Here is a 144,179-nt window from a genome sequence, read left to right as displayed (position 1 = left end):
ATATCTACATGTATTGAAGGAACTGTTGAAAAGAAAGATCAATAGAAAATAAAATACCTCTTGAGCTGGTAAGAGATACACTAGAAGAGAATGGTGTCCTGAGCTTAGAGGAATCGTGTACCCATCTTATAAAACTGCTTCATAAAAGAAACAAAGACATTTAAAATTTGTTGCTGAGGCACAGAGACCCCAGTCTAGGTACTTGGGCTCATAGTAAAGGTATTTGAGGCAGGACATAGTAGGGGATTAAGCTCCAGGATAGTGTATTAGAGTCAGAGAGGATCAAGGAAGGCAAGCTTGCAACCTCAGTAGTAGCCAGGTGGAAGACAGAGAGGGTAGAGTGGTAAGTTGTGGTTTCTGAGTAGGAGTTGGAAAGCTGGAAAGTCCAGCAGATAGAGTCTGGGGATGTTGAGGGGTAGACATCTGAGGTGCACAGGTACTTATCTTTTATGAGGACAGTGTCCCTCCCATGCCTATACCTTGCCCTTAATAGTACCATTTTTCTTTAGACGAGATGGTTTAGGCTGCTTCTTTTATTTTAATTTAAATTAGAAAAAAATCTTATTTTACATATCAATCCCAATTCCCTCTCCCTCCTACCTTCCATTCCCCCCACTGAACCTCTATCTACTCCTAAGGGAGGGTGTGGCCTTCCGTGGGGGATAATCAAAATCTGTCACATCATTTGGGGCAGAGCCTTGTCGTCCCTCTCCTGTGTATCTAGGCTGAGAGAATATCTCTGCATGGGGAACAGGCTTCCAAAGTCCTTTTATGCACTAGGAATAAACTACCAGAGGTCCTACAGACTACCTAGGCCTCCTAACTGACACCCACTTTCAGGGGGCTTGGTTCGGTCCTATGTTGATTCTTTTTTACTCCAAAACACTATTTAATCTGCAGCATGAAGGGTCACATCTCAAAGGTCTCCTTACATAGTCCACACATGGGAGACATTGTCTGTGTGTCTCAAAGTGTGTGTTGCTATGATGGTTAATATTGATTGTAATTTAATGTGAGTTGGAATCAACTAAGGTACATGTTTCTATGAAGGTCTCAGAGGGTATTTCTATGAAGTAATAGCTGAAGGAAATAGACCCACTTCCTTAGTGACCAATATGCTCCTGTGACCAACCAGATATAAAGAAGTCCAAAATAAAATTTTAAAAGAAGCAAACAAAGAAAACCACTTATCCATGTGAAATATCAAATTTATCTTTAGTTCTCATAGTGGAATTTCGAAGCAAGTACTTTTTTTGAAGCTCAGCTCTACAGTTTTCCTCCATTTCTATACTTTGAAACTTTTACTTTTCATTTTTATTAATATATATATTTATTTATTTATGTGTGTATATATCTGTAGGTGTATGTCACATGTATGTGGGTGCTCATGGAGGCCAGAAGATTGTGTCAGATTCCCTGGAGCTGGAGTTAGATGATAAGCCATCTCTCAAGGCTCTCTGTATTTTTAAAAATAGGCAGCTAAAATGGTCAGACAAAAATGGTCCTTCAAAACTTCAAGGGGGCAAAGAGAATGAATCCAAAGTCACAGGGATTTGCTGGTTTGCCTCTGCAAGAAGGAAATGGGTGCCATCTGGGAGGAGATTTCATTTGCTGCCTAATTAATTCTCCATGTTCCCCGGTATGCTAGTGCATAGCTCTTAGATACAACTGGAAAAGGGAACAGATGGTGTTGTGCAGTTACCTATTGCCTACTGTGATCTTCTCCCTAATTAATCTAAATACAGCGCCCATTATTTAATCTTAATCAAAACTTCAACTAGCTAAGTTTTTTCTGGGTATCATTATGAAGTTATTTTCCTTTGTTCCCATGTGCTTAATGCATCCTGATGTTTGCATTGAGTTTTGAGGTCTTAAAAAGGTTGTGGAAGCATCCACATTAGGCATGGTCTTTCATTCTGTAACTGCTCAGCAAGCAGGTCCACCAGTGGTTAACATCAGAACTCTAATCCAGGGTCTGTCTGAATTATTTTAAGTTAGTGAATCACATAAGCACAGTAAATTTCATATTCTTTTTTTTTTTTGAAGATTTCTTTTTGTTTTAAATTATGTATCTCTCTATGTGTATGTAGGTACTTGCATAGGTCAGAAGAGGTGTAAGATCCTGGGAGCTGATTTTGCGGAAGGTTATAAGACATCCAGTTACCTTCTTCCTTGTTTCTCCTTATAACTTTCTGGAGAAAGCTGAAAATGAGAGAATCTGTAATTTCCCATTCAAAATGATTTTATAGTACTTTTAGCAAACTAATGGAAGAAATATATCCAAGGTAGACTAGCTATGAATCACATGACAGTTACTTTTCTTTCATTTTAGTTTTTTTTTACTTTAATGAATTTTCCCTTTTATTGAAAACATATTCTTGTCTCATACAATATATCCTGTATAGTTCCCCTCCCTCCACTCTACACAGTTCCTTCCCACCTTCTCTCCCCTCTGGATCTACTCCCTTTCTCTTTCTCATTGGAAAGGAACAGGCTTCCAGGAGGCAACAACCAAACCTAGCAAAATAAAATGCAATAGGATGAAGTAAAAACTATCATATTGATGTTGGACATAGCAAACAACAGGAAGAAAATAGTCCCAAGAACAGACACAAGGGTCAAACAGAGACCTACTTGTTCTCATAGTCAGGAGTCCCATAAGAATACTAAGCTAATAGCTATAATATATGCAAAGGGTCTGTTTCAGGCCCACGTATCCCCCCCCCCAGTCTATATGAGCTCTATATGATTCCAAGGGCCTTATTTTCCTAGTTTCCTCCACCCCCTCTGGCTGTTACAGTCTTTTTGCCTCCTTTTCCATGGGTTCCCTGAGCTCTCAGGGGAGAGATTTTATAGAGACCTCTCATTTAGACTCTTTCCACATAATGTCTGGCTGTGGGCCTCTGCATCTGTTCCCATAGGCTGCCAGGGCAAGCCTCTCTGATAATGGCTGGATCTATTAATACAGCAGAATATCCTTAGGAGTATCATTTTATTGATACATTTTGGTATGTTTAGATTAGTAGTGTTTGGGATTTCCATATGGCCCCCTTGGCCAACAACTCAATTCCACTGAAAGCCTTACCTGCTGACAACAGATAGCCTGTTGAGACTCCATATCCCCTATTACTAGAAGTTCTCATTGTGATCACCTTTATATATTTTAGGGAGTTTTCACTGAACGAGAAGGAGATCTTTGTGCTCTGTTGGGGATAGGGTCAGAAAAGGAAGGGAGACAACAGGAGGCTTCCTGATACAGTGATAGGGATGAGACTTGGGCCAATGTGTTGAATCTCAGGAGCTGTAGGAAAGTTATATAGGTCAGCCTTCAGCCTACTTGTTACCCTGGGAAGAGTGCCCCTTGGGTTATTAGGAGGTGCTTGCTAGGATTTGGTGAGGACAGTTAGAAAGAGAAGATCTGTGGGATCCATAGGAGATGGGGGTGGGTACAGGGAATGTTGACAATCCTGTTCTGCTGCAAAGCTGGGGATAAGACTGGGGAATTGGATCTGGGGGAACAGAGAGCTACTTTTATCTATTATAGATAGAAAAATAATAACTAAGTATAAATTAGTGTAAAAACAACCTCAATTAAGTAAATATATATTTTATTTTAATAAAGTAATTAGCCTAATGGTACAGTGATAATATATAACATATGTTTACATATATTATAAATATATATGTATATATGAATTTTCACAGGAAACAGATTGTGTTACATCAGTCAAGGTAGGATAATTTATATTTCCTGACCCTAGGACTTCTTTACCAAGTCCGGCAATTTAAGTATCCGTTTAGAATAACATGAATAACATTTTTCTTTGGAAAGTAGCTATTTGGAGAATTGATTCATTATGCATCCCCCCCCCTTTTTTTTGCTACAGTTCACATACACACTTATAATTCTGCATTGCTATTCAACTTTGGCTTTTTACATGACTCTTTCACAAATCTTAGAGGTTGGTTCCAGGAATCAGAGCTCATATCTAATTTAATTTTTATCCTCAGAATCTAGAAATGTGTTTGGCACATTGTTTGGGATCAATAGGTGTTACAAAATGAATGAATGCCCAGATTTACTTGAAAAAAGGTGATGATAGACCACAAGACAAATGCAACATGCATTTCACTCAGGCAGAGAATTATGAACTTGATTTTTGAGTGGATGTAAAGGAACTCACAATAATTCTTCCTAAAAAAATAAATTCTATCTATTCATTCCATGCCCAAATATTTCACTCATCTCTTTTATGCTCCAGGGAAGCAAAGCAAGCCTAAGCATAGCTCTCTGTAAATGCCTCAACCTGCCCTGCCTAGTTGTTGCTGGCTGCTGTGCAGGTATAGTAGAATGAGGTGAGTGCTTCTCTATCTTGAGACATTCTGACTGTGCCCTGGAGTTTCCACTGCCCTCATCTGTAACTTTCATTACTTCTCAATCGATAAACAATGTCAAGCTCCTTGTATTCTACCTAAGGTATTTTCTTCTCCTCCCTGCCCATAAAGTATGTCTAAAGAATATATCCAGTTCTTGTGTGTGGCCTTTCTATAACTTACATGAGAGAAATAACCAGAATATCTGATTAAGAAGTACCTTTGCTAAAATTTAACTGGCTCTCACTTGTCCTGATTGATAATACTCCAGATGCTACTGAAATCTACTCATCAGAAGGGAATTTGGCACTTCAGAAAACACATTTGTAGTGCAATTTATCACTTTATGACATTTTCTCCAATACCATGCCAACATATATTACCTTTTAATTTGTTTGGTAGATTTTCTCAGATATATATATATATATATATATATATATATATATATATATATATACACATTTAGGGTTTTGCCACTTCCTGGAATTCTACAGCTGTGTCTCCATTATTTTAATACAGTACCCAGTTTTAAACTATAATTTAATAAACCAATACTTTGTTATAAGTTTTTTTGTGGCATGTATTTGTGTGTGTTTCTGTGTTTCTGTGTGGGTGTGCCTGCATATGTATGGGTGTTATGGCCAGATGTCAATGTCCAATGTCTTTCTCAATTACTCCCTTCCTTATTTTTTGAGGTGGATTTCACTGATTTGAATAAATTGGTCGCCTCACAATCCTCAAAGACCCTCTTCTCATTGTCTCCCCAGGACTTGGATTACAGACACAGGTTGCCATGCTCTGGCTTTTTGCATGGTTGCTGGGAATCTGAACACTGATCTTAATGCCCCAGTAAAAGTATTTTATCCATTGAGCCCATCTTCCCAGCTCCTTTCACATAAGTTTAGGGAATGGTGTTAAGTTACAAATAGAATGTGTTTTTTTTTTGTTTGTTTGTTTGTTTGCTTGCTTGCTTGCTTCTTTGTTTATTTTCTTTCTTGCTTGTTTCCTTCTCTGACAGGGTCTTCTTCCTCTGTTACCCATGCATCATACAATCATTACGTATTCCAGGCCGGTCTTGAACTGTGACTTAAACCTCCCAAGTACTGAGATTATATGCATTAAGCCACCATATTCAGCTCCAAATAGAACTTTTCATTTAGGTTCCATCTCTCAATCTATTTAGCCATTTTTTATGACATCTTAATCCTTATACTCATCCAAAGGAAATAAATGATTCTCCTTTTGATTGAATCATTTGTTAATATTAGAACAAAGATACTAAAGGGTTGAACGGTTTGCAAAATCCTTTCAAGTTGTATAAGTGGGAACCCATCCACTGTAGCCTAATTCTGGATTAATAAGTAAAAAATGAATGGCATGGTAGATTTTCACATTAAGTATGCAATCAGGTCAATCTCTTTGGGTATATTCAGCTGTCACTTCCTCCTGCCACTTTGAATATAAGGCAAAAAACAATAGAGACAACTAAAAGAGGAGGGAGGTAAATGCTCCCATCTTTACATAGATAGCGTAGGTATTTCATATGGACCAATGTAAGTGTCATAAAGCTTCTAGCTTGTATCTGATGAAGCATAGCTCACAATCCTTACCCACATGGGTAAGCAGTCCTGCTGGTCCACAGGCAGCAGCTCATTCCCTTCTCTTGTCTGTCTTTGGGAAGCATTGACCTAGTCTAGTGTTCTAAATCCTGCTCAGATCATAACAACCTCAGTTACTCTCTTCTCTAGAAGAGCTCTAAGAAAGTCAGATTCACAGCCAAACATTAGTCAGAGCTCCAGGAATCCTACTAAAGACGGGGAGCATTGTAAGATCCAGCAGGATCAAGGACATCACAAGAACATGGCCCACAGAATCAACGAACCAGAGGTGATAGAGGCACACAGAAACTTGAACGACAATCAGGGAACTTGTATGGGTCTGACCTAGGCCCTCTGCATATATGTAATGTTTGTGTAGCTTGGTGTTTTGTGGGACTCCTAAGAGTGGGAGTGGGGGCTGTCTCTTACTCTTTTGTTTGCTTGTAGGACCCCTTTCCTCCTATTGGGTTGCCCTATCCAGCCTTGATATGAGAGTATATGCCTAGTCTTATTATAACTTGTTTATGCCATGTTTGGTTGATATCCCTCAGAGGCCTGATCTTTTCTAAAGAGAGAGAGATTGGGGGAGGAGAGGAGGGAAGAAACTGCAGTTGGGATATAATATATGAGAAAAAAACCACAAACTAATGCCCTGGGAAAAAAAGGAAAGAAAGTCAAGTTGAGCAGTGTTGGCACAAGCCTTTAATCCCAGTAATCAGGAGGCAGAGACAGGCAGATCTCTGTGATTTGAGGCCTGCCTGGTTTACCTGTCCCAGGACAGGCTCTAAAGCTACACAGAGAAACCCTGTCCCTGTCTCAAAAAAACAAACAAACAAATAACAACAAAACCCAACCAAACCAACCAAACAAACAAACAAAAAGAAAGTCAAGCCTTGTGTTGTGTCCTGGGTCCTGCTCAGGCTATTGCAGACTCAATGAAGGTATTCTGTTATAGATTTGTGTAAGTTTTCAAAGTCCTTCAAAATTGGGTGATCAAAGCATTCACACAAACAGTCATAGATCAATATTCAAAACAGCTTCACAGTGAATGGTTTGGTAATTGATAATTCTATGCAATCTTCTTTAAGAGAAAATAAATAAATGGAATTTAAAAAAAACATGAGAAGTGATTTTTACTTTACTTAAACCAAAATTAAGGTAATGAACAATAATAAAACCCTAAGCATTCTAATTAAACTTTTAAATATTCCACTCAAGAATAAATTTAGCACAGTGTCCAGTGGGTAAAAAGTACTTGGTAAGTATCATTCACATGGGAATGCAAATAAAGATGCAAGTGCTATCTCACATTCTTCTTGTAATTGTACAGTGATAGCAGAAGGATCTTTTATATTTACAGACTTTTCTAAACTTTAACTTATTCTCAATCAAAAAATAAATGATTAATAAATGTATCTTGGGAAAAAATGTACTAATTAGGTATAAGCATTTAGTTTTTAAAGCTTTAAAAATCTAATTTAAAATTTAACTAAGTGTAGATATCATTTTTAAGAACCTAATTACATTTCCAAAACTTAGGGTGTCATAGTTGGGCAAGTGAAGGGTGAAAAAATAAATAAGAGATGCTTCAGGCCCTTGGTATTCTGAATGCTTGTGTAAATGAGAAGCATCCATGCAAGTAGGGTGATACTTTCACCTGGGTCATTTAAAAAAAAAAAACAAAAATAAAATCAATATGTAAAGAGAGAATTTGTGTCCATCTCCATCCCAATTAAAATGACAGGTCTGTAGTTTCAGTTGCAAAGAAAGTATAAAGGGAATATATAAACATATCATTATTCCAAAATTGTAAAATCCTGTCTCCCATTTAGGCACACAGCTTATTAAACTTTTGGATGATTAAGCCAAGAAAGAATTAGAAGCAGCAGTTTTCTTTTGTTTCTACAGCAAATTCCTAATAACATTTTTATAGCCTGTCTAAAGCAATGGCTTAAATCCTAGTTTATCTCAACATTTAAGCTTCTCCATCTTTCCATTTATATACTGTAGTAAATATCCATCTTCATCACTGTGGAAGATAAACTATTTGTGTTCTCATCTTATTCTTCATAAGCAATCCCAAATATTGCCACAAATAAAAGCGAAAATAAGCTAGGAGTTAAATAAGATAATGGTGAGTTAGATACTGTACAGTATATTTCTAAACCATTAACAAGCAAATGGGATATAAACAAATCAATATCAGAACCTATAAAAGCATGAAAAGGCAAGACATCAGCATTTAAAGAATGCTCTTGTCAGTATATTACTGGAATCTGCTACAGACGTGTGCCCTGGGGAGTAGTCAATTTACTTTTATTGCTCTGGTTATGAGTTGAGTATTCTGGGTGAAATAGTCAGAAGATGGTGAGAGAAAACCATTTGTTGTCTCTAGTCATTTGGGGTGGATTCTTACAAGGTGAGATGCAAAAACTCACAGCATGATGCCAAGACATTCCAGGAAACCCAGGGGACTATTCAGAGGAGTGTGACTGCACATTCAAGTTTTTGCTCTCCTGAAGCATCCTGCAAGGACTTAAGACAAACGTCTTGACTCCCAGGAAAGTGGAAGTTGAATCAGTACTTTAAAAACATTAGCCAGTAAGAAACACTAAGATAGGGTGAGTTCTGAGAAAACTTACTTCATCTGTTCCCACTAGAAGAAAGGGACTACTCCAATCTTTCAGCAGATTATGGTGTCCATTATCATTTATTATTTTCACCCTTTTTTAGTGATGGGTAATGAGGCTGAATTAGAATCTTACTTAATAACAAAGCTCTAGGTTTCCTCGTAAGTATTTCAGAATGGCTATTTTCATTAGTCTTTAAGTGTTTATTTTAACTGAGCTCTCCCTGGGTTCCACTCTTACTGCTGCCTCTTATTTCATACAGGTATTGTTATCTTCACTGGATACTCCAAGTCCATTAACCTGCTCAGCTTCCCACTCCAGAGTACATAACAGAATGAATGGCTTAAGCAACAGATATTATGTTTAGGAAATTAGACGTCCAGGAATAGTGTGCCCTCATGGGCTGGTTTCTAATGAGTCCTTTCTCCCTGGCTGGTAGAAAACATTCTTCTTAAAACAAATATGTAGCAAGGCTTGTATTAAATGCTGGATGCTTCTGCCTCAGTCTCTCAAGTTCTAGGATTACTGGTAGGCATGACCACACACTGCTCAGTTTTTTTAAGATTTGGATTTAAAGGTTTGACTTAAAATGTTACTAGGGAGTTCTAATGAAGCATAAGCACTATGTAAATTGCTCTATTTTCTTTTGGAAAATTCTTATAAGCAAAAAATATAGTTCAGCTATATGATCTTGCAGCTCTTTTATTGGGTCATAGTTTGATTCACAGGAGTTCATCTCACTAGGAAGGTTGAAGTTGGACTATTGTGAATTTTAGTACAGTGTACATTCTTATTTATGAGGATAAGAATGAGGTTGTCTTCAAAATCTTAACTGTCTCTACTTGACCAATTCCAAACTATCAAGACATGATTTTGATTTCTGCCTAGATTTTACCAATTTACTTTGAATTGTCTTGAAACTGAAGTCTCATGTCCTATGATATGGCTTGTCAGGTAGAGGTCCTTGCTGTCATGCTTGAATTCAAGCTTGAGTTCAATCCCTGGGATTGATAAAACTAGGATGATTCATTTGCTTTCTTGCCTTGGTTCCTCCAGCTTTGTCAGCATATTGTAACTATAAGCAAAACAGCTGACCAGTTCTATTAACTTTTACTGTGTCTAATAAGAACAATGACTGTATCAATTGATTCTCCTGCATTGTAATTGAGTTAATTTGAGAATTCCAGGCAGTATATAGAAAATAGAGGACAGCTTGCAGGAATCAAATCCTTTCTCCCACCATGTGAATCAAGCTCAGGTTCTTAAACCTGGCAGTGAGTACTTATAGCCACTGAGCAACCTCACTGACCCAAAAATATATTCTGAAACAGACAGTTTAGATGTGGCTGAAACAAATGCCTAGTATTTGGATGCAGCTTTGAAAAAAGCCAATGTTTATGGGTTGAGCAAAGTAGCAAAGTTCAGATTCATGCTGGAAATGTGTTATGGTGTTCTAGTAACTACCAGCATCAAAGACAAACTAACAAGCAAAAAACCAAAGACAAATAATAGGAGGATACATAGAAAAATAAACATTCTACTTAATATAAATATGCAAATAATCCTGAGCTGAACATTGGTAGAAATATGACTGTCAGAGGCCATTTGGGTAATGTTTCACACAAACTTAGAACAGGTTATTGGATACTATAAGAAGCACAATTCTTGCCAGCAAGTCAAAATAACTTGCTGGTGTTCTAGTGACTTGTAGAAAATAGAACATAATAGTGAAATTGAATATTCAACTGATGAGATTTATAAAGGAACGATGGAAGGAAATCTCAGTTCCTTTTTCTGTCTGTATTAACAGAACATGAAAAGAGAAATTGAGTTTAAGAAATAATTATGTAGTAACATTTAATGTGAACCATCCCAGATTCTATTCCCAGTGCCAATTCTAACTGTTCATAAGTTCATTAAGTGACATAAACTTTGGGTATGGTTCATTTTAGTGTGTAATGTTTATACTTATTTGCAAGGGATTTTTGTTGTTTTGTTTTCTTTCTGTTGTTGTTGTTTTGGTTTTTCGAGACAGGCTTTCTATATGTATCCCTAGCTATTCCTGGAACTAGCTCTGTATCAAAAAGAAAGAACTAAGAAGAAAGGAACCATACTTTCACAGACTTTGAAGAGTCTCATCATTGCAGCATCACAAAAATAAAACACTACAATCACTTTATAGGGAAGTTAATTTTGGTGTGAATCATGGCCCAAATCCATCATGCCAGTCAAAGTAATTCCGATTTAAAATGAAGGTCATAGCAAACAGGACAAACAAAGGAAGCTTGTTGGACTTTTCAGATCCTATTGGACTCAGTGATGGGTTTGTAGAGCTGTTTGTTTGCTATGGGAAATGGGCCATTTAGTTTAATGACCAATGGAATGGAGTAGGTTGGTCCGATGGGTGTGGTTTTCTCTGAGGATACCTCCCTCAAGAAGTGAGGGAGGAATGCCACGTGTCCCTATTGGATGTGGAGGGCTTTCTGACTCAATGGCTTAGTGACCTGGTCCAGAGCTTTTCCCGCCCTTCCCTGGTGGGTGATGAGGCAGTGGTGCTGCTTTATTAGATATTTGTGTGTTATTTTCATTTCATCCCTTAATAATAAGTCCTAATCTCAGACTTCCACGGGTGGTGCAATTATTTGACACTAAAGGTACATTCATTACTATATGAGATAGGAAAAAGATTTATGTTAAAAGCAATTCAAATATGCTCTTGGTCATGCTGAACCCTGTAGCTATAACCTTTACCCAGACTACCCTAGGACATGGGAACTCCATGTCAATGGGCCCTGAGACTACTTCTCACCAAATAGGCACCGCACCAAACTAAAAATCTCAAGGTACTCCTTACTAGATCTTTTCTTTAAATTAATTTTTTTCTTATTTTACATATTGATCCCAGTTATCTCCCCATTCTTCCTTCCCTCCTTCCCTCCCTCTCTCCTTCCTCCCAAGACTCCAGACCAACCTCCCATCCTATCACCCCCTACTCTACAGGGAGGGTGATGCCTTCCGGGAGGGGGTCAACAAAATCTGACATGACATTTGGAGTAGAGACTAGGCCCTCCCTCCTGCCTCCATGGGGAATGAGCTCCCAAAGTCCATTCATGAACCAGGGATACATCCTGGTTCCGCTATCAGAGGTCCATTAGACTGCCCAGGCCATCTAACTGAGATTCATGTTCAGGGGGTCTGCGTTGATCCAATGCTGGTTTCCCAGACATCAGTCTTGGGGTCAATTAGCTCCCCCTTGTTCACGTCAGCTGTTGCTGTGGATTTCTGTAGCCTGGTCTTGTCCTCCCTCTCTGCATTTGGATTCCAGTTCAGCTCAGTGTTTAGCTGTGAGTGTCTTCTTCTGTTTCCATCAGCTACTAGATGAGGACTCTATGATGGTGGACAAGTTAGTCATCAATCTTACTATCAGGGATGGGCAATTATGGTAGCATTTCCACTGTTCCTCAAATTGTTAATTGCGATCAGTCTCATAGGTCTCTGGACATTTCTCTAGAATCAGTTTTCTCTTCAAACCTATAATGGCTCCCTCTTTTATGGTATCTCTTTTTTCTCTCATCTGTTCCTCCCCTGACTCAATCTTCCTAGTCCAACGTACTTTCCTCTCATCCCCTTCTCTTTCTCCTAGCTCCCACTCCACTCACTGGCCCTCCCACTCCCAATATGCTCAGGAGATCGTGTTCCTTTCCCCTTCATGAGGGGCAGTGTATGAGTCTCTTAGATTCCTCCTTGTTTTCTAGTTTCTCTGGCATTGTGAATTATAGTGATCCTTTGCTCTATATCTAAAATCCATATATGACTGAGTCCATACCATGTTCCTCTTTTTGTGACTGGGTTACCTCATGCAGGATGGTTTCTGCAAGTTCCATCCACTTGCCTACAAATTTCAAGAATCCAGTGTTTTTATCTGCAGAGTAGTATTCCATTGTGTAAATGTGCCATGTCTTCTTTATCCATTCTTCAGTTGAGGGGCATCTAGGTAGCTTCCAGGTTCTTGCTATTACACATAATGCTGCTATGAACATAGTTGAACACATGTTTTTGTTGCATGGATGTGGATCATTTGTGCATATGCCTAAGAGGGGGGACTGCTTGGTCTTGTGGTATACTGGTTCCCATTTTCCTGAGGTACTGTCATACTGATCTCCAAAATGGCTGTACAAGTTTGTACTCCCACCAGCAGTGGAGGAGTGTTCCCTTCATTGGATCTTAAATGTACTTTGCTCCTGTCAATTCTTTTTTCTTTTGTTTTTCTCTCTTTATTGAATAGGGGTATCTATTCTACATTTACTCCAAGATTATATTTACAGTCATCCCACTTGCCTGGGTTTCCTAGGTTCAAAACAGAAATCTTGGTGCAGGTTAAACTGTACCTCCTGTCTCAGCCCAAAATAATGCTTAACAAACTATACATGTACACTCTGGCTCAGCCTAGTATATGCATATGCCCTCCTAACAGGACAAATAGCCTATGCACCATAGGGAGTAAATATTTCTATGTATCCATGTTTCTAGAACATTAAAATTGTAACAGTGGTTCCCTATCTAGACATAATATCTTTTCCTCTACTATTTTTTCTTGTTTCCCTATAAGGTAAATTGTACCCACAACTGCTGATGACAACTTTTTCCATGAAAAATTTCCAGTAAGTCAGTCTCTGAAGCCATGGTAATTACTCCTATTATTTGTACCCTGGTTGTTTTAGAAATGTTAAATTGTCTCAGTTTTAACAACGTCACAGCTAAGACAATATGGCCAACAGATGAATGTCTATCAACATTGCTTCTGCATGTCAACGGCTCCCCCAATACAGAATGTGATCCTCCTTTTCAGTCCCCATGAGGCAAGCAATCTGGAAAATCTGGAAGGGAATGCAGAGAACTATGGGAGGAATTTGGCTAGAAGCTGTCTCTTTCTCAGAGCCGCTGAGTTGGGGGCTCTGGATTCCTTGGAGCTGTCATGTCTACCCCCACCCCTTTTAAATTTGACAGCCTTCTGTTGGTATGGCACAATATTTATCTTGCAAGATTGCTTCTGCTTATGTCAAAATCAGTAAACAAAACAAGAAAGAAACCAGCAGAGAAGAAAATGACAGGCAGGGAGCCTGTTCAGAGCAAGCACATGACATTGCACGTCTGATTATATTTTTGGAGCTGGGTTCACAGGCACTTTGAGAAATAGGTGACATTTATGCAGTGGAATGTGCCCTCCTTTAGTTCTGATATCCTTTATTTGTATACTCTCTCTCTGTGTGTGTGTGTGTGTGTGTGTGTGTGTGATATTTGTTGAAATCCATATGTATGTACAAGTATGTATGCATATGGAAGCCGGAGGACAAGCTCATTTCTTAGGTATCTGACTTGAGGCCTACAGCCAGGACTTCTGGAGACATTTTCTGAATTGAGATTACCTCCACCCACATTACTTTAGCTTTGCTCCCAGAACAACACTCACATACATACTTTTGTATTGTTTACCACATGATATTATTATTATTATTATTATTATATTATTATTATTAAGAGTAAAGCTTTAAGGGAGCTCTCTTAGCAATCTTGGTACTTAGAATCTGTGCTTTTTGTGATTTAGTTTTTACTTTAATTATTTTTATCTCTGAAGAAATTTAAGATGCTACCTGTAAAGTAGGAGCAAAGGTTGAATTACAAACTGGGGGATTTCTGAAAAAAAAAGAAAGAAAGAAAAGAAATGTAGCATAAAGAGCATAAAGATATGTCTAACCACAGAGCTTTGTTATTTTAAAATTGCTTCTGAATCTTTTAACGACACAGATCATATCATTATGATCATTTTACATCCAGGTTCTTTATTGGAGTTTCAAATAACTATTTATTCTTACCCTGTTCATGAGAAAAAATAATAATAACTCACACTGAAAGAAATGAACCTTCCCCACTGACCTTCATTGCCTAGTCACTATGGCAACTCAGTCATAACCCATGCTGTCATATATAAAGTGGGGCTCATACATATATATTCTTAAATATATAAATATACCCTGTTCAGTCTGCATAATGTTATATATATATATATATATATATACATATATATATATATGTTTTCAGGGTTGAAAATATGGTATTAGATAACCAATTTGCATGCTCTTCCCTAGGGAAAAATACTTCTCCTTGTGCTTAGTATTTCTTTGTTGCCTATAGTTCTTTGTCCACATGTGAGGTCTTTCCATAATCTATTTTAGCAGGTCTATTATTGTTGTCCTTATTCAGCTAATGTTAAGGTAGTCATAATGGTGAGACTTTATGGATATGGCTTCTCTTAGGAGACACAGTCTCATGGCAAACTCCTGCTCATCTGAGTCTTAATATCATCCCTTTACTTCTTATGCAATGATCCCTGAGCCTTAAATACAGTCTCTATTTTGTATTTGTATGCATATAATAACAATTAATCATAAAAAAAGAGGGCATGAATTTGAAAGAGAGCAAGAAGAGGTATATGAGAAGTTTTGGAGGAATCAAAGGGAAGAGTGAAATGATGTAATTATATTATAGTCTCAAAATATAAAGGAAATGATTGAAAATAGAGTGTAAATAGTTTTATGAGACAATTTGAGATTCAAATAATAACCAATATTGATTATTCCAAAGTAACGCTCTATAAGTCTAAAAAAAAGTCACACAAATGGTGGTACAGTTTGAATGTATTCACCTAAAACCCAGCAATGTAAAATTAATGCCTCATACAACAGTGCTAGGAAATGATGTGTAGTGAGAGATCATTGGGTCATTTGGGCTCCACTTCCATAGAATTAGTGTCAGTGATATCAGGGCTTCAGACTGCGCGCTATGTCTCTTCTTCACCAATGTTCACTTCTGATGTCTAGGGAAAACAAGAATGCTGCTGCAGGAACTGCTTTGTTGAGTACCAGCACCTTCATGTAACTCAAGTAATACATTTTTGTTTTGATGATATCATTCAGTCTCAGATGTTCTGATATAGTAGCACAAAATACATAAAGACAGAAAATACAGTAAAACTAATTTTTTATTTCTTTTTCCAAGCAAAAATATACATAGAGGAACAAGTAAATGGAGTGTTTTTCATGCTATAGTCTCCTTTATGGGCTCTTACAAAGGCCTTTTCACTTAGAGCCCAAAATGGTCAAGAGTAAACCTACTGTTTTATTAATTTGCTGGGTAAAGGCTTGTGGTGAGATATCCACCTCGCCCGCACCTGTTGCACAGACCATGCCCATTGAGGCATAGGAACAGGTGCGGACCTTACCTGTGGAGTCTAGATCTGGAGTCCTGGACCCCAGCCTGCTCTCCTACTTCCTGGTCAGAGGCAGAAAGCATCGGGGGCATTTTTGGAGCTGGAACTACGGCATTCATCTGTATCTGGTGTAAATGATTTCTCCCAGAATAAACATCAATCAGCCTATATTGTGTTTCCCATGCAATAAATGCTTGCTAATAAATGATAAACATAGTAATTTTCCATTTGTCATTTATCACAAAGCAGGCATTGGCACTTCTCTGTGAAGTTTATAATGCAGCCTTATAGACAGAGAAGGTGGTTCCTCTCAGCAGTGAGGGAAGGTATTAAATGTGAGAAGAGGACAATCACCTGAAATTGTAAGGGTGATATTTCCCTGGTTTACCAGAGGTGATAGGAATTTCAAACGATCTTGGGGTGACAGCTTGGGAAAGATCAGAATTCAATGCTCAGAATGAAGACAGGTGTGACAGAATAATGAAGGAATAAAACTGAAGAGGTAGTCATGAGTGTGGTCATTCAGGCCTCTGCATATCTTTTTTACTGACTTTGTTTACTATTGCCACCTTCAATTTAGCTAACAATATACTCATCTTTTAAGTGAGTCACTGTTGAATGCATCTGCCTCCAAATGGAAATATTTCCTTCAGGAGAGATGGTGACATTGGGTAAAGAACAAAAACATCTTATATCTTGGCCATGAGAAATTTGCAGAACTCTCAAAGACTCCTCCTATTTAACAGTATAAACAAATGTTGGGGAAGAGGTGATTCTGAACAGTTGAGCGTGAGAAATTTCTTGGACCATTGAACTGCCTGTGAGCTGCACTGAAAGCTCCAGAGTGGCAGCTTTCATGAGTCACACCTGTGTTTGGGGAAGCTTTTGGGTGATGCTGAAGCTTGTATTTGAGACATCCCTGGTCCTACAAATAATTGCTCACCCTCACTCCTGTTACTAACCTCACTAAAAACTCATTGCTTTACAAAGTTGGACTTTGGTGTAGTCATTGATTTTGTCATAGTGGGTTCTTTTTCACGTGGCCACTACACGAAGGTTTATACATGTTTATTTTTTTTTTCACTTACATGCATATGTACATAGCCCACATTTGGGGGGTACCCAGATAAAGTATGGGTAATTTTGAACCTCTATTCTAGGTCTCACAGAACCAAAGTCAGATATTGATCTGCTGTATCTTCAGAAGAGTCTCTTGAGAATGATCTAGATCATAGTCATCCAGGTTACTGTCAGAACTTTGTTCCTTAAATCTGTAGGGCAGAGCTTACCCATTTTTTGTTGTATGTGATTCAGGTGAAGTCCTTTGTGTTCAGCAGCCTCTCTCTAGTCTTTTCATTTAGTTATTATTGTCTCAGAACCATAAATGACTTATCACGTCCTTCTCAAACTTAGATAAGCTCTCTGATGTCTTCAGCTGCAACTCTTTGCTTCCAGTGGAAAAGGGTTTCTGCTTTTAACTCTTGTGATTAGGTGGGATCAGCTCAGATAATGCAGAATAACCTTTCTATCTTAAAATCTATAATTTTAATTTCACTTGTGAAATCCTTTGTAATGCAACTGAAGATCCCTGGAATTAGGTTACAGATGTACTGGAGACTTATTATTTTGGTTCCTGCAAACTTCATTCAAGGTGAAAGAGATCAACATTTAAAAAGGGAGGTGATATATCTCATTCATATCTAAACATACTAGATCATTCCTGCTTTACTGTCAATTAAGTTAACTTGATGCATGGTTGTGCTTAGGTCTATAACTTCTATACTGGAACTTTGCTAGTAAAGATTTTTACAAAGGAGATTGGAGTAGGGGACTCTTGGTTGTCATCATATATTTTTGGCCATTGAGAATTGTTCCTGACCTACATAATGATGGGTATGTCAGATGTCATGGAGTCCCTCTGTCTAAGAAATGTCTAATGAGACCTGATGGTAAATAATAATGAATCTAACCTTTAGTGACATTCTAATACCTTTTTTTAAAAAATTAAAAATTCTTGTACATCCTCTTATATATAAAAATCGACCTTCACAATTGATTATTTAAGCTGAAGTTCTGGGACTATGCATCAGTGGAAGAATATTTACTTAACCTTTTCAAGTTCTTGATTGGATCCCCTAGTACCATGAACATATAAATATATAAAGAGTTTATGTATTTAGCTAATATAGGTTTCTTTCAAAGTATTAATATTTTCAAATATTTATTTTATGTGTATGAGTGTCTCCATGTGTTTTATGTGGGATCTACAGAGGTGAAAAAGGGTGCTTGGTACTCTGGAGCTGGAGGTATAAGAAGTTCTGAGATACTTGAGGTGGGGGGCTGGAACTGAACTCAGGTCCTTTGAAAATACAATAAGTGCTCTGAACTGCTGTGCCACCTCTCAATCCTTGTACTAACATTTTAAAATAAAATTGTCATATTATTTCTTAAAATAAGCAATGAAACCAAAACAAATTACCATGCACTTTCACTAATTTGTTTCAAATAGCTTCTTTTTAAATATGTTACCTTTAAATTTTAGTAATTTTCCCTTAAATCATATTTTTAACCATTTCTCATTTGAAAATGTTCTTTAAATATTATTTTTATTCATTAAAGTTTTGTTAATCTGGAAAACATGTAAAATTAAACTATTTGCTAGTTTGAAAATTCTGTGATTTCAAAGCTAAAACTTTGAGATAAGAATATAATTACATCAACTCTTCCTTCTGTTTGTTCCTGCCAACTCATCAAATGCATCCTCTATTTTCTCTCTCTCAAATCCATGACCTCTTTATAATTGTTGTTGTACACATATATGCACATATGTATGTACATGCATACACAGAGATAAATGCAACCTGCTTGATCTGTATAATGTTACTTGATGTACATGTTTTTGTGGATGAGCATTTGTTATTAGAAAAACAATTCATGTGCTTTTCAGTGGGAAAGGCTATTTCCCCCTCTCTCAGCTTTCCTTAGTTGCCAGTAGGTTTTTGTCTAGTGTTGAAGTTTTATAAGCTAAGAGTGCTTGATCTTATGTATCATTACAATTGTTAATAAACATTTGATACAAACACCACACTTACCATTAATATCATTTAATAATTTTAACACTTAGTAATTATTTATATAAATTAAATTACTTATGCACGATTTTTGTAACAATATGTATTTATTAAATGAATGATTTTATTTTCATATTCTTTAGTGTGTATTAAAATATATTTTATACATTTGTAAAGGTAAGGGATATTTCATATTCTTTAAAATATATTTTATACCTACGTAAATGAAATCACTCAATAATTCTAGACTCACAAATCTTAGAAAAATATATTCTAATTGCATAACCAGAAAATGCTTTCTAGTCCTTCAAATCTCAGGAATAAAGATTTTTATTTACTGGAACTATTCTTAATTTTTTTTTTATTTTGCATACAATCCCAGTTCCCTCTCCATCCTGTCCTCCCGCTCCCTCCATCTTATCCACACCTCACCCTCATCCACTCCTCAGAGAGGGTGAGGCCTCCCATGGGAAATCAACAAAATCTGTCACGTTACTTTCAGACAGGACAAAGGTCCTCTGTCCTCTGTTGAGGCAGAGCAAGGTATCCCTCCACAGGGAATGGGCTCCACTAAGCCAGTCCTGGAACTATTCTTTATCCTGATTAATTTGTACATAGTGTAGTTGCTAACAGGTTACATAATGGGCAGGCAAGAATGGGTAGCTGCTACAAAGACTTCTTGTTGATCAACAAACCTAAAGTAATAAAAGAAAACATCCTGTGTTCATCATTAATGGTAATTGTTGCTCTGGTTCCCCTTGCAAGACGGGTGCAGGTCATTGTATTTGTTGGGGCACTCCAGACATAGGTAGAGATGACAGAGTTATAAATACACAAATAACGAAGAAGTTGTTTTTCTCATTTGGTTGTGAAAGATGAGAGATGCCATGACAGGCAATCTACAAGATAGGAACCTTGATATTAGCAGTGAGGTACACTCCAACAGCAGCCCCCACAGAAGCAAGGAGGTCAACTGTGTAATTCTTAATCTGAAACCCAATCTAAGATCTTAGTGTAATTCCATGAGTGAAAGGGCCAGGAGCCTGGAATTTTGATGGCCATGAATGGAGTTTGTGGCCCTGTTCCCAAAGAGAGCAGTTAGTCTTGCTTATGTAAGACTTGCTTATGCTGGTTGGACAGCTCCTGTCCTCCTTGAAGCCAAAATTCCTTACCTAGCTCACTTTGCAGGATCCCAGCTGTGGCAGCTTTGAATGTAACTTAAATCTAAACTTTGGGGCTTCAACTTTATCTCTATTCATAAAAATTATTTACCATTTAGCCAAACTGTTTAGATAAAGCATTTGAAATTCATTTACTTTCTGTTTAAAATTAAGAACTTTTTCATTTTTATTAAAAAGGAAGAATACTTTAAAGACATTTTATAAAAGCAAAAGATTACTTTAAAAACTAATACAATAACATGGACTATTAAAAGTAATTAAGACAAGTACCAGGTGAATAGAATGTATCTATTTATAACCTCAGAAGGGGTAAACTATTATGCCACTTATTAAAAAATAAATAATAATGTTACATATGTATAACAGAGGATTACTTGAAAAGAGCACCATAATTTGGTTAATGTAAATGTTTATTTTTTTGCTTGGCTGCTAACTTCTGACAATGAATAAATATAATAGGAATGTAAAGCTAAAACTGAAAATATTTTACGCATAATTGGAGAAGCCTTTTATTATAAATTCAGGGAGCATTATTTGTTGTTGAAGATTATCTGTCATGGAAGGTTCCATATAATTTTGCTCTTAGATACTAATTGGTAAAATTTATATTGGATATTTTGTAAGATGAACTAAGTTGTTTTATTTGCAACATACTTTTATCAAGTTATGACATATTTTTATCAAGTAGATTTTCTTTACATAATATGAGTGATATGCAGTAAATATGAATACAATTACAGTAATGTTTTACCAGGTTTTCTTATCAATATAGGATATATGGTATATTTTGAGATATGTTGTAGTCTTCTAAAACATCTTAATTATAATGAAAGGATTCAGCCTTATTAACACCCACTACTTTGGCTTTTGGAAGGCCCATTTTTCTTTTCAGTTAATGACAAGTCCTTGTGATAAGTATTGACGGGGCTGAAAAGAATCACTCTGTTTAGAGTAGATCTAGTTTTTATGGGTCCTGAAGTTTCTATAAAGTTTGACAGGTAGCTTTTCAAGGAGAAATAATATAAGAATTATTTCAAAAATAGGTGTGAAAGTCAGTGTTTGAAATGAGAAAAAATACTCATAACAAACTGTAAATTTGGAAAAGCTGACAAAAGCACAAACAGCCCCAAATTACTGGTAATGCACGATATTATTCCCAATTAAATAATTGTGTTTCACACTTTTGTACTGATATTCATCAACTTCTTAATTTCTTCATACAGTAAAATTTTGAAGTATAATTATTATTTTTTTTTAGTATAGAAACAACAGATGTGGTTTTTACAGATCAATGATGTTCAGGCGGTGCTCTTCCTTAGTTTTATCAAAACATATAAGTGGTCTTTGTAAATGGTTCACTGGTTGAAGTGTTGTCTACGTAATTATAAGGACCCGATTTCAGATCTCCATAACCCATGCAAAGCTCTTTCTGATGCTACATGTATCTTAATTAGCTTTAACTGTCACCTTGTCAGAAACCTAGAGTCACCTAGGAAATGGCAACATCAAATGAATAATTGACCAGATCAGATTGGTATATGGCCATGTCTGTGAAGCATTTTTTAATTACTAACCTACTGTGTATGCTGTCATACCTTGGCAGGTAGGAATGAGCTGTGTAAGAAGGGGAGCTGAGCAAACCAGAGGGAGCAAGCCAGTGTGCAGTGCCCCCTGTGATTCCTGCTGTAATCTCTGTGCTTTAGCTCCTGGATATGCCTCCTTTAAAGATGGACTGCAACCTGCTTCCTCCCCAAGTTGATTTTGATCAGGTGACTTGAACCAACAGGAATAAGGGTTCAGAATGGTAAAGTGCCATGTAGGAGGACCAGAGATGAATAATCAAGAAGATAAGAAGTAAAAAGACAAAAGCAATGTCTGGAACTAAGAGATCTTATATAAGTGGATGACTTATACCAAGCAAATTTATTAAAATTATAGCATCTTATATACCATTTGCAGGAGTTGCGGGGAAACAACCACAGTCAGTAGAGAGCTAAGGCAAACAATATTAGCAAAGATGACACAGGATACTTCAAACACAAGTGCCTTAGGATCAATGACCTCAGCCTAGCGGGAAATACTCAGATCCCAGGACTCCATTGAGGCACTGGCTCCGGCCCTAAACTGACTTTGCCAAGTCAATTTCTGGACAGGGACACAGAACTAAAGGTCTCTTTGTCCTTTCTCGGGGTCTCTGAGAAAGTCTTGAGTTGTTCTGGATCCTCATAGTCACAGTATTTTATCACAGCAACAGAAAACCAAGCTAGAGCAATATGTTTGTAATCCTAGGGTTCCTGTGGTAAAAGGGGAGATAGAGACAGGACAATCATGGGAAGATAAAAGCTGGCTAACTTGTGTGGCACACACATCACCAAACAACAAAGGGGCCCTCTCTTAAACAAAATGGGAGGCAAGGACTGACACCAGAATTTGTTCACGTGTGTACCATGATATATGTTCAACCTGCTTTAACACACATAAATGCATACACACTAACACTCACACACATACACACAGAATCATAAAGCTTTGTGAATTCATTGCTAGTGCCCTTTCCATTGCTTGAGAGGATTCCATGCCAATGGAGAATTCTCAGTGTTTAAGTGAAAACCAGACATACTAGAAAGTGCACAGATGGATCCAGAAGAAAGCTGAAACATATTACTGTGAGTTTTGCCATGGTATGTTATCCCTCATTCTTTCCCATTTTCTTCCTTCCTTCCTTCCCTCTTTCCTTCCTTCTTATTTTCCTCCCTTTCTTTCTGTTTCTCTTTTGCCTGCCTTGCAGCCTTCTTGACTTCCTTCTTCCTCCTTTTCCCTCCTATATTCTATTGTTTTAAGCCTAATTTTGATGGAAAATTTCTCAATATGGCCATCAGAAACCTCTATGAGCATACAGAGGTTGAACATATTGGAGAACCATAGTCAAAGATTAATAACTAGTTATGTAATAGTTCTCTCTAGAGAAAAGTTCCCTGAAAGTTTTTCCCCCCAGAAGAGGTCATGAGTTCGAGAAGAAGTTGGAAGGAACACTGTAAATCAGAGTGAAAGGAATGGAAATTATATAAACACAGTACTTATATATGTTTCTTATATAATCTCAAAAATAATGAAACAAAATAAAAATTATTAGTAATGTTGTTTCACTCTTTTGGGGCCCTGTCATCCAGCTCCCAAATAAATACACTGAGGCTTACTATTTTCTTATAAATGCCCAATGTTGGCTTGGCTTATTTCTTGCCAGCTTTTCTCAACTGAAATTATCCCTCCTATCTTTTGCTTCTGTGTTTTCATCTTTCTCTTTTCTGTATAGCTTTCTTTACTCTTTACTCTGTGGCTGGCTAGGTAGCTGGGTGGTGATCCCTAGCATTTATCTTCTTTTCTTGCTTCTCAATCTCCTCTTCACAGATTTCTCCTTCTATTTATTCTCTCTGCCTGCTAACTCTGCCTGTCCTTTCTCATCCCTCACTATTGACCATTCAGCTCTTTATTATATCAATCAGGTGTTTTCAACAGGCAAACTCTAGGAGTTCCACAGAGTTAAACAAATGCCACATAAAGGAATGCAATATATCTTTTCATCATTAAACAAATATTCCACAGAATAAAGAAATGTACCACATCTTAAAATACTATTCTACAACAAAAAATAGTGTAGGCACAATATGTAATACTATTTAATCTTAAAAACAAAATATCCCATTATAGGAGATAACCTAAGAATAAATTATTTATGTAACAGATTATGTAGTAAATAGTTTCAAATTGTTACAACTCTCCAAAGCAACTGTTCAACCAGGGGATTCTGTGAAAATGGCTACAGAAAATGAGTAAGTAAATAGGGATGGCTGTAATCATAATTTTTTTTAAAAAAAGAGAGTTAGATTTGACCCCTGACACTAGCTGCTGACTGATGGCAGCTTAGATTTCTAGCAGATTAATGACAAGTGGTCATTTCTGGAGATCTCCTGGAAGAGTACCAGAAGAACATATTAGATGGAAATCACTTTGCACTCTGGTCAGTTTCAACAGGCTTTGCACTAAGATCTACATTGAATTAGTAGAAATTTGTTTAGGCAGAAGATGACAGAGTTCACAAATATTGCATAAAGTTTCATGTCAGATAGAATATACTACTACAAGTTGGCAGCATTCAGTTGAAATCAAACCCACACATTATTATCCACATCAGCTTTTACATGGTTCACAATGCTGCCACCCAGGGCTCAGACTTGAAATCAAGTAACTGGTGTAGGTCGTTTGTGAGGAAGTCTTGGACAATTCCTTATCCACTCACTGGAGTTATGTTTATTGCAACAACAACGAAAAATACTGAGGAGAATAGGATAATGACTCTGTAAAGAAGCCTGCTGTGTGTTGGAAGCTGACATAGCATAGCTGTAAGGAGAAGAGGGAGGGGAGACCATGGTAGAAATAACTAGCAGAACCATGATGAAAAGCACTGGAATCCAACAGGATTTTTCAACCCTGATTGAAATTGTGCCAGATGTCCCAGCATGACTGAGTTTGGAAAAAGCCATCTGTGTTCCAAGGATCCAGCTGGCAGGCTATTCAAATCAGAGTTTAATCCAACTTCAAACCAAGGAATGGGTGGAAAATAGCCTCACATACTTGAGATGGTGGCCAGAGGTGCTCTATGTCCTTCCGCACAGATGTCACTTCAGCCTAGGTGCTGTCCTTTGCCACAAATGTGAATAAGTCAGCCATAGTCACACATTAAAATATTTCCTGTCCCATTGTGGGGACTTTTAGACCTCAAAGAGGTGTGACTTCCTTTTCCAAAGATGCTTGCCTTTATGAGTACTTTGATAAAGTTTTGTGACCTGAAAAAAGATACATATTTGTTTGGATTAATAAGTGTGAAAATGAAAAAACATGTCATTATAGGCTCTCAGCAAACAAAATATAACTGGTTCTTAAAAACCAAGTAAGAATTATTAAATTCTTCTCATTACAACAAGGAATGTACACAAATATGCCTGTCTTTACTTTTACATTTTAAGGGTTTTTTTTCTTATTCCATTTCACTTTTATGTGGGTACCTATACATCTGTACATACAAGCATGTGTGGCATAGGCATATATTTTGGTGCCTCGGCATATGGAGGCTGAAGATTGAGATCAAGAATCATTCTCTATTGTTCTGTTGCTATTCCACCTTGTTCATTGAGTCAGGGTCTCTCGATCAAAGCCAAAGCTCCCTAATATGGCTAGGCTATCTGGCAGCTTGCTTTGGTGATCCCATTTCTTTGTCTTCCAAGGCTGGCTACCACAGGCAGACTACCATACCCACCTGCTATTTTCATGGTTTTTATGTGGGTATTATGTGGGGAAGCATTCTATGATCCTCAGACTTGCACATCAAACACTTGAATCACTGAGATATCTCACTAGCCCCTATGCCTGGGTTTTAGGGACTAAACCTTGGGCTGGTAACTAATCTTCCAGAGGACCTGGATTCAATTCCCAGAACACACATTGTGGATAACAATAATCTCTATTTCCATTACCTGGGATCCAACACCCTCATCTTGACACCATGGGTGCTCCAAGCATATGGGATACAGACATAATTGCTGGCACACACCAAATAAAATCCAATTATGGAAAAACTGAGTCTGTTTAGTCAGATAGCATCTATGTTCTCTCGTTCCAAAATATTCATCATTGTAGAACCAAATCCTGAGGCTCTGTTCAGATCTGGCAATGTACCAATATTTATTGAACATTTGCTTCAAGTTTGTTATTAGTTGTCTTGATTAGCTTCCCATTACTAACAAATATCTGAGAAAACCAGCATGTAAGAAGAAAAGCCTTAGTTTTATATTGTGGCTTGTAGCCTGGTTAGCCTTCATTGTCAACTTGGCACAGCCTAAATTCATCTGAGAGGGAAAAAATCTTGTATGGAATTGCCTAGATCAGGTTGGCATACTGGTGGTGAATAGGGATTACTTGTAGGAGGGTCCACTCCAGTGAGGGCAGCACTATTGCCATAGAAGAGCCAATGAGCAAGCTAGGAAACAACACTTCTGCTCAAGTGCCTGCCTTGAATTCTCTCAGTGGTCCGTTGGGTCCTTGAGGTACAGGTTAAACAAATCTTATCCTTCCCCCATGTTGCTTCTGGTCATTGGTTTATCACAGTTATAGGAGAATAATCTGGAACAATATAGAACAATCTGTTATATAGAACAATCTGGAAGTACTATTGCACAGGGCCCTGTGGAGTGCTTACCTTACGGCCAGAGAACAAAACAGAGGCCAAAACTAGGCTTTGGTCTGCTGTGCAGCCTAGAGCATGCCTCTAAAGACCTGAAGACCTTCCTATGGATTCTACCTCTTCCAAATAACATCGGGAAGCAATTTTACTATAAGAAATTTGGGGGACAATGGCTGTCCTAATTATAGCACAGTGGAACTGCCTTAATGCTTGTATCATCTTTATACATGACTACTTTACCATAATCATATTAAAGATAAACTGGAGGTTTATATAATACATCAGTGTTCACAGAGTTGGACACTGAAGAACTAAGATTTAAATCCAGGAAGTTTATGAACATAATATTCTGTTTTAAATAAGTCGATACCTTGATGAATATTTTATTTTAGAACAGATGCCATCTTGTCTTAGCATCTCTGGTCAGCTCCTTGCTAAAAACTCCTGCTGGGTCCATAGAAATTTTCTATTCCTAGTGAAATTATTCAAAGAGACCACCTTAAGTTGGCTTCTTTAACAACATTAGAAATGACAACCTATTGAATCTTTCTGTTGGGGAAGTAACCACAAGCAAGATGAAGGAAGGAGAAAGGACATGTTTACAAAAGACATAGCCAAAGAGGGCTAGACAGAAAGGGCAGAGAGTTTGAAGAGAGTAAGCAAGGAGGAGAAGAATAGAAATAAAAGAGCCCAGGGAGATAGAAAGGAGAGGAAAAAGAGAAGGCTGGGATTAGACTTAAAAATTAATCTGGGTATATATACTAAGTACAAATCTTTCCAGTCTGGTGCTTGTCTATTTCTAATTAGAAGTAGATTACAGGGCTGCAGCATCAACCCTGTTCATCCCAGCTCAAAGAATATTTTTGTTAATTTTTGATATAATAGAGTTCCTCGGCTCTAATAACATGTTTGGGATCAATTTCAGGACTACTTCCTAAAATAGTTGCTTCCTCTTTAAAAGGCTCAAATTACATAAGTTGCATCCACCATGTGTTACAAATGTGTTTTACTTGACAAGGTTCTGAAGCAGAGTCATGAACCTATTCACAATAGATATCCAGAAAGCCAATCCCTGGGGAGCAATGAAAAGCCCTATGAACCTCCCGCCATAAATTTCTTGATGCCTGTAGCAGCCTCTGGCCCCTCCCTGCACTTCACATAAGCTTTTTGTACTTTGAATTGTTATCCACATATAGGAGCTTTCAAATGACCTGTGCTGGTTAGGATTTTTTTCAGCTTGACAAAACCTATAGTCATCTGGAAAAAAAGGAACCAAATTGAGAAAATGCTTCCATCAGATTGGCCTATAGGCAAGTCTGTAGAAGCATTTTCTAGATTAACGATTTTGTGGATGGGCCCAGCCCACTATGTGTGATGTCACACCTGGGCAGATAACCCTGGGTTTTTTAAAAGATCAAGCTGAGTTAAGGTATGATGAGGACCAGTAAGCACTTGTACTGGCCGGTTTTGAGTGTCAACTTGACAGAAGCTGGAGTCATCAGAGAGGAAGGAGCCTCAGCTGAGGACATGCTTCCATGAGATCTAGCTGTAAGGTATTTTCTCAATTAGTGATCAAGAGGTGAGGGCCTGGACCATGGGTGGTTCAATCCTGGTCTGGTAGTACTAGTTTCTATAATAAAGCAGGCTGAACAAATTAGCAGAAGCAAGCCAATAAGCAGTGCCACTCCATAGTCTCTGCATCACCTTATGCCTCCAGGATTCTGCCCTGTTTGAGCTTCTGTCCTGACTTCCTTTGGTAGTGAACAGCAATATGGAAATGTAAGTTAAAAAACCCTTTCCCCTCCAACTTGCTTCATAGTCATGCTGTTTCATTTCAGAAATAGGAATCCTAACTAAGATAGCAGTGTTCCATAACTTTTGCTTGAGTTCCTGCCTTGAGGTTTCTGCCTTGAGTTCTCTTAATGATGTCCTGTAAACTGTAAACTGGAGTTCCTTCTTGAATTACCTTTGTTCATGGTCTTTATCATAGCAATACAAAGCTTACACGCAACCACATACATTTTTTTAATGACACAATTTGCTTTCCTTCCTCCTTTACTGAAATGTGGGATAGAGAGAGTTATAGTTTGTAATAAACAAGGTGAATGCTGACGTTCAAAACAAGGTAGAGTGGATGAATTTGGTAGAGTTGCACAAAGGAAAAGTAAAACAATAATTGTGTGTGGGGAGATCTTGAGTGTATGCATACATTCATGCATTTGTGTGTGAGAGGGGGAGGAATTTGAATGTTTTATAGATAAGAAATTAGCTTCCCCACACTACTGAAAGTAATTAATTGAAAATGTATATTTTCAAACAGATCATTCATCATTCACTCCCTCAAGTTTCAGATGAAATGTGTTCTGAATATCCTAAATGAAAGGGTCATAAGCATGCCACTACCCTACCCAAAGGAAAAAAGCTTTTATGTCCATTCCAGCTTCTGGTGATTCTTTGCAGGCATTTTTGGCTTATGGCTGAATCACTACAATCCTGTTTTGTCTTCATACAATCTCCCCTTTGTCTTTCCTTTTATACTTTGTTTTCTAAAGTATGTAGAATTGATACCTCATATTAACCCAGCATAATCTCATCCTGAGTTCCCAATGCACAGATATCTGCTAATACCCTTATTCCAAACAAGATCTCATACTGAGCTTCTGGAACCTTCTTGAGACACAATTAAACCCACTGCAAAAAAAAATGTTCTTGTGCCTTGGATACATTTACCCCAAAGTGCCACTATTCCTATAGTTATAGGTAAAATATTGCTTCTTTGGTGAAACAATGTTAGGCATGTTTCTGTGTACATGTATGCATGCATGGGTTCCATGTTTATTTTCAGAGTTTGGATCTGAAGTCTTCTTCAAAAGTTCACCGGTTAAAGGCTTTCTCCAAAGCCTGTGGTACTATTGAGAAGTGGTGATGGCCAGGTGGTTGGTGGCTCACACCTTTAATCCCAGCACTCTTGAGGCAGAGGCAGGCAGATATCTGTGAGTCCAGCCTGGTCTACAAGAGCTAGTCCAGGACAGATTCCAAAACCACAGAGAAACCCTGTCTCCAAAAAAACTGAAAACCAAAAAGACTGAAAAGTGGTGGAATCTTTAAGGGGCTGGACCTATTGGAGGAGGCTTCTAGAGGTGTGTTCTAGAAGGGTGTATTGTATTATGACATCAGCACCTCCCTTCCTGTCTTTACTGCCTAGATACTGTGAACTGTGCAGCTTTGGTCTCCACACACTGCCCATCATCATGGTACCCTGGGCCTCAAAGTAACAGCTGAGCTGACTGTGGACTGAAGACCCCCAAACTGTGAGTTGAATAAACTTTTTTCCTTCTGTGATTCATATAGGATATTTTCTCAGTGATTTAGTGTATTTGCACTTTGGTAGTAACATTAAAAGTTGATATTCTACAGAGTCATGGAGGTTTGTACTATAGTTACATCTCTCAAGATACTGACGCAGAATGATTACCACAAGTTCAAGGCCATCCTGGGCTCTGGGACTAAATAATGAATTACAGACTAAGCATTGCAAGAGACCCTTTCTGGAGGAGAAAGAAAGAAAAGAAGGAAGGAAGGAAGACTGACCATCCAATATTAGTTCTCATATTATTTTTAATTATTTTTATTTTGTATGTATATGTGAGTATCTACACACATATACATATACCACCAGGCTAGAACTGGAGGTACAGGTGACTATGAGACACTATGTTGATACTGGGAACTGAACTCTGGTCCTCTTCCAGGGTAGCAAGTAAGTTCTTTAACCACTGAGAAAAATTCACCAAGCCCCTAACATTATTTTTTAAAGGTGTCAAGAAATATCTACCTGGAAATGATTAGGGAACAGATCCAACTGTTACATGATGTCATCTTTGGCTTATAAATATTTGGCTCTTGAAAATTTTCTGCTTTTGGACACAATACATAGGAACTTCTTAAGACACTTTCTAAAACTCAAGTTAGAATTTACTATACCAGAAGTCCACTATTTAGAGTTAGTCCCCAGTGACACTGTCTGCTATACATGCTTATAACTGTACCATTTTGCCATATTTACTTCAGTAAGTGCTATGGACTAAATGTGTGCCCTGTAATCCCATTTTCTGTGTTGAAGCCTTAATTAGAAACTTGATGGTACTTGGGTGTCAGTCCTTGAGGAGATGACCAGTTATGAGTGTAATTTCCTTGTGATGGAATTAATGCCTGATGGAATTAATGATGGAGACAATCTCAGGTTAGCCAGGCATGGTGGCTTGTAACTCCAGCACTAGGGATGCAGAGGCAGGATGCTCACCGTCATAAGCTAAAGAGCAACCCCAGCTACATAGCAAGGTGCAAGATAGCTTAGAGTACAGGATGAGACTCTCCCAAAAACTCAAAACCAAATAATCCTCAAACAAAACAAACAAATCTGATGTAAATGTGATCTAAAATGGGAGGTTTTCTTTGGCTTTATCTATGTCTCTGTCTCTCCTCTCTCTCTCTCTCTCTCTCTCTCTCTCTCTCTCTCTCACACACACACACACACACACACACACACACACACACCACCACCACCACCACCACCACCACCATCACCATCACATTTGTAAGAACAGTAAAAAGTTAAAAAGCAAGCAACAAAACAAAACAGTCATAATAGGCTGAGTCAGGGGTATTACCATGACTCTGAAGCTGTCCTGGGCCACATGGTGAGTTCCAGGTCAGCTAGGGCTACACTGTGATGTTTTTAAAGAACCAGCAAAATCCTGATAATACCTGGATTTTCAAAGATCACAACATGAGAATAATAAATCTTCTCAAATATAAAACAACTAAGAAACAAGGAAAATTACTGAGTAGGCTGAGATGGCATTCTTTTATCCTCAATTGAACATTTACTTGATTTGAGGTATGCAGATTTGAGAAAAAATTGAAGAAAATGAAAATTTTAAGACTAAGTATAGGGGATAGATAATAGCATTAATGGCTTTATATAGAGAGTGTTCACCAGGATTGCAAACTCCTATGTGCTCTTGTAAACCCATTTCCTTCTTACAGATGCTATTCCCACTTTCTGACCCATGTCAGCATTCTAACACAATATGAAAAGAGGGGCATTTCTGCAATCATAATCATTTAAATATGATTAGTAACAGTATTGGCAGTTCTAGAATTAGGAAGAGTAAAAAGCAATACTACAGCAAAAAACATAATCCCATCATTTAATATTAAATGTGATTATTTACAAGGTGTTCTGTAATCTGTTTACATCTTAGAGAATGGTAATTATGTTCTGCATTGAGAACAATCTTGTAATGTGTAAAGGAAGAGGTCTTATTGATTCTTCTTAGTAAGTCCAGACAGCTAATGATTGTTTCATGTTTGAAATTTGCTCCTAGCATCCTTGATATGCAGCCAGTTTTACTGCCATCCTCTTGTGTCTTGTAACTTGGTGTTGCACATGCTGATGGTACATAGTCCTTGAAGCAATCTGTGTTTGAAACTCTGGGTGATTGGTTAGGAAAGGCTGAATGGCATGAATGATTGGTAGCCAGTTTTATTCCTTTAATTCAGGAGTTTTCTTCTGGAGATGGATAATGGCATCTCTATATTCAAGATTGTACAGTGATGAGCTAGGTAATGGGCAGCTCACAGATGTAACTTCAGTAAATCAGAGAGGCTGGTGTTTGCCTGGGTGTTCTTTCCTTCTCAACATGCCCCTGCAACCCTGAAACCCTCTTCCAGTCGTTTCATACTTCTCAAATGTATAAAGTTCCTATGAGAATTAGGTGGACCTGAAAAGATGAATGTGATTCATATACCTTACCGATTTATCTCTGAAACTACAGGAAGTATAATGCCCAGTCTAAGTCAAACTTTTCTTTTAATTATGTTTACATGTGGATATGTGAAAGACCATATATGCTGGAGCCAGACCAGTTTACCAAGAGGTTACCTCCTTCTGCTTTTGCAGAGTGGTATTAGGATGAACTGAATGTTTATGTTTTCTTTATTTGCTTCTTAGAATATGCTTTATTTCAAACCCCACAGAATCACCACATCCCTCTGGTACATTTCAGCCTGAGTTCCTTAATGTAAAAGTAGAAATAAACTGGGGGGGGGGAGCTACCTTTATATTGGTGATGTTATAAAAATGTAACCTAAAGAAGAAAATTGGGACATTTAAACTATCATTGCCTCTTCTAAGGTTAAGGGACTTGACATTTCATCTCTGGAATAGTCTTGAACTGAGTAACAAGCTTTATTGAGAAAATCCCAAGATCATTGATCTCTTACATAGCAGCCTCCTTCTAATTTATGTGATGTCTGAGATAATGATCTCTCTCCACTTCCTAGTTTTCTTTGGATTTTTTTTATTTAAATAAAACCAATCTTATTTTGCATACTGATCCCCGTTCCATTTCCCCCTGCCCTCCCATGCTCCCTACCAATCTCCCCATCCCATCCCCTCATCCACTCTCCAGGGAGGGTGAAGCCTTCCATGGGGGATCATCACTTCTTAGTTTTCTATTCCATTATTACAGAGGACAAACATACATATACCCAGTTTTGTGTATTGAAGGGTGTTGGTCTTAGAGATATATTTCTATTTTGGTTTAAAATTATCTTTCCAATTGTTAATTGCTTTGAAATACAGAGCTGGAACTTTCTTTGTATCTCTGGATGGTCTTGAACTTGTCAGGTACCTGCTTTTCAACTTCCCGAGTGCTGGGCCTACAAATGTGTGTATCACCAAACTTGGATAAAAAATTATCTTAAAGGAGTTGTTTGGACGGGTGATAGTTTTTTAAACTCAAATAGAAATGATAAATCCTGTTGCCTTTATCCAAGAAATGTTGATTGCCTGCATTCTTTTTTTTTTTTTTTAATTGAGCTTGTGATAAAGAGGTAAATGAAAGGGGCATAACTTCCAGAAAGTGAGAGAGCAAGGCTCATGTATACACAGAGTAGCTTTTGTATAGACTTGTCATCCTGAATTTCATATATAATGAATGTGTATCAATTTTAACTATTAATGAGGGTACCAGCAGTCTGAAAAGCCTTTAGGAAGCACTCTGGCATGGAATGCTTATGGTTTCTCATGCAAATGACATAGACTCTATGTCAAAATTACAGTTTACCTCTGTCTATTCTCAAGTCTCTTAGAGGGCCAATTAAATACAAAGGACAAATAATGCAATTATGACAGGGAAATTGGTAAAAAAAAATTAATATTATACCTTTAGTGAGTCTTGGATGCTTTTTACGTCTTCTGGATCATCTAGTCCAAGGCTGACAACCCAAACCCAAGCCCAAGACTTTACGGGATGCTAGGTGTTGTGTGAGAATTGTTTCTTTCTGCTAGACTAACAGAGCTTGGGAGGTTCAGCATGCTGGTTCGGGCTGAAACCCTGTATGACAGAGTGCTCTCTCATTGTCCCCATTATCTTGGTGATTTGTGAACATCAGTCCCACATATGAAATATGATGTGAATTCCTAAATGATGTGTTTGTCATCTCTAATTACAATGAGATTTACTTTCCAATATGTTAGTGCAGGTATTGTCTTGATTGCAATTTATTCAATTATATCATGATAAAAAAGGAGAGAAAATAATGACAATAAGAAAGTATGTTTCCAGGGAAAGGAGTACACACACTTACACACATACATACACACATCACATACTTCAAAATACTGTATTTTAAGTTTATGGACAAATTCAAAGATGATTCATCTGTAACACTATTTTCGGTTACATAAAAGGTTGAAGGTTCAAGTTTAGTAAGTATGTTGGATGTAATATTTAGTAGGATGTAGTTTTTTGTATGTATTATGTGGGAGGTGTGTGTGTGTGTGTGTGTGTGTGTGTGTGTGTGTGTGCGCGCGCGCATGTACCTGTACGTGCATGTGGATATGTGAGTGTGTCTGTGGAGGACATAGGTAGACATTTAGTGTCTTTTTCAGTTGATCTCCACATGAGCTTGTGAGACAAAGTGTCACTGAACCTAGAGCTTACTGATTCCACTAGACTGGCTGGCCATCAAGCTCCAGAGATCTGTCTGCCTCATCTCTGAACTACGAATTCACAGTCTGGCTTTATATGCAAGTGTTGGGGCTCTGAACACAGACAGGCCTTGCTGCTTTGCATATACACAACAGGCATCATACCAAATAAGCTTATCTCAGCAATCCCCAGTCTTTTGCTTTTGGGTGGGTTTGTTGTTGCTCTGTTATTTTCACAGTTTTTTTCCTTTCATTGAAAATAGATTTTTTTTTCTCACATAATGTGTCCTGATTATGGTTCCCTTCCCTCTACAGCTCCTAGCTCCTGCCCACTTCTCCTCCCATCTGGATCTAGACCTTTTCTGTGTCTCACTGGAAAATAACAGGCCTTTAGGAGATAAAAATAGAACATAACAAAATAAAATGTAAAAAAAAAAAAAAAAAAAAAGCAAAAGCTGCAACATTGAGATTGGACAAGACAAACCAACAACAACAACAAAAGATCTCAAGGAAAGACAAAAGAATCAGGAACACACTCACTCAGAAATACCATAAAAACACTAATCTGGAAGCCATCCTATATATGCAAAAGTTCTGCGTGCTGACCCATGCAGGCTCTCTGTATACTCTTCAGCCTCTGAATCTCAGTAGTTTTAAGGTCATGCCACAGATTACAATATTTATAGTATGGATTTAAAAATGGTCATCAGAAGCATATCTTGGTAGTCATAATAGTTTATGAAGATCCTAATAGTTTGCATGAGCCCTGAGCAAATATAAAAATTTTTAAAATTTCATGTTCATAATCTCTTCATAGAAAAAAATGGAATCTTAAATTGTTCTAAAACTCTTCAAAAACATAAAACATGCAATGTATGCTTACATTATACACCACATTTATAGTTGTTATTTTACACCAATATTACAAAACGAACCCAAAGATACATCTTGATTTTTTTTTGTTTTTTTTTTCATTGAAGGTGTTAATTTTTATTTATTAGTGCACATTTACTTATTTAGAACATAAAGAGATACATGAGACAGAATCAGGGTTATTATTTGGATAACTACTGTTTATCACCTGTGAAAATATATGTGATTATTCTTTTGGTTTTGTTTTCCTGTTTATTTTGCTACTCACATATTTAATGTTGAACTTTTACTTGAGTTTTCTACCTTTGAAATACAGGGTTTTGGGAGTGCATTCAAGTAAGAGGAGTCAGCCAGAAAGGCGAAGACAAAGAAAGCCTAAGACAGAAGCCACTCAGACCAATACTTTCAAACAACCTCTGCTATTTCTCCTTAGAATATAGACTTACATTCTTGTCAAAAATATTTCTGAGCTTTTAGTTTTGGCAAAAAAGAAGAACTTTTTCTCTTAAATACCTGGCATACTTGAGTTATTATAAATTCAGTTTTCTTATTTTTTATTTTTTTGCAACTCTGGGAGTATTACATTCATTCAAACACTTAATCAGAACAGTCCCCCTTTGTTTTGAGAGTTTGTAATTTATCCATGCTCTTCATAGTTAAGGAAATGTTTCACCTCTACACAGGAGAAGTAGGAAGTTTTCTCCCCTATAGATACAAGAAGATTGTGCAGTCGCAACAGTAGTGCAGTTACAGATCCCCAAGGCAAATACTGCTTGCTCTGCAGGGGTTGTGGAATGCTTTATAAATTTCAATCAATTCATTTTTAGATAGAGAAGAAGATAAAAAAAGAAAATGTCTGAGAAAGTCACCGTAGATGCAGTCATATTAGTAGACCTAACCAAGACCCACGATAGAACAAAGATCGAAATGAGCAAAAGAGGAGGCAACAGAAAATGCAATCAGCAGATATATGTACAGTTTTAATGTCACTTGAGGTTAATTCTCAGGATCACACATGGGTAAGACGACCTATGTCTGCTGATTTCTCTTTTGAAAAACGTTAAGGGAACTTCCCTCCAAAATCGTGATTTAAAAATAGTAAACTTATATGTTTTAAATACGTATATCCCAACATTAATAATGTTTTGCCAAGAAGCAGCAGAATGGGAATCCAGATACACCAAATCCTGTGAACAAACCAGGGTGCTGAGAAAATTGAAGGTAAGACTGATTAGTATTCATCCTTTTACTATTCTAAGTTTGGGACAAATAGAAGAACATTTAGAAAGAGAAAAAATTCCCTAAAGAATAGCAATAGCTTTTGATTGTTGAAAATACAGACTTGGAGCAACTAAGAATTCAATTGTGTTCCTTCTAGGCAATCTACATCCTTAACAAGCAGACAGCTATGCACATGCTGCTAAAACTGGATGAAGGCATTGGAATGGGAATGGTTTTATCTTTAAAATATCTTATCTTTTTTATAGTGAAAACCTTTGAGAGTGAATGGATGGTGTCCAGGGCAAATAGCCTTGGCTTGGAGCTCTCCCTTCCCCATTGTAGCTGTTTCTAATTAACCCCCACCCCCAGAAATTTTTTGCCAACTTAAATTCCATACTAAAATGTGTATTAAATCTGTACAATAAATCAGCTTTTAGTACATCTAATTGCAGAAAAAAATGAAGTTATTGCCATAAACACAGATGCTTTTTAATATAGATCATAATGGGATGTCTTTGCTTCAAAACAACAATCCCAGCGGGTCTGATTAGAAACCCTGAACATCTCCCAAACATGAACATATTCACACAGACAAAACAACCCCAAATCTTTCAGACTTTCTGCTCCTTATTCTTGTTTTAGTGTGTGCTATCCAATGCTATGGCTTCTGATGAACATCTGGTACTTGTTTAATTGGATATAGTGTTAGCCAAGTGCTAGGAGTACACCCCATGTTTTATTCTGATCTACTTCAACTCCTGACCTTGTTTGACATGCTTTACAGAAATGTCAAAAATTCCTCAGTCGAGGCCTGCAAACACCTGCAAATGCTCTTGGCTTGATTGCAGGCAGCTGATGCTGATTGCAATGACTGTTGGCTGTTTTTTTCTTTTTCTTTTTTCTTTTTTTTTCCCTTTCCTCAGGCTTCTTAACTGGTAGAAAGAGGGCCAGTTGGGTCACTTTCGTTCTTTCATTATAGTTTCAGTGAATACATGTACAAGTTATTCCAGCATTCTGGGGTGGGAGTCATAGGGGGCAACAGTAGGAAGTACTCCTTTCAATAACATCAATAGCATGATCTTTCCATTACTACGTTTATTCCAACCTCTTCTCTCTAGGTTACTCCTACTATCAAGTTGTTTTTCCCTGAATGGTATTCTTGGTTATCTTTGTAAGCATAAGCTAAGGATTTCTTATTCTAAAAATCCAGAATCTGAAATGCTTCCAAATCTGAAACGTTTTATGTATTGACAAGGTAGATCAAATGGAAAAGTTCACAGCATAAAAATTCATTTTGTTCACAAAATGCTTTAAAATACAGCATAGAATTACCTTCTGGCTATGAATAAAAGAGAACACAAATGTCCTGGTACTTAGACCTAAGTGTAATCCCAAGGGAATCTCTTTGTATACTTGCAAATATTTAACATTTTGAACAATGTCAAATCCAAACAATTCTGACCCTAATAATTTCAGTTAAAGGAAGTTCAAGCTGTATCATTCTCCCGTCAGCATACTCAAGGAAAGACTGAGTTCATCTATAGTGACATGGGCAGATGGGTTTTACAAATACAGATTGTTCTCTTTCCATTACTTTTTGCCTCAGGGGAAAAAAGAAAGCTCCCCAGTCTATGGGGTGAATTTGTAACTCACCAGAATCATAGTAAGTGTGAAATGGGATAATCAGGGCCATTCTGAACCTCTTAAAGTTTAGAGTCTTCTGGGTAGATAGTTGCAGGACCCAGTGACTTTAATCTTGCATGGCTTTTCCTAGTCAAGTCACTTCTTCCTGTGGCTTTGGTGGCATGGCTAATGCAGGATTCTACAGCTCTCCTGAGGTGCCTGTCTCCCACGGCATTAGTCATTTCTTTTTTTGACTGTGTCATTCATTTTTATCCTAATATTTTTCTCATTAATGGAACTACTGCTCTGTACTGTGACATTTTCTAAGAATAGCTTCATGTGTCTGTGAATCACTCCAATGACTTAGTTTTTGTCTTCTCTGTAGCGGGCAGAGACATTTTGGCTTCTCCACATCCTCTCAGCACGGAAACCTTTCAGGGAGCTCTCTGGGTAAACTGTTTAGCTGTCCTGAAATAGACTTCTTAAAAGAAAGAAACAGAGCAGAATGTTCACATAAAAGTGCTAGTGTGAATCATCATCATATTTAGCAGTTAGATAGTAGATTTCATTTCCCACATACTTTATAAGCAACATCTAAATAAACCTTTCACCATTTCATTAAACAGATACATAAGCATGATTATCTCAGTATTCTGTTCCATGGAGAGAAAAAAAAAAAAAAAACCTTTACTGGTTTATGACTGCAGTTAGTAGGAGATTATTTCAGAATAATGACTCACACTCTTGTGCCTGTCTGTAAGTCTGACTCCAACTACCTTTTCCAGTTTTCTTTTTAAGGGAACACATTAATTGGTACCACTGTTGGCCATTGTGAAAGTGCAGTCAGACCATTCAAAGAGTTATTGAGAGATGGGAGCCTGGGAAGTTTCCTTCACAGGATTGGCAAGATAAAGAAAAATAAATACATTTGTGAACTCTATGAAAAGGAGAACAAAGAGCTTGTCTCAGTGAGCTAGGTCTCCCTCAGTCATCATTCCTATGCTTTGCAGGCAGGCAATCAAGCTGTCCCCAAAGCCTGGTGGAAGGTGGCTTACTTTTCATATTTGGTAAGCTGCAGAGATTGCAACCTTCTCAACAGTGAGAAGAATAGGTATTTCATCTCTTATAATTTCCCTGGGGTGTTCACCAGCCTTGGGAAGGTTATTAGCTTGAGTCTGGTTACTTGATTTTCTATTGTGTTTCTTCTCTTTGTGAGCAAATATTTCATCTTCTTCTATTTAAAAAAAAGGCATGTGGACCTACTTCTCTGCTATAAAGTACAGTTTGTTTCCAAGTGATGGTTTGACAGAAATTAGACATCCTATGTTTTAATGTACAATGCCCTTGTTTGTTAAAACATTAAGGTTCAAAAGAGAAATCAGTTCTCATATATACTTCCCTATAAACTGGAAGTGTGTAGATGAGCAGAAGCAAATTGGGTGATATGGTTACAATTGCTTCACTAACCTATTAAACTTGTTGTTTTGAGTCCTGGGGAATAAGGTGTGAGTCTTGGTAACACCTGCCTGAATGACTCATGATAGGATTACCAAAATAATGTGTTTCAAGTTGTAGTACAGAGGTGGGACCCTGAAAGTTATTGGGAATCATTCTTACCACCACCAATACCTGTTATTTTCATCAGCACTTGCATTTTCTCCATAATTTGGCAATTTTGTAATAACATGGTGAGATGCATTGCTCATGCTTGATAGCAGGGCTTGCTGTTGGCTCAACTGAATGGGCTAGGCTTTGTTGATCCCCCTTTCTGAGGAGTGGATGGGGATGGGCTGGAAGAGGAGGGGGTAAGGCAAGGTTTAAGGAGGAGGAACTGTGCTTGGTATGTAAAATGAATAATAAAATAAAATATAAAAAATAATGAAATTGTTAAAAGTCCATTCATAAACCGGGGATGAAATGATGAAATGAGATCTTCAGTATTCACCTTACTTTTGTGTGATATCTAAAGTATTAGCCCAACTATAGTCACAGTAGAATAACGTTGATGCTAAATCAACATTTAAAGAGAAAACTTGAAAGATTTTTGTCAAAAGAAGAAAAAAAAAAAAAAGGTGGCACCCAAAGAATGATGAATATGATGAATTCATTAGAGTCCAAAATGCTAAAATGCTTTTGATTTCAGAAGTAGAAAGAAATTTCAGTTAGAGACACTTGAGAAAATGGAGGATTCCTAACCTCTTGAACTTCAAGTCAAATGCATCCTAGAAGCAGAGGAGGGTAGCAGAGTTGAGGACAAGGGCAGTCTGTGGATAAGATGGAGGTTGACTGCTTAGGCTGTCTCCATTAGGCTGGCATCCCCGGAGAAGCAAAACTAACGTGGAGGAATCATGATGTACTTGTTATTCAGAGCACAGTGAGTACCATAGCTTGCTGTACTTGTTGGAATGGGTGATTCTTATACCCACTGTGCCTCCCACAATACCACAGATAGGGAAGTAAAATACTCAATTGCTGAGAACTTCCCAAAGATGCAGAATACCCTCCTTAGAGATTACAAGAAATTTGGAGATCTGAGTGGGTGTAAGCTGGTGGGATAAATGATATTTGTGAGTCATTAATTCATCATTTTGTCATTTATTTGGATGTTCTTTTTTTAAATGTATTTTTAGAAAAATTGTGTCAGAAAGAGAGAAAGTGAAGGGAGGAGGAGGTGAGAGTTTATGTGTACTACATACATGTAGGTACCTACAGAGGACAGAAGAAGGTATCAGACTCCTGGAACTAACTGGCATTACATCCACTGTGAACTGACTGAAGTGGGTGCTGGAAACTGAACCTGAGTCCCCCGTAAGAGCTGCGAGTACCTTCAAATGCTGAACCATCTCTCCATCCCTAAAAAAAAAATATTTTGAATAAAGCAAGTATAATTAGATCTTAAACAATAACCAATCTATAATGCTACTTGTAATATTTGAGACCAGAAATACAGAAGGTCAGGGTTACTTTTAACAATTCTTCATAGTATTTTTCAAAGCCAGTTTGGATTTTCATCACATTGTTCAAAAAATTCCTTGAGGATCAAAGTTCTGATGTCTCATATAACAATTACTTACCTCTTGCCTTTAACTGTTTTATAAACATAACAGTTGCAATATATTTTTTTATTTTGTGTCATATTTTAGAAGGATGAAACCAAGATCCATAGGCAGTAGTTTTTATGGAAGTCTGGTAATTTCAACAAATTGTAACAAGGCTTTGGCAGCCAAGAAATATTGTTAGGAATTTAATGAGTATCAGGTTAATTTTTACAGTAGGAAAATTCTATGTAATTCAACTCAAGGACAAGGAAACAGTCAGTGACTAAGAGAGATTCTGAGATTTGCTGAAGACCATTGAAATTTAACAAATATAAAAACTTAAAAGGAGCCCAATCGTTAAATAACTAGCTTCAAAATACAAGATTCTTCCCTAATTCATCTGACAGGCACCCCTTGGTATGACTCATCTGCATGACTTTAAATCTGGAGTAGAACAACAGTGGCTTGGTGTCATCTCATCATTACTTAGGCAGATGGGACAATTTTCTTACTAGCTCCAAGACAGTGAGAATGTTGATATATGCCAATAGAATGGATCACTTATAAAATCCATAGTACAGCAAAACAAAATAAAACAAAACAAAAAAACTAACCATGTACATCTAAGAACTACAATTACACCTAATAGCTCTGTAACTTGAGCTGTGGGATACTTTATTTACATACAAGAAAGTGATAATACAGAAGACAAGGAATATTGTTAATCAGCCATAGTCATCTCCACATGAATTTAGAACTTCTAATTCCATACCTATGTTCTCTCCAATATTAATAACCTTACTTTATAACCTTACTTTATATACTAAAGCAGGGCTCTGAATCACGCAGTCTGCTTAAATATACCCAAACCCCATAGCATGACCCTATTATTACTTGTGGAATAGAAAAGAATATGGGTCATTTTTGCACCTCATGTTAAGAGGTTTAGTTATTGAAGTTCAAAGAGGACCTTGTTCCTAAAGAGTGTGTCTTGCAGCTATCTAATAGCACAGGTCACAGGGGAGTTGGTCCCCAAGGAAGGACTCCAGGAAAGAAAAGTGCTCTACATAGATAAAAACTCATACCTCATCTAGCTTGTACTGCTACATTTACTAAATTGTGTATATATATGTTATCCTTGAGGCATGCTGGAATATATATTTTCTATAAGCAATGATATATTTGCTTTTCTTGGACAGAATGGGTGATTTGGGTGCTTTTCATCTAGCCTGAAATGCTCAAGATTTTATTACCAGGTTTTTTTAGAAATTAATACTGTGTAAACCCTGATCACTTACTTTGTGCCTTCTGAAATGGACAACTCTCATGTGTAATTCCAGTGGAAAGGGCAAGTAGACTTTTGCCTTGCAAGAGAACAATAAAATATTTCTGCAGAACCAACTTGATTGTTAATGAATCGGGGAAAATGATAATTCAGGGACCAATGTTTATGATCTTAATAAGCCCTCTTAGTGCTTCTGATGTTCATGAAAATGAGAATCCTGTATACCATATGCTTATAGCCATCTTTAATGTCTTGATTTTTTTAACATAGAGGTGCCCTTATGTTTGTATAGATGCTATTGAACCATCTGGATCACTGCTGGAGTTGTATAAAATGTCCCTCCCATTAAATTTGTCTAACCATTACTTTATCGTGTCACTTGCAATTTTCCCATGGATTTCCTGAATATTAGATGTCAGTTTCTGTATCTGCTTTGATTCATGTTGTACTCTTTAGACAACAGTACACCAGAAGTGCTATAGTATATAGATTGTTTCTTCCCATCAGAAATCTTTTTGCTATTGAGAAGTGGCTTTTTCTTTCTTCTTTTCTTCCATCCTTTCTTCCTTCATTCCTTTCTTCCTTCATTCCTTCCTTCCTTCCTTCCTTCCTTCCTTCCTTCCTTTCTTTCTTTCTTTCTTTCTTTCTTTCTTTCTTTCTTTCTTTCTTTCTTTCTGACCTTTTAGTTTTAAAGACGTTGTTGCTTGGATCAACCATTTTAAAGTTGTGTTTGTGCTATCTTTCATAGGAAATTATACTTGCATGTAAAACAGTGAGTTTGTGGTGAATTACTTGATAGCTTGCAGCATGGTATTGAATCATGTCCTTCTATAAAAATATCTCATCAGAAAAAAGGCAGTTAAATTATTCTTCTGCTCAATCCTTACCACCAATGCCTTCTCTCTATCATAACATGGGTCTCTAAAATCTCCTTTCTCAGAAACCAATAGCTTATAACCTCACTCTTCCCTTAACTATAGCAGCCCTCTTGGTAGAAGAGAGCTAAAGAACCCAAGTGTCTTGCTGTTCCCTGCTTGAAATATTTTCCTTTTGTTCTTTACCATTTGCATGGTGTTGTTCTTCAAATATAACCTTATCTATGAGACCTTCTCTTAAAGACATTTTTTTTAGAACTTCAACCCTTCCAAGATATTATTACCCCATTTCATGTTAATTTGCTTCCTTCTTTGTTGCCTTAATGAGGGATGGTAGAAGTAAATAGTAGTGGATAAAGGGTAAAGAGCAGGACTACAATACCAGCATCACTAATCAAATCAGTAACAAGAAAGGTGGTCTTGACAACTGTCAGCTGGCAACTGGAACAAGCTTCAAGGTCTTGGATTTTCTACTGTTGAATATGAAGTATTTAATAAGAAGTAACATCACACAAGCTCATTCCAAAACTCAGGGTAAAGCAAAAAGCAGATCTTTACTAGTCATGTCTGAGCAGAGACTGAACATTAACACTATAGAAAGCAGAGTCCATATATCCCCTCTTCTATCTGTTATAACTACTGTTTCTTCCCAATGACAACTTTTAGTTCTGCTCTACTTCTTCTTCTAGACATAACCTTTAGACAACAAACATCCTGTGTTTAGAGTTCCGTCCTTTTTGTTCCAGGTACTGCTGGCTGGTGGCACTCCTTTCTGATGGATCAATGTCTCTCCTTGTATGATCATGTGGCATTCTTTGTTTTAGGTCTACAGTCATATTTTCCACTTCTTTTTTATCTATATGGTCACTTGTGTGTGCATGAACACACACACACACACACACACACAAACACACTATAGCATGAATGGTCTCAGGAAAACCTTATGTGTCAACCTTCAATGTCAACATTCAACTTCTACCTTTGTTGCTTTTTTTTTTGTTTGTTTGTTTGTTTTGTCCATCTCATCATAGGGATGTTTTGATTGCAAATTGTTGCTACTGTATCTTGTATCTGACTTTATGTAGTGTAGGTTCTATTTTTTAAAATTTCTATTGTTATTTTTCCTCATTTTACATATTGATCACAGTTCCCTCTCCCTCCCATCTCCCCTAAACCCCTCTCACATCCCATTCCCCTTCCACTCCACAGGAAGGGTGATGCCTTCAAGGAGGGATCATCAAAATCTGTCAAGTCATTTGGAGTAGGCCCTCACTCCTGTCTCTAGGCTAATGGAGTAGGATCTATGCCCTCCCTTCTGTCTCTTGGCTAAGGGAGTATCCCTCCATGGGGAATGTGCTCCCAAAGTCCTTATGTAGGTTCTTGTGATGCAAATTTAGGGCATTACACTCATGTGGTTGGTACTTTATTTACTGAACCACCTCCCCAGGTTATTATCATCTTTCTTTGATTCACTATGAGCCTGTCTATATAATCCAAAGGCATCCTATATTTCAAAGTTTTTGACTTGATCACATCTTCAAATGTCTCCTTTTTTCACATAAAATAAAATTCGTGGCTTCTAGGGGTTATTATCTTGCAGAAAGAATGTTTAACCTATCACATATTTTGCTACCCTCCTTAATTGTGATTCAGTAACAAAGCATTTCTTCCTTGAACTACCATGGACCCAATCCCACACCTTATTCCTCATATCAGATTGTTTACAGATTGGTTCATTTACCAATGTGTTCCCCATTGATGGAAGTAGCAACAATGACATCTTTGTATGACACAGATAGATTCTTGGAACTTGGAACTTGTGCAGGTTGTTTTTTGTCCACTTAACACAACTTTAGACACATCTGAGAAGAAAGAAATCTTAATTAACACATAAACAGATAAATATAAAATTCCTTAATCAAATTGGTCTGTAGGCATTTTCTTGATTAATGATTGATGTGGCATGGCCCTCTGTACTATAGGTAGTACCATCCCTGGGCATGTGGCCCTAGTGAATACAAGAAAGCAGGCTGAGGAGCAAGGCAGCAAGCAAGACTCCTCCTTGGCCTCTGCTTCAGTTCCTTCTTCCAGGTCCCTGCCTTGAGTTCCTGCCCTGGCTTCCCTCAGTTTCTTTTAGTTATGGTAACTTCTAACAACATTAGAAATTTTAACTTGACAGTTGTTTCTGGTAGGTGAGTGTGGGTATATTGTAACTTATATCTGTCCTGTGTGAGATATCAGGGTTTCATTTCCTCATAGTTTTCTGTTTCCTTTAATCAATATATAATCAGTGAAAATTTCTATCATTTTTCATAGAAGTGATGACTTCCATGGAGCATTGAACTCTGTCAGTAAAAGACTGTTTTGTAGTTTATTTTTCACTAATGATACAAGGCCTGCTGTATGATTTTTTAAAGGATTACAAGGGATAATTTTGGCTTTCTGCTATTACATATAGTTTAAATGTTCTCATGTGCACTGATCAGAACACCAAAAGTATTAAGCTATTTTGGAAACTTACTGTATAAGTTAAAGCTCACCTTGTCAATGTATTGCCTTAGATAAAGACCAGAGGCCATTATTCTAAATGACATTTCATATGAGGTAACACATCATTTCTGATATCTGTGGTTTTGGCTTAGAACTTTTGTCACCTGAAATGACCTCTCAGTAAAGGCTTTTGAAAACTATAAATCTCTGATCTGTGCTAGGTTCAGTTATAGAAACATATTTTAAGAACCACACTAGTACCAGTATTTTAAAACACTGTATTACTATTAAAGTAGAAATAAAAAATTTGAAAAAATTAACATAGACAAAATTATTTTCCACTGACTTTGTATCTCCACAGTTTATGAAAGTTAAATGAACCAATAGATTTCTATCAGAATGTCCATCACTTGTACAGAACAAACTGTACAAACAACTAGAGTTCTATCTTTACCATCTTCTTTGCTTTCATCCAGCATAGAAGTGTTAGTCTTTTTTTTAATCATTTTATTTGTTTGTTTGTTTGGTGGTTTTTTTGAGACACGTTTTCTGTGTCACTCTAGCTGTCCTGGAACTCACTCTGCAGACCAGCCTCAAAGAGACACAGAGATCTATGTGTCTCTGCCTTCCCAGTGCTGGAATTAAAGGTGTGTACCACCACTGCCTGACCCAATTTAAAAAAAATATATATATATATATATATATATTTTATAATGTCTCCTACCATTCTTCAAATGGACTCCAGGAGCTTGGCCTCTGCATCTGCTTCCATTAGTTACTGGATGAAGGTTCTATGATGACAACTAGGGTAGTCACCAGTTTGATTACAAGAGTAGGCCAGTTCAGCACCCTATCCACTATTGCTAGGAGACTTAGCTGGGGTTACCCTGAGTGGTTCACTAGTCCCAGGTTTCTCCACAACCCCAAATTGACTCCCTCTATCAAAATAAGTCTTTCAGTGCTCTCGTTCTCTATCCCTCCCCCAACTCAACTATCCTTTCCCCCATATACTTATCCCCTACCCTTCCCCTCTCCTCCTCCCCAGTTTACCCAGGAGATCTTTTCTATTTCCCCTCCCTAGGGTATCAAGCTTTGATGACTCCCCTGGGAGGCCTCATCCTCTCTGAGAAGTAAATATGGAGTGGGAGGGGAGGTAGGAGATGGAGAAAAGGAGTGGGGGGCTGAGGTTGGCTTAAAATGAATACAAAAATTTGAAAAATTAATATTTTATTAATCGTTTGAGAATTTCATAGTGTATTTTGATCTTATTCAGCTCCATTTCTTTGCTCCTCCTATATAATCCCCTTGTCCCCACAAGTAAACTTTGTGTTCTCTCTCTATTTAAAATTATTTCTTTTATTTTGAGATTATAATATAATTACATTGTTTCTCCCTTCCATTCCTTCAAGACCTCCCATGTAATCCTCCTTGCTCTCTTTCAGATTCATGGCTTCTTTTTAAATTAATTATTGTCACATGCATATATGCAACTTTTAAAATATTTGATTAAAATACTTGATGGTTAATATACATCTGTATACACCTTGCTTCATACTTAAAGACCGTTAATATTTGGAGAGCCCTGAACATATTTCAAACTGCAGAGGTTGATTCAGATCACTAAATACTATTATCACACATAAGAGAGTATGTTTATCAGTATAAGAATTGTTAAAAGGAATGTAAAACTTTGATCCATCCTGTGCTTGGCAGAGGACAGCCAGGCAACAGTCTCACACAGGTACAGGGACATCGGAAAGGCAGTTGCGACTATGAAGATTGGAAGAGTGCCATGTGCTATGGAGATAGTCAGAACTGGTGATATGATGATGATGGCAGATGTAAAAGAGGGCTAAAGTCAACAGTGGAACATTTTGTTGTGCAGTGAGCTTGATGAGGTGATATACAGAAGCCTGGAATTTAAATAGATTCACATTCAGTCCCAAAACATGCTGCTCTACCATGGGATTGTCCTGGCTCTGGGCAATGATGAAGTTTACTTCCTGGATTGTACAACCTCAATGGATCACTGTGGTTCATGATGCTACTAAGGGCCATATGTATGTCATTGTTCCTGATGCAGATTGGCTAATATCTGATGTCACTTACTACCTGACCCCATGTGCAAGTCAATGCAATGCAATGCAAGGCTTATAGCCATATTGGTGTCAGTGGGATGTGCTGCTGTAGGGAACCATGCTGATTTGAGTAGCCTGTGCTGCCATCTGAGGCTATGTTGATTATGTGGTCCAGTCTTCCTCAGAGAGCCTTGCCTGGAACGGTAGTCTGGGGTTTTCCTAGAAACCATGTAGAAGGCTCTGCTTTGTGCTCCTGTTGACTGTAATGAGCAGGGAACCACTCTGGCAGTTGATATCAAGGACTGCGGATGCACAGTTGAGAAAGGGACATGCAAGGCTTTTGTGACAACCCCTACCTACCCCCACCACAACCCCCATTCCACCAAAAACGTAGAAGCTTAAACAGTAAGCCATCAAAAAGAACTATTAAAGGGTGCTATTTGGATGCCAAAGTGTAGCTCTCCACAATGATTGCTTTGGGTGGGAGGACAGGAGGGGAAGTACTCAGTGCTATTTAAGAAGCAGACCACTGAAAGTTTGACTATGCTCTAGTGAGTATATAGATAGTACAAGTTGGACTTTTTGTTGCTGTTGTTGTTAATGGGGATAGGTCACAAGGTTGGGGCATATGGACCTGAAAGGACTAGGAAGTGTTATCAGTATGTCTGATGTGAAATCCCCAAAGAAATTCCCAAAGAATCAGTAAAATATTATGTTTTTTAGAAGCAAGGAATGTTTGTGTTGGTATTTAGCTAAATAAACACTGGGGTGTTTCTGTCAAAGATATGCTTCAGTCAACATGGAATATATCATCTACTGGGTGAACTGTTACTAGGCTTTCATCCATACTTGTTTTAGAACTCCCAGTGGAGTTTTCCAATTATATTTTGACTAGGAATCACATTGCTTTTGCATTGCTGTGACCCAGTCATCAAGATTAAAACAACCAATGAGAGGGAAGGTTTGTCTTGGTTTGTAGTTTCAGCAAGCTATCAGCAAGATATGGTAGGGAGGCATGGTGGAATTTTTAGCTATAGGACTGTATGGCAGAGTCTGTCCAGATTATGGTGGAGCAGATAGCCAAATGAGTAGAGGACCAACAAGGGATTTGTATAACCTTTAAAGACCTTTTCTTAGTGACATACTTATTGGCTTTAAGGCCCCAGCTACTAATGGCTCTATAACCTTCAGCATAGCACCACAAACTGAGCAGCATAGGCCAAAGCATTAGCCAGTGAGGGGCATTCTTGATTCGAGCTATAATAAAAATTCTCTGGGCCAGTTAATTCTTCAGGCTTTAAGAAGGATTGGACCTTGAGATATTACCCTGTCTTAGGGTCTTACTGCTATGAAAAGTCACCTGTCCACAGCAACTCTTATAAAGGAAAACCTTTAATTCTGGCTGGCTTACAGTTTCACAGATTTAGTCCATTATCATCGTGGCAAGAAATACAATTGGGCACACATGGTGCTATAGAAGTAACTGGAATTTCTACTGCCTTTATCCAAAGGCAGCAGCAAGAGACTGTGCGATTGGGGTGGGTATAGCTTGATTGTATGAGGCCTTAAAGCCTGCCTCCACAGTGAAATACTTCCTCCAACAAGGCCACAATTATTAATACAAGGCCACATTCCCATGGGACAAACATTCAAACACCAGTCTCTGGGGGCCATTCCTATCCAAACCACCACATTTCCCCATGAGCTTGTCACTCTATCTCTGCTTAAATTTTTATATCATAAAAGGGAAACATACATTGTTAAAAACTAGTCCTATATTTCATGATAGACATGTTTAAACAGAAGAGTGGTAAGTAGTAAGCTGGTTTGACATTGAGAGAATAGTGATTACCTTGAAGGCTGAAGGTACTTCTTTGTTTAAGATATACGGACAAAATATAGAAAAAGGAATGATAAATGCTCAAATATAGAAAGGGGGAAAGGAGAGAAGGGAAAATAGCTCTTGTAGAACCTAGATAATAAGCGGCTATAAGGATGATACTAGAAGGATGATATCCTTTAAATCCCCAAACAGCTGATCTATTGCCCAAGGATTTTAACAATGCCAACTCTCCAGAAGAATGCGGTATAGAAAGAATACATAAATTAGTCACAGAAAGGAAACTGAAGAGTAAGAAAAAAATATTAGTTCCAGACTAGATGATTAGGAGGAAAATAAGAACAGAAACAAAAATAGTTTGTCTCAGAATATATACACAAAATAGATGTAAATGACTTAGAATATTTGTGCCTTCAAGTATGAGATATGTACCAATTTCAATTTATAGAGCTCAATGAAGAAGGTGCAAATGCTTCTTGGCCAGTCAAAGGGTTGACCCACAGATAAAAATCAATGATAGCAAGCAAAAGGATCACAAAGTATCAGTGAAATCAACTGGTAAAGAAGTCATGGCTTGAGTCTCATCAAGAGACAGAAAACTTTAGTTGTGGGACAGTCTCTGGGAAAAGCACATCTAGGGAAAGGCACTGAAGTCCCATGGCTCCTGGAACCATCTTATATAGAAATACAGATGAATATTTGGGATACTGATAAAACCCAGATGATAATACAAGTCCTGAGATTAGTTATTGAGATTAGCTCAGTCCCAGCTGCTCAACTAAAGATAATACCCAAAATGAGATACCTGTAACACATCTCTAAGTACTCAAAAAAGTCTCAGAATAGGATGGGGATGGGGGAAAGAGTTTCAGAGCCAGAGGACCAGGAGCACTCTTGCAAGGTAGTGTCTTTGGGACATGACAGGGTCATCATATACATGAACTTTCACTTGAACAAAACTTGTATGAGTTCAAATGAGGCAATACTACATCATAGATGAGTGAAGACTTCACAAGGCTCCACCAATAGTTGAGTAGCAATAGGACAATCAGAGGCTGCTGAGGGAGGAAATGTCAGTTTTTGTTTTTGTTTGTGTTTTGCAAAGATAAACTCCTGATAGATTCTCTATGCCAGAATGTCAGTTCTATGTATAGGCACAACAAGTGTGTCTCAATTGGTATATATTATTTTCAGAGACTTTTATAGGATTATATAATTTTCTCCTTTTTCCTCCAAACCCTCCTACATATTTCTCTTAACTCTCTAAAATTCATGGCCTCTTTATTTCATTACTTGTTATGTACTGACATACATATATATTTCTAAATACATAAATGCAACACTCAATCTATACAATCTTCCTTGTATTTTTGTTTTCAGTGCTGTTCATTTGGTATTGGATAAACAATTGTTGAGCAGTCCCCGGGGAAGACTATTTCTTTCTAGTAGTCCTTAATTGCCTATAGTTTTTTGTATAGGGTTGAGGTACAACAGTGACTAACATGGCACAACACTCTCAGGGTTCAGAAAAGGTAGTAACCAAAAGCTTTCTAACTGAATTTAACACATGCTCAACATGATAGAAACCTAGCCAGCTGCTCAAGGATAGTAGTCATAGACTTTGAGGAGAATCTACAACTGCTCCTGTGGTCTTTGCTTCAATTCTTGCCTCTAGTTTCCTGGCTTAATTTCCTGCCCAGACTTCTTTAGATGATAAACTGTGAGTGGCAGTGAAATAAACCCCTCTCTCCCTGACTTGCTATTGCTTGTGGCATTTTATCACAGTAATAGAAACCATAACTGAGATAGCTGTTGAACTAGTTTCATTCAAGTTTCTAACCTATATCCTCTAATTCACAAGTAGAGCTGGAAAGAGAGAGGGAAACACAGAATGGTAAATTTAACAAAATATGTGACCATCTTGTTCAGTAAAAACTAGAAAAGTTTGTTGTGAGAAACTGAAGGTTAAAGAAATAGAGACGAATGCCGTGCTTATGGAGTGGAAGACTTAGCATACTTAAGGGTCATTTGTTAAAAATGTAATTTGTATGTTAATTAAAATCCTAATAGTCTTTTTCTTTTAGTAGAAATAAAGAGACTGATTATAAATTTATGTGGTAATACTCCGAGGAGTACCAGCTGCCATGCTAGGAGGACACCTAATAGAACACTGGGGAGAGACTCACTTGGAGTGAAACTAATTTGGCCATATCAATTTCCTACCCATGCAAGTGAGCAACTTCCAGTCTCAGTCAAATGTTCAAATGGGTGCAGCCAGCATTTGATTGCAATCTCATGAGAGACATGGAGGCACAATTGCCCAACTGAGCCATGCCTGAATTTATGATACAAGGAGAGTGAGAGAGATAATGTTTATTGCTGCCTTAAGCTAAAGGTTTGTATTGAGAAGTAGGAGGAGGAAGAGGAGAAAAACAAAAAATAAAAAAAAAATAAAAAAAAAATCAAGGTTGCAGATGTATGTCCTATGACTATTTTACTTACACTAATTTACTATGAACCATACAAATGGAGAGATGATATAATAGAAAATAGGTAGATATATTGGCAAAGAAAAAAAGGAGAAGAAAAACAAACAAACAAACAACAACAACAACAAAACACACACATTAAAAAAACCCATAATTTTAGAACCAAGATAGTTTGAACAAATAAAGATAGCAAAACATTACAATCATACCAGTTTCATTAGACACAGAATATATGAGAGTTCAAATATAATGAGAGTTCTCAGAAACTACAGAATAATGGGATATGAATATATGTTCAAATGACCAGAACTTTGAATAGCCTGATAGGATTGCTCACCTCTTGGTCTCTCTGAAGGTGATGCTCTGCATGTATCTCAATTAGTGAAGTATGTACTTCAGAAAGTAGCCAAACCAGGAAAATGTGTTCTATTAGAAAACCAGTAAAGCACTCAGCATCCTGCTATTTAAACAAACAGTATACTTTATATCAGTTAAGTAAAATATTAATTAAATATTCTTAATTGAAAGTCCTATGAGACTTAGGAAATGCACACAAAAATCTTGCTTACAATAGCCAATGTCCCATCTGTACAAGAGAACCCTTTTTACTTCACAGTAATAAAACACAAGAAGATTCTAACTACCTTTCTTCTTAGAGCTGGTCATAAAGAATTTCTCTGTATTATCTTACTTGACCGTTGATCATAAGAACTTTATTCTACCCTGTTTCTCATATCCTGAGGTAAGGACTGTAATTCAGAGAGACTAGCAAGCATCTAGAAAGGCAAGTGTGTGTGTGTGTGTGTGTGTGTGTGTGTGTGTGTGTGTGTGTGTGCTGTTCATAAATGTGTATTAGTCATATACAATATAATTGAGTAATGTTGCCTAAAAGGTCCATGTGCTTGGTAGGAGTTGTGGCTCTAGAAGGGGAGGTACATCATTAGAAGTAAAGTATCTTCAAAATGGTTTACAGAGCCCAAGTTATTCAGTCTTTTCACTTTTAAACTATGATGTGAATAGGTTTAATCTTTCATTCCTTGGCAGTGCATCAGTCTTGAGCCCAGAGAAAGGCCAGAGCAATGGGGATAGGCAGTGCTGAGCTGAAATCATTGGAACCATGAGGTATATAGCTTCCTCTTAATATGTCATCTCAAGTATTTCATTTTCAAAATATGGAGCTGGCTTCTATAGGAGTTATTTTTACTTGGTCTATAGTTAAAATCAGTTACTTCTCTTTAGGACCAATAATTCTACAGTGCTCATGGTTCTGTGAACCTGAGCACAAAAAAAAATCTACAGTTCTCTGGGTCTTTGGGGGGATCTGTTGTGTGATGTGACACAATGAATTTAGTTGTTAACCTCTCTATAAGAGTGATGCTACATGAGCCTTTTGAATGAACTGTGAAGTGTGAACCCTATTCCCATATTTCTATTTGTAATTGCAAGGAAGATAATTTTGAGGCTCAACACTGGGCAAAGCTAGGCTGATTGGTCATCAATATCCCGAATTCCAGGCAATCTCCATGGCAACATAATGCACAGGTATGAGATTTTATCCAAGTTCATTCTTTCCATTCCAAGTTCATTCTTTCCATACTTTAAATGGGAGTTAATAAACTTTACATATGGTCAGGAAATTTACAATAGTTTATAATCAGGAGAAAAACAGTTCTGAAAAGGGAAGTAAAAGAAAAATTGAGTGACTTATCAATGCATATTTGGACCTAACACTTTATTGACTACACCATCATCTACCTCTCAAGCACCCCGTTTTTTATGCCACTGAGTAGAGTCCTAGAATAAGGCTTCCACCTGTGAATGTGATAATAGAAATGAAAAACTCAGTTGTGAAAATCCAGTTTGATTATTGACTCACTGTTGAAGCAAAGTTGCTACATGATTGATGTTCAAGAAACAGTATTGGAGGAATTACAGGAAACCTTGGTCAAAAGCAATAATGACACTTGTTTTCCAACTGTTATTGCTCATATGTTCTTAAAGTGAGTGACCAGATTTTAATAAAAAACAGTTGAAAAAACTGTGTGAGACATAGACCCTTGAACTTCAGAATTCAGAATCAACCAGGGAAGCTTGGAGTAGAATAAAAATTATGGTAAAATGGGTAAATCTCATGCTTAATCAGTAGGCTTTTCAAATGCTATAGGAAGTGTCACAGTTCGTTGAAATTTCTGTTAAAAGAGTTGGGTCTTGATTTACCAGGAGACAGACAAATTGTTTCAACTCTATTTTAGGAATGTTAATTCGCCAAAATAGTACCAGTATCATGCCAAAAGTAGCGGTATCCATAGAGATGATAAAAAAAAAAAAGAAACTTCCTTCTTTTTAATTTAAAAAATATTATTTTACATACCAACCTCAGTTTTCTCCCTCCCCCTTCTCCTTCTACCTGAAACTTCAGTCCTTTACATCTCCCTCTCTAACAGAGTATGGGATACCAAATTGAGGCAAGATCAAACCCCTCATCCCTGAAACAAGTCTGAGCAAAGTATCTTACCATAGGGAATGGACTCCAAAAGGCCAGCTCATGCACCTGGGATAGATCCTGGTGCCACTGCTAGACCCACCCTCCCCTTCAACAGATCAAGCCACATAACTGTCACCCACATTCAGAGGGCCTAGTTAAGTCCCATGAAGGTTCCCCAGCTGTCAGTCTATAGTCTATGAGGTCCCACTAGCTCTAGTCATCTGGTTCTACATCATGATCTTGATCCCCCTTGTTCATATGATCCCTCTTACCTCTCTTCAACTGAACTCCAGAAGCTAATCTGACTAAAGGGGAAGGCCGATTCAGACACCCAATGTTGACATGTAAGAAGAGTGCACAAAACTCAAGTTCGGTTTTTTGTTTGTTTTGTTTTTTGAAACAGGGTCTCACTACTGTAGCTCCAGCTGTCTTGGAACTAGATTTTTAGATCAGGCTGGCATCAAACTCAGAGATTCACCTGCCTCTGCCTCCCATTGGGATTAAAGGCATGCGCCACCACTGCCCAGCCAGCCAGGAGTACCTGCTTAAGCTTATATAACTAAGTGGATTTTTTTTTTACAACTAAAGTAGTTTGGAGAATTAATCCCTTGATAACATTCTCTGGGATTCAACAAGCTAGAGAGAGTACTGAGAGTATCATAGATATTTCCACATAGAGGAAGACTAACTAGAGGGATACAACTTTGATAAATGCTGGCAGACTAGTATGCAAGCTCATAAAATGAATACTTTACGAGGCATTGGAATGTTGGCACATAGAAAACAAGAAATAATATGTTCATCTGAATCCAGGCAATTTCTATGATGTGGCAATATCAAGGATAGGATTAGGGTTATACAAATAAATTTGATATTGTTCTTATGGGCTGATTGCACCCTGACTTTGGAAATAGCTGTAGTATTCAAACTTTTACTATAAACTTTGCAATAAACTAGAAAAGTTTCAATATTTTGAGATGAGTTGAGCTCGCACATACACACACACCCAGAGAGAGAGAGAGAGAGAGAGGAGACAGAGACAGAGAAACAAGAGAGACAGACAAAGACAGAGAGGAAGAGTATTATAGTCTACTGTTCATAGTTATTCAGACTAGTTCCTTTATACTGTGGCTTTACATATATTTCTAGTGTATGTGTGTGTGCTCTTGTGTGTATGCACGTTTGTGTGTGTTTGTGTACTCATATAGGCAGGCACACAGAGGTCAGGGGACACCTTGCAGGAGGCAGTTCCCTTCTTCTGTCATGTGGAATGAGAGACTGAACTCAGAAGCTGGGCAGCAAATAACCTTACTAGCTCAACCATCTCCAGGAATCTACTTTGGCTTTTTACATGGAAATTGTTATGTGCAAGCACTTCCAGCCTTCATTTTACATGTGAACAGAAAAATGCAAATTACCCACTTAGTTGTGGGAGATTCTATAGGCATATGTTAACATTCCACTTCGCTGATTGAAACATAAATTTAAATGCTTATTTTTGTTGCTCATTTTTTTTGTTTTAAAAGTTTTTGGGTTTTTTCAATTTTATTTTTATTTTTGGAGATTAAAATATATAATTTCCCCCATTTCCTCCCTCTAGACACTCCCATATATCCATTTTTGCTCTCCTTCAGACTCAAGGCTTCTGCTTGTCATTGTTGTTATACATATACCTGCATATGTGTATGTGTAATGTAACTTGTCTAATGTTGTAACATGTGTGTACAGTATTATATTTATCATTTCCCGAGATTACCATTTAATACTGGACTCTAAAAATTATTGTGGCATGTTTAACTGCATTTTAGGCCTCTGGGAACAAATAGGAACTAATAGAAAGCAAAAATCCCTACTGTAATGGCCATCGTGTTCTAGAAAGTAGGAAAGACAGTCAGTGCACTCACAGCTATGTGAAATATGGGGCATACCCACTAGTGTTAATTACATTACTAGTTGGTAGGTATACCAACTTAAATCTTATACCATCTTAAAATGCCTCCTTTAAAAAGTTGAGCAAGGTTAATGAAAGTGAACAAGCTTGCTTTTCCTCTTAAACAGCACACTGGACTGTATTGTCTACATACTCCTGGGTAGTAGTTCCATCATGGGGAATATGATGCCTGGGATGGCAGTATGGTTCACTGGCAATTAGCAACCAGCAAAACTGAAAGACAATACTTTGTGTCCTCTGCTTCTCACTTTGATGATGCTGCTTGCAGTGAAAAAATAAAAGTTAAGGTATATGTAAAACTACCTTTTGGGTGGCATTCAACATGAATATGAAAGCCATTGTACAAGTCATACACTAGAGATGTCCCCATGAACACATTTGATAAAGATGTACTGCAGCATTTCAGGACTAGGTGACCTTTAGAACTGACTAGACTTAAAGGGCGCATTTTACATTAAACGGCGTGAATGGATGTGGCCTGTACCACTAAGATTCACAAAGTTCTGTGACTTTAGTGCACATATAAGACAGTGTGCACATATAAGACAGTATAATACATAGGCACAATTATTTCATTTACAAGTCTAGATCTCAAACCTCTATGTTGATGATAACATTTAACAGTGTCTATGACATGTGGCTCAAATAGAATGAAACCATGAGGTGTTATAACTCCCTGGAAATCACAGCCACCTGTCAAGTTCTGTCCTTGACAACCACAGTAGTTGTCTATAATGAGCCATCAATATGGGGAGAATCTGTAATAATTGTCTTATACTCAGAACATGTCTGTCATATCATAATGATTTTCAAGTATTATGTGCACCTAGAATATATGCATCAAATATTATGTGCAACATATTGAGGATTTCAGCAAATTGTCAGAAATCAAAAATGATTAATATTTTTTATAGTAAACTTAGATAGTGACAAGTTTAGGATAATTTTATAACAGGCCATCCTAAATTTTATTGTGATGGTTTCTTGTGTGATATGGTCCCAGTTTTCATATCTTAATCAACATTGGTTATCTATGGTTATCTATATTATTTTTAATATATATATTTAATATATATATATATATTAATATATAATGTTCTAGTCCAAATATAGGTACAGGAATATTAAAGAAACTTAAGTTGTGTTTGGGGAATTGAGGGTATAAACTTGTGGGGATCACTTTAATCCTAATAACTGCTGATGCTGTAATTGAGATGTTTAAAACAGAGCTTGGAATTACACTGGCAGCAGTGTTAATGTACTGCTTGCATTGAAGGTATATGTGCTTGGTAAGAAAATTGACTGTGGAATACAGATACTAAGAGGAATCTGATTTACAAAATAAAATAAAGGGTTATGATAAACATAATTAACTTTTCCTAGACAGTAATCAAAAACAGATCCAATGAGAATTTTAAGTGGGATAGCCTTGATTAGAGATGTAAAAATTTGACTAGACTTCATTAAAGAAAGGACTGAAAACTGAGTTTCAGGATAATTAAACAGTGACTCTGACAGCTGCCCTGTGTTTCCAGTAGGTGTGTTTCAGGTATGTAACTATTGAGGGAGAAAAGTTTGTTTTAGAGGAGACCATAAATAGGCTGTGGTAACTCATGCCTATAATTCTGCAACTTGGAGAACAGGGGCAAGGAGATTAGTTCAAGTAATAACTCTTGGCTATATATCCAATTTGAGGGTAATTGGCATGCATGAAACCCTTTCACAAAAGAATAAGAAAAGAAAAATACTGTAGTTGGCAAGACAGGGGGAACAAAGTAAATGAATAATAAAATTAGAAAATATGTCCAGTGACATAATGGTAAAAACATTATGCATTATATAAGAGTAAATATATGTGATACTAAAACTAAACCCAGCAATTAAATTCTGGATGAAAGAGAAAAGCACAGTTTTATCCCAGAGAAATCTTTGTTTCATGATCAGTACTAGGTTTCAACAGTGAGATGACTATACATTTAATCATGGTGGCATTCAATATAAAGTGCAAAACATCACTTGTATTTGTTTCTATTAAAATATTTACTAATGTAAATTATGTTTTTGTCTTTAAAGTTCATCTTACAAGTATTACAGATACAAAAATATCATGTGGAAAACATTGCCCAATGTTTTTATAGTGTGTGTGTGTATATTAGTGTGTGTGTGAGTGAGATAGACATGAATTTATGTATGCATGTGAGTTTCTGTGAGTGCGGGTACAAATGTTGTAGTGTGCTTGTGGAAGCCAGAGGACAACCTTGGGAGCCATTCCTTCCTTTCCACATTGTTTCAGACTGAGGCCTCTTTTGTGTTCTTCACCAAGTACAGGAGACTAGATGAGCTACAAGCTTCCAGCAATCCTCCCGTCTCTGATTCCCATCTCTTGCCAGAGGATCATTAAAGTTATGGATGTGTGCTGCCATCCCTGGCATTGTGTGGGTTCTGGGGATTTGAACTCATGTCCATATGCTTACACAACAAGCTCTTTGACTACTAAATGGCCACACAGTCCCAAAGTTTTCAACTTCAAATACTTATACTCCCACTTAATGTCCACCCGGTACAGGACTTGGTGATTTTATGACTTGGTGACTTGCTGAAGTGAAATTCTGAAAAAATCATGGACTGCAGCTTTTGAAACATGATTTCAAAATGTACTCTACTTCCCATCTTTCCTGCCCTTTGTTGTTTGCTCTGTCACTTCGTGGCACTAATGGAAGACACCAGTTATGTCATGAATAGCACCGTGAAGAATCTTATACAGCAAAAAACATAGCAAATTTCCCTGTAAATGGCTACTAAAGACTGAGAACCTTGGCTAAAGACTCCATGAAGAGCTAAATTCTTCTAGTATTCATGGGATTACTTGGAAGAGAACCTTACCTAACTAGCTTGTCATTCAGATTCCTGTTGCAAAAAATCAAAATTAACCAATGTTATTTTAAGATGAAATATGTTGGGAGAATCTGTCACACAGCAGTAGCTAGCATAAGCCAAGTGATACCACAGGGAACTATTTAGGAAAATGTAGAAAGCGGAACATCCTACAAAGCAACTGCTTTACATTCTTCATCAAAGCAGAAGATCAAAACCAAAGAACTGACAAGCCTTGTGAAAATATACAAAACAGCATAGAGATTTGGTTGCATAGAATAAAGACAAAAGACATCAAAAAATTAGAGATGGTAGAGATAGATTGGCCATTGAAGTATAATAAATGATTATTAATATTATGTACAACATTGTTATTTTGGCCTCATGAAAAAAATATTTTATCTCAAGTATATGTAAATATTTTTAAGCAGATTTACTATATATATTATACAGTACTCAGAACTCCACTATGAAAAAAAAAAAAGAGTATGTATTTCTGTTAACTTGACTCTATCTATTCTTCACAAGCTGTCAGCATTGGATAAGCCTTAACAATATTCTTCATTCTTATTATATTCACAGATGATGCATCATTATTCTCTAGGAGATGGCTTGTTTTTCAGCTAAGTGGATTATTAGGAATAATTTGTACTTGGAAGAATAAGTTACATGAAAGACGTGTATTTGACTAGAATGAGTTATTATGGTTGCTATCATTACAGAACAAGAAGGCTAAATATTCAGGTGTACTATGACAAATGCCTTCAATGAAGCTCTTTGTATATTCTGTGGTTCCATGGCCTGGTGAAGCACCTGCGCTATAATCTGTTCCACGAATCAGGCAAAGGCCTAGAGATTGAAATAGAGACAAGACAGCGAATCATTCATTCAATGGCAATGTCGGATAGCTGAATGTCAAATGCCATTTATTGAGGGGATGGAAGGGGCTTAAATACTGACTTACAGCACAGTGGAAAACTACAGGAATTTTAGGTGTGTGTTGTCACGAGGTGTGTGTTATCAAAATGGGAAGAGTACCAACAACAGGTTTGGGGCAAGGAGTTATGGCCAACAGCTTCAGGCTTGCTCAAGGTGCCTTGGGGGTCCATGCAGGGCACTACAGCCTGGTAATAGCCTCACCTAACAAAGAGAGTTAACCTCACTTGTAGAAGATGTGACATTGACCTGCCTTCTTTAGTATATGTAATGTTGCCTCTGATCTTGCTATTAAAGTAAACAAGACATGTGCTTTTTTTTTGAGTCCCATCTATATTTGTGTTCTAAGCCTTATTTCTTTGGCTTCCTCGAAAACAGCTGTCCCCCTGCCCCTTTTCCCTGACATTAGTTTCTTTGCTCCTGCCATTTAATGCTAATCAAATCTTCACGTGATTTTTTAGCCATGTTAGTAGTTAGTTCTTTGCAAATTCTTGGACTACTTTAAGCTTATCATACACTGTTACAGTACCATGCTTTCTGTATTCTGTTTATATTCTACTTAAAATACTCATGCCTACCTTCCCAACAACATAAATGTAGTTTTATTCATATATTACTCATCTATAAGCACCATGTCAAAAATCTCACCTCTGTGAAGATTTCTTTATCCATACAGAACTGATTAATTTCCTTTGTTTTTCCAGTCATATTTCTTCCATTCAGTCATTCATCATCTACTGACTATCTACTAGTAAATGTGTTATTAAGCAAATAAGAGAAAGATTCAGTGAAATAGACACATGTACATAAAATATAAATTAATTATCCTAATTATATTATTAGGCTATATGTATTTTGGATCAAGTGCCAATGAAACCTTCTATGGATAAACAAGAATAAGTAAAATTTGAGCTATTTACATAATTTGAATTAGTTTTGATATTCTTTAACTGTAAACTGTCAGTTAATGTTGGATAATTGTTTTCCTTGGTCAATGTTTACTGACAGCACATTCAACAGAGACTATGAAGCTCATATTATAACTAATGTGACTTTAAGTTCTATTTTTTTTCTAATTAAATCTTTCCATTTACCTGATTAAAGCTTGGTGGTAAAGGATTGTAATAGTCTTAAGAAGCAAATGCATAATTCATGCAACATTTTTAACAAACTGCCTTGCCCAAAATAAATCATGCTTAAATATTGGCTGTGACTTTGTTAATATCGATTTATTGTTATCATTACCTTTATTTCCCAACAACAATTCAGTGACAGGCATGTAATAGATGATCCATAAATACTCTGGGATAAATAGAAATGAATGCATGGTCTTACGTGATATTATTTTCCCAGAACTGAATTTTGTTTTGGCAATCACATTGAAGGAGATATTTAAAAAAATAAAAACCAATATGATATATTCTAGGAATTAAAGAACATTGCTTATGGAGATTTAATGATTAGTTCTAACATTTTCTAGAAAGAACAAATAAGGGAAAATTGCATGATTTAGAGTTGGTTATGAATTATAAGTAATGTCAAGTTTCTTCATTAGATATAGGAAGAGTTAATTTCAGTGGTAATTTTGGTGTTTCTGCTCATGGCCTGTTCATTATTTTGTAGAAAAATCTTTGCTATTATTGTGCATTTTTCTGGAAACCCCAGCATTCTAGAATAAAGCTAGGAGTTGTGTGGCCATCTGTGATGCTGTGTCCTGTTACCATCAGTCAGAAGACAGCAAACCCACTTAACACTTAGCAGAAAGAAACGTTCATCTCTGCAAAAACATTTTTCTGAATTTACCTTGTAAGTTCTGACCATGTCATACTGTATTCCTTAAAGCTAGAAGTAAATAAGATCAATCCAACTACATGAGCCATTAAATCTTATTTTCCCCCATATATTCCAGAATCGTCACTAGCTTATAGCAGGAAAGCTAAGTGTTTGGTAAAGTGTGATGCTTTCTAGGGTACACTTGTTTTCCAAATTGATGCTGTATTTTCCAGGCTCTTTAGTCTGGAGTGTGGAGCTATAAAAATGTCTAATGCCAATGGGATGAAAATAATTGATATACACTACTGTGATTAAAACAAGCAGATAGCATCAACTGATGGAGTTCATGTAGACACCTAGATGGCCAATGAAAACCTGTGATTAATAGAATAGTGTAAATGGAGCCTATTCTGCCTCCAACAACCACAGGACTTACAGTTGTCACATAGGAAAAATAAACAATAAGGTTTAACTGATTGGGATTGGGGCTTTGTTTGGGGAACTATTAGCTTAACTTTAATGTACCAACATACTATTTCTATGCTAGCCTAAAATAGTCTCAAGGAGTCACTTATACTAGGATTATCCCACAGATTCATTCACTCATAAAACCACTCTGGATTTCTCTAGTGGATGATAGAATTCATGTAGATCATTTTGAACCAATAGTTCACAGTGATTTCTACTGATTCTTTTAAATTCATTGAACTAGGACAGAAACTCTAATGAGGGGAGCAGAATTTTCTAAGAAGTGACTTATTTTATTCTGAATTTAGTCTGAAACCAATTATACTTCCCCATCTCTAAAAACTAGTAAAACTGGGTAATAAAAATTGCTTCATTATCTATTGAATCTAAACAACAGCCTAGATAAGCACATCCCCTGAGGTCCTCAGCCTTTTGGTGAAGGCAAATTTACAGTATTTTTTTTTTTTTTTTTTTATCCTGTTCATCTTAGAAATGGTGCTTTGAACTTTCTGCTCCACCCCAGTTGAATAAAGTCAATAAAGATGGAAATAGATTTGTTAACCCAGGAGTCCTGGCTGTTTATTTTCACATTTTAAACAAACAAATATAAAGTAGACAGAATCTAAACCCGGGCAGAACCTCTACTGATATCACTAGCACAGACAAATATAAGAACAGACATCTGCAGTTTTTTAAGAATTGTATTGACACTGGTTCATATGCAGGGGTATAACATAAAAAAGGCCACTATAAGTTGAGTTTTTATTTCCCTATTTTGCATTATTTCCATGCTTAATCTTTTTAAACTACCTTGCGTGATTTAAATATTCCCAAGCTTATTAAGAAGGAAACAGTTTAGATTGTTTTTCCTCCCTTTGGTTTTGCTTTCTACAGCCCCTGGCCCCACCCCAGGCTGTTCAAATTCATATCACAAAGGAGTAATAATGGCCAACTTTATCTCCTGTATTTTCCTCCCAGAGCCTGCTCATTCATTACTATTAGTGATGAAAATTAGCTTATCTGATAGTGAAAAGATTAGGACCCTTAATTAGAAATTGCATCTTTCATCTTCTTGCAGGCCACAGGCCCATTCTTTGTGTCACACCTTAGTTAAACCAAGATTATGAAAGCACCAAGGTCTCAAACATTTTCTTACCAATAGTTCAATTATAAAATGGGTTAATTACTGTTTAATGCTGCCAGCTCTGTCTTATAAAGGAAGAGCAGGAATATGAGTAGGTGTGATCTTACTTGTGAAGATTTGTGTATCATTCTAGGCTGGAGTAAAGACACTGCCCTTTTACAGTAACAAAGGCGTTTATTTTTCTAGCATGAACCTCAAAAGTTTTTCTATCTCTATGCTATTACCAAGTTCCAATGCTTATCCTCATTTAAAAAAAATTGTTACAGCAGCACCTCAACTTACTGTAATTTTCTGTCTCAACCCACTTGGGCTGCTATAATGGGGTAGTTTATAAATAGCAGGAATGTGGTTCTTGTTCTAAAGGCAAAGAAGTTCATGATCAAGACATTAATGACTAGACTGAATATGGACTTTGGTGACAAAGACCATCAAGACTAACAAAACAATAGTGAATTAATGGTTTTGAGTACCAAAGGTCAAGGTGTGACACTGGGTTCCAGTTAAGATGGCTTACGAGCATCCTCAGAAATGTTTCTTTGCCCACTTTGTTCTTCATGAGTGGATTTGGAAACTCTCCCTATAATAACACAAATAACTTCAGAAAACTTAAGATTTAGTAGCTTTTGGTGTCAAGTATCCTAATAAGAAAGATTCCCTTTACTGATGGTTCAACCAGTAGACTTAGAGAAAAGACAGTTGTTTGGATTTGCAATGAACTTACACCCATGAAAGCTGAGAGGAAAATTTATAGGTGATCTACAGTATTATTTATGAGACCAAGTACCTAAAGCATGAGACTATACCCAACAAAATGGCTTCCCAGTCAGGACCTGTGATAGTCATTTTCTTTTACATGTCTTCCTCTTTCACACACGGCTGTGATTACTATTACCACTATTAGAATTGCTAGAAAATCATTAGCCTATTACTCGTGCATTTAGGGAATCCCTCCCCAAGTTACTTATAAGTGGCAGAATTGGAGAGTGCCTTTATAGTGTCTGTGTACTTGATTTCAGATTGTGAGGTGTTGGTCTATACAGAATACATCCACAGTTCACATGATGTGAACTTTTTTCCTTTTATTTTCTTCTACATGACAGGTTTTCTTGTGTGTCTTCAATATTTTCCTTGCTATTTATTCCTATCCACCCTTCCCTAATTAGTCTTTGAAAAGAACTTGAAAGCAAGAACATACTTTGCTTTTAATTAAGAGTAAGTCCCTTTGATTCTTTTATGAGTTGATAACTGGTACATTATAATATTGAAACCAATTTTATATTTTCTACTCCAGGTATATAAAACTAATTGGCCACTATTAGTTTGTATTAACCTAAAGGTCTGTAACAGGCGTAGCTAACTTCACCCATCAAAATTTTATCTAATTTACTTAGAAAAATACATGCAAGATTGAAAGGCACATATTTATCTTTTCTTCCAATTCCAAGAGACTTTACAATTAAGTGGGCATTTTGGCGCACTCACAATATTGCATAATCCATAACTAAATTTTTGCTGCAATAGATACAAGAAAAAAGTTTTAAAATTCAAATATAGTCCTTAGGACATAAAGTTATAATTACAAATAAATGGAATCAAATCATTAAAATATATTTTCCATAAGAAAGACTATTTAAATGAGAACTTTGCATATCAGTAGGTTCTGTTAGAGAACTTGAATTGCTAGACTGACATTCAGCTCCCTCACTCCAAATGCAAAATGAAATGGATACACTGAAATTTCTCTATTACTCTGGCCATTGACCTGTTAAAAATATCATAGGATGGTTTACCTCAGAAATTGTTATTAATAAGAAAATGACAAAAAATTTGCTACCCAGAAGCTATGATTTCCAAAATGGCAAAAATTATATAGGTGTTCATTTTAATTTCTCATTTAGAGTGGTAGGAAAGAGTAAACTGGAATCAAAGGCCTTCTCTGATTTTTAAATGAAAGTGCACTCATGCTCATGGGTTCTGGGAGAGAAGTGTGAGTGGGAAATGCCCCATTCTGAACCCCAGCTACTTTCCTCTCCTGGTTCTTGCTTTCACTGCACATATGACTGGATGTATGCACTTAGAAAGGGGCTGTGGGGTGATTCTCACACTACCTGTGTTATCACCTGTGTTATCATTGAGAAGTTCAGCATGGCATAATTGCAGGACTGTCTTAACTCGCATCCAATATGTATGAGATGGATAGAAAGCAAGCTTACTTTCCCCAGATAGAACAAACTTGGCACATGTTATAACATTTCCTTCATTCATCTGTCTCTTAAGGTTGATATTTGTAGATGGAACAGTCAGGATGCTGCTAACACTAGGTCATAGTCACCTGTTTTTGGTGATAAAAGACTGTTTTTTGTCACAACAAGTCATCTCTCTGGCCTGAAAGTATTCTTGTAGGTGCTATTATAGTCGATCCTAATCAACTTAGTGATTTCTACATTTAGAACTCTTCTTGAAATGATGGATTTGAGTTCTCTGTTGCATAGTCACTGGAGTGTCAGTCTACGCCACAGGTTTATCATTATTGTCTAGATATTTACTAAAACAGTCCTTTGCTCAGCTCATCTAATTTTGCCAACCATGTCTTCCAGTGTACGTGCTTGCTCGTGTTTCTGTTTTTCTTAGTTCTATAGTCTTCCACCATGCCAAGGAAAGGCTCATTAAATACTAGGTATAAAACTATACATTTTGTGCCATGATACAATTTAATTTGATTGAAATATATTGCTTGTGGTTCAATAATATAATTTTAACATATTTTCAAAGAATGAAAGTTTAAAATTTACTTATTACTGTGGCCAAGGTATTGTCAATATTCCTACCACCAATTGCTTATTACAATAACTGTGAACATCTACTACAAGGAAATAAAAGTTAATATATCAAGATACAGGTGTCAAAGTGAAAGATTATTTTACAATGTAAACATTTTGCTTCTAGTATGATTTAGCCAGGATAGAATTTACGTTATTATTTTAAGTAACATTACTATATTTTTGTTGGAATTGTGAACATCCCAGGTCATCACTTACTTGAAGCCTTGACCTACTTATTTATTCTCCTCACTCACACTCCAAACCATACTTCTAAAACCTTATTTAAATCACTATCTTCAAATTCCACATCCTACTACCTTTATCACCCATGTATACCCAGATCACCACATAGGTCTCCTAAGTTCTTTTATTCTTGAAGGTATCCCTTCCATGCCTCTCTCTTTCATCTGAACTGCTCTCCAAAATGTTAAACTATTTAGCTTGCAAAGAGAAATTTAACTCACATAGTGCTGGAGACTGCAGGCAACATTTTGTAGGTTCCTTCCTGGTCCACAGCTGTGTGAATGTAACTTTATAATCAATGGAACTGCAAGGAATAGAATGTCTGTTCAAAGTCCATCTCTGGATTACTGAACAGTTTAAAAGTCTCTCCAACATAAAGCTGGCTGAGACACTGTGTGCGCATACATGTGAGTATCTACACATGTCATGGTAAATTTGTGTGTTTGTGTATTTTTAAAGTATGCATACATTTACATTTATAGGATTAATATAAATTAATATAAATACATTTCTGAGCTATTGGAATTAAAATAAATAGTAGCATGTTAATAAAACACCCTGAAGAACACACAGATAAATGCTCTGATTCAGGACCATAACAAGTAGATAATTAAATTATACTTGGGTTGTTTGTTAATAAAATGGTTCATACATGCAAAGATGTTCTAAGTCAAGACTTAAACAAACATTTGTATTAGAAAAAATGTAACACAACCATTTCTTATGGAATACAGCAAATTCATTTAAAAAAAATAATTCATTTATTCTGAAGAAGACATTCTGGTGCAGGCAGGGATAGGCATGAGAATCCCAAAAGGTGACATATCAATAGGAAACTGTTGCTATTATTTCTGAAATAAAGTAGGGAACAAAGCATGATAACTAATCTGTCTGTGGGGGGGGGTTGCAATCTTCTCAAGTCATGGTATTCATTTGAAGAAAACACGCTGACATTAGCACATTTTTTTTCCCTAGTTCTTGGGCTCTACACTCTTCTTTTTCTCCAGTGCCTAATGCTGCCTTTAACTTTACTGACATATTCCCACATGAGTAATTTAGTCTTGAAGAGCTCTAGCCATTCTCCACATTTTTTTTTTTTTTTACTGATTTTATAAGCATTTTGTAAAACAAACAAAAAACAAAACAAAACAAAAAAAGCCTCTGAATGTCTTAGTAGACAGAAATATAAGGCATAGCCCAGTGGACATTTTCATTCAGAAGTGGGTCCCCAAGTGAGCAAATCCATCAAACAAGATGTTGGTCAAGTGGCATCCTCAAGATGTTTATTCTTGTCTATGGGTTGAGAAAAAGCAATGATTTAGGTGTAGGGTAGATTTTCTTCCAGATACATTCCTGTGTTGGTCTCCAGGTTAGTGGTGGTGACAAGAACATTTGGAAGCAGTGTCCTTTGAGAGGTTGTTAGGTCCCTCGAAGCATACCTTTAGAAGGCATTAAGATGGTTCTCTCGGGGCACTAAGTCAGTTTTGAGACTAAATTGTTACAAATGTGAACCTGATCTCTTATTGCTTTATGGCCTATTCTCTAGCAAAATGATTTTATTCTTTTGCATGTATTCTAGTCATTGTCATTGTATGCACCATGAGTCTTCACTACAGCCAATCTGATGCTGGTACCATGACAATGACTCCAGAACTGTGAGCAAAGTAAACAATATTTTCTCTTTTTATGATTACCATTTTCACTGGTACTTTGATTTAGTCACTAAAAATAAACTAATATAGTAGCAAAGACACATTCATTCTTTGCTTTCTTAAAGCTTTATCAGCAGTAGAATAAGTTTTTTTTATATTGTTTGTCATACAACTGTTCCATTCCTCAAAACCCAGGCAGGAAAATTCTAGTCTTTTAGTCTTTATTCTCTTTCAAGAAATCTGTTGAGAATAGATGATGAAAATTATATACACATGCTCAATATAATTCTATTAACTTCTAAAGAAAAAAAATGAAATTTGTAGATAAATCTATAGAACTAAAAATAATATACTGAGTGAGGTTACTTGGATCTAGTCTGATGAGTGCTACAAGCTCTCCTTATTTGTGGTTCCTACCTCCAAATCTTTAGATTTTTGTAGATAACCCTGAAGAACTACAAAAATCAGGAAAGTAGAAAGGGACTAAGGGTTGGAGAGAGAAGGGGAAGGATCTCTGGACAAGGGACTAACAGTACACAGGAACCACAAAGTGGGGGCTTTACCTGGGTAGTTGGGAGGCATGAGTGATGAATTATACTAAAGGTCTTTGAAAAGGCCATAGAGAATCACTTTTTATAATTTACCTAAAATTAAATGTGGAATAATCTACTAGGGTTGATAATGATTCCCCCAAGGATCATAGACTAATCAAAATTACTGGTCAAGAAACCTCCACTCACCTTGTTGGTTGGGAAAGTAGAAGAGACATGAAAAACAAAATAAGCTATTTCTATTTCCTATGGTTGCCTCCAAGAATATTAAGTTAATTCCCTACTGCTTAAGACACCACATATTCTGGACATAGGATTTAAAGGAATCAAACTAAATTTGACCTAAAAACCTTCTCTCTGAAAACTTTCACATTGTTGGAAGGTACCCTCCAAGCTGCACAGAAGAGGAGCAATTGTATTAGTACCAAGCAGTAAAAGTACATGAACCACAGCAATGACTGGAGCGGCAAGAAATCCACAGTGACACAAGAGGCATATATGTTTTCTTGGTAACCAAGCTCTGTCTGACTCAAAAGGAGGGAATTCATATCCAGTACTGTAAATCTAGCCAACTATCAAAGGCTAGAGAAGTCACAGACCTTAGAGGAGTACCTACTACTCCCATTTTCCTAAGCCAATACAATTTTGAACTATATTCTAAATACTTACCCTTAACCCACAGATAAGTGCACCTCTCACTCAAAGAAGTAGGTCTTTTCCACAGATAGAGAACATTACAGACATCCACAGCTGCTCAGAATGCAGAGACTGAGTGACTCTGGGTAGACCAACTATAGGTGCCCAAACCCATCTGATGGATGTGCAACACATTCCCTATGCCTAAAACTCAGAAGATATGACAGAAGGGGTAGCAGAAAGATAGTAAGATCCAGAAGCCCAAAGTGCTCACTGTTAGTGTCCCCTAGACATGGTAGGAAAAATACAGCCAGGAACTCTCAACAGTATAGTTGCCTGAATGAGAAGAACATAATGACACCACTAATTGACATGCCAGGGCAATCAGAAAATTCCACATGGTTCCAACCCTAGATGAAGAGCTATAAGTGGTCAATGGCTGCTGAGAGAGGCAGAATCGTTTTCTTCCAGGGATGAGCTCTCACATAGGCTGTCCAATCTTAAGTAGCCAGTTCTGGACACGTGTGCATACAAGCAAAATTAAATGGATTCAAAAGGTTATATATACCTGTGTATATATAATAATCTTAAAAGAGGTCATGAATTTTGGAGGAAGGCATAGGGATAGTTGGGAGGACAAGGGTAATGTAGATTCAAGTTTCACATATAAATTTTTCAAATTTTATTTAAGAAAAGGAAATGGCCTTAAGGTTACATAAATCTTGTTGAGGTCAAATATGGCTAGAATACCACCATTTTACAGATGGTGACATGAGAATATGGCTAGGCAAGAAGAGGAACTAGATTCATTTGAAAGTAGCTAAACTCTGTAGCAGCCCTCTGTGTGAGTCAACCTTCAATGACTCTCAAGCACTCCCCAGGTTGCAATCTTCTAGGGAGCTTTGAAAAATGCAGATTTCTCAGGAAGAGCTCTCAGAGGGATTGAATCAGGGAGTCTGAAGTAGAGTCTTAGAAGCTGTTTTTGGAATTAAGCAAACTAGCAATCAAATTCCAAACAACACTCCAGGTGATTTTCGAATTTTGCTCTGGGTGGTAAGCACTCCCTTGCTCAAGGCTACAGAGCTAATTAGTTTCACAATCATGTTTAAGTCCAATTTTGTTTTAGCCCTATAGTTGTCTTTGCAGATAATAAGTTAAGGGGCAGTGTAAGTGGCAGGTGATACTTTAGGCTGAATGTTAGATATCCATATTCAAGGAGTGAGGGGACACTATTGATTGTGTGGCTTTATCTGTGAGCTTCAATGTTACAAACCCATGTCTTCATCTGTGGTAGAGAGATGGTAACCACAGTGTCTGATGCAGTTCCCCTTCTGAGATTTAAACCCATTAGCTTTTACTAACTCCGTACTCACCAGTATGTAGAAAGACTACAGGAATACTGATTTTTGGCTATTGATTACAAACATTTTCTTTTGACTCTCTATCATTATAATGAAGTCGTTTTCCTTCTAGCAATCTATTTTTGCCTGTGTATGTGAATAAGGTTAGCACACATATTCATATGCATGTTGAACTGTGTCAGCACATTTCTGTGCATTTGATATGTACATGTAGAAGTCATGAAGTTCCAGTCGGGTGCCTTCCTCTATAAGTCTCCACCTTTTTCATTGAAGCAGGGTCTTTTGAGAGAAACTGTAACTTGCCAATACTGATAGGCTAGCTAACCAACTTGCTTTCTGATCTTGATCTTAGCCTGAGTCCTGGAATTGCAGATAAGTAAAACCATGATTACATGGTTTTTATAGGCAAGTATGTTATAGTTTATGTTCTTATGGCTGCTAGGGACAGAAATACAGTTTAAACAATTGTATGGCAACCATTTTTACAGTACATTTCTCTTTAATAAATATTTGTGCCTCATATCCAGAATTCAGAGTAAGACGATTATCATTTCTCAAAAATTTAGGATGTTTTTTTATTAATTTTATGTTTTAAAATTTCATTTTATATTCCAACCAAAGTTTTCCCTCCCACCCTCCTCCTGCCTACTCCTAACCTCCCCATCCCCAACCAATTCCACAACCACTCCTCCCAACATGTAGTTGACTCCCATGGGTAGTCAACAAAGTCAGGCACATTAAATTGGGGCAGTTCCAAGCCCCTCCCCCTGTATTAAGGCTGAGCATGGCATCACCTCATAGAGAATAGGCCCCAACAAGCTAGCTCATACACTAGGGATAGATCCTGGTTCTACAGGCAGGTGCCCCTCAGATATCCCAAGATGCACATTTGTCTCCCACATAAGGAGGTCCTAGTTTAGTACCCTTGAGACTCCACAGCTATCAGTCCAGAGTTCATGAGTTTCCACAAGCTTGGTTCAGCTATCTCTGTAGATTTCTCTATCATGAGCTTCCACCTGCCCCCCCTCTTTCTTATTCATATTTTGCCTTGAATCCTGAAGCATGGCTTGGTGCTTTCTTGTAGATCTCTGCATTTGGTTCCATCACTTACTGGATGTAGGCTCAATAATGTCAACATGTAGAAGATTTCAAATGCACAAAACTCAAGTCCAAGTGAATCAAGGACCTCAATTTAAATCCATTTGCATTGAACCTGATGGAAGAGATTATTTGGAAGTAGCCTTGAATGGATTGGCACAGGAGACCACTTCCTAAATATAACACCAGTAGCATAGACACCGAAAGAAACAATAAACAGGACCTCCTAAAACATCATAGGGTGATTTTCTTGTCTATATGGATCTTTGTATCTATGTTCTATGTGCATGTATGTGTAAATGCTGATATGTATGTGTATGGAGGTTCAAGTGCACATATCTGTATTTCATGTGGAAGACAGAGGAAAACCCTGGGTATTACTATCTACTCTTTTGTTGTTTGGGTTTTGTTTTGTTTCTTGAGTAAGTGTCTCTCATTATTCTGGGGCTCATTAGGTGGGCTAGGAAAGAGGGCCTAGTCCCTACTCCAACTGACTTGACAGATTTTGTTGACCCCTCCTGGAAGGCACCACCCTCCCTGTGGAGTATGAGGGGGAAGGGATGGGAGGGTGGAAGGGACTATGGGAGAGAGAGGGAGAGAGGGAAGGAGGGAGAGAGGGAGGAAAGAAGAGGGAACCGGGATTGATATGTAATAAGATTTTAATTAAAAAAAGTGAGGAAAAGAAATGCATACCCTCAAAAAAAAAAAAAAAAAAAAAAAAAAAAAAGTGGGGCTGGGTTGGCTGATCAGTTAGTCCCTGGGGTCTGCATGCTGCTGTCTCTTGATGGTAGTAGGATACCAAGTGCTCACCACCTTGACTCATTGTTTTAGAATGTGGTTCTAGGAATTCTACTTATGTTCTTATGCTTGCATGGCAAGACTTTACAGTACAAGCTTATCTCTTCAGCTCCTCTATCTGAATATTGTTACAGATAGATAGTTGTATTCATTACTTTTCTTATGACAAAATACCTGATAAGATATTTGAAGAAGAAAGGGCTTGTTTTGGCTTACACATTGAGGAAATGTATTTAGCTCTGATAAGGAAGGCTTGCTGCTGAAGCTAGCCTCCTGGGCATTTGTATCTATGGTCAGCAAACAATGAAATGAATGTCAGTGCTCAGCTTTCTTTCTCTTTTTATTCAGGCCAGGTCCCCAGTCAGGGAAAGGATGACTCATACCTTTAAGATAGTTGTTTACATTTCTATCAACCCCAGTTTTATTACCCATCACAGACTTGACTACAGATCTGTCTGCAGTGTGACTTGGCTGCTTTCAAGTTGAAAAGCATAAACTATCAGAGTTGGTAGTCTGGATTTCAGTTTCTCTAGTAAACAAATGGGACTCTGTGACTCATTAAATACCCACCTCATTATGTGGCTTTGTAGTTTGCATCAGTGAAGCCCAGTCCCATGTTAGCACCCAAAATTTCCCTACTCTCCATGGTGCTACTTTCTGCTGTATTATCAATGTCAACTCCATGTTATTCTAGAAAGCTGAATCAACTAATGCAATCATGTCAGATGTTTTATTAGGGACTTGGAGTTAGAAGATAGGAGGCCCTTAATCCTCTTGTCTCAACCTAGTAAGACACTAATGCTCAGGGAGGATTTGGCTGCATTTTTAAAGGGCCCTACATGGTTCTTCATTCTATACTAGTGGCACACACAAATCCTCTTAAATTTGAGAGGTTAGGCTGGGCCCACTGCACAGGTGTGCTGTGGTGTACTGCATGACACTGTAAAGGTTGCTCAAATGCAAGCTACTCATTTAGATTCAGTGAGAAAAAAATTAAAACTCCCAAACAAGATCAATACCTACCTCTTTTGCCTAGTAAGTAACTGTAGACACTGGCTTTCATGGGTAATAGAGTCAAGCTCCACTGAGACCGAATGCTAAAATTTATGGACTTCTCCATAGTCGTTAATTAATAGTGTGCACACACAGAAAAATAACCAGGCAGAACACTCAGAAATGAAATTATTGCTGAAGCACTGACTACATAGTTTTTAAGTGGTCAGTCAGGTGAATAAAATGAATAATTAAATGTGCTGAACAGACGGGCAGCATGGACAGGCATTTCAACAGGTTTCTTATTCTCTCCAAAGAGCATACGTCTTGCACAGAGATCCAAATTGATTTTCTTCTTATGTATTTCCCACGGCCCCTTTGTGTAGCTGTGTGTTCTCTGTGAGGGTTTAGAGGAGGCCTGTGTCATAGTGTGCGATCTCATAAAAGGATGCTTTGGGGATTCCTTGCAGTAAGTAGCTGAGGACTTCATTTCAAGCTGGGGAGCTGCAAGAAGCAAAAATGACAAAAATGAATCTGGCCTTAGAATAAAAAATTATGGTACCACTTAGCTCTCTTTATATTTGTTGCGATGGGGGAATTTTTCTTAGAAAATGCATATCTTACTGAGAATAACTGTTATGAATTGGAACTATGTCAATTTATGAGCATATTTCTTGAGAGGGTATTTATTATGTTTGAAATTATGAAGAAAAAAATGACCTAGGCCAGAGGAAGAGGAAATTATATGGCAGTTTGAATTCATGGGTGTCTTTAGTTTCCATTTCTCCACTGCATTCTTTTTTCCTAATGTTTTCATAGACTTATTTGACCATCTGCATTCTTATTGCTCAAGATATATTTTTAAGACTTTTTATTCATTTTTATTTGTGTGTGTTTGGGATATATGTGCCTATGTGGTGTGCTGGTTCCCATAGATGCCAGAAGAGGGTATCAATGGTTGTGAGTCACCTGATATGGGTGATAGGAAGTGAACCCAGGTTCTGTGCAAGAACAGCACATGTTCTTAACTACTGTGTCATCTTTCTGGATTCATTTGTTTTCTGTTTGGGGTTTGTAAAACAACTGATTCCATTTGTTCTTCATGCATGTACACGAAGCAACCTGCTTACTCTCACATCTACTCTCTCTTATTTCCTCTCACCAGTTTTATTCCCACAAGTTCTTTTTCTCAGATGATGGGAGATGCCATTCTGTAAATGTTTCTCATACTGGTTAATGAATAAAGCACTGTTGGCCAATAGGGAAGGAAGATAGGAGAGACAGGAGAGATGAGACGCTGGCCCCTTTCCCCAGTAAGAAGATCACGTGGAAATATTAGATTAACAGAAATGGGTTAATACTTAAGACAGAGCTAGCCGATAAGAAACAAGTAACAGGCCAACAGAATTATATCAAATACAGAGTCTCAGTGTGTTAATTGGGGTTAGAGTGGTGGAGTGGTGGCGGGACCAGACCAGCAGTGGGAGGAAAAACCTATTGAAAGAAAAAAAAAAAAAAAAAAGTAATGTTAATGATGGACTAACCTAGAAACCAATATCTGTTACTTGGAATTTTCTAACTTCCTCTCACAAGGCCCTGAGATAACAAGAATTCACACTGCCCCTCCTTTCCTGTGAGTCAGCAGGTGGTGAATAGGGTCCTTAGGAAACAAAGAGATAACTGAAACTCCGGTTTGCCCAGACAAAATTAATTAGCACACCCTGAGGCCCTAAGGTCTGTTGACCCTAATAGCAGACCATCCAGCCTCCAAGGGTCAGGTACTCAATTTTGGAGGTCCCACCGAGATCTGGTCGACACCCAGACCCAATTCCATTGCCAGTTGGAGGTAAGATAGAGCTCGCAACCTATATGTTCGATGTATGTCTGATGCATCTGATGTTACATGTTTTTTACTCGAGTACTTGAATCTGTGCCTGGCTTGCACAGGACTTGTATGTTATGTGTTTTTGACTCGAGTATTTGAATCTGTGCCTGGCCTGCACAGGATTTGTATAGGACCACAGGGGGAGACAGATGTGTCCTGAGACCCTTGGTCCCGCCCTGGACGAAAGTCCAGGGTTGTTTGGAGGAGGGAAGGAGACGAAGTTTCTCTTCTCCAGGGGCCAGCCAGCCTCTGGACTTGCTTCCCTCCTGCTTTGTAACTTTGGTTTGGGCGCCGTTTGTCTACCATGTGGATTTGTCCTCTTTGTCGGATTGTTCTGTGTTTTTGTGTCCTTCTGTTCCTACTGTTTGTGTCCATTTCTATTCTCCCCATAGGTCAAAAAATAACTACCCCACCTAAGTTTGACTTTAGATCTGCAGGAAAGCAGGGCTTTCAGGGGAGCCCCAGTTAGACAATGAGCATGCTGGTCCCCCACCCTCAGAAATGTGTCAGGGCAGCCAGAGCAGCTGGGGCTGAGCTTCAGCAGAATGGCTGAACAGCCATGGGCCGGGCGCGGCCTGGGCAGATCCATGCCGGAATGGAGGGACAGGATTATGACTTATGACCCTGCCACCGCACATGTTTGGCTCCCAACACCAGCCTCCAGGGATGACCCTTCTCCCCAGATCTTTGTAATTGGAAAAACTAACCACCCTCTCTTTGGAGTTCCTTATGTTCTCTCTCTAGGCTATTTGAGATGATTATCAACAGTTTCTGCTTGAGGCTAGAAAAATATCCCTGGGGCCGATGGGTGGCCAGAGCAGCTGAAAAAAAAAAAAAAAAAAAAAAAAAAAAAAAAAAAAGATTGACTTGGGATTCCTTTTGACTGGCCCCAGCTGGGACTTCAACACTGCTGAAGGTAGGGAGAGCTTAAAAATCTATCGCCAGGCTCTGGTGGCAGGTCTCCGAGGTGCCGCGAGACGGCCCACCAATTTGGCTAAGGTAAAGAGAGCACTTTTTGACCCTATTTCAGAAGCCCAGAGAGCTTCAGTGGCTCTGGTCTTCATGGGGAAACTGGGTCCTAGATATTAGAAAGAAACTCCAGAGACTGAAAGGGTTAAGAGACAGAGAAGGTGTATTGAAGGGACAGAGAAGATGAGGAGAGAAAAGAAAGACAGTAGAGAGACAGAGAGCAGAGAAAAAGCGTGACAGAACACAGGAAAAGAATTTGACTAAAATATCTTGGCCGCAGTGATTAAAGGAAAAAATAGAGAGAGAAAAAGTTAGGAAATTTAAAACAGGCTAGGGAACCTGGGCAACAGGACCCCACTCGACAAGGAAGACCAGTGTGCATATTGTAAAGAAAAAGAACACTTGGCAAATGACTGTCCCAAGAAGACAAGGTATCAAAGGTCCTAGCCCTAAGAAAGGATAAAATTAAAGGGAGACAGGGTTTGTACCCCCTCCCCGAGCCCAAGGTAATTCATGGACTACCAGAAGAGCAGTGGACCTTGGTGTGGGCCAGGTACCCCACTCGTTCGAGGTTACATCCCACCAGCCAACTGCTTTTTGCCTTTGAATGGAAGGACCCTGACACATGCAGTACTAGGCAGCTCATCTGGACCCGACTGTCCCAAGGGTTTAAAATTCCCCAACAATGGCCAGGCAAGTAAGAAAATTTCTGGGGACATCTGGGTCTTGCAGGCTGACTAAGGAAAACTTCTCCTGGACCCCAGAGCACCAGGAAGCATTTGATGCCATTAAAAAGGCCCATCTGAAAGCACCCACTCTAAGCCTTTTGAAGTAACTAACCTTTCACCCTTTATGTGGACTAGCTTAAGGAGGTCGCCTGGGGAGCTTTGACCAAATCCCTAGGGCCATGGAACAGACCAGTTGCTTATCTGTCAAAGAAGCTTGATCCTGTAGCCAGGGGAGGGCCTGGCTGTCTAAAAGCTATCGCTGCTGACAAGTTGACTTTGGGGCATAAAGCAACTGTAATAGCCCCCATGCATTGGAGAGCATTGTCTGGCAGCTGCCGACTGATGATGACCAACGCCTGCGTGACTCACCACCAAAGCCTGCTTCTCACTGAAAGACTGAGCAGATTGCATTCACTCCACCAGCCAGCCTCATCCTGCCACTCTTCTGCCTCAGGAGACTGGTGAACCAGGTACTCATGACTGCCATCAACTGTTGGTTAAAGAGACTGGAGTTCACAAAGATCTTAAAGACATCCTGCTGGCTGGGGAGATGTTGACAGGTTCACTGCTGTGAGCAGTTACATTGTAAAAGGTAAAGAAAGGGCTGGGGCGTACTGCTAGATGAAGAGAAGTCCATAAACATTAACAGGCAGCAGGTATGCTTTTTCAACTGTTCACGTGCATGGGGTCTCAGCCGTGGTGACTAAAAATAATTACTGAAGAAAATTTTCCGAAGATTTAAAATACCTAAGGTAGTAAAATCAGACAATGGTCCAGTTTTTTTTTTTTTTTTTTTTTTTTTTTTTTGCCCAGGTAAGTCAGTCACTGGCCAAGATATTGGGGATTGATTAAAATTACATTGTGCATACAGACCCCAAAGCTCAGGTAGAAAGCATAAATAAAACCATTGAGGAGACCTTCACTAAATTGACCGCAGAGACTGGCGTTAATGATCGGATAGCTCTCCTACCCTTTGTGCTTTTCAGGGTTAAAAACACCCCTGGACCGTTTGGGCTGAGCGCCTGTAAATGGCTCTTTGGGGGGCTCCCTCCACTGGTGGAAATTACCTCTGTACATAGTACTGATGTGCTGTTCTCTTAAGCCTCTGTTTGCTAGGCTTAAGGTGCTCTAGTGGGTGAGACAGCGAGCGTGGAAGCAACTCTGAGAGACCTACACGGTGGGAGACTTGGAAGTTTCATATCACTTCCAAGTTGGAGATCCAGATTACATTAGATATCACCGCACAGAAACCTTGAGACTTAGTGAAAAGGCTCACTTTGTGGCTGGTCCAGAATATGTCCTCTTCCTATGGACCCACCCCCATGTCACTCCAGGTTATAGGACCCAGGGACAGCCTCTTACAACTGCCCATTTTTATTTCTCTCTTGTTGCTTACTGTTGGAAAAATTGTTACTTTTGTTATGAGTACTGTCCAGATTATGGTGCTTAGATAGCAGTACAGGAGCCTCTGGAGCCAAGAGGAGGCTGCTAATTAATTTCCATAGTTCTAAGATTAGAACTATTGACAAGAGAAAAAGGGGGGAATGAAAGACAAAAAAAGTAATGTTAATGATGGACTAACCTAGAAACCAATATCTGTTACTTGGAATTTTCTAACTTCCTCTCACAAGGCCCTGAGATAACAAGAATTCACACTGCCCCTCCTTTCCTGTGAGTCAGCAGGTGGTGAATAGGGTCCTTAGGAAACAAAGAGATAGCTATAACTCCGGTTTGCCCAGACAAAATTAATTAGCACATCCTGAGGCCCTAAGGTCTGTTGACCCTAATAATAGTAGATCATCTGGCCTCCAAGGGTCATGTATTCAATGGACAGAGGGTCCCACCCCCTCCCTAAGCTTGTGGGTTTGCCTTTAAAAACACCTGGGTGGGGGGGGGAGGGGGCTTCTCTCTAGCCTGTGTGCTAGAGGAGCCCATTTGCACAAACATTTCCTGTTCATTAAAGCCTCTTGCATGTTGCAGCAACTGGACTAGACATTGAGTCCTTGGGGTCTTACACTATCTCCTTACATATAATAAGAACTTCCACTTAAAATTAACAGAATCTTAAAAAAGGGTTTTAGAAACAAAAGAACAGAGACAAGCAAGGTTTTTTGGTAGCAGCATTTTTCTCGGTTGGGTTCTGTTTGGCTAAAGACAGAGATTTGCTCGAGGCTCCTTTAAGGAAAATTTCCTGACTCAGCATAAGAGGCAAAAAACCGCACAGCTTTAAAATAGCACTGTTAAAAATTTATTGGTGTGTCAGAGCTGGCAATGGCAATGACCACATCTCCAAGCTGACAAAATGCAGCCGGATGGCAGCACAGACCAAGGCAGAGACCACAGCTTTCACTGCTGGTGGTAAAGTAGCAGCCGCCATCTTAGATAAACCATGACAAAAAAAAAAAAAAAAAAAAAAAAAAAAAAGACTTTTATTTTAGCAATGTTGTTGTTTACCTGGTAAAAAGACTCGGGTGGCTACAAAATATAAAGATTTACAGTAAAGACAGATTCACATTAAGAAAACCTCTAAAGGTTTACAGTATGTTCTAAAATATATGTAGGCTTGGGAGAGAAAAAGAAATAAAATGGTTTTAAAAAGACAAAGAGGAACTGGGTATGGTGGCACACGCCTTTAAACCCAGTACTGGGGAGATAGAGGCAAGCAGATCTCTGTGATTTGCAAATTAAACCTGGTATGCAGAATGAATTCTAGGACAGATAAAAGTTACACAATGAAACTCTGTCTCAAAAAATAAAAATTAAAAGTAAAAAAAACGGAGTAATAATAAAGCCACGTAAAGATGAAAAGCTCAGAGAGAATCTGGTTACTGTATGGTATTATATTGTCTTTATATCGTTTGACTGCTGAAGAAACAACTGTTAAAGGAAATACTGCTGGATTAATTAAGTTTATATATTTTAAAAATACTTTGACTCCAAAATTTAAGTTCAAGGACAAGTTACTGGGGAAAAGGATTTCCATTTTTGTTTCCACAGAAAGTAAAAAGCTGTGGATTCCTTCCAGACTAATGTGGTTTGAGCAAGCCAGACCCCCTGAAACAGAGTCACTGGTGATCCAACATTCAAAACAGCTTGGACAAAGCAGCCTTGCAGACTACAACCAGGATTTCTGTGTCTTCTTAGGATTCCACCATGACAGCGCCCCTTACCAGCAGGAAGTAGTTTGGAAAGAACGACGCCCACATTCCCAAATATTGTCTATAAATGTTTGTTTTCATTTAAATGGATTTGGTTATAAGTGGTTAATGACCACAACCAATCTCTTTTTAAAGGTAAAAGAGGATTATGGTATAGATATGAATACTTTGTTTTGGAATGGATTTTCATTTATTGATAAAATTTAAGGTCAATTTTGTGATATGTATATTTCTCCTCTTGTTTAGGTATTGTGTTTATATAGCTCATTTAAGAAATGTAATGTATAATTCAATACAGATTATGATAGTCAGATCTTATAGTTAAGTTAGTTAATATTTCTAGATATACAGAGATATATTTGAGGTAAATAGGCATTCTTCAAACCTTTCAAAGACCTAAAGAATACGACATTTAAAATGGTTTAGGGTTTTTCTTGACAGTGAGACATAAATGCTCCTGGCAACACCACCTGCATCAGAAAGGAAGATGGACATTGAAGAAACTCGTTATAAAGTTTGCTTTCAATATGGCAAGACTGTCTAGCCATTTGGACAAGATACTGCTCTTGTCTGGACTGTTTGACGTTATGCTGGTCATGCAGGACCCACAGGAAAGTGACTACTGATTCAATATAGACATTGCTACAGAGTTCCTGCTTCATGGAAGAGTCTGACAGACAGTCTGCAGGACACAAAGAAAAGTGACTGACAAACTGCCAACACAAGAAGACAGTTTAAAGTTCCCTGCTTTGCTGAAGAGTCTGCCAGACACTCTATGGCCTATGGGCTGAAGGTGGAAGATTACAGAAGAACTTCAGGTGACTGACAAGACGAGATGGCTCTGTCATTTCTAGAGTTTATATAGTATCTTTCTGTGGTCTTTGAAGGAGTTGAAGACAGTTATGGTTATAGTTTTCCTTAGTTTAGCTTAAAGATAAGTTACATATAGGACTTTAGACTCACAAATATAGGATAGATGATAGAATAGTTTCTTTTAATCTTACTAAATGTTAATGAACTAAATATTGTTAACTGTGATTCTTATTTTATAACTGTTGTGTGATATATTTTGCTATGTTAAGGTTAAAATCCTGCTTTTTATTTTAGACAGAAAAGAGGAGATGATGGGAGATACCATTCTGTAAATGTTTCTCATACTGTTGGCCAATAGGAAAGGAAGATAGGAGGGACTAGGAGACAAGGAGGAAGAGGAAGTAGTGGGGAGGGGTCAAGATGGAGAGTCTGGAGAAAGCAGAATGCCAGCCCCGGTAAGAGAAGACCACATGGAAATACTAGATTAATAGAAATGGGTTAATACTTAAGACAGAGCTAGCCCATAAGAAACAAGTAACTGGCCAACAGAATTATATCAAATACAGAGTCTCAGTGTGTTAATTGGGGCTGGCATGATGCAGGGCAAGTCCAGGCAGTGGGCGGAAAAACCATACTCCTTACACAGTCTCCTTTGAATACCACAAGTTTAATTCTCATGGGTTTCATGTGTGCAGACAATGCATTTTGATCATATGTATCCTCCTCCTGTCTCTCTAAACCCTCCTAAACCTCCCTCCATCCACCTTAATCTCCATCCCTCCTCCATCCTTCATGTCCTCCTTTTTATTTTCATCCCTCATCTAATCCAATGTGTGCCACCCATATATGTATGGGGGCATCAACTGGAGCATGCTTTCTCTATGAGAAGCCACACCCTAAAGAAATCTTACAGTCCCTTCCAAATAGCCTTCAGTTGTCAGTGTAATCTCTCAGCTTACATTAGGGTCTCTTGAGCCCCTCCACACTCCATGATGGAATGTTGACTGGCTTAGTCTTGTGTAGAACTTCTGTAGATAGCCATAGCTCCTGTTAGATCATGTCATTGGTTTCATTATATCCAGAAGACAAAAAGTTTTGTTCAAGAATTCTCTACAGCTCTTATAATCTTTCAGTTATTTCTCCTATAATGTTCCCTGAGACTTGGGGGGAAAGTATGTGATGTGTGCTCACTTTTTCTTGCTACAGTCAAATGTTATTTTTCTTATGTTTGCTGAATATGTTCTCTCTATATTTCAACTACTCAGTTTTGATAGAACTCTATGAATGAAAGCAGCGTAGGCAATTACTTAGCAAATAAATACAAGCCTATCCTCACCAAAAATTATTCCTTTGGGTGTGGCCCATGAGCTATAGTTTGTTGTCCCTTGGACTATCCTCCTCACACAATGTCACAACAATGAAAATAAAAACAAAAACAAACAAACAAACAAAAACCTTGTAATTGGTGACATCTGGGGTGGGGATGGGGGGTAGAGATGGAGGTGTGATATGGGATATGGGAGGTTATCAGCCTTCTCTGGCTCTTTGTTTCCTAAGTTCTGATCCTTCAAGGCAGGGTTACTACTGACTTGTTTAAGGCATAAAAAACTCTGTGACCTGTGTTTTATGACTTGGAAAGTGTTTTCCCGGTTCAGGGTCTCCCATGGGAGAGAATTACAGCTACAGCTCATATTCCCTGATGTTCTCATGGTGTTTTTCTTTTGCTTCACTTATGGGTTAGAGTCATTCTCCTGGGAGCCCCACAGTTGAAGCAAAGACTTAGCCCATGTTTTTTTGTCAGGACTCAAAGGGAAACAAGGAGAAGGAAAATGACTACTGTTCTCCAAACAGACCTCAACAGGAACAGAAAGGAATGTTCCCTTCAGATGATGATCCAGGCAGACATAAGAGTCCTCAAGACAGCTTGCCAAAGGCCTTTGGCTGAGCACATTGGAGTTGCATGGCTTTGTCAGATCCCAGTGCTAATTAGGACCAAGCAGAAAGAAGCTCAACCATCTAAAGCCTGGCTAGTCTCTTTAAGGCAGTGCTTCTTTGAAGTCTGGACATTTCCCACTGTTTATTGAAGCATTAGCTCTTAGATTTTTCCAAAAAGATTTCATGGAGCTTAAACATTAATTAAAATACAAACCAAGACTGTGTTTAATGAGCCAAACCCAAGCCTATCCAAAGAAAAAAAGGGAAATACATGTTGTGGGAGGTGGAAGCTAAGCTGATTGCTTCACTGGCTACTGGATTTGGCACAAGGGGGGCTTTTCTTGGGTTGTTACCAGAGTAGTTTAGCATTCAAGACCTCAGTTAGAGGAAGATGCCTTGTCAGACTGAGGAACTGGTTAGACTACAGGATCAACACCCACTCCCCTGTCATTCTTGTTTTAGTCACAATTTGGTTCACATAAGCATCACTTCTGGGGACTACTGACAGTATGAAAGCTAGACACAACTCCTGAGGTATATCCTCTCTCCCTCCCTTCCTCCCTTTCTTCCTTCTTTTCTCTCTTCCTCCTTTCCTTCTTTCCTTACTTATTTCTTTATATGGGTGTGTATGTGTAAATAAGTGTGTGCATGCATTAAGTGTGGTGTACATACATTGTGAGAGCACACACCAAATACAGAAGCCAGAGAAAGACAAGGTATGTAGTGCCCTGTTCTATCATTGTCTTCCTCATCCCCTTGAGACAGAGACTTTCAAGGAACCTTGTGTGATGCTGAAGGCTGTTCAGCCATATTGATTCCATTATCCCCCTCCTTCTCATACATCCCTAGTTCTTACATATTCATGCAAACCTGTCCAACTTTTCACATGGGTTCTTAGAATTAAACTTGGGTCCTCACATTTGTGAAACAAGTGCTCTTTCCACTGAATCTTTCCATGACCATGGGAAAGAAGAATACTAATCTGTTCATGATATAAAGAGGAGAAAACCTTATTGTTCTTGACTGGGGAACAGACACCTATGCCAAGTTTGTGATAGCTCAAACACTACTGTCATATTCTGATGGGACTTTAACTTGCCTGCTATTAGTTCATTTTCTGTTGCTATAACAAAATATAAAACATTAATTGTTGTATTAATAATTTAATTAGGTCATAGCTTTTATGGGAAAGGTATGTATTTATGTGTTTGTTCTTGTGGGTATATATTTGTGTATACATGTGTATGTGTAGGGGAGTATTTATGGATTACAGGAGTCAATCTCAGGTGACATTCTTCAGCAGCCATCCCACTCGTGTTATGAAATGTCTCTCATTGCCCTAGCACTCACTGATGAGGCTAGTGAGCTAAGAGAAATTGCAAAAAGATGCTACCATGCCTTCTTTTACACAGGTTCTGAGGATTGAACTCAGATCCTCCTGCTTGTGTGGTAGGCACTTTGCTGACTGGGCTATCTTCCCAGCTCCTAGTTTATAGTTCTCAAGGCTGACAAGTCTTATATCTGATGATTTTGTTGTTAATCTCTAATTGTGCTGCAATGTGATGAGATCCCAATTGCGGAAGGAACGGTAGATGAAATCCCATAGCAAGGCAGGAAACCAGAGTTTCAGGGGCTAGACTTGTTCTTTCATAGCAGTTTGCTCTCACAAGGACAAACACATCCACTGAGGTCATCATTCCCTTCCAAAAGCAAATCCCCAGTGACCAACCTTGCTTTCACTAGGACTCAGCATGTACACACTGAACCATGGAAAATTGGAGCTACTCCCTTCAAGTTCAGCTGTTCATGCAAATTAGATGTATTTAAAAACCCAGGACATTCTTCCTGTATTATTTTCCCACAATTTCTGTAACAAAGGAAAACAAAATGTGTGAGTAAAATGAGATTTATTTTTGGACAGTGCTAAAATTTGGAAACCTAAAATCAAATGGATAGGAGATACTAGCTTTTTCTGATCAATTTTCAAGGTTATTCCCCCTTTTCCAGCTTCTGGTGTTTTTTTGGCAATCTTTTCTTTTCCTTGGCTTATACATACAGCACTACATCAATATGTCAGCCTTCTCCTGCTGTGTTTTATATTTCCTGAACCCCTCTCCCATGTGTAACTATCCTTATTTCTAAATCTTGAAATTTCCCACTTTTTGTAACAACAATAGATTGAATCCATGCTAATGGCATCATTTTATCTCAAATACTTCTGTAATGGCAGTTCCCCCCCCCCCAAATAAAATCACAGGATGAGACACAGGATGGGTTAGTACTTCTTAATATTCTTTTTTCTTAGGGGGGGAGGGAAGTGGCACAATTGAACTCATAACAGTGCGTGTCACGATTTAAAAAGAAACCCTGGCTAAAGATAAGTACTCTTTTCCTGGATTTAGTGCCTTCTGCTTTATATCTCAGAAGAATGGCTCTTCCAAGTAACATCTTGGGAAAAGTAGTGTGTGGGTAGGCTTATAGCCAAATTCTTTTCTCCTTTGAATTTTATAATTTTTCCATAATAAAGTCAGGTTTTTCTTTCCTTTTGTTTCCAGAGGACCAAATTAAGGTGTTAGCATGTGTTCTGCCAAAATCCCAGCAGTGGGCCGTTCTTTTCATCATAGAAAGGGGCCGACAAGAAGATGGCGTGGAATTCCCTTTAACTTGATGAAAGAACCAATAGCTCTGCAGGTTAAGTGACTAGTTCAAGGTCACGTGCTAAGAGTCAGAGCCAGAAAAAAAAAAATAACCTTCAAATGATCAATGCAGATCAAGCAAATGCCATTGCTTCCACCTGTGAGCTTAGTCCAATGTTAGACTCTCCTTTGAACTTGGCTGTCAGAAGTGCTGGGTTTAGAAGTCAGGTCCTCTCTCTAACCTCACTTATTGATCAAAGACTCTTCTCTTTGGCTGTCCATATGCTTCCCACATAATAAAACAAACAAAGCATTGAGCTCACTAGAATTGAGAAATGAAAATATCAGAACAGTTTTAGGCTATTAGTTTACCTTAATGTATAGAATGTTTCTTGGGAGAGTTTTGGCTTGGACTTTTACTTAAAATTGGAAGCCCTGAGAGGATTGTATTGTGGTGTATGGGAAAGTTTAGGGACAGAGTGGACACCCCTGTATTTTAATGTTGGGTCTCCTCTTGTGACACAGGTGATTTTGGAAATTTGTGGTAAAATCTATCATCCCTAATGTGTGGTAATGGTTTCCAACTATAACTAGGTTTTGATCTAGCAATCAGTTTAGTGTTTGTGTACTTATTAATATACTTTGGAAATAGCCAAGCATAATTATATATTCCTGGTTGTTCTCTATACAGATGACATTCAAATAGAGCTATGCAAAATCCAAGCAATTCCTGTTAACACCTATTTAACTTTGGCCACTTCACCCTAACTTTTTAGTTATTTCTTATCTGAAAAATAATGGGAAGGATGATATGAATTCTTGTGATGGTTTATATTTTTCACTTGACAAGATTTGGAGTCACCTATGAAACAAGCTTTTAGGCACACCTGTGAGGGATTGTCTTGATTACAGTAACTGAAATGGAAAGCCTCCCCCCTCAACATACAAACTGCAAATGTGGGTGGCATCTTCTATGGGCTAGGGTGATATACTACATTAAAAGGAGAAAGATAGCTGAGCATAAACATTCATTTCTATCTTTATTGCTATGTGATCAATCTACTTCTGTTTGTGACACAGTAGAGTTCCCAGCCCACTGCTGCTTTTCCTCTGGTTACCATGATGGAGTGATTCCCTCTAACTCTAAGGCAAAATAAACCCTATCTCCCTTAGGTTGCTTTTGCCAAGGAATTTGTATCACAGCAACAAGAAAAGTAACACAATTTCAATACATTTCAAAAAATGCTATGGTAGGGGTTGGGAAATGGAAGGGGTGATATAAATATCTTTATTTTATTTTTATAGAAGAAAGGGGTTTATTTCCATTTATATTCACAGATTACATTGGGGACAGTAAAGGCTTGAAGTCATGCCTGCCTGCAGTGATACACAGAAGGCCACTTACCAGCAAAGAAATATAGTTCTCTCTCTTTACTGTCTGCCTCTTTTCCATTTTCTTCCTCCATTCCCATCTGTCTCTATCTCTCTCTTCCACTCCTTCCCCCTCTCTGTTTCTGTCTCCCTGTCTGTCTCTCTCTCTTTCTATCTCTCTGCTTTGCTGTCTGCCTCATCAGCTGGCTTATGTTCAGCTACCATTCTTATACAGTTCAAGATAATGCTTTCCACAGTGAGCTTGCCCTCCTATGTCGAATAGTCAAGTAACAATCAGCGCATCTCCTTGGGACAAGCTCAGTAGCAATGTGATGTATAATATTCACCAGTTCATGCTTTCCTCTCAGGTGGCTCTAGACTTCTTCAGGTTGACAATTAGAGCTAACCAGGACTGCCTTAATATACATTTACAATTTATTCTTTCAGAACAATTGTAAAGTGTTCAGAATGTAATAGGAATCCTAATGGTTTGCAAGTGTTTCCTTCCTGGTGGAAATAACAGTGGTCTTAGTCACTACCTATTGATGTAGTTTAAGCACTTCTTACTTTAACCTTTTAAATTTTATTGAAGGCAATTATTTTTTTCACAGCTGCAATTTTCCCATTCATTCTCTTATAACAAAAGGTTAAGGTTCAGGGGTTTTCTCAATTAGTTTCCTGGCCAAAAACAAATATGCTCTCATGTTAGTAAGAGGAACTTTTTGAATATTTTATTCTTGAAAGTTCTCATTCTATGTCTTTATCTCTGTCTCTTTTCTGTCCATCTGTCTGTCTGTCTGTCTCTTTCATTATTTTGTGTCAAAAATAGAACCTGAGGTTTGAACATGCAAATTATGTTCCTTATGACTCACTTCTATCTCAGTCATTCCTTACATATTTTATCAATTATTGAGCAGAAGTGAGTAGAGACTACATTTAGTGATCACTATCTGCTCATATTTAGGCATCTGTACTGGCCTGCCCTTGGAGTTCTGAAAGGATGTGCTCACAGCTGTAGCCATTAAGAGCACTACTTGGGCATCTGCACTACATTCCCTTTTAACAGGGCCTGGCCTGCCTTCCATCTTCCTCTCTTTCTTGCTCTCTCTCTCTCTGTTCCTCTCTTTTTCTCTCTGCTTCTCTTTCCTCCCTGCTGCTGCTCCTGTCCCCAAATGCTGGTATCACCCCTCCCCTTACCCTTTTCCTCTAATTAACAAAACAAAACCCAAGAAAACAACAACAAAACACTTGAACTCTGTTCCATGATGTCTTTGTCATATGCACCATCACCCCACCCCAACTTTTCCAATTTAAATACGAAACAAAGTTGTTTTACATGTCAATCCCAGTTCCCTCACCTTCTTCTTATCCTCCCATATTACCCCCACCAAACCCCAGCCCATCCCCTTTCTGCTTCCCAGGGAGGGTGAGGCCTTACAAGCAAAGTCTTCACATCATTTGAGGCAGAGCCTAGATCCTCCTCCCTTGTGTCTAGGCTAAGAAAATATCCCTCTATGTGGGATGGGCTCCCAAAGGTCATTCCTATAACAGGGGAAAATACTGATCCATTACTAGAGGCCCCATAGACTGCCCAGTCCTCCTAACTGACACCCACATTCAGGGGTTCTGGATCTGTCCTATGCTGGTTTCCCAGCTATCAGACTTGAGTTCTTGTGCTCTGCCTTGTTCAGATCAGCAATATCAAAGGGTTTATCCAGCCTGGTCTTGACCCCTTTGCTCATCACTCCTTCCTGCCTGCAACTGGATTCTAAGAGTTTCACTTGTGTTTAGCTGTGGGTGACTGCTGTCTGCTTTCATCAGCTACTACATCAATCTTATTATCAGGGAAGGACATTTAAGGTAGCCTCTCCACTATTGCTTAGATTGTTAGTTGGGGTCATCCTTGTAGATCTCTGGACATTTCCCCAGTACCAGATTTCTCTTAAAATCTATAGTGGCTCCCTCGATTATGGTATGTCTTTTGTTGCTATCCTCTATTCTTTCCCTAGCTCAATCTTCCTGCTCCATCATGCCCACATCTCCCCTCCTCTTCTCTCATTCTCTTTCTCCTAACTCCCTTTCCCCTCCCTCCATGCTCCCAATTTACTCCAGAGATCTTGTCCCTTTCTACTTCTCCAGGGGACCATGCATGTCTCTCTTTGGGTCTTCCTTGTTTCCTAGTTTTTCTGGCAGGGTGAATTACAGGCTGTTATTCCATTACTCTATGTCTAAAATCCATATATGAGTGAGTAGATACCATGTTTGCCTTTTTGTGACTGGGTTACCTTATTCAGGATGGTTTCTTCTAGCACAATCCATTTCCTGCAAATTTCAGGATTCTATTTTGTTTTTCCACTGAATAGTACTCCATTGTGTAAATATACCGCATTTTCTTCATCCATTCTTCAGTTAAGTGGCATTTAGAAATCTTCTAGGTTCTGGCTATTACAAATATGCTGCTATGGAAATAGTTAAACAGATGTCCTTGTTGTATGAATGTGCATCTTTTGGGTATACACCTAAGAGCAGAATTACTGGATCTGGAGATAGATTGATTTCCATTTTCCTGAAGAACCGCCATACTGATTTCCAAAGTTGCTGTACAAGTTTGTACTCCCATAAGCAGTGGAGGAGTGTGCCCCTTTCTCCAAATCCTCTCCAGAATAAGCTGTCCTTGGTGTTTCTAATTTTAGCCATTCTAACTGTAGTAAGATTGTATCTCAGAGTTTTGATTTGCATTTCCCGATGGCTAAGGATATTGAGCTCTTTCTTGTCTTTCAGCCATTTTGGATTCCTCTATTGAGAATTCTCTATTTAGTCCTATACTCCACTTTTAATTGCATTACTTGGTGTTTTGGTCACTAGCTTCTTGATTTATTTGTATATTTTGGAAATCAGTCAGACTTGAGGTTGGTGAATATTTTTCACATTCTGTGGGCTGTTGTTTTGTCTTGTTGACTGTCCTTTGCCTTACATAAGCTTCTCAATTTCAGGAGGTCCTATTTAGTAGTGTTTATCTTAGTGTCTGTGCTACTGGTGTTATGTTTAGGAAGCTGTCTCCTGTTCCAATTTGTTCAAGGGTACCTCCCACTTTCTCTTCAAAAAGGTTCAGTGTGTCTGGGTTATGTTGAGGTCTTTGATCCATTTGGACCAAAGTTTTGTGCATGGCGAGAGACATAGATCTACCTGCAGTTTTCTACACACCAGCATCCAGTTATGCCAGCACCATTTGTTGAAGATGCTTTCTTTTTTCCATGGTACAAATTTAGCTTCTTTGTCAAAAATCAGTTGTTCATAGGTGTGCGGGTTGATATCAGGGTGTTCCATTGATCTACCTGTCTAGTTTTGTGTCAATCCCAAGCTATTTTCAGTACTACAGCATTATAATAAAGTTTGAAATCAGTGATGCCCCTGGAAGTTCCTTTATTGTACAGGGTTGTTTTGGCTATGCTGGGTCTTTTGCTTTCCCACATAAAGTGGAGGATTGTTCTTTTAAGGTCTATGAAGAATTGTGCTAGGATTTTTATGGGGATTGCACTGAATATGTGGATTGCTTTTGGCAAGATTGCCATTTTTACTATGTTTATCCTACCTTTCCAAGAGCATGGGAGATCATTCCATTTTCTGGTATCTTCTTTAAGTTTTTTCTTGAAAGATTCAAAGTTCATATTATATAGGTCTTTCACTTGTTTGGTAAGTGCTACCCCAAGATACTTTTTGTCGTTTGTGGCTATTGTAAAGTGTCATGTTTCTCTGATTTCTTTCTCAGCCTCTTTATCATCTGCATATATTAGGGCTACTGATTTTATTGAATTAATCTTGAATCCTCCCGCTTTAATGAAGGTATTTATCAACTATAGAATTTCCTGGTAAAGTATTTTGGGTCACTTATGTAAACTATCATATCATCTGCAAATAGTGAGTTTCACTTCTTCCTTTCCAATTTGTATCCCCTTGATCTTCTTTTGTCTTATTGTTCTGCCTAGTACTTCAAATACAATATTGAAGAGATATGGAGTGAGTGGGCAGCCTTGTCTTGTTCCTGATTTTAGAGGAATCACACTGAGTTTCTCTCAATTTGGTTTGATGTTGGCTGTTGGTTTGTTGTATATTGCTTTTATTATGTTTAGGTATGTTCCTGTTATCCCTGATCTCTTCAGGACCTTTATCATTGACGGATGTTGGATTTTGTCAAAGGATTTTTCAGCATCTAGTGTGATGATCATGTGTTTTTTCTTTTTCAGTTTGTTTACATGGTAGATTACATTGATGGATTTTCATATGTTGAACCATCCCTATATTCCTAGGATGAAGCCTACTTGGTCATGGTGGATAACTTCTCTGATGGATTCAATTTGCCAGTATTTTATTGAGTATTTTTGCATCAATGTTCATGAGTGATATTGGTCTTTAGTTTTCTTTCTTAATTGTATCTTTGTGTGACTTGGGTACCAAAGTAATTGTAGCCTCATAAAAAGAGTTTGTCAATGACCCTTGCTTCTATTGTATGGAACACTTTGAAAAGTATTGCTATTAGCTTTTTTTTTTTTTTTTTTTTTTTTGAATTTCTGGTATAAATCTGCACTGAAACCATCTGGACCTGGGAGTTATTTTGGTTGGGAGAATTTTGATAAATGTTTCACTTTCTTAAGGGGTTATAGGTCTATTTATTGCTTGTTTGGTCTTCATTTATTTTGGTAAGTGATATCTATCCAGAAAATTGTCCATTTCTGTTAAATTTTCGAATTTTGTGGATTACTGGTTTTCAAAGTATGACCTGAATTTTCTCTGTATTTCCTCTGTGTCTATTGTTATGTGTCCCTTTTTATTTCATTGTTAATTTGCATGTTCTCTTTGTGTCTTTTGTTTAGTTTGCATTAAAGTTTGTCTATATTGTGAATTTTCTCAAAGAACCAACTCTTTTCTGCATTGATTCTGTTTATTGTTTTCCTAGTTTATACCTTATTGATTTCAGCCCTCAAATTGTTTATTTCCTGGAGTCTACTCTTCTGGGGTGAGTTTGCTTCCTTTGTTCTAGAGCTTCTAATTGTGCAGTTAATTCTCTATTGTGACTATTCTCTAGTTTCTTCTTATGGGCACTTAGGGCTCTGAACATTCCTCTTAGTACTGCTTTCAAAGTGTCTCATAGTTTGGGGTATGATGTGTCTTCATCGTCATTCATTCTTGGAAGACTTTAATTTCTTTCTTTATTTCTTCCTTGACCCAGGGATGGTGCAATTGTGTATTGTTCAATTTCCTTGAGTTTATAGGTTTTCTGCAATTTCTGTTATTGTTGAATTCTAACTTTAAAGCATGGTGATCCAATAAGATAAAGGGGACTATTCCAATTTTTTTGTACCTATTGAGGTTTATTTATTGTCGGGTATGTGGTCAATTTTAGAGAGTTCCATGTGGTGCTGAGAAGTTATATTCTTTTGTATTTGGATGGAATGCTCTATAAATGTCAGTTAAACCCAATTGGGTTTAGTTCTGTTAGTTCCTTTGTTTCTTTGTTAAGCGTCGGTTAAACCCAATTGGGTTTAGTTCTGTTAGTTCCTTTGTTTCTTTGTTAAGCTTCTGTCTTGTGGACCTGTCTCGTGTTGAGTGTAGGATGTTAAAATCTCCCACTGTATGTGTGTAAGGTAGTAGTAATATTTCTTTTTCGAACATGGGTGCCTTTGTATTTGGGGCATAGATGTTCAGAATTGAGACTTCATATTGATGGATTTCTCCTGTGATGAATGATAAATGATATTCTTAATCTCTTTTGATTGATTTTAGTTTAAAGTATAACTTGTTAGATATTAAGATTGCTACACCTGCTTGTTTCTTGGGTCCATTTGATTGGAAAATCTTTTCCCAACTCTGAGGTAACCTCTGTCTTTGAAGTTGAGGCGTGTTTCTTGTATGCAGTGGAAAGATGGATTCTGTATTCATATCAATTCTTTTAGCCTCTGTCTTTTCATAGAAGAGGTAAGACCATTGATATTGAAGTGTATTAATGACCATTGATTATTAATTCTTGTTTGTTGTGGATTAGTTGATGGTAGTGGTAGTATTAGTATTGTGTATTGATTTCCCCCAATTTTAATTTGGCTGTTAGTAAAGTGGGATTATCCAATGCCTATGTTTTTGTGGGTATAGTTAATTTCTTTGGGTTGGAGTTTTCCCTCCAGAACTTTTCGTAGGGCTGGATTAATTGATGTGTATTGTTTAAATCTGGTTTTGTCATGAAATATCTTAGTTTCTCCATCAATAGTGATTGAAAGCTTTGTTGGGTATAGTAGTCTGGGCTGGCATCTGTGATCTCAGAATATCTATCCAGGACCTCCTGGCCTTCAGAGTTTCCATGGAGAAGTCAGGTTTAATTCTGATAGGTTTGACTTTATGTGTACTTGGCCTTTTTCCTTTCCTGTTCTTAATATTCTTTCTTTATTCTGTATGTTTGGTGGTTTGATTATTATGTGGTGAGGGGACTTTCTTTTGTGGTCCACTCTATTTGGTGTTCTGTAAGCTTCTTATATTTTCATTGGCATGTCTTTCTTTAGGTTGGGAAAGCTTTCTTCTATGATTTTGTTGAATATATTTTTGCACCTTTGAGTTGGATTTCCTCACCCTCTTCTATTTCTATTATTCTTAGGTGGTCTTTTCACATTGTCCCATATTTCCTGGATATTTATGTCAGGGATTTGTTGGACTTCAGATTTTCTGTGGTTGATGAATCTATTTCTCTTAGTGTATCATCAATACCCAAGATTCTCTCTACCATCTCTTATATTCAGTTGGCTATGCTTGCATCTGTTGTTCCTGATCATTTGTGTAACTTTTTTATTTCTAGCATTCCCTCAGATTTTTTTTGTGTGTGTGTGTCTATTTTAGCTTTCAAACCTTTTACTGTTTGAATTGTTTCTTGTAACTTTTGGTTTGTCTTTTCCTCCATTTTTTGAATTTTTTCTTACATTCCTTTAAGAGATTTTTCTCATTACCTCTTTGAGGGTCTGTATCATTGCCATAAAATTGTTTTTAGGGTCATTCTTTTCTGCTTCATCTATTTTGGGATGTTCATGTCTTGCTGGTGTGGAGGCTCTGGACTCTGATGCCTCATATTGATCATTCTGTTGTTGACTGTATTCTTGTACTATTGTCTACCCATCTCTTCTTCCAGTGCACATTAGTAGAGTCTCTCCCTCTTTTGGTGGGTATGGGACCAATGTTCTCTTCCAGTGGGTGCAAACAGGTTCAATACTCCAATGTCTCTCCTACTCCAGTGGGTGGTGGCGGACTCCTCCCAGGGTTAGAGGCCAGACCAGGGCAATGGCAGACTCCAGAAGGAATGGTTTGTTAGGTTGGGCTCCCCTGCATGCAGACCTCAGTCCTCAGTCCTCAGGAAGCTCCCACATTTTCTTCATTGCAACAGTAACCCATCAAGAATGTTTTATATCCCAAATGTTATTGCTCTTGGCCTGGTGTATTCATTTTTAGACTCAGATGCTAAGAAATTCTAGGCTTTTCTGTGAACCTAAATTTTTGTACCCCTCACATTCATGTTCAAAGCAAACTCTACACTGGGATAGTATTTAGAATGATGGACTTTGGGAAATAATTAGATCATAAGAGTGAACTCTTCTGTATAGGATTAATGTCTTTACACAAAGATGAAGAAAAGGGCATGCTCACTTCTAGACTCAGTCACTTAGAGGAAAATATTAAGACTATATTCCAGTGCAATAGAAATCCAAATCTCAACAGATCTCATATCTGCCAGCATCTTAACCTTGAGCTTCCAAGCCTCCTTACTAGGAGATGAGGTTTCTTCTGTTAGGACATCCAGTTAACATAAAATTTTATTGTAGTTGATGAACAAAGACATAGTGCCTATTCTTCATCATTACAATAAGACTAACTCTAAATACTGCTATATTACAGTATAATTAAATGTTGATATTTATTATTGAAATACTTCTAAGCTATAAACATAAGAAAACCTATTTATCTATAAATTAACTACTAAAAGGGTATTTCTTTGAATAGAAATATATTAAAACTCAGAAGTAAAGTTTCTTTTATATTTGTTCCTTTAGTTTTAATAACAGGTTTTATGATTACTAACATTAAGCACCTAAGTAGGGAAAGTCACTTAAAATCACATGGATATGCAGCAGAGATTTGAGTTCTGTTCTCCTATTTCAAGATGGCAAACAGCACAAAAGTATGGTCTCTAGATCCCTGGAATCCCAAATATAAATAAAAGTAGAACACAGCATTTCTCTGTGAAAAACTGTTGGCAAAATAAAATGTGCCTTTAGATTATAAATCAGTGTTTATCATTTTAGATTTCTAATTCACTCATCCATATTAAAATACATGAAATATTTAATCTAACATCACTACATTTAAGAATAGTGATTTTACCCTTCTTCCACATCTACCTCCCTATTTAATCCTTTCACCTCTTGTTTCCCCTTTGTCTCTCTGTAACACTGTAGTCTAATTTCCCCTCCTTGTGAGACACTTGTCATTTCTCTGATTCTGTTCTAGGAACTGTGGTGATTCAGATTGTAGCAGAGATTGGAATTTTATAGCTACAATGCTTATGTAAGAGAATACATACAGTATTTGCATTTTGGGGTCTTTGGTTACCTCACCTCAGGATGATTTTTTTTTCCTAGCTCTGTTGCCCATTTACTTGTAGATTTAATTTGTCTTAACAGATGATTTTTATTCAATTGTGAAAATGTACCACATTTTCATTATCAGTTCATCAGTTGATAGACATTTAGACTGTTTACATTTCTGACTATAATGAATAGAGTAGTAATTAACACAAATGAATAAGTATTTCTGTAGTAGGATGTAGAGTCTTTGTGGATATGACCTAGATGTGTATAACTGTAAATTGAGGTCTATTGATTCCCAGCTTCCCGAGGATTCCAATAGTGTCTGTACAAGTTTGTAGTCCCACCAGCCGTGAATACATGTTCTCAGAATTTTGCTAGCATGTAACTGTCATTTGTTTTATTGATCTTAGCCATTTTGGCTGATATTAGAAGAAATCTCAAAGTACTTTAATTTACATTTCCTTGATGAAAGAGAATATTGAAACATTTTTTAAAGGTATATTTCAGCTCTCTGTGTTTTACCTTTTGAGAATTCTCAGTTTAGTTTTCTTGATTTCAGGATTTTGTTAAACTTTATATATTTTATATACTAATCCTCTTTTAGATATATAATTTGTAAAGATATTTTCCCATTAGGAGTTTACAGCTTTGTCTAAGCATGTTGTTGATTGCTGTATAAGTAGAGAGGGGTTTGAGGAAGATGGGTTTTCCCCTAGGCCATTGACCTATCTAGTTTCAGTTTCTTGACAACTTTAACAATGTTGTGCATGAGTTTCATATCAAACCCCTCTCTTAAAGAATCAGGGATCTACACAGAAGAGGAAGCAGAAAGATTATGGTAGCAAGAAGTGATAGATGACTGGAAGGAAATACCATCTTCCAGACACAACAGGACTGATGTGCACATGCACTCAAAGAGCCTGGTTCAGCTGGGCCAAAACCTGCACAGGTTCCGATGGTTCCTAACACTGAAAGGGGGAAGTGGACACAGGGTCATACTCCACCATGAAGCAACCTGCAATTGATAATTGATAGCCACTAGAAAAGGAAAATATGTTTTCTCCAATAGAGTGTTACCCTCTAGAGAGACCTCATTCTTAGGGGTAGTTGTCCAATACAAGAGAAACTCCACATAATTTTTCTTTACTTGTTTGATTGTTCTTTGTTGTTTTTGTTTGTTTGTTTGTTTGTTTTTGTGGACCGTTTTGTTTTGTTTTGACTTTTCACATTGTCTTTTGTTTTTTTTAATATTTATTTATATATTTATCTATTTATTTGTATGTGTGTGTTTGTGTGTATGTGTATGTGTATGATTTGAAAGAGTCAGTGAAAGAGGAAAAGACAGAAAAGAACATAAAGTTGGGTGTATATTGAGGTGATGATGATCTGGGAAGAATTAAAGGAGGAGAAAATGATCAAAATGTATGGTCTGAAAAAAAACTGGAACTATGAAATAATATCATTTTTGTACAATATTTATGAACACTAATTTAATTATTTGTTTTTTCACTCAGTTGTCTCTATTCTTGCCTCTAATCCATGTTACTTTATTATCTCATTGATCATGATCTTTTCCCCTGTGTCTATAACCCATAGAAGTGCATGGAATGGCCTTCACAGTTGATATACTATAGCTTTCTCCATTTTAATTAAAGATGGAAACCTCTTCTGATTATTCGAGGATTTTATAAACTGATTTATTTTTTTCCCTAATTTAGCTATAGTTTTTTTGAACTCTTGAACTCATACAATCTCAAATTAAAATAGACAAATTTAGAAAACAAGGTTACAGAATGCTCAATTAAATTTTGTTTCAGATCCACATGTTTTAGCCTCAATGTTTTCTCTCAAATATCTGGGGCATACTGTGACTAAAAACTTTTGTTATTTATCTGATATTCAAATTTCACTGGCTGTTTTTTGTCTGCTGGCTCTGAACAATCTATCAGGCTTTTCATCCATTGCTGTAACAATCGCTTAGTTCGGAAATACCAGTATGAAAGTTGCTCTGCAGAGAGCTCTCATATTATGTCATAGTTCTCTAAAGAGATGACAAGGTAAAGAATGCATATGCAATTTTATTGTCTCTTCTCTTTGATGTCATCCATAGCATAATTGAGAGAAAGTAACAGCTCCTGTTTCACAGATGAAGCAAGTGTTACAAGCTATGTATAGTTTGCTCTCTTATATAGCTGGGAACTTCAGTCTATCTTTTGACATAAGCTTTTTATGCTAAACACCGTTTTTAAAGATTTGTTTTTACTGAAGTGTGTGTGTGTATGATTGTAGATACACACAGAGGCCAGAAAAAGAAGTCAGACACCCTGGAGCTGGAGATACCAATGGCTGTGAGCTTCCTGATGCTGGGAACTGAACTCTAGATGCAGGGAAACAAACTAACAGCAGCAAGTGCTATTATCGTTGAATCCTCAAAAGGGCATTTTGATTAAGGTTCTTGGTTATAAGTAATAATTATAGCTCCAGCATCATGTGATTTGTTGATAGACTATTGGAAGTTTAGAGAATTGTCAAATCATACCAGGCAATGGAAAACATTCAGCAATTCTCTAAAAAGCAATATAGTGGATATCAGGAAACACATCATACATCTCAAACATGGCAACCTCAGAGTCTGTCTGCACTATGTTCTCTTTGCCACAGAAGGTTTAGGAGTCAAATGCCCCAGAAAGGTAGAAAGATGTCTGCTGGCCCTAGTCTTGGTCAGTTTCATGTTTGTTACCTTTATTGGAAAACTCCTAGGGCTGGGGATATCTTTCCCATGTCTGTGTAATGAAGAAGAATTAATTTGTTGTTTTATTACTTTAGAAATCAGAACAGGTATATGGTGGCAAAATAAAATCCAAATAAATATTCACAGATATTTAAACATAGAGTGATATTTTATGGCTTGACCTAACTTGATTTGCAGCTTTCTTGGTAACAAAGGGTGGCCCTGTGGAGAACAGAGAGAATAGCAACCTTTTGAAACAGAACATTTTTGTCAAGCCTTGAGATAGCATTTTTGACACAGAACTCATTCACTGGAAGGGTGCTTTTGTGTAGCTTCTATGTTCTGAGCCTTCAGTAACTTAATTTCCATCTGCCCCCCTCCGCAAAAGCTTATCCATTTGGAGGCTGAAACTAGATTAGAGATAATACATATTGTCTCACTTTGGATGGTTATGGTTGCCAGCACTCTGCTCTTTCCCACTCATTTGAATAGTCACCATCACTCAGGTGTGGGGTGATATGTGGCTTATGAGGAATCAGAACAAGCCTTGCATCTTACTATAATTTTCAATGAGATTCCCTATGCATATTCCTACACAAATATTAGAAGTTCTAAAAATGTATATCCACAAAGAGATCTAATGAAGAAAACAGCCTTCAATGGTCTAAATGAAGCCAGGAAATTAAATGCTTCTCCTATTTTCAAATAACTTGCCACTAACAGAATCAAGAAATCTAGTTTCAAATATAGCTCAGGAAATTACTTTGAGATTTGTGTCTATTAGGAATGTACGTATTTAGGGCCTGATCTACATAGGCCTTTCATTCTGAGGACCTCAGATTGATACTGTAAGATTGACTACCTGTTTTGACTCTTCTGGCTAAGAAACAACTGAATAGGCAGGTTAGTGGAACCAATCCATTCCAAATTATATTTTTTATAACTGACATAAATTTCTAACAATATACTCTGTCCAAACATATTTTGCATTAATATGGTTTCTTAATATATCCCATGTGTGGTAGTATCTTGCTTGTATAAATAAGGCTGTGTAAAGATCAGAGGATGGAGTTTCCCACACCAAACCATAGAGGTCCAGAGGTCTGTACAGACAGACAGGATGTGAGGTGGCTGAGCAGAAACAGGAAATAAGATGGCTGGACAGAGACAGGAAGTGAAATGGCTGGTCAGAGAGAAGCTATAAGCTGGAAGAAACAGGAATTTGCTCTTTTCCTTTGGGAAGCTAATGAGGTGGCTTGTTCCTTCTCTCTGATATTTGCATTTTCCTCCATATTTGACTCTGGGTTTTTATTATTTAAACCAATTAAAACTCCATTTATAGCCATGTGTTACATTGTCATTAACTTTAGGCAAAATTTCTTCTTTTCTTTTGGTCGACTTGGTAGCTATTATTTTTATATATAGTCTTTATTGGTGAGCCTTACTTGTGGTCTAGATGGAGGGTATCCATGTTACCCTATTAGCTTAATAGCATGCTTACTGAAATATCTTAAGGACATAAATGTTTTCTCTTTTAAAAATGTTTCTAACTTGCTTTATTTAGGTATTTTTAAAAATAAAATACTACAAATCAGGTAGTTTATGAATAAAATATATTTATTTCATGTAGTTGGGAATTCTAAAATCTTTACAGCAAAGGTACCACAAATTCTGTAGCTATCTTTTTGATATAATGAAAATGTCACCCCTTTTAATACAAAATTATCACTTATAAGCAGTCTGTCCTTGTGACCTCATTATCTCCAAAATGCCTCATCCTCTAATCCTACCACCCTGGAGCTTCATATCTCAAGATATGTGTCTTAGGCAATACACATTTTCAGTTTATAACATTCCTTAAAACTGAAAAATTCTCTACACGTAGAGCCTGGGACAAGTATATTGGAACGATGATTTATGATGAAATGGAAACCTGGGGACTTGAGGACTGAGATTAAGAAGAGAGAGAGAGAAAAAAAAAGATAGCAAGTAGTAACTTTTCTTGTGATAAAATATCCCACAGAAGCAAGTTAAGGAAAAAGTGTTTTACTTTGATTTATAATTCAAAGGAAGTCTTGGTGGCTAAGGAAAAAGAGGCCGGTCACATTATAGCCTCAGTCAGGAAGCAGGAAATGATGAATGCGTGGGTACAACTCAAGTTATCTTTCCATTCAGATATGGACCACAGTTCACACTTAAGGTGATTTTTCATACTTCACATAGCCTAATACTCCTCTCAGGCATGGCCAGAGATTTGTTTCCATGGTGACTCTAAACCCTAGCAAGTTGGCAAGCAAGATTAACCATCACACAAGCAATTCAAAATGAAGGGTTACCAGGCAGCTGCCAATTCAGGTCAACAGGGAAGATGACAGCCTTGGAGTTAGGGTAGGCACAATTGTTTGGTTTCCACCAGACTGGCTATTCAGACAAATGTTACACAGTCCATAGGGGAGAGGAAAGAATGGAAGCTATTTTCCCATGTCCTTCACATCTCTTATTTTCAGTGGATTGAAGGTGACTCATTGGGAATTAATGTCCCATACTGCATTGTGGCTCCATGAGTATTTCTTCAAATACCACTCCCAGCTCTATGATCTACCTTCCCTGGTCAAGTAGGATAGGAAGTAATTGAACCTATGGTGGTTTCTTTTCTTCAATCATGTAACATAGGCTGAGCAATATGTTTCCCTTTTATTGGATTTTGTCTACTCCTTTTGCCAGAGCCTACCCTTGGGCAAAGCTGGGAAAAGTTATTCAGGTGGCCAGTGCTAGGGGAACTTCAAAGCTTGTTTTTGCCTAAGTTAGTTAGAAATGTTAGAAAATGAAATTTACTTCATGTTTACACTTCAGTTATTCTTAAAGACATCTATTAAGTAGGGAAGTTAAACCTTAAAGGTCTAATATTTTGTGAAGAAATAATGTGAGTGTGGAAAGTGGATTCACAGGTTGGATCTGTGTGCAAGTTGTATTCAGATTTCAGCAGCAATAGACCTTTGTTTTCAATATAGCAGATTATTAATGAGACATCATCATATCACCAATATGTATGCAGTACAGTAAAAAAAATCACTTAAGCATTAGCAATAGCTGTTGCTAGTAGTATAGATTTATGGTTCCGTGTGTTGGGTAAAAATTCTTTAATGGAGTTTTTAGCTCATCGGAATTTCAGAGCATAGTTAATTAACTCTCACTATCAATCTGTAAAAATATGCTACCATCATGTTTTCTTGCATGGATTTTGAGATGTAAATATAACACTCGTCTCCCAAGTGTCCACACTAAATGAGGGTCAGAATATAAATTGACTGATCTCTACAATGTGGTTGTCTTATGCTTTGATGTTGTGAGATGGGTGTTCCCTGATAAATTAGAGCTGGGCAAGAAAAAAAGAAGGATCTTTTATGTTAAAGTAGCTGTTCTTCGTGGAGAATGAAGGGAAACACATGTCAAAGTTATTGTCTTCAACCAAATCTCTTATGCAAACTCTGATTTTCATGGGCCTGGGAACCATGCCTGGACATGGAAACTGTGCTCTTCTGATGTTTCCGTTTCCACTCTCAGCCTCTTCTCCAGCAGCATGCTTGTCTTTTCATTGGACTTTGTTGCTTTGTACCTGCCAGGTCTCTAGTGTTGTCTCATAACTCTTGGACACCAATGAAATGGCAATCCATTTATCATTATCTAAGAGCCAACTTAAAGTTCTTTAAGTGGGATTTTGGTTCATGGGCACCTGGAAGAAGAGTTGTTTACAATGGCAGGAGGCATCTCTCCATGAGAGAGGCAGGATTACACTCTCCGAGTTAAAGAGCAGAGAGTCCAGTCCAGTGACTGAGGAAGCCAGTCTATTCATCATTTATTCCACAACTTTTTATTGAGTTGCTATAATGTCCTGCACACTGCAGTAAGTGGCATATAAGAGTCAGGAAAAAAAACAAACAAACAAAAAAAGAGCTTCTTTCATGTATATACTTTAATGAAAATGAAGAATTTAATGGTGAACAATGTAAATTAATACATATGCATGTTTAGTATGTTAGATCACAAGCAGGAAACAAGAAAAAAGCATAAAATGTTGATATTTAGGGTAGCTGAGCGAAGTCTCATGGAGCAGGTGTTTGGTCATAAACAAATGAGGGTATTTCATTGATAAAGCTGATGCCTTGTTTTTTCATATTACAAAAGTCTCTGTGGGAACCTGTTGCTGGGGTCTCTTGCCAGTGTTTAATTGGTCTTGTGAGACTGGGCATGCTTAAGCTTCATGGACTTCACTGTAGATGTTCCCTTTAATCTGAAACTCACTACCCGTGGAACTGATGGAGTAATGCTACATCTTGAAGTTTTTCCAACTGTGAAATGGAGTGAATGAAATCTTCGGATACCTATAGGCTCAGAGAAAACACTGGGCATAAAAGCATGCATCACTGGGTTGGGCGCATAAAGCCTGCTGGTCACCTAACATCTTGAGAGCATGCTTGCATGCTGTGTTGGTTCTCCCTGCCTATTTACATTTTACAAACATTTTTTATATGCTCCTGTGGTCCTCTCTGCCTATTTACAAATTTATTTGTCTGTTTTATCCATTTATTTAATCACTAAGTTGATTTATATCTTCACCACCATATTTTAAACACAAAATGTTAGTTATTACGCATTTATTTTGTATGCATTTAATTTCCTGGGTTATTTATGTTTATTGCCAACATATTTTTTAAACAAACTACTAGAAATCAAAATACTGTGATTTAGCTTAAAAAAAGGAAATAAAATAAGATGTACCAGCATGTAGCCTTCATAGATATTCACTTGTATATATTTATTTAATCACCTGGCTATGAGTGTGTGAGACAAACATCATTAAAATCATCTTTTAGATAGAGACAGGGAGACTCTGAAAGATTAGACAAATCGCCTAGTCACTTAGCACACATGGCAGAACTAAGATTCAGGCATAGATATGTATATTTAAAAATTGATACCTTCCTATGAGTTCCAAGTGAATAAAGATCATCTACAGAAATGAATTATTCATAAAGTAGAGGTAGCATTCTTATCACTCAGTCCTTACCTAAAAGAAATTAATTACCAAAACAAAGCATAGTATTTACATATTTGTACCTGGTCCATTAAGGAGTTGGACAAGAGGAAATTACGAAAGATAAGAGCAGACCCAAATTTGATGCTCAGCCTGAATCATCATCGGTAAGTTCAATAAGTGCAAACAAGCTAAAAGCATTTGCTGAAGAACACTTAGGAAAGAAAGCAGCAACCTAATGCCACTGAAGACTCTGTACAAAATCTCTGTCCTCTCCAGAGTCTACATTTCAGTCCCACATCCTCTCACAGGAGTCCGTGTCTAGAAGCCTAGAGACAAGAATACACACCTTGCAATCAACCTACCTATGGCAAAAAGGCCATCCTCCTGTGACAGCTGGTCTAGTACTACTCCCACGGTGGAGCCATCTGTGCTGTAATCTCTAATGCCAGCCTTGTCCTGTTGAAGCCACCAGAGCTGGTGGTAACCTTGTAGAATATTCCTGGATGATCTTGCTAATGTGGTCATTAGGCTTGATGAAGAAGGCTGCTCTTTTGAAGTTAGAGCAAAGAATACAAGAGCAAAATAAGCATTTTGAAATTACCATTATTTTTATTTATTTATTTATTTATTTATTTATTTATTTATTTATTTATTTAAATTTGAGACAAAGTCACACTGTGTAGCTCAGGCTGGGATCTGGGAAACTTTCTCCCTGAGTTTTTTGATGTTGGAGATGTTGGGATGATAAGCATCCACCATCTTGCTAATCCAAAGTAATTGTTTCTGTTGGGACACATGCTCCTCCACAAACAAACAAACAAACAAACATACAAACAAAAACAAGCCTGTCAGATTATTTCACCTGATTGTTGGCAAAGAGAAAGAGTATTGCCTATTACTTTTCCTTTATTGAATGAGGTTGTTTAGAAATTATTAACATTTAGGTTTTTGTTTAATTAAAAAGTTTTATCCAGGGTGATTATAAAAAGAAAGATATTTTCAGGCTTTTATGGCTCTCTGTATCTCAGACCCTCAAATCAGACCTTGAACTTGTAAATGAATTAAAATGAATTCAACAATGGGAGAAAACAATCAATGAAAAGAACATGAACTCTGTCAACCAATGTCAGTGTGCTTTGGAGGAGATCATACATATAGAAGTGCTTTTAAATACAAAGGAAATAAGAACTAATAGACATGCTGCCATGAGGGAGAAAATTGTGATTGCTCAAAAGATGGGGAACCTTGAAAAATCATAAAAATAAGCTGAGTACAGAATTTGAAAACTAGACCTACATATTTCAAGATCGTCAAGGTTATCATGTTGAAACAGAGTAAATGCTTTATGTCAATGTCAGTCACTTTTTGTGTATGTGTGACCAGTAAGAACTCTGACTCATCCTTAAGGAGGAGAGAGCAAATGATAGTATTGAATTTTTAAACATTTCCGTAAAAAAAAAACAAAACAAAACAAAAAAAAAACAAAAAAACAAAAAAACAAAAAAACAAAACAAAACAAAAAAAACAAAAAACAAAAAAACCAAAACAAAACAAAACAGGAACTTCCAGTGCCTCTTTAGTAAGTGAACTCTGGCTATATTCAGAAAATGCATTTTATCATATCCTGACCAGTAATGAGCTTGAGTTATGGAATCAGTGTGAATTAGGCCTGAATCCCACCTCACATTGGGCAACTGTAAGCAATATTATTAATATCCTTTCTATTTTCAAGTCTGACTCATATATATATATATATATATATATATATATATGTGTGTGTGTGTGTGTGTGTGTGTGTGATAATGGAAAATGCCATATAATAGAGAAAAAAGGGAATGAAAAGAAAGGGGAACGCTGAAGAGTGTAGTCAGGCATATCAGGTCTGCTTCTGCAGTTATCCAAAGACAGCTATTAATGTAACACAACATAAAATCATAAATGTATCTAAAACATGATACCTTACTTAAGTTTGTAACTTGAACTTGTAGATGTTAATGGTGTGTTGCAATGTGAAAGGTTTGGCACATCTACCCTTCCTGGAGACAAAATGCTCTTGGAACAATATTATCTTGATAACTAAACAGATGTGTGTGACTAATATGCAACAGAGACAGGGAACATGAATGTCTTTCTTCTTCCTCTGTCCTTCTAGATTTTGTCATTTTATCCAGACTGACTCAGGCCAGTGATTATATCTGGTCATACACTGCCCTGACATTTTCATGGTCTTGTTACAGTAGCTTTTTAAACTGTTTTTGTTGTTCACTTTGCATGTTATTATGTGGCCACATCTATCAAATAACCACTAATGGATCTGACCTCTTTGGCCCAAATTGGTTTCTGGGCCAATTACATGCTTACACTATTACTCACAGTTCTATATGTATTTGTATTGGTCTAAATCATAACTGCCATCAACCATATAAGAAGAAATTGATCCAGCAGTAAACTGTAGTGGTTGGGATGTTGGAGGTTGGGATACTGGCAAGTTAGCTAAAGCTTAATTCAGAAAACAATAGATTAAAAAATAAAAAAATAACCAAATTAGAGATGTTCTCCAATTTTAATTTCACTGGGGTCTTGATGCTGCCAAATATTATTCAGGTCAGAATTGTTGGCTTTAGCAATGGCCATAATTTTATTTGGGAATGAGTGGGCTATCTATGCATCTCTTACAAATTTATGATGCTCTATCTGAGTTTTGCATCTTTATTGGCCCTAGCTCTATACCTTGGTGGTTTCAATTTTTGGCAAACTCATCATATGTTAATCTCTGAATTGCTGCCAGTGAAAAGGGTTTGTTTAACTGATGAAGATTCAAGTGTTTCAATTTGACATTGACTTCTGGGATGTATTCTCCAGCTTTGCCACCTAAATTACCTCATTTTACATCTGTAAGGTTCCCCATGAGAAAGTTGCCATTGAGGAGTTTTCTCAGAGGTGTAAGTGTTGGACAAGTGTGGGGATCCAGATTTGCAATACTTACGTAAAAAGCCAGTCACAGTAATGCATACTTGCAATTCCAGCCTGGACTTGCAAGCAAACCTGGCTAGCTACAATGATGAACTCCAGGTTCAGTACAACACCCTGTCTCAGAAAAATGAGATGGAGAATGATAGTGGAAGATACTCAATATTGACTTCTGGTCCCTGCAAGTGCATACATAAGCTCATGCACCCCTAAACCCCCTCCCCACATTCACATGTGTACATACTTGCAAAAATGTAGTATGAGATTATCAACAAAATTGCCCATGCTTTCGTAGATTATTCATCTCATAGGAACTGAAATTTAAATGTCTAATTGTAAAACTACTGATCTTTAATGGACTACTATGAATCTCCTCTCATTTGGATGTTTGTAATCAATTCTGTTTTACTAGTTTGAGCTTATATTTTACTTTTTAAAGTGCTGACTCATTTAATTCTGTTGTAGTTTCTTAAGTTAGAATGGATTCTGTGAATAATATGGCTATTAAATGTTACTATTGCTTCCTACTGAGTCACTTTTACATATTTTTACTGATATGATTATATTTTAGAATCAAGGAAATGTGCATTTATAAAACTGTATCATTCATAAATAAGTATGTTCCTGTTGAAGGAAGGCAGGGGTATTCTGAACATAGATGAAATCAGAGCAATGAAAAAGGTTATTGTGGTAATATTCTATATTTGTAAAGTCATGACTACTGTCAATTCTAGGGTCCCTTTCTCATACATTTATTTATTTAAAGATGACAGATAATAAAGTATTAGTTTTATTTTACAGTAGAGACTGCACAGTCTCCAAGAAGTTATGTATTCTAACTGAAGTCATATATTTCGTATATAGGGGAGCTGTGAACAGAACTTAAATCCTCTCAACTTTGTAATACCTAAAGAGTGTGTTCTAAGTGCTAAGAAAAAGATTATAATTATGTGAGAGAGTCTGAGAGGTATCCCAATATAAATTTTCTTCATTCCTTTTAGAGAAAAGATGTCTATTTCCAAACATACAGCATTCCAGAGGAGGGGTGGTCTTTCTTCAGCCAAGGTCAATTGTCTTCACAAAACTTTCTTTATAAAGTAGAAGAGGCACCCATTGTGCCTCTTACATTGTCTTCATCCACTCTTCCATTTGGAACAGGACGTGAATACTGCAGCTCTACCCAGAAAAGCTAACTAATCTCAAGTTCCTGAATGGACTAGTAGCAAACCAGACCTGTCTACTCTTTTGCTACTATTATGTCTGTTTTCTATCAAGAGAAAATCAAAATGTTTGATAATATGGCATACATGAGAAGTCTTATTCTTCAGTTGATAAATGGTATAGAAATATGAAGACTGAAAAAGTTAGACAAATAGTGCAAAAATCAGAAGGCTGATTTTTGTCTGCCTTTGAGAAAATTTTATGAGCTACATTCTCAAGGTCTGTGTGTCTAAAAGCTATCAAAAATATCTGAGGGAAGGACTTATGATTGGATGACAATTATAGTGAGCAGATTCCCCATGCTTAGAGTGCACTCAGATAGTGTTGAAGTTTATCTTTTTATCTTTTGGACCATAGCATCCTTTCCACACTGGGGTTTTGCACTTTTGATTTGTTAGGAAATTGGTTGCAGAGGGAATGGACAGAATAGCATTTATTGGTTGCTCTTTTAGTCTCTAGAGTTGTCTATTGCACTTAGGGAGGAATTCCACACCATAAACATTTGAACTGCATGAACCATCAGAACACTACTCTTTTATTTTTTTCAGTTTAGTCTCTAAAGCAATATTTTTAAATTAGCTTAGTCATGTAACTTGTCAGAAAATATATACTTGTACTAGTCTCATAAGGACACAAGAAACATATTCTTGTGTATGTTCAAAACCACACCACATACAGGATATCAATTGGTCATCCTGTATCAGTAATATCAGACTTCATTGTTTGGTCTTATAGATGCTTCTATAACACCATGAATGTTATGAAGAGAGTTCCTAGACACTCTACAATTTCTGCATTATTATTGCCTTAAATGACAAAAGCTTGTTGCAATCAATGAAGAAACATTGACTATTATTAACTGAAATTTATATCTTGATCAAATTCTTCTAGTTTTTGCCTATGTTTTTGTTCCATTCAGTAATAGCTACTAAGGGTTTCCCATTGCCTTCAGTTACCTGGTCTTTCTAGGCTATTTCTGATTATTAGAGACCCTTTGGCATTTTCTGTGTTTTAGGTTCTTAATATCTGGCAGCTTGAAAGGGTACTTCTTGGTCAGCTATTTTGTAGAATTCCCTTTTGTTAGAATTTGTTTGATGTTTTCTTTCATGTTTACAATGAGGTAATGGGATTTGAGAACACCATGTAGTAAAGTACCATTTCATCACATCCTATCAAGGGAACATGGTATCCATATAATTTGTCACTGACAATGTTACCTCAGTCACCTGGCTGAGGTCACCTTACCAGGCAGTGTCCTCCAGCACAGCAAGTTTCTCAGTCATTAATTTTTTATCAACACCTTTATATCCTGTTTAATTTCTAAATTAAACTAAGTTGCACCTCTGTAAATTGTATGCAATATGTAAAGGGCAACAGACAAGGCAAGTGGGTAGAATGAGAAAACAGTGATGGAGGAAAGGAGAAGCAGCAAAGGAAATTCACAGAAATACTCATAGGACATACTATATTGTCACTCAAAATAGAATGTGTGGTCTAGCTTTGAGAAAATTGTTTATTATGGGAATTGTGTTTAACTATGAAATTTACTCACATTTTATATTACTGTTTAATGGGCAGAGTAATTGTTAGTCTCTTCAGAGTAATTATCAAATGTGATATTAAACATTTTAGAACCTTCCTACACAATTATCTACTATCTATCTATCTATTTACTATCTACTCTCTGTCTATGCATTATCAATTATTATTGGCCTACCTATACTTTCATGTAAGCTAAATATGATAGTTAGCAGTGTTTAATATAGTACTCCTTATGAACTATATCGGGTCTATTTAGCTAATTATTCTCATACGTATGGTTGTTTTGCCCTCATGTATGTCTGTGCATCCTGTGAATTCCTGGTACTCTTGGGTACTAGAAGAAGCCATCAGATACCCTTGGTCTAGAGTTACAGAGAGATGTGAACTGCTATGTGGATGCTGTGACTCTAACGTGGGTCTTTTTGAAGAACAACTAGTACTCTTAATTGCTAAGCTATTTCTTCAGTCCTCCCCCCACCCTGACTCAACTAATTTTTAAAGTTTAATATGTTTAAGGTAAAAATTTATCCTAGTGTTAGGAATGAATAAACTGTTAGTTTTAGACAACTCATATCAATATCAGTCCTGATTCATTGATTTTCAATAATGATGGCCTAAGCTGCTGGGGATTTTTAGGTTGTGTCTTCTATCAATATCAAAATCAATAATACAACAAATGGGTGTTTCTATCACACTGTGAAATATTCTCAAACTTGGCTTATACCAGTTTATGAAGAACAGACTCCAGATCTAGAATATATGACTATTGGGAAATACTGTAAATGGAGATACAATGTCTTAAAAATGTATTAATTGATCCTGGCATATCCTGGGTGCTACAGGGTAAAGCTTGGAGTCAAAAACCAATTATTTGTACCCACACTTTTTCTTGGGTGATATTTATATACAGATCAGTAGATTTTATACTGCTAATTGTTTCAGTGGAGGGTAGTTTAGCCAGAAGAGTAAAATATCCTCATTTTAATTAGATAGTTCAAAGAAAAATGGCCTCTGGGCTCCAAACATGAGTCAGTTTAGATCTGTTTGGACAGGACTATTATTTTCCAGGATTCTCTACTTACCTGGCCCAAATGAGTGTTCAATACATGTGTGATCTTCAGGTGATGGTATTTATTTCTATTGCAGTTACTCAAAATTGGTATTGATTGACTATGTCAGTGATGAATAAATAAATTCAGTTTTTGACATTTTTCAGTTTTATGTTATTCATCCAAGCAAGAATAGTGCACATTAACACCCCTTATGGAGAAGACTGAAGAAGATAAGACATACAATATCACCTGGCACCTCTTTTGCCATCTAATAGGGTGTATGTAAGAAAGCAACACATTTTCATGCTCAAAGAAAACTGAGGCAGAATATATTTTTCCTAATCTCTGAAATTTATCTAAATATTAACACATTGTTCTGTTATTAATGTCTTTGAGGAAAGTGTAAGAGGTAGTCCAATTTCAGAAATACTAAAATAGAGAGGGGAGAATTTAAGGAGGCTAATCAGGATGCTGAAACCCTGAGTGGTATGATATTTTTATTTTTTGTATTATTAAATTAAAACTTTAAGGATTGTAGGGGCTTAAGTGGTATGAAGCACTTTTCCTAGGAACTTATTCCCCTTGAACAAACAGACCTGGAGGTTTTAGCACTAAGAAGTGAAAAGCTTAGTTTCTGACTCTCCAGAGAAGTAGCAGTGCCCTTAAAGACCATGCCCAGTAATCACCCATCCTTCCTTACATTAGCATCAGGCACAAGGGGTACAGATGTAAAGAGCTTCAGATGTTTATTGTATGAATGGCTCCCAAGGGCATGTAGATGCACCATGGTCTATTTGTGCTAAATGTATGAAAACACTGGTGCCAAATATGCAGCTTGCTTAATGATGGAATAAAGACCACTTAAATTAATGGATATTTGAAACCCATCTTTCCAACAATTACTGGAGCAAGAGGTGTTAATTCTTCCCATTACTTGGCTTCCCCTCTCCACCTCCCAACAGGCTACTCCATTGACTCCTGATGACAACTATCTGCTTTGTTTCTAGTGAACTCCAATTCATCAGGTGGTTGTGTTTTTAAGCTCTTAGCACCTCATGTATAACACTTCAATTAAAGTGAGAAGAGTAATTACTTAAAGTGACAGAGGAATGCTAATTAATGAAAAAGTTCATTTCATGGCATTTAAACTAGAGTCATGCAAAGTAAAAGGGTCATGGTTTAATGTATTTTCTTGACTTGCTTTGTAAAACACAACTCTTCATTGTAATAATGCCCAAAGAGCCAAAGTGTGTTGCATTAACAAAGAATTAATGATTCTTAGTTGCTGTGGAGATCCAATTTATGTCTTTTTTTTTTTAAATTCACAATGTCTATAAGATTCATGACAGTGTGTGAAGCAAAAGATCTTGGATTTTAGTTTTGTTATTTATACCCATATCAAGTTATAAATATGCTAAGTATAATTTAGTATTGTTCAGTCTAGGAACTTATCATAATAAAACTTTCTTTTACTATCTCTATCATCTACAGCTGAGCTGTATAAATATATGCATGTTTCTATACACACATACATACACATATATGTATACATTTTAATTTCTACTAGAAAAATATATCTGTGGTAACATACACCTAACTACCATGAAAGCATATCTAAAATATTAAATATTTAGACTCTTTAAAGAGAGACCTTCAACTCAGTTAAATAATGTAAATAAGGACATAACCCACAAATGAATAAGTATTCAAGAATGAAAACAAATGTAGTGTACTGTTTGCCAAAAGGAATTATAGCATATGTTTTACTTTTGGTTTGACACAATATTTTGACATAATCTGTAAGTATAAGCATTAAAATGCTTACCACAGAACAACAGAGAACACATGAAGGTGAATTAATTAAAAGTGTTGAAGTAGCTTAATGACATATTTTTATAAGTAAGTTGAGGTTATCTTTTCATAAATATTTTGGTGCCTGGCATATGATAGGTATTTGGCAAATACCTGTTAGCTGAATTAGTAATGCTCTTTCTGGATTCAGACAATAGAGATGGAAAAGGCTTTGGTGTTACCTATGGCAATAAACCCCAGGGATTTACATGTGAGAAAGACTGCACTACTGCAAATGACAGAAGGTTCAAGTGTTTTGTTTATGTTTCTTTTCATTATCACAATTAGAGCCAATGCTTATTGGTCAGTTTCACTTTTATATGTTGATATTGCATTATTGTTCAGGATTTCACTGTGGGCTCTCATATTTCTGGGACATCCTTTACAGCTCTGAGTGATCTTGCACCTCCCTTTAACTCTACAGTTATTTACATTTCCATAAAGAATAACCTGCATCTCTAAAATATTCTCCAGTGATAGATGGTTGTCCTTGTTTTCTTCCTGTGAATATATTTAAACATCTGCCAGACTAGCTTCTCTGTCCACTTTCTCTGTTTCACTAAACCCTTTTTATTCTAATAAGTCAGGCTGTTCTGCATATCTGACCTATTTCTTTTCACCTAGAAACTGTATATAACCTTTTCTCAAAGATGAGTGACCAAAGTAACAGTTATAGCAACTTTCTACTTAAACAAAGAAACACAAAAGAATAATTCTTATTGTTTGGAAATAAGATAGAGTCACACTATGCCATTCTGGAGCTTACAACTTATGTAACCCTAGGTGGTCTCAAGCTCATCATCCCCCTGCCTGAATACAGACTACTGTCATTAGAGACATGTGCACTACACTTAACTCAAGAAAATTTTCCAGAAGATTAGCTCTGGTTTGACTGGAATCAGGCAGTGACATTTCAATGAGGCAAACAGATATGGACCTAACCAATAATCCTTTATCTGGTATGCATGCAATGTGTCCTTTTGAGTTGTTTGGAACACAGGGAAATGATCAGAGTTTGAGGCCTTCATAATTAAATATAGTATGCAATTCTCTAACTTAATGATTCCAAAGGAAAAGATATACCATCCTATAATTTTATACTTTACATTTCAATTTCTTATTCTCATAAATTAGCAATCATTTGGCTGAGGCTCTGGGATCAGATGAATGTATTGATTTCCCAGATGCTAGGGAATGGAAGGTGCCTGTAGTCATTTAAGAAGTCCATCCCAGGTAGTAGGCAAAAATACAAGGTGTACTGATGGAAAAGACATCAGGGGAAATGATTAAAAACACATAGAAGGAGTTATGTCAACTGATAGTTTTCTAGAGTTAAAGGGTTGTTGGGGGGGTTTGAAAACCAGGTTACATATCTGTCAGATTCAGGGTTTTTTTTTTTTTTTTTGATTGATTGATTGATTGATTGATTACAGATTATAACTTACCACAGGACTCACTCTGAGAATAAAACATTGATTATCTAAAGCAAAACAGAAATAAAGGAACATATTTGTGAAAGACCTGAGATCACACTCATTGCATTCAACAAACTTAGCAGCATTTACAGACAGTGCTAACTTACTGTCTTGTACTCAAATCCTTTTCTTCCAAGTGAACTTTCTTCCTGTGGAAACCTTCTGTGTGTCACTACCTACTGGCTGCCTTGATTGAAATGTTGTGATTCAAATTCAACATCCTCCTGTCTTTTATCTCCATATGTGGAAACTAGTTTTTAAATGTTTCTTGAATTTGTACTTTTTCTTCATTCTTATGGCCTCGCTTTTTGGCCTTATCATATGGACTATTTTACTTCAGACAACTGCGATGAATTAACTCTGTTGAGAGCCTCAAAACTGTAGTTCAAATGTTTAAGTATTAATGTGGTACTTTCTTATCACTAGGAGATTTTACTACTGGAAAAATGGTAGGAGCACATGTATTCCTTGTAGTCAGAACGTGTATTCTAGGCCTCTCAATTATACACCTTTATCAAAATCAAAGACAATGCTGTTCTGTTGTACAATGTTCACACTCATCCATATTAAACAACTTTCACAGGCAGATCCTTGCTTGTTTCTTTGTTCTTTGGGTTTCTCATACCGATGCAGAAACTTTGGGAGTTGATATTAGAATTTTATGCCACTACTACCAAATCATAGAAACAGCAGTCACTACTTCTTACTACGTAGAAGACACTGCACTCTGGCTCATTTAGGGTTTTTGTATGTCAATCCAAAATGGTGTCTCCTCTGAAGGAACTATATTCTCAGAGTGTGACTCATTCCCAATCCTTACTCATAATAACAATGTTATGTTTTATGATGATTCAAGAAGGTATCTTAGAGCCGTGCATTAATAGTGCCGCCTCTGTTCCGAGAATACATAATACATTCCTCCTACTACAGAGTGGGAAGTTTTGAAGTGCTTCTTATATAACTAAAGCGATTATGCAACTTTTGTTGTTAAATGGATTTTTTAAACTAAAAAAGAACCCTTCAAATGATTTCAGAACTAATTTTCTGTGAATATTTAAATATTGTGCTTTGACAACTACAGAGTACCTCATATCTAATACACAATATGTCTAAAATTCTATATTCAGTGTCCTCAGACCTTAGTAATGATTACTTTTATAATCTCATATAGACATAATTTAGGTCTCTAAATATTTTTTGTGAATTAACTTTCAGTCTACAACTCTAACAACTAGTAAGGCTGAGAAGTTCTTATTGCAATAGAAGATACTTGTTTTCATCAAAGAAATTTAGTCAGTATACATGGGTATATGCTGTGTATATATGCAAATATACATACATACATACACACACACACACACACACACACTCCCTCCAGAAGAGATTTTATCTTTTAAGCATTTGTTTTCATTTGTCCTGGAAAGGAACAACACTCATAGGCTTCACCTTCTTGTGGAAACTTTCAGTGTGGCTACATCTTCTACTGTTTTAGAGAAAGGCCATTTGAATGCCATACTTACATGCATGAATTTAAGGGCATCCCACTTTTTGAGCTATGAGAAAAGGACATTGTAGGGAGAGATGTAACCATAGTAGGTGTTGTGTTTGTAATTATTTATTTTATTTTTGTTATTATAATCATAATTATATAATGCATTTTTCCCTTTCCTTCTTTCAAATTCCCCCATATACTCATTGCTCTTTTTCAAATTCATGGCTTTTTCATTGTTATTGTGTACATATATATGTATATACGTGCATATATTCCTAAATATAACCTGCTTAGTCTGTATAATATTACAGTAATATGGTTCTAGGGATGACCATTTGGTATTGGATAACCAATTGGTATGCACTTACTGAGAAGACTATTTGTATTATGTAGTATATTAACATTAGTATATGTTATAATTATATATATATATATATATTTATAGATATGTCTATTATGTGAATACATACAAATACATATTCTCTTTCATCTACAAGAAATTTTATCTTTTAAGCCCATATTTTTCCTTGTCCTGGAAAGAAAAAGAACAATTTATTTTTGGAGCAAGTGATAAAATTCTATGAACTGGTTTCAAGCTATAATATTGTATCCGTTATCTGTCCTTAATAGGCATGCATCCCATACTAAAGGCCCCCGCAGTTCATCAGGTATGTCCCCACTGAGAAACAGCTAACCTTAAGCAACTATTTGAAATTCTCATACCTGAAATCATCCCTGGAAAGATATCTACTCTAGTTTTAGAAGGATGCAATACAACTAAAATTAGTAGAATGGTAATAGTAGTTTATTTCCAAGGTATCTTGGAAATGGCTTATGAGTTTATGTGAACAGAGAGGTTAATGGAATACAGCAGACCCTTTCTCCATGGTCCTGGGGAATATGTTACTCCCTTTCTTCACTAAATAATCTTGTTTCCTGCCACAGTTACACAAGGGACAGAGATGTCTGACATTAAAAAGGATTTATATCCATTCTTCTTTTCTAGTAGATTGGCTTTTCAGAAGATAACACTTGGGACTGTAAAGACCTAATATATATGTACCACACTTTCTCTGTCTATTTGTTAGTTGATGGGAAGTTATGCCATTTCCGTGTCTTTGTTATCACAAATAAATGCTGTGATAAATATGGCTCTGCAACATTCTGTAATAGCTCAAAATGGATTAAGACATCTGCTTATTCTTGCCTTTGTAGAAACTTCTTCTAGAAAAGGATACTATCCCAAATTGCAAAAATAGCATCAAGTTTTGTGATTTTGTTCAGGAAAGCCTTAAAAATAAAGAATTAAAACTTATGTTTTTTGATGAATACACATTATTGGGTGGATAAATGGAAGAAGGAAAGATAAAACTGGCTGCAAATAGGGCGCTATCTGGTTAAGGGGGTATTCTGGATACCTTAATCCCTGGATAAAGCTTACGATAGCATGAAGTATTAGAAGACTATGAAGGATTAATCAATGTTAAACATCAGTACAGAGGCTGATAGAATCTAATATGGAAGTGATTATGTAAAGAGACCCTTTGTTTGAGAAAAATTTCCTCAATAACAACCTTATTTCTTCATAAAACATCAATATCTTCTTTTATGATGAATTTTTCTGGAACTATACAGTATATTATACTTTCCTCAAATATCCTGCATTGTTCATTTCATCCTTATACATTTTTTGTAGTGAGAGGCAGATAGAATTGTTGTTATCATCACCACTAAATCCAAGGTATGACTCTTAAGTTTCTTCATCTCTTGAACGTAAGAATATTGGGTTCTTTGTTGGTTGGGTGGGCATATAGCCTAAGATTTTATATTTTGTGTATATTCAATAGGTGTATTGTTCCCTATTCTAATTTCTATGTAACTTTAAACATCACAGTACTCAGGGTGGGTGAGATGAGATATGATGGTGGCTAAAAGCACTTGGTTCATAAGCATGAGGACTTGAGTCCATATCTAGGCGGTCAGGTAAGAGGCGCTACATGTCTCTAATCATCCTACTGATATGGAAGGAGATGATGGGATTTCTAGGGCTTTCTGGTCTTCAGTTTTAGCTCCATAAAAGATATTGCCTTAGGACAAGACAGAGTGATATCATAGGTCAGTAAATGTCATCCTCTGTCTTCTGTGGGTAAACGCCACACACACACCACACACACACACACACACACACACACACACACACACACACACTCACACACACATCAAAGTGCCATGTTCATGCCCTTCCCTCCCTAAATTCCATAGACATACACAGGTGAAATAATCTTTTGTTATCTTAGTTTCTAGTTTCAATAGCAAAATCTTAGAGATATAAGATATATTCAGAAGACCAGAAATTGCGCATCCAACCAACATTTCAGTTTTAATCTAGGTTTGAATTTGTTAATATTGCAGCAATGGTGGGTTTCTACTGCAAGCTTTCATTTTCCTTTTGGCTAAATGGACCTTTTCTGAAGATCAAACTTGAATCGGTGACTGTAGAACTCCCACTATGTATTAATGGAAAACTTATACAAGTCTGCAAAGGAAAAAGAAACTATGCTTCCCTGGGTAGGTGTGCTTGTGAGCAACAATCATGGGCTTGCAAAAGGAAGATTGATACTGAACTGCAAACACTTACTCAGAATTCTAACTGTTTTCCTAAAACATCAGCTTAAATGCATTTGGCCAAGTTAAATGTTTCTCCATTTTTTTTTCTTCCTTGAGAAAGTTCATTTCTGTGTGGTAGTTATACAGCAATACACACTGAATTATGGTGCCGCTCACTCAGCCAATTGTTGGTGTGTGAAATGGAGCACCTGTTAGTCAAGAAATCCCTGGGATACAAAACTGTTCAGCCAAGCAGACTTCCTCAGACAGACGGAGGGCCTTCAGAACATTCCCGCTGAATTATGCAAGATTTTCTGGTTTACGGTCATTAAAGGCAGTGATAAAGCAGCTGTCGCAGAGGAAGATGTTGTCAAATATCAATGCAAAGACTAGAAATCGCTACCCTGACACCATTCATCTCGTTACTGCGAGCTTTTTGCTAGTATTTCTCTTATAAATCCTCCTTTTGATAAGATTATAATTTGCCTGACTAAACATTTGCTTCGGGCATCACCTTGATGTGGCAGAATAAAAGAAGTGAAATGTGCAATCCATGTCTATGCACTGTAGATTTTAAATTGAGTCTCCCAAGAAAAATGCTTCAAAATGATACTGCAGTGGCTTTTTTGTTGCTGTTGTTTCTGTCCCATCTGCAAATGAGGTTGAGTTACTTCTTTTAAACTAGCCCATTCATTTCTAGTCCGCTTACCCAAGCAAACTGTTTTGAACTGGGTGATATGGAAGATGGGGCGAAGAAATATTGCAAAGACAAACATCCTCTGTAATTTGCTAATGGCACCAGCCTGGGATTTCAAAGATTATTTGTGTTTGATCTGTGAATGTTGGGAAAAGGAAATGCTTCAGAAGAGTCCCATTGCCCAGCTGTGAGTCATGCTAGGGGCTGTGGGACATGCCGGGGACAGGGTGGTGTGCTCAGTAAATAACAACTTAGGTTGACGGTGATGGAGCAAATATTTGGACATCTCTAAGGTGCTCACCACACACAGAGGTAAATGTTTATTGAGGTAATAGAAAGTAGAATCCCATCCAAGGAACAAGGTTCTGTATCATAGGAAGTAGCGATCTGAAGATTAGATTGCATGCTATTTCCATATAAAGTGGCCATGCTCTGTCTCTAACAGATGCCAACAATTGGTGGCAATGATTTTATTAAACTAACTGAAGTTTCTGCCTCTGTGTTTACTTAAAGGTGTCAGGGAAATGCATTGTGTAATGAGATCATGAAAAACAAATCACATAGAACAATGCAAGGATCATTAAGCCCAAAGAAGAAGAGTTAGCAATTATAAATATACACTTTCTCATTTTGTCTTATATAAACTGAGAAGTAAGTTTTATTAAACAGTTGGTAATTTTTATTCAAAAGCACATGAAAGTAAAGGGGCAAAGTTGAAGGAAGAATAAGGGGTTCAATAGGAATGAAGGGGTGAGAGAGCAATTGGTGTGGATATAAACAATACAGACACATATGGAATTGTCAAAGAGTTGTGGAGGTCCATCCCAATGGATACATCCACAATACAACTCTGGCACCCAAGGCTCATTGATGACTGTGGAAGGAAGAGTGGGCAGAAAGATTTAAGTGATTGTGATTGTGTCACCCATGAATATCAGAAGCTACACCTATAATGTCTCACCAAATGACTGCCTGAACATGAGCCAGACAAGGATGATACTAATAGACATGCCCAAGTAGACAGGAGAAAACCTTTAAGGCCTCAAACCTAGACAAAGACCTACAGGCAACTAAGGGATGCTGAGAGAAGGAGAGAAGCACAGCAATTGGTTATCCACTACCAAAATGGCAATCTCTGAATACATACATCCAAGTAATATTATACATTGAGCAGGTTGTATTTATACATTTAAGAAAAGGTGTGTGTGTGTGTGTATGTGTGTGTGTGTGTGTATGTGTGTATGTGTAACATTTTATATCTAGTTATAAAATGGGCCATGGACTAAAAAAGAGCCAACATGGCTGCATGGGAGGATTTGGAGAGTGAAATGGAAAGGAGAAAATGGTATAATTACATTATAATCTTTAAAAAATAAAAGAAATGCTTTTTAAAAGGACAAACATAAGAAGAGGACTTTGGGGGAGTAGAAAAGATTCAAGTCAGAGTGGAGGGGAGTTATGAGAGTGATGGGGTAGATAGAAGAAAAATACATTGTATACCCATATGAAGTTGTCAAAGGATAAATGTTAAGTTTTAAAATATATATCCAAAGTAGTTAGTGTGATAATTATCTCTTATACTCTCTGTATACTATTGTCATAGTAAAAAAAAAATTTCAGTTTTTAGCAAATATTGTAGCAAAGTATTTCTCTCACAAAGCGTTGATGTTAAGAAATATTGAGGTTCGGTTTTATGCTTAGATGGTGTTGTTCCAGTGGAGTGATCACATATCACATAATCTGGCTTTTCAGTATGTGTCTTTACTTTCTTCCTTCCCTTGGTACCTCAGTTAGGTTTCTAGGACCAAGCCACACAGAACATTACAATATTAGGTAATCTTTTCAAAATCACAAAGTTTATTAGTAAGATAATGGATACTCCTTTCATAACAGTAGTCATGACTAATATACAAGAAAGACACTTAAGAATATGACCAAGAAGTTACACATAAAACAAGTTAAGGTAAAAACTCTTGAAGAAACATTCAAGAAGAGTCAGATGACAATAAAGGCCAGCATAAATTCTTCTTGTAAACACCAGGCTGGCAAGATCTCAACAGAATTCCTAAAAAAAAAAAAAAAAAAGGCTTAGTGACTAAACCCCAGAGAAAGTGATCAGGATTATAGACACATAACTCTAGAAAGGTTGAAGTTATCCAGTTTGCATAATTTGTTTATTCTTTATCATGTGCATGAATTAGTTATTTTTATTCCAAGACCATGTATTAAAAGTTTCAGTGAAATACTACACTGAAATACTTTGGCAAACAATAAACCTGCCACCTATGTCTAAATAACGAAAATAAGATATTCAGTGGAGAGTTCTTCATAGTTTGACTTCTCTGGAAAACAAAGCCCAGAATACCATTATTTGCTACCTTATGACTAAGGAGGAGAAGAACGGGTGGCAGAAGTGAAGGAAATATGAAATGAGGCATAGAAAGAGGAAAAGTAACAGGAATATGGAGCTGATTGTAGGATCTTAAAGTTCCCCTTAAGAAGCTCCTTCTGATGGAAAGAAAGATGTAGCTCCCATCTCTACCTGACAGGGCTTTTATCTCACTGAGTCCTCATTGAGTTTCCAGCACTTACAAGTTGAGTTCATTACTTGAACCAAATGAACCAATACAATTTTACTTTATAAAATTCAGAAATAGATATTACAGAAGTATGCTCTGATTAGGCCTTTTGTGTTCTTTTGTTTTTCTTATTTTCACGTTTTTTTAATTTTTTTTTAAAGTTTTCCATTGAAATATAATCATCTCAGGTGCATAAAAGGCCTTCGACAAAATCCAGTGTCTCTTCATTCAAAAAGGCAATTTAAGTAAGGCTATAACCAACATCAAATTGAACTGGGAGACACTCAAATCAATTACAGTAAAATCAGGAATAGGTTGCCCACTCTTTCCATATATATTCAATTTAGAACTTGAAGTTTTGGAACAATAAGATAATTCAAAGAGATCCAGTGGATGAAAATTTGAAAGAAAGAAGTCAAAGTATCTTGGGAAGGCAGAAGTCAAAGTATCTGTATTTGCAGACGATATACTGGTATATGTAACTGTTTCTAAAATTTCCACTAGGGAACTCCTACAGGTGATGAACACTTTCAACAAAATGGTTGGATACAAGACTAACTTTAAAAAAATATCAGTAGTCCATGTATGTACAAATGACAAGTGAAATGAGAAAATTATGGAAACAACACCTTTTACAATATCCTCAACTAGTATAAAATATCTTGGGGTAATTCTAACCAAGCAAGTGAAAGACTTGTATGACACAAACCTCATGTCTTTGAAGAAAGAACTTGAAGAAGATATCAGAAAGCGCAGAAAGTGGAAAGATCTCCTATGCTCATGGATTGGTAGAATTAACAAAGTAAAAGTAACCATTTTGCCAAAGGCAATCTCGGAGTCAGTGCAACCCCCATTAAAATTCCAACACAATTCTTCACACACCTTGAAAGGACAATTTTCAGCTTCAACCAAAACCAAGATAGCAAAAACAATTCCAAATAATAAAAGAACTGCTATAGGCATTACTACCCCAAATGTTATGATGTCCTACAGAGCTATAGTAATAAAAACTGCATGATATTGGTCCGAAAACAGACACATGACTATTTGAATAACCGTGAAGATCCAGACATGAATCCACAAACCAATGGATATGAGATTTTTGATAGCCAGAAATAAACACTGGGAACAACAAACCACACCCAAAGCAGCATCTTCAACAGATGGTGCTGGCCAACTGAATATCTGCATGAAGAAGAATATAAGTAGATCCATACTTTTCACCCTTTACAAATCCCTTTAGACAGAGTTACTGTTATACCTGGTCCCATTGCCACACAAGAGATTAATTTAATTATAAACTGTTTAGCCGATGGCTTAGGCTTCTTATTGACTAGCTCTCTTAATTATTAACCTGTAACTATTAATCTATATATTTCTACATGGCTTTATCTTACCAGAGAATTCCCCACAGCCTATCTTCCCCATAGCTACATGGCATCTCCCTCTGGAGGCTCCTCTCTGCCTTCTTCTTCCCAGCATTCTCCTGGTTTGGTAGCCCTGCCTATACTTCCTGCCTGGATACTGGACAATTAGCATTTTATTCATCAACCAATAAGAGAAGCATATATTCATAGCAAATTGAAGAACATTCCCCATCAAAACCCAGACCAAGTGAATCATAGACCTCAAAATAAAACTGGATTTATGTAATAGAAGATGAAAGTGGGGAACAGCCTTGAATTCATTGACACAGGAAGCCACTTTCTGTGTGATAGTGTAGGTACTAAGATCAACAATGTAAACAATGGAATCTTGTGAACTGAAAATCTTTCACAAGGCAAGGAACAATGTCAATAAGACAAAACATCAGCCTACAGAATGAGAAAAGATTTTTCTAGAGGGGAAAGATTTTTTATCAAGTCTACAACTTTTAGAGGGCTAATATCCAAAATATTAAAGAATTCAGAAAACTAAATATCTAAATATAAAAAAAATAGTCCAATTTAAAAATGGAATACATATAAACCTAATTATCAATTAGAGAAACACTTAAAGAAATATACACCATTTTTGGTCATCAGGGAAATGCAAATCAAAACTACTTTGATATTCCATCTTACAACTGTCAGAATGGCTAAGAACAATAATACAAGTGGCAAGGATGAGCTGGATATGGAGAAAGGGGACCACTCCTACATTGCTGGTGGGAGTGAAAACTTGTACAGCTACTATGGGAATCACTATGTTGTTTCCTTATAAAAGTGGTCTACCTAATAACCCAGCTATACCCAAAGGGCACTACATCTGATCATTAAGGGCACTTGCTCAACTATGTTGATTGCAGTTTTATTCATAATAGCCAGAAACTGGAAACAAGCTAGATGTTCCTCATCCCAAGAATGGTAAAAGAAAATGTGGTATATCTACACAAAGGAGTATTTTCTCAGTTGTTCAAGCAAGTGGGTAAAACTAGAAAGAAAAAATCATCCTGAGTGAGGTAACCCAGACCAAGAAAGACAAATATAGTACATATTCTTTTATAAGTGGATATTAGCTGCTAAATAAATGATAGCCAAGATACAATCCATAGACCAGGAGAAGTTATGTTAAAGAGGAAGAGTCTGGGGTAACACATGGATCACGTGGAAAAGGGGAACTAGAATGTTTTCTTTTCTGTGGGTAAACTGGGGGCAGGTGTGGATGGGAATGGGAGGGATCAGGTTGGAAGGATGTGATGGAGGGACAGAGTACATGAGAGATGGGTGAGTTTGTGGGGCATTTGGGAGTGGTATGATACCTAGTATAATCAAAACTGTGGAATCTTTGAGGGAGATCGTAGTGAGGACCCAAATAATGAGAGATACTAGTCTGAACTAGCCATATCTTTTAGCCATGCAAGACTCCCAGTGATGGGATTGGGTTGCATTCCACTGAGATGTTGGCCCAGGGAGATCCCTAAACAACCCATGCTGACTGTAGGATAGAAGGACCCCTTTGCTGTGGAAAACTTACACACAGCTGGTTGAATATAGAGAGCTTGAGCTGGAACTCCTACATTCTAGTCTCTTTGGTAAAGGAAGATACTCTGCAGGCTACCCAAAGAGAAATGTGGACACTACTGCCGTAAGAAAACCTTTGACATACATTCTACCTTGCCTGCACGATGTGCTGGGGCAATAGTGGCACAGAATTTGCAGGAGTTGCCAACCAATGTCTGATGCAGAGACCCACAGGCAGACATTGTTAAAGAGATTCTAAATTGGAGGTCATCACTGGGTCCCTCCTGTCTGAAACCAAGTAACCCCACAATCAAAAAGAAACTTCTGTTTAAAGGGTTGGTGAGGATAGCAATGTAGCCTTTGATTGCATCTCAGGAGGTGTGTGTGTGTGTGTGTGTGTGTGTGTGTGTGTGTGTGTGTGTGTGTGTGTGTGTGTGCGCGCGCACAGAGGTCATGAATTTGAGAGGGAGTGGGAGAATTAGAGTTGGTTGGATAGATGACTGGTAAGCACCGTCACAGACTGTGTGCAAGGGTATTATCTGAAAGGACCAAGTTCACTAAGAATGGAAGACTCAGTATGGATTTGGATGTGCTACTTCAAAAACCTGGGAAATGAGTGAAATAAAAAGAAGAAAGGAGAACCCAGCTCCCCTTCCCTCCCTTCCTCCTTCCCTCCCTTTCATTCTTCCACCCTCCCATACCCCCTGACCACCCTCCCATTCCATCCCCTCCTCCATTCCACAGGGAGGGTGATGCCTTACATTAGGGGTCATCTAAATCTGTCTAGGTAAAGAGAGTATCCCTCCATGGGGAATATGTTCCCAAAGTCCTTTTGTACACCAGGGATACATCCTAGTTCCACTGTCAGAGGTTCCTTAGACTGCCCAGGCCTTCTAACTGAGACCCATGTTCTGGGGATCTGAGTCAATCCCATGCTGGATTCCCAGCTATCAGTCTGGGGGGGCATTAGCTCCTCCTTTTTTGGGTCAGTTGTCTCTGTGGGTTTCTGTAGCCTGGTCTTCTCCTCCCTCTTTGCATCTGGATTCCAGTTCAGCTCAGTGTTTAGCTGTGGGTGTCTGCTTCTGTTTCCATCAGCTACTAGATGAAGCCTCTATGATGGTGGATAAGTTAGTCATTTATCATCTGCTATAATTATTCAAACTAGTTAATCATAAACTTGTTTCTGCTTCAAATACTCTTGCCTTTGAAGACCATATTTGTGGTATTTACTCACATTTATCTGCAGTATGTACCTCCTGTGGCATCGTGGTATGAAGTGCCATTTGATCTATAAATGTAATATGTGATCTTTTGACTAATGTTCACCTTGCTGCAACTAAATAATGATGAAATTGTAAAATTTGTCAAATTTATGCAGGGGACCAAGGTCATAAACCCTACATGCTCCCTGGTTTCTGCATATTGGTTATGGCTGAGTAGCTTGGTGCTTTTGTGGGATTCCTAACATTTATTTGTAGTGGGGGTAGTCACTGACATTTTTGCCTACTTATGGATCCTTTTCTTCCTACTATGTTGCCTCATCCAGCCTTAGTTTGATAGTGTTTGTCTGGTATTATAGGAGTATATTATGTTGTGTTTGGTTGGTGTCCCTGGGAGGATTGCTCCTTCCTGAGATGGAAGAAGGATGGATCTAGAAGATAGAGGATGTGGTGGGGGTGGGGGTGAGTAGGAGTAGGGGAGGGAAGGGAAAGTGTGGCTGGGATGTAATATATGAGTGAAGAATAAAAAAATTAAAAACCTACTCAAAAAAATAAAAGACCAGACACAGAAAAAAATTGACAAGTAAATCTCTTATGTTCAGGGTTTGGAGTGTCAGTCCCTACTGTACTATTGGATTTGTAATAAATGTTCTTTTTATATCTCTGCCTTTTCAATGATCTGTCTAACTATTCATCTTGAATGAATGGATGAATAGATAAAATATGATAATTTGATGCCAATTTAGGAATATTTTAATACATTGCTATAATATACTTCCTACACTTCATTTTGATCATTAAAGAATTTTGTATAAGATAACTTATTTGACAGTAAATCTTTTACCTTTTCTTCTCAATTATATACTTTTAACAGTTTATTTTACTTGTAAGAAAAAAAAGTGTCCTTGTTTCATAGTTAGTAACTAACTTTCTTTTTTGAAGCTTGATCACTTCACTGTTTGACAAAACATTTGGTTGAGAATAAAATATATCCTATGCTGACATATCATTCCAAATACTACTTGCTATGATTATACCTAAATATAATTAAATAGAGCTTCAACTATGTTGTGAGATGACATAGTTGTGGGTGATTTACATGTAAGGCTATTCTAAGAGATGACAAGAGGCAAAAGCAATCTATTTTGGACATTTGAGCTAGCAACACTCACTTCTCTGCTGGTCACACCTGCCATATGTTGACTCCTTTTTTCTTCCAACTGTTTTCCTCCCTAAGAATGACTTCAAGGCAGGAGACATCATTCTCACTTCTGCATCTGAGAAGTGTTAACATTTGCATACCAAACACTTTGCTTTTCACTGAAGGATCTCAATGTGTGTTTTGATCTCAGTGTCTTTTCTTGGGGCAGTTGAATACACATCAGTAAAGCCACACTCTCGCAGTGCCAAAAAACAAAACTCTTTTTACTTTCAAATCTATCACTGTGGTTCCCCCTGCCCCCCTCTCCCGCTACTAAGAAAGATTGGCAGTGATAAAGATGAGATTTCATTCTTTTCGAAGACAAAAATGAGACTTTCAAGACTTACTGTAGACAAAAATGTGAATTCTGTAGGATGCAGTAGCACACTGAATTTATATGTATTGGGTCATATTCAGAATGGAGCAGAACAGACAGAAATACAGAGGTTTATTAGAGTAGCTTTTGTCACTGATCATGTTTGTGAATTTAAACATTGCCAAAGTGTAAATTTCCCCCAAGCTAGAAATGGCTATTTTAGATGTAGACTAAGATATTTCATAGATTCCTTAAAGTAATTGTCATTGATCTTTTTCACTATAACTTTCAATTTCTCATTCTGCCTGTCTTTTTAAAATTCCTTTTTCTTGCTAAATGTGGGTGTTTTCAAACTCTTTAAAGTCTTGGTACTTGTGAAGAATTTAAGGAATCCATTGTAAGTCAAAATGGCTTGCAAAACACAAGTCATATTTTCACTTACAGTGTTGAAATTATGAACACTAATATCAAAAGCCATGAAACCAATTGGGTATTTTGAGCCTTCCTACTAAAGGAGTATATCCAGGGAATTGCATGTTTAATGCTTCTCCTATCTGTGTCTTAGAACCATGCCTTCAGGTGAAATATGTCCATCATTTCAGATAACAATGAATAACAATACATGGTGGGATTAATTATCTTGGAATTTAACAAAAATGCCTATGAGATTTCAGGTGTGATTTGATAAGCCTCACTTTCCAAATAATTTGTCATCCTAAAAGAAAGCTAGACAAGAAAAGCATTCCAAATTGGGAAAAATGATGTTCTAAAAGCAAAGAATGCCCTAGGAAAAGTAAATGCAGTGTGTTTTAAATGAAGTGATTCTAGTCTTAATCTTGAGTCATATAAATGGAACTGTTTAGAACAATTATTTGCCTTACCAATCCCCCAAGATTTTGTTGATAAAGTAAGAATGATGAGAGGAATTAAATTCAAAAGATGAAATGTAAATTGTGTATGAGAAACTTGGATTCAACAAAATTTAACAGGTATGTGGCTAGTAATCAATCATTCCTTTGCCTAAAATAATATCACTGTTGTGTACTGTTCTACCATCTTCTTTATTTGATACTTGTCCAGGAGATCTACGGTATCTGTATTTTGCTACTTTTTTTTATTTTTGAAGAGACAATGTGCTCAGCTTAAAAACATACTTTCTAGACTTTCTTGAAACATACTTAGCTACGTGACTAAGTCCTAACCAATGAGATCTCAAGAGTACTGGTTTGCACTGATTCTTTTCTATTTGATATTGACCTTTGTGTATTAACAAGTAATCCAGATGATATTAATCACATGAAGATATGCAGAAATATCTAAGAAACTGTGACTATTTTGTTACAAGCAGATTTTTCCCACTGGCCTGGTCCCACTGCTGTGCCAGCCCCAAATAATACACAGAGACACTGTATTTGATAAAAAGATATTGGCCAGTTACTAGTTTCTTATCAGCCAGCTCTGTCTTAAATATTAACTCATTTCTATTGACCTAAGTATTTCTGCATGGTCTCATTTTACCAGAGAAAGGGGCTGGCATTCTTCTCTCTCAGTCCACCATCTTGAATCTCCTCCCTACTTCTTCCTCTCTCCTCCTAGTCTCCTAGTCCTGCCTATCTCGCTTTCCTATTGGCAAACAGTGTTTATTCATTAACCAATAAGAGAAACATATTTACAATTCGACATCTCCCATCACTATTTCAATATGAAATATTTTGCCATAGGTATATGCACTAAATACTTGTTCTGTAGCTAGCAGAACTGCTTTGGGATGTTCTAGAAGCATTGGGAAAGGCCTAGCTACAGGAACCAAGTTACCATCTTTGCCTTAAACTGTCTCATGCTGGAGTTAGGTATGGTGGTTCCTACCTGTGGTCACTAGTACTATTAAAGTTGACTGAAGAGGATCTTGAAGAGTTCCAGCCCAGTCTGGGATATATAATGAGATCCTGTCCTGAAAAACTAAAAGTGGCTTTAAAATGCATGGTTTATATTTTTTTTCCAGGCAAGATATGAGAGTAGATATCTTGCCCACCATGTGACCTGGATTATTTTGCTCAATCATCTCTCTTCATCTGTTTACTCATGTGCAGAGGAAGAATAGATGATAACTGTGTAAAATACACAGAACAGTATCTGACACAGACAATGCTCAGCACTTATTGTATTCTGGTTCATCATAAATAGTAAATCAGGACAATTACTATTGAGTAACTAGAGTAATGACAGAAAAAATATTTATGGACACATATAATGTACTGGTATAGTTAGTATTTTCCAGAAATAATTTCAAAATATGGAAATCATTAGGAAATAGAATGCAGAAAAATGTGAACATTTTAATTAATTTATTTTTTTAAATTTTTGGACAGCCAGAGGAATGGATTGAGTTCACAATAAAAGATCACATATATTTCTTCATTTTTCTTTCTCCCATAGATACCTTTTCAAATTACTTTATGTAAATGGAGTTCTTAATTGATCTAGATAATAAAAATCTACAGTCAATAAAGAGGAAAATGCTGAGAGATTAGAGAGAGGAATTAGAAGAAGGAGGAAGCCACCACCACAGCTTACCTCCTAAGCATCTCTGCAGACAAGCCATCAAGATCCTGTTTCTCCCTGTCTATATCCTGCTTCTACACAGCTATCTCATTTCCTTTCTGTATGTACAGTCCGTCAGACCTCTATGATTAGCTAGTGGCAAACTCCATTCTCTGACCTGCAGACAGACTTTATTTGTACAAGCAAGATATCACCACAGATTTATGTAAACATTGAACAAAAATTGTCTTGAATCACTTTGAAGACGTAGAAAACACAAAAATGAACATTAATTCATAAACTAGAGAACTATAAAATTTAAATTTTTAAAATTCAGTTTTCTTTGCAGAAAAATCTGACATTTAAAAATAGGCACTGATGGGTGATGTCATTCTGTAAATATGTTTCCCTTATTGGTTAATAAATAAAGCCCTGTTGACCAATAGAAAAGCAAGATAGGTGAGATTAGGAGACAAGGAGGATTCTGGGAGATGTGGTAGAAAAAAGTCAAGATGTAGGATGTGACAGAAGAGGTCCAGACCTTTTCTCTGGTAAGATAAGACCACATAGAAACACTTAGATTGATAGAAATGGGTTAATATTTAAGACAGAGTGCCAGTAAGAAACTCTAGCCCTTGGCCAACAGCTTTATAACTAATAGAGTCTCTGTGTGTTATTTTGGGACTGACACGACTCTGGAAACAGGCTGGTGGGAAAGTGCTCATAAAAAGGCACAGAGTAAAAGATGGCATTATTAATTTCAGTTGTTCCTTTAGAATAATAATCTCAGTATTTTATTCTACTTTCTGGATCTGACCTAACCTTTCTGCAATGGCATGGTTTGTGAGCACTGCTGTGCTACCCTCTGTAGTCTATGACCTCAGCACCTGGAGATCATGTGGGTTTGTTCCACCGAGCAAGTTCTTGTCTGGATAAAAACTATATACTAACAACCTGTCACAGTTGAAGGCTTAAGCATCAATACTGCTTCTTAAGGAAGATATCAACAAATTATCTCATTGTACTTTCTAGGAAGGTACTTGTAATTTACATTAAATAAGGGAAAATGTTCTCTGAAAGCAGAGTATTGAACTAGTTTTAGTAAACTTATCAAATAAGATGAGTTTGTTAGCCAAATGTATGTTTACTGTTCACCTACCTTTGAGCTTTTTTTTTTTCTCTCAGTGATATAAATAGCTCAAGAGATTTTAATAAAAACATTTCCAGGCAGAATCATTGGTGTTACAACTAGAAAAATACCAAGAACTTCTATTTATAACTTGGTTCATTTGTAACTCTTTGGAATAGCTAACCTTGCTTTTAAGATGCACTAGTTACTGTTTATTCCTTATAGCAACACCCCAATCCACCTAAAAGGTTACACAGTTTTTTACCAGAGTATGGAACACAGAAACCAATTATAAAAGTGAAAGAAATTACTCTATTCAAGAGGCTTAGCTCCAAAACTGTGTATATTAGGAGGAAAAAAATCTACTTTGATTTAAATTTTCCTTGTCCCTAGTGGATGACTCTCATAAAAAAGGAAAAAAATGTGACCCCAAGGTAAAAATCCTTATATTACATCTCAAATTCAGTTGTGAGTCTCTGTATTTGTTTCTATCTACTGTAGGATAATGCTTCTCTGTTGATGGCTGAGCAAGACACTGATTTTTGAGTATAGCAAAATGTTAATAGTTTTCCTTTTATTACTACTTTACTACTAGCAGAACAGTAGTGTTTGTTTTTTTTTCCCCTAGGTCCATGGCCTATAGTTTCAGGTTTTGGCCACACGAGCAGTGTCCAATTCATGGAGTGGGCCTTAAATCCAATCAGATAATAGTTGGTTACTCCCACAACTTTTGTGCCACCATGTTAGCACAATACACTGCAGGCGAGTCACCATTGTATAGCATTAAGTTTGTAACTGGGTTGGTGTTTACCTTTCTCCTCTGGCAGTGTGCAGCATTCTTTCTAGTATCATGATCACCTAGGTAGAGGCTCCAGGTTGGCACCAGTCAACTTCTCCATATTTGGTGAGTTAAGTCAATGTTTTCTTCAGCAGTAGAGTCTTATCATCTTGTTGGTGGAGTTTTCTTTTTCCACCAGGTTCTACTACTTCAGTTCCAAATGGACACACAGAGACTCTATATTAGTTATAAAACTGTTGGCCAGTGGCTCGGGCTTCTTATTGGCTTGCTCTGTTTTAATTATTAACCCACCTCTATTAATCTAAGTAATTCCATGTGGTCTTACCTTAATGGAGAAGGGTTGGAAACTATTTCTCCTTCTTCTGCTACATGGCATCTCTCCATGGTCTCTCTCCTCTCCTAGTCCTGCCTGTCTTCCTGCCTCTATTGGCCAAGCAGTGTTTTATTCACCAACCAATAAGAGAAATACATATACAGAAGGACATTCTCATCATCATCTACCTATGGAGAACAAACAATAGCTTTGGCTACAACTTGGTTTTCTATGGGGCCCCTTTCCACCAATTGCTTAACTAGATATAACCCATTCCTGACACTGGAGGCTTCACTTGGTGATGAGAGATGTCTAGTTGGATCTTTGTTTTCCCCCATGAACTGATTATTCCATTTAGTTTTCTTTCATATGTGTATATATTTTAAGAAGCTTCTACTATAATAGATTTCTATGATCCCCCAAATGGCCCTTAATTTAGCTGTCCCCTTCATATTCAGTACCTTCTCTCCCACTCCCCTCCCTCTCTACTTTTGAACCTCCAGTTATAGTCTTGCCTCTCCATTCCTTCATAATCATAGCTATTCTATTTGATCTTTTTAGGGTGATCCTATTTTCCCACTAGTCCCTTATTTTATGCCCCACCTCTTTGATTATATGGATTGTAGCTTGCTTACCAGGCTTAACAGGCAGCACCCTGGACAGACCTTGGAACACTCAATCCTAAATGTGATGTCCCCATCAAATCTCTCCCCTCAGGGATAGTTTCTCTTAAGGAATTATGCAGAAGAGGAGGCAAAAAGTGTAAGAGCCAACATGGATGGAAGATACCAAGGAGGCAAGGCCTTCTAAACCCACAGAACTGATGCATGTATGAACTCACAGAGAATATGACAGCAAGTATAACACCTGCACAGAATTTAGAGGAGGAATAGACACAAGTCCCCATCCCCAACTTAGAAGATATATCCAATTTATACTTTGATAGTATCTTCAAAAGTTAAAACACAGTTTTCTCTAATGGCTTTCCACCGGGTATAGGAAGAACACAATGGCACTTTTTTTTTTTTTTTTTTTTGAGTTTGTTCGTTTTTGCTTTTTGTTTGTTTGTTTGGTTTTGATTGGGGGGGTTTCTTTTTGTTTGGTTATTTTTTTTATTGTTTGCTTTTGAGGGGGTGTCACATTTCTTTGTCTGAGCTTTTTTAAAAAACCCCACAGGTCTTTTTATTAATATATATTACAGTTTGTGATTTTGTGTTTTTGGGGACATTCTGTGTATACAAATTTGTGCCTCTATGTCTACATGTGTTTCTTGTTCTTTTTCTGCTCATTTGTTTTCTCTTATTCAGTATTTTTATTTTTATCTTATTAGTAGTATTAATGCCTGTTTGTTTTCTAATAAAAGAGGAAGAGAGCAATAAAGCAGTGTGAATTTGGGTGGGTGGGAATGTGGGCAGGATCTGGGAAGAGCTGGGGAATTGGAAACCATAATCAGAATATACTGTATAAAAAAAAATATTTTGATGAAAAAAGTCTCAAATCTGATTCAGTGATAATTCACATGAAATATAAACTTTATCCAGTGTATCTAACATAATGAGCATGTGAGGGAGATGAGTTCTTTCTTTGCTTTGGAATTATGCTTCTATGATAGCATTTACTGGTTAGGTTCTTCTACTTCTGATGAGTGTATTTTTGCCACATATTAGCTTAAGCAGAAACTGATACCTTATCAAGAATGCATTTTTGGTTCCTCAAACTTCATTGGACAGTTTGGGAAGTCCACTCCAAGTCATAGATACAAATAATAACAAACACAAAAACAATGGCCATGAATTTGCTGTATTTATAAACCTACAAACTACTGATACAACGTATTTTATACATGAGCTATAATACAGTTAAAATTCTCAGAATTTAAGAGTTTAGAGACTTGAACCCTCTCAGGCTAGTTTCCTGGGGATTAAATAAGGAACACTCCAAAAAACGAGTGTTGCTTCCACTACATGTGACAGTAACAACCAAATTTATTTGGTTTTCTTCTAAACCACGGATGTTCTCTCAAGCATAATCGGTTTTGCTGTGTGATTGACAGGTGTCAGACGTCACTCCTACTGGACTATTGTCCATAAGGTAACTGGCTGAATGATCAAACTTAAAAGGGAAAGTCGTTCCTTGTGTCTTTATGATCCCAAAGTTTGATGAGCTATGAAGATATTGCAACTACTATTAAATGCCCCAGAGACAGAAAATTTTATCAGCCAAAGGCCTATCTATCAACAGCTAGAAAGTATCAGAAGAGCTCAAGAAAGCAACCAGGAGCTGAGACTAAAGAGAACAAAGGCTATGCATGTCAAGGGCTATGAAGTTTGAGGACCCTGTTATAGAGCACCCCTGAGAAGTACTAGCTCTTGCTATTGAGGTGTTTTACCATTAAGAGTTGAGGATCCTGACACTATAAGCTCAGAGATGTAACAGGTACTGGGTTGTTTTCTTAAGAACACAGCTGATTACTTAGAATTAAGGCTCCTGACACTGTGACTCCAGAGATGCCAATGCCAAGAGAGTTACACATTTTGTATTTGTCCAAATGGAGCAAAGCATGCTTAGCCAGTGGTAACAGATTGCAATTTTCCTAAATTTTCAATGATTTCAACCTGCTTCACAAATGAAAGTAGTTCCAAAATATTCTGAATGTTACTGTTATTTACCTCACCCACCAACTATAATGTCTTTATTCACTGGTCTCGATTCTAAACTAAATTTAGATGTAAAACCTACTGATGAAAAATCACCAAGATCTATGTTGAGTACCTGCTGAGATTTCCAACAGTGAGCAGAGTTTTAGAAAGAATACTAACACAACTATAAATGTGTTATTTATTATAGCAATAATACAAAAGTCATCAGATTAATTCAGGATATCATTAGTTGAATTGTCAAGAGATAGAAGGAATTCTATTTTACCAGGTAACCTGGACTGGAAGATGATCACTAAGCCTGCTGTGAGTTTACCTTATTTAGTAACATAAGCATTTATAATTTCTCAAAACAGAAAATAAAATCCTTTTTGTACCATGGTGAAGGTTTGCGTTTACCCACAAGTATACAGACACAGACATAATTTAAGCGCATTGTTCACTTGAATTACCTTTGAATCTAGAAACAATTTGAACATCCAAAAACTGTAACTTTGAAAGCATATGACAAAACCAAGGAAAAACAAATGAAAGGTGTGTGTGTATGTGTGTGTGTGTGTGTGTGTGTGTGTGTGTGTGTGTTATTTACATGTGTGTGGGGGCAGGGCACGTACCTGAGAACATTCTTGCTGAGGCCAGAGGAGGATGTTGGGTGTCCTCCTCTATCATGCCGCACTTTATTCCCTTCAGATTGTGTTTATTGCTGAAAATGCAGCTCACTGTCTAGGCTGACAGACTAGAAAATCCTTAGGATCAAGCAGCCTCCATCCCCTTAGACTGAGGTTGTAGAGGCACATGATCATTCTTGGCTTTTACATCTGTGCTGTGGATCTCAAGCTCATGCTTGAGTACCAAAAGCTCTTAGCCACTGATCCATTTGAGCCAAGGGAGCTACATTCAAATTCCGTACATTGTTTTCCCATATCCACAGCAAGGCTCTAGGCTAAAAAATTCCATGAGAACATTAGGCATCAAATAATGCCCCAAGAAATAATTTTCATAAATGAAAATTCCTTCAAGTTAGTTTTGGAAAATTATTGCAATGGACAAAATTGTGATACCTGACAAATAAATGCAAAATCATAACAGAGTTGTATGTATGTGTTTTAAATTTTTCTACTTTAACATTAAACATGTTAAAGGAATTCGATAGCTTTCCACTAAAGGTCAATTACAGAGACTTTCATGTGTTAGAAGAAACAGAATTTTAAAACCACTTAATTTCTTCTACTGAGTAAATGGCAGGATAAAAGTTTTACTGTAATGTGTACCTAGTGAACAAAAAAATTATCATGGGAATGAGGCTGAGTGTGGACTAAGGTGGTCATGGAAGAGCATGGAGACTGAGTGTAGGGTGAGAATGTTTTGTCAGTGAGGTTTTCATGTGGCATGAGATTTTCATGGTAATGAAGTTGGGTGTGTAATGAGATGTACTGGCAGTCGGGATGAGTGTGGAGTAGGATTTTCTGGCTCTTGTCATTCCCCCACAAAAATTTCTGGGAGCCACATGGGTGGTGGGTGAACATTGTTGAACAAGTATCCTTGTGGAATGATTGAGAATTCTAAGGGCCAGAGAGATGGCTCAGCTGTTAAAGGCTAGGCTCACAGCCAAAAATATGAGTAAAATACTTTTACCAATTAATCCCAAACTCAGGAGAATCTTGTTCCTCTAGTCACTTAAACACAATGATAATTTTTCCCTCTTGTCCTGAGCAGTTGTTGATAAACTGGAAATATATAATAGAGATATGCTAAATAAATGGCCATATTCTTATATTAAATCATAGATCTTGCTCATATGATCCCTCCTCCCTCTCTTTATATTTCATGTAATATATGAAAGTATATTATGTATATATTGCAATAAAAATAGAAGTGTAATTTATATTGCCCTACAAAGGATCTGAGATGTCATCATTTTTTTAACCCTAAAATGAAAATGGAACATGATGTCAAGCATGATAGCCTATAGCTTTAATCCAAGCACTTGGGAAGCAGAGTCAGGTGGATCTCTGAGTTCAAGGTCATCCTGGTCTACATAGTGAATTCTAGGACACCCAGGGCTATATAGATAATGTCTCAAAAAAAAAAAAAAAAAAAAAACCCAAAAAAAAAAAAACAAGAAAATGGAGCATAGTGCATTTGGCTTTCTGGGAGATCTTATTGGGCATACATAACAGAAACATACTGCAGGATTATTCATCCTCCACAATTATGTTATAACAGAGAGTAAAATGGTGATTCCACCATTGTTGCAATGTCAATATAGCAACCACCATTCAAATGTTTCCAGGCCATGATGAGACACTGCAAATTATTTTCCCCAGAAATAGGATAAAATTTTCCTAAACCTGCCTTTCCAGGTAGAACTTATTGCAAAAATATCACTGTTGCATGTATGTAGCAGTACAAAGCTGTGGAATTAATTGCTGCTAACTGCACTAAACAATTCCTACAATTTAAGTCTAAACTAAGAGTCTACATTCCCCATCTAATAAATATTAATTAGATCCTGCCAGATCAGCAAGAATCATCTACATATTTGCATTTTGGTTGTCTGATTAATCATCCAGAGAAAGGATCCCTGATTCTGTGCATTGTTCTGTCACTCATAACTCTACATTCATTCATACAAGCCTTTAATCATCCAAATAAATATGCAATCAATAATGCCAATCATGTATATATTTTAAGCTGTTTTGGGGTGTGTGTGTGTGTGTGTGTGTGTGTGTGTGTGTGTGTGTGTGTGTGATACTCAACTCAACACAATGCTCACTGTGTTACAAAAACAGCAGAAGGACTTCTGATACTCATTTCCATGTATAATGATATTCTGGGCTCTTTTTCCCAAGAGGAGAAGAAAACCAGATTAAGCAACTAAGACAAAATCAGTTCTCTAAGGTCTCTTTGAGCCTATTTTGTCTTCAGTTCAGGAGAAGTGCTAATATCTGTTTAATATCCAGGGAGTGACTCATAGGACAACTGCAAGAAATACTTAACTCCTCATTTATTTGATCACTCAGCAAATAGCTATTAAGTGGTTTTGTGGATACTCACTTTGCCAGGGACTTGACATGCAGCGATATATAATGGAGACATGAGCTCATCTTTCCTGGAGTGAACGCCTGTGAAAGGCAGAAATTAAGAAATAAATATGTAGGCATAGAACATTTGATTAATGACAGACTACATATATAACAGTGGCTCTGCAAGGTTGCAATAGACATTCCAATGGCTGGTGGCATCTTAGCCATGTTACCACTTTGTAATAAACTGTAGTAATGTTTTTGTGATGACATTGGCATAGACAAACCTACTGTGCTGCCAGCCACATAAAATATGCCTTTTAATTATGTGTAGTGCTTAATAACTTAATACTAAAAACCCACTGTTTTACTAGTTTTTGAATCTACCATAGTATGAGTTTTATTGTCCCTTTGGAGTGTACTCTAGTCATACAAAAGATGTTACTGAACATTGTGACATGTGTCAACAGTAGCCTCATTCATCTCATGTTTATGTGCTTCTTGGGCACACTTTTCCCCTGTGCTTGTTTTAATCTTGACCTGTGTTGCTTATAATAGCTGCTAAGTGTACAAAAATTCCCTACTAATATTTCAGTAGAAGACAATGGCATATGATTGCTCTTAATATAAAATATAAAATGATCAGTGAAGCCAAGGGTAGAGAATCAGTACGGATTGCTGCTATGCTCAGCTGTCAGATATGTGCCATTCTATTCTAGCCTTGAACTTGTGATATTCTCACAGCAATGCATTTCCCCAAAAATGTCTCAGACTATATCTCTACTATTAAACAGTACTTGAAAATGTATGTATTTAGTAAATGTTTTGAATGAAATAAAGACGATGATTCCACAGAGCTAGCATGCATCAGTTACTAAGGCTTTGGAAACAAAAACAGGTTTAAGCATCATAGGAGGAAAAAGGTAGAATGTATGTGTATATGTGTATATATATATGCACATATAGAATGAACATGAGCATTTGTTTGAAGCTGAAAGAAAAATTATTGACCTCTAGTGTATATGAGAATTCATCTAACACCTTCACATTTGCTTGTTTCTTGGTTCACAATAAAAGAGTTGACAAGCATTGATATTTTTGCTAAATATGTTAATTTAAAGGGAATGAGGTCTTCCTACCTTGATGATATTGGAGTTTTAAGTCTAAGTGTTGTCAGTCCATCTAGAGCTAATTTCCTGAGGCTAATGGGAGTGAATAATCATTTCTCTGTGATGTAGCTTTGGCAGATACTTGCTTTACAATACTCCACAGAAGCATATTTCTTGACTTTTTATCATAAGGTAGCGTTGCTCCTTTTATTCCAAGGCCACTGACAATGTTCTCCTAAGGTCAAAGCCACTGCAAATGGAGTTCTCTCCTGAAATAAGACTTGGAGACTGACTTTGTTTATCCTTCAAATGTCTCCTTACTCTTTCCCCAAAAGTCTTCCATGTTCTTCATTAGCACCCAGCATCCTGCTCTCCTTCAGAGCACTTTGTAGCTGCAGGTACCACTTTTCTCTTTCCAATTGCTCCATGCTCATTTTCTAGTCAGTAAATACCAGGAGTCCTCAAAATCTTTCTCATTATTTTAATGACTTGATTTTGATTTCTAGTTACAGTCCATTGTTGGAAAATGACTCTTCTGGATTTCAGTCACTTTTTCCAAAACCTCATTCCACATTCAAGTAATCAATTTTTGTTTTCTTTTCTGCATAAACAAAGTATTCCTTGCATGAATGATCATTCCTTTCCTGTTTAATCAAATTCTCCCCTCTTAGGAAGTTCTCTGGAAATTTCCAGTTACCAATCAGAGTAATTGTAATAGGCATGCTATACATATTCTCATTAACTGAACTTGGTTGTGATAAGAACATATGTCACCAAGGTTTTCTTTTTATACAAACCCATATGTAGAGTGTAAAACCTCAGACTATTGGGCTATATTCCCAAGTTTGTCTAGCCCAGAGTTACCTTGTATCCTATAGCTCCTCAGTAGTGTCTGCCTTTACTATATTTGTGTAAAAACTTGGGGGCTTCATCTTATTACGTTGTTTTATAGAATTTATCATCACCAAATGTGTAATAAATATCACAATGCTTCAAGTCAGACAAACCTGAGCTTGAACCAGCTCTTCCTAGGAGAAATGTTAAGCTGCATTTTTTCCCAGCCTATTTTAACACATCTCCTCATTACATAGAGCCCAGGGAGTTAAAACGGGGTCCACAGCATGACACTGGCACAACTGTGGAACCTAGCTATGCTACAAGGAAAAAAAAAACTGACATTTTCCAATACCCCTTATCTAGTAGTTATCAATCTTTCCTCTGACTGTACTTGTTCTTGGCCATTCAGTGGTCATAGAGAACCACCTACTCTGAAATACATTTATGTGAGTTATATCTATTACTCTTTTTTTTTTGTATTGACCAAAAATTGGGTCTGGAATTATATCTTGTTATAACACACACACACACACACACACACACACACAAAGAGCAAGTTAATAAGAATGTGTAAATTACTATGACTGGAAATGATAGAGAAATTTGCATGTTGAGATGTGACAGAAAAGTTTAATACATGTTCCTGTGTTTCTCCTTATGTTATTTCCTACTGTTAACTAAAAATCCACACATGAGCTAGTGAATTAGAAAATGTATATGAAATCATAAAATTCTGAGAAAATATGGTGTGTACAATTTGAGTTCACAATGCCTGATTTTTAACTATTAAAATAATATAGTAAGTAATTTCTATAAAAAACTATAAGTTTTCTTGATGAATTTTTCTATTTTCAGTTGTTTATGATAATATTTTGGCATAAAGACATATCTTATAATGCTTGGTGAACATTTGGTGAAATAGAAAAATCACATATATTTTATTTAATGTGTGTATATGCATATGGGTATGTGCATGTTTGAAGTGCATATACGTGCATATATAGGCTAGAAATCAAACTTTGGTGACATCCTCAGATGCCATACACCTCACATGCAATTTTAGAGACCAATAATAGGTTTGTAGAAATGCAATTAATGAAGAGCAGGAAACACAAAGCACCATGAATATTAAATATGTAAATGGCAGATACTGGGTAGAATTTACTTCTTGGGAATATGATCATAGCTAGGCTAGATTAGAGTCACACATTGGAGAGTAATGGCTAACGGTTCCATCCTAATAGATTAGTTCTGCTTCTATTTTATTTCACATTTATTCATTTGTGTGTGTATATGTGTGTGTGTGTGTGTGTGAGTGTTTGTGTATGTGTGTGTGTGTGTGTGTGTGTGTGCTTTATGTGTAAGCCGATGTGTATCACATCATGTGTGAAGGTCAGAGAACAATATGTGGAAGTACTTTCTCTGCTTCTACCATGTGGGTATTAGTTAGGGTTTCTATTGCTGTGAAGGGACACCATAACCATAGCAACTCTTATAAAGGGAAGCATTTAATTAATGAATTCTCTACATCTTTCACAGGCAATAGGAAGTAGTTTGCCTCACTGCGTGTGACTTGAACATATACGATCCTTCAATGCCAACTTCCACAGTGACACACTTCCTCCAACAAGGCCACAACTCCTGATAATGCCACTCCCTTTGGGGGTCATTTTCTTTCAAACTACCTCATTTTACTCCCTGGACAGCAAAAACTTATAGACAGTCATATCATAATGTAAAAATGCATTTAGTCTAACTTCAAAAGTCCCCATAGCCTCATATAACCATCTCAAACTTACTTAAAAGTCTAAAGTTAAAAGTTTCTTTGAAGAGTCATACAATCTCTTAACTACAATCCTCCATAAAATCAAAATAAAAAAGAAGATCACATACTTTCAATATATGATGGCACAGGATATACATTTCCATTCCAAAATGTAGGGAAGACCGTATAGTGAGGAAATACTGGACCAAAGCAAGACTAAAAACCAGCTTGGGAAACTTCAAATTCTGTACTTCCATGTCTGATGCCAAAATGCTTTACAGACCTTTAACTTCTTTCTGCTTTGTTGACTTTTACATTCTTATCTCTCAGGCTATTTGCACTCCCTGTTAGCAGCTTTCCTTGGCAGGTGTTCCATGGCTCTGGCATCCCCACCATCTCGAAGTCTCCAAGGCAATCCAGGTTCATCTTCCCATCTTCTTGCAATGATCTCTCTAGGACTCCATTCAGGGACTCCCCTGACACATGCCCAGCCTCAGCTGTTTTCCTTAGTTGAGGAGGCAATTTCCATAGCCCCTTTCTTGTCTCCTTAATTCCAGAACCAAGTGTCTGAAGCTGACAACTTCTGCTGCTTACTGGGGTTGCAACATGGCTCCCTCATTCAATTAGATTTTCATCAGCTTTCTGTTTTCCATGGTTTTCTTCACTGCCAAAATGTGGCTGTACTTGATATTTCTCTGTAGATAAGGCTGGCCTCAAAGTCAGAGATCTACCAGCCTCTGCTTTTTTTCTCTGCTAGGATTAAAAATGTGTACCACCACAACCAACTCTGATCTTTTCTTTAATTCCTTTTCTCAAGTTAGAAAAATTAGCCAGGTGGGATCTTGCCCTTTATTTCATTTCTTAGTCTGTTTATCTCCTTGAACACAGGATTTAGCTCCATTCCACTTGCTGGTGTACCTTTTCCCTCAAATTTCACATTTTGTAGTATACCCTGCTCAGCTTTCTCCTTTTCATTTCAAATCTTCATTAGAGTTACTGCTAATAACTACAAGACAAAGTCTATACTAGGCCTTTTTTGAAATTTTCTCAGCCATTTTGGCCTCAGGCAGACTCTTCAGAAAAGAGAAAATGACATCTACATTCTCCATCAATATATCAAATGATGGTCTCTAGGCCACATACTAATATTCTTATCCTCAGAAACTTCTTGATCCAGGTACCCACAGTTCAAATGGAAGACACTATCATTGTCTTCCATGCTTCTCCTAGGATAGCCTATTAAGTAGCACTTCAAATGTTCAACTGCTTTCCTAATGCACAGTCCTAAAAACAATATCCCTTGAAACAAAGGCATGGTCAGGCCTATCAGAGCAATACCCTAGGCCCTGGTAACAACTTCTGTCTTTGTTTCAGTTTCTATTGCTGTGAAAAGGCACTGTGTCATGAAAACTCTTATAAAGGAAAATTTTAATTGGGTGGCTTATGGTTCAGAGGTTCAGTTTAGGACCATCATTGTGGGACACAGTTGTTACGAGTAGGGTTTCCCTGCTGTCCATGTCCCACAGCCACTCCAGTCCCATATTAGATATCGTATTAAATATAATTCTGTTGGCCAGTTACTAGTTTCTTATCGGCTAGCTCTATCTTAATTATTAACCCATTTCTACTATTCTAAGTATTTTCCATGTGGTCTCATCTTACCAGAGAGAAGGGCCGGTGTTCTGCCCTTTCCAGTCTCTACATGCTGACTCCTCCCTACCACTTCCTTGAATCTTTCTTGTTTCCTAGCCCCGCCTATCTTGCTTTCCTATTGGCCAACAGTGCTTTATTCATTAACCAATATGAGAAACTTATTTACAGAATGACATCTCCCATCACACAGTGGCACAGAAATGGAAAGGTAACTGAGAGGTCTACACACGTTGTGCAAGCATCAGGAAGTGATTTGACTTACTGGGCATTACTGCATTATATATGAACCCTCAAAGCCCACCTCCACATTGACATACTTCCTCCAATAAGGCTAAACCTACTCTAATAAGGCCACACTTTCTAATATGTTGCTTTCTTTGTGGGCCATTTTCATTCAAACCACCACAATGTTGGTGTTAGGGATCAATCTCAGGTCATCAGGTTTGTCATCAAATAAAGACCTTCACACACTGAGCCCTCTCATTGGCCCAATTTACTTGTTTGCACACACACACACACACAATTTATACAAAAGTATATTATATACTTGTGTGTGTGTTTGTATGTATATATATATAAAATGCCATAGGGCCCTGGGATTATTTTATTTATTTATTTATTTATTTATTGGTTGGGAGACTTTTAGTGACGTTTCTATTTCATCCCTAATTATAGATCTATTTAAAATGTTTATTTGTTCTTGATTAATTTTGGTATGTGATACCTATCAACAAAATTGTACATTTCCTTTATATAATATGTGTGTGTGTGTGTGTGTGTGTGTGTGTGTGTGTGTGTGTATATATATATATATATATATATATATATATATATATATATATCATGTTATTTTGTTTTAAAACTTAAAAATAACCATGCTTTTTCTGGAAACCCTGACAATAGAGGTCAACTGGTTGATTCATACATTGGCTTTCCATAATTATAAGAATTATAAAATTGAGTTGTTTTTAAGAGTATAAGTTTGTCATAGTCCCTTTCATCCACCATAGAAATGCAATGCAAAGCTCTTCTTAAGACACCTCCCCTTCTCCATCATGTGTCACATGGTATTTCCTTTTTAAGCAGGCTCACTGTGGTAAAATTTATACACCACAAAATTGACCATATTAAGTCTGCAATTCAGTGGGTTTTAATAAGTTTACTAGACACCATAAATCACATTTAGATTCCTCTCATTACTGCCCAGTATTTAGAGTTAATCTGCATCTCCATCAAACACCCGATAAGCTTGGATCACCCTTCTATCTCCTTGTACCTTCCTTTGCTCGTTATTGCACATAAACATAGTCACACAATAGTTTATCTTTTGTGTGTGGTTTTTTTTCTG

Source organism: Phodopus roborovskii, unplaced genomic scaffold (genome assembly GCF_943737965.1).
Source record: "Phodopus roborovskii unplaced genomic scaffold, PHOROB, whole genome shotgun sequence".
NCBI classification, from domain to species: Eukaryota; Metazoa; Chordata; class Mammalia; order Rodentia; family Cricetidae; genus Phodopus; species Phodopus roborovskii.
This window is presented reverse-complemented; position numbering follows the sequence as displayed.